General features: G+C 41.1%; 5 protein-coding genes and 1 long non-coding RNA gene across 8 annotated transcripts; 2 read left to right on the top strand and 4 right to left on the bottom strand.

Moving 5' to 3' along the window:
* Nucleotides 1-5316: 5316 nt before the first annotated feature.
* LOC111244050 (transmembrane protein 267) lies at nt 5317-8668 on the bottom strand. Its single transcript, XM_022790607.2, has 3 exons — nt 8465-8668; nt 7297-7358; nt 5317-6544 (listed from the first exon to the last, which is right to left on the bottom strand). Exons 2-3 carry the CDS (start codon nt 7306-7308, stop codon nt 5831-5833), a joined length of 726 nt encoding a protein of 241 aa, XP_022646342.1. The 5' UTR covers nt 7309-7358; nt 8465-8668; the 3' UTR covers nt 5317-5830.
* Nucleotides 8669-8700: 32 nt separating this feature from the next.
* On the top strand, nt 8701-39998 carry LOC147757872 (uncharacterized). The gene is made up of 2 exons (XR_015321003.1): nt 8701-8829; nt 39501-39998. It is a non-coding gene; the product is annotated as an uncharacterized LOC147757872 (long non-coding RNA).
* Nucleotides 12309-20699, bottom strand: LOC111244049 (uncharacterized). 2 transcript variants are annotated; one of them, XM_022790606.2, is made up of 4 exons: nt 20214-20699; nt 19281-19309; nt 14069-17222; nt 12309-13835 (listed from the first exon to the last, which is right to left on the bottom strand). In XM_022790606.2, the coding sequence occupies exons 1-4, from the start codon at nt 20248-20250 to the stop codon at nt 13690-13692; spliced, it is 3366 nt and encodes a 1121-aa protein (XP_022646341.1). In that variant the 5' UTR covers nt 20251-20699; the 3' UTR covers nt 12309-13689. The 2 variants fall into 2 exon arrangements, with proteins under 2 accessions (XP_022646341.1, XP_022646340.1); XM_022790605.2 differs by lacking the exon at nt 20214-20699 and adding an exon at nt 20057-20207.
* Nucleotides 39999-42936: 2938 nt separating the features above from the next.
* Nucleotides 42937-53873, bottom strand: LOC147757871 (uncharacterized). Its single transcript, XM_086979994.1, has 4 exons — nt 53421-53873; nt 52435-52936; nt 47971-48107; nt 42937-46643 (listed from the first exon to the last, which is right to left on the bottom strand). The coding sequence occupies exons 2-4, from the start codon at nt 52531-52533 to the stop codon at nt 46532-46534; spliced, it is 348 nt and encodes a 115-aa protein (XP_086836120.1). The 5' UTR covers nt 52534-52936; nt 53421-53873; the 3' UTR covers nt 42937-46531.
* Nucleotides 53874-96084: 42211 nt separating this feature from the next.
* Nucleotides 96085-99185, bottom strand: omd (integrator complex subunit 5 omd). The gene has a single exon (XM_022794141.2). The coding sequence runs from the start codon at nt 98896-98898 to the stop codon at nt 96280-96282; it is 2619 nt and encodes an 872-aa protein (XP_022649876.1). The 5' UTR covers nt 98899-99185; the 3' UTR covers nt 96085-96279.
* Nucleotides 99186-100795: 1610 nt separating this feature from the next.
* On the top strand, nt 100796-118927 carry LOC111244060 (WD repeat-containing protein 44). Of its 2 annotated transcripts, XM_022790635.2 has the most exons (15): nt 100796-101170; nt 103499-103667; nt 106987-107157; nt 107308-107609; nt 108074-108290; nt 108699-109063; nt 109704-109883; nt 110800-110910; nt 111526-111608; nt 111902-112048; nt 112368-112612; nt 113010-113260; nt 113563-113925; nt 114420-114589; nt 114906-118927. In XM_022790635.2, the coding sequence occupies exons 2-15, from the start codon at nt 103509-103511 to the stop codon at nt 115088-115090; spliced, it is 2949 nt and encodes a 982-aa protein (XP_022646370.1). In that variant the 5' UTR covers nt 100796-101170; nt 103499-103508; the 3' UTR covers nt 115091-118927. The 2 variants fall into 2 exon arrangements, with proteins under 2 accessions (XP_022646370.1, XP_086835525.1); XM_086979399.1 differs by lacking the exon at nt 109704-109883.
* Nucleotides 118928-123003: the final 4076 nt, after the last annotated feature.

The following is a 123003-nucleotide window of genomic DNA, read 5'->3' as shown; positions in this document are numbered from 1 at the left end:
TATAGCCACAGCTGTCGCTAGAGAGATATTACAATTACAATGAATTGATAATAACAGGAACTAATGATGATAATGAAGGCGTTGATGCAGATGATACGATGACAATAAATGACTGATATTGAAAAAACAATATTATAAAGGTATATTATTATCAATTATAATTGAGTCGAACTAATGGGAAGAGACACAGGAAACAGTGGATATATATGATGATAAAGATGATAAACGGAGACTGATTGATGTAGCCATAAGATGGGTGGAGCCGAGGTTAAGGAGTCACACGCACATACACACCCAAACACATACGCACATACACACACGCACACCCACGCAGATGCACACTCACATGGACACACTCCTGTAAGCGCAGAAAACAGAAAAGCAGACAGGATTTTAGTGAAGCAAAACAATCCAAACAACAAACTCAAATTTGTCGTAGTGCATAATATACGAAGATCCTAGAGGCAGTTAGAGGAAAATAACGTCAATAAAAGGTGTAACGAAGATTATGAGAGGGTGATCGGACGTGTGAAAGAGTGACTAAATGTGTAAGCGTTTGAGCGAGTGACTGATCAGTAGCAGACATGTGTGTGTCATGAGGTTTCATGAGTATCTGCCTGCGGTTTAACGTGAATGGTCCCTGCGAAAGAGTCGAAACAGACACTAAAGATGAATGATAACTTGACTGAATGTATGTTCAAAAAGCAGCGCCATAATTAAATGAGCAAGAGAGAACATTGATTCACATCAACAGCAGAAATAACAATATAGACAAGGCAAGTAACGTCAGCATCGACAAAAACATAACAAGGTAGTGACGGCCAATGTCTACACAGAAAATCTACCATCGACATCAACAGCAATTTGAATCACAGCGAAGCAACGAAGGACTCCCATTAGACCTCGTTGAACTCGAAAGGACACTCGAGGTATGAAACGTTTGAAATTAATATCAACTACAAAACTATCAGTGCCGAATTGACTGACAATATTATTCGAGCGTGTAACAAAATCCTGTACTGTAAAACTTGGTAAGGCATGCGGGTCAGTCACAAGAGAAAAGCAATGCAACCATTATACGGGTACCGGCTTAAAATAATATATATTTACATGTTTCGCCTAGGTCGCATTAAGGATATTCCAACTACGTTCATCGTATTGAAGATGCACTGTTCCATAAAGTTTTTCCGTCGGCAGAAAAACAGACAAAACAGAGACTTGACTCTCAATTTAACTTCTCAATTCACAATCGAATACACGCACAGAATTCCAACCAGATTGCGCCAGGCGCATCACAAAAACAAATCATCTGAAAAGGTTGGTGTGAGGATGCTTTTCTCATTTCTTCGAAAAACAACAATAACAGCAAGAACAATAAAAATATCAATAAATGGTAAGATAGACAAAATGGTTAGCAGTTATATACACAACGTACTGACAGACGCAAATCCTATCCAAAACAATACCGCGTAACTAAGAATTCGCAGTGCCAAACAAAATCTCAATTAACTTTAAATAACGTCAGCCTGGGAATGGCCAAAGCCGAATACCAGCGAGCGAGGGAGCGCGCCCTTAGTAAAAACAATTTAACCAAAAATAACATTTTAGCCAATTTCTTTGGCCTTTCAAAGCGAACACGAATTCTCTCCGCAATATCGAGAACTGTGGGAATCAGTCGCCTTAACACAGAAACAATAACAACAACAGCAACGGATTTTGGGATGGCCAGTGGGCTGCAGGGTTTTCACGCGTGTTGTACATATGGTTCTAACTAACTCTACCCATGATTCATTAATGGCCTACGCGTCAGTAGCCCGGTGCCGGTCTGGTTTATAATATATAAACGACATGTATGTAATGTGTATGGGAAGTTCATCGGTAGACGGAACGCACTCCTGTACTCTTGGAGTCCGGCACGTTTCCAGTTATCACAGACCCATGATGAAACAACATACAACAATATAGGAAATAACATAGAATTGACATTCTTACATATTGCAATGCTTGACGCTAACGGGGGCTCAGAGACGTGGCGTTATACTTAATTCATGTAGAAAGAAACTGCCGAAAGCTCTCGAAGAGCATGAAGCTCCTACTTACCTAGGTAGACTGCGGCAACGTACGTATGCTCTGAACAATATTATAGAATGAAGAGCGTTATCATTATGACCATAAAGAAGCTGGGTAGAAAATGTGAAGTGGGGAAGGGAAAGGGAAACAAGGTTCAGATGACGACAGATCCCAGAATTTTCCAGAAGACGGAGCTGTGCTGATCTCAATGAGCACACGTCGTGTTATCCATGGAAAAATGTATGTAGTACCTTAACAGGTCTCGACCCTCCTAATTTGTCGACTTGACACTAAAGGCATTCGACGTGCGTCGAATGCGGATGTTCTGTCGAATAGCGCAAGATATCTAATGGGCGCTGTAGTGTCCCACAAGTCTCATTCGTGGTTCTGTCGTTATCAACGCGTTTGTTTAAAAAGTGTGTATGTGCGTATGATTGTGAGCGTAAACGGACAAGCCCGTTTATAGATACGCCGCATTACGACGTATGTCTCTTTTATACGGTCCCGAAACGGGCACAGGACTCGAGGCCAGTAAAGCCGCCTTCTCCAGGCGTCAGCCAATGGGAATGAACACGATGGCAAGACGCGACGTGGTTGTGCATGATTGCATCATTCGCAGTTGTTGTCTAGCGCATGGCTAATTCCTTTCACTGGAACTGGAATGGGCTGTCACTGACTGGCTCGATTAGAGAGGCCCAAAATGTGAATACTTCCGTAATTTAACTTCCTTAACAAGGATGAGTTATGATTGCTACGACTGACTCTTTCCCAAGAACTAATTTCCGTGCAAGCCCAGCCCCACCCTTACGCTAAGTAGTCGAAGCAGGAAAATAGACCCCAGAAACACATACGAACTACACAGGCATTACACAAACTCACCAACCTCGACATGTATTCAAACAAAACACAGATTGTAGATGACTACATCAGATAGACGCCTGCAGGGAACTGGCACCAGAATGGCATATGATCGGTAACAATCTTACCTGAATTTCAAACGTCAAATGTGACAAATAAGAATAGCAGTTTTTGGAGTATTGGAAAAATAATAAATTCAAGTTGATTTCAAGGCCACAGTTATCCTGGTTACATTAATGGTACAATGAGAATTCGATCACTTCAACGCTTTTCAGCGAAAGATAAACGTGAAGCGAACGCTAGGTCGATATAACATGTGTTTCTCGACTTAGTCGGCCCTGTCTTTCCCCTTACCTATTCAGATGGCCTGCACCTGACCAATAAATAAAAACATAAAAGAACATAGGATTCGCTGGTAAAAAAAAAAAACAGAAAAAAAGCACGAACAAATAACTTATGAAAGGACTCATAACACTTTACAAAAGATCAACATTCGTAAAAACCGACAAACGATAAGGCGCTACCTTCGGACAGCCGACGAATTTTAGAGATTGCGACCCCAGACGATGCGCGTTTCGAAAATGACACGGTAACATCGTCACATCGTCATAACGGCCAGTTGGAGAGAGGAACAAGTGAAAACATGACAGGGCACAACAAGTTTCAGATATTCGCTGACAATTATACCAAACAAAACAGCAGAAAATGCTGACACAAAATGGAGGATCACCAACCGTCACACTAATACGATACCGAATACCAATATTAAGCCGAAAACAAACGAGATGACAAAGAAACACCAGTCAACATCCGATTGACAAAAGAAGCCAAACCGACAGCAGCCCGATATGTAACGAAAGTAAATATAAATTACGAGTAAGAAGCCGCGAACCGCTGTGTCTCTCTACGATGTATTGATGAAACGAGAAAAAAACCAACAAAAAACAACAATTATCTCTATGATTGATTAATCGATGTAGCTCCGTAATCACTACCTTGCTCAAGTATTAATCAAATTTAATTAAAACTCAATAAACAAAGTGTATACTTAACAAAGACAATGTTTTTTTTATCGGATTAGATCCGATGAATACGTAAATGAGATATGTTCTGAATGTGAGTTAATTTCTAGCTCAGGATAAGAAAGGTGAAAGTTTTATATACTGCTGACTCTTGCTGCGCAAATAAAATATCGCCTATATGAACTTGACGACTGGACACTGTCACCCGGAGAAAAGGAACACTGATATTTGATCTGTATATTTACACCGAAATTATTGGTAGATTTGCTCCGAATATACAAAATGGCTTCGAAATTGTCTTCCAAGCCGAGTTGATTTCATCATCTGAAGGTATTATATACGATTCATCCTTTGTTTTAGGTCATTACATTGGCATTAGTCAAAGGACGGTATGTCTATTAATTCTAATTAATTCATGTCTTAGTGACCATTTTTAAAGATGTGAAAGTCTTAACAAACAAATCAAACACATGGAGACACCCCTATTCTTCCTTAAGGGCCTATAAACCATCCATAAGTTGGCGTTGAGGTAGTACAGAATATTACGTAAGAATGGAAACGTTTATAGTTTTTCCTTTATGTTGTTGGTTCACCAGATTTGGCTCTTTTAAATTACCACTTGATCGATGCATTACTTTGCCAAAAAGCAGTTCTCAAAACTCGAAAGGTCGCTTCGGTTACGTGCCTTATCTCCTCCGCACAGAGGCCTGTAGCCGTTGTCGGGCCCGCATGTTGAATTCCTATCAGGCTGCTTTCAGGATTTCTCTGTAGTATTCACATTGACAAGATCCATCGCTACCCCTATCGTAAACCAAGTGCTAATTTGGAAACAGATTTCTCGCGTGGGTCAGATACCCATAAGCGTTTTTACTTCTAGTTGTATCCGAGTTCCGCGACGGCGAATTTCGTATGGCCTAGCGCCACTACCTTGGTTGCATTTTATTTTTAAGAAAACTTTTTCTTTCGACTATGAATAATAAAGCAACGCAGTCCTTAAACTATTCAACCCCAAAAATAATTCTATGGTGATACTGCGGAGTAGATATTGAAAAACATAATTTACCGATCGCGCCATATTTAGTGCCGTGACGTAAACTAGAAGCTGATATATGTCTATGTTCAACTAGGAAAACGTCATTATGTTAGCTGCGGCCACATTTTGTTTATTACTAAAGCCAAGAGCACAAACGCCCTCGAGGCTATATGGCCGGCCATCTGCGAGAGCTAACTGAAGCCACTTATACCAAAAATAATATCTACAAAGCCGAAAAGTTGCTTGTGATCCTGGCTTCCAGATCCTGGCAGACTTCCCTACATCTGAAAGCTATGCCAGGCTTGAGTTTGAAGTCTAGTAACTACTGGAAAGTCCAATTAGAGCTCCTTAGAAGCTACCGTTACTGAAGCTTCTAATGAATTTATTTAGTTTAGAGCTCGCTCCACATAAACATCATATTCGCAACGCGATTCGTCTCGGTGAATGAATGGCCATTGCTTCTCTTTTTATCGCTTGGATATAACCCACCCGTAAGCGCAATCGTAAAAAGTTTTGTTAAGAATGATGTAACTGGAGTATAAAATCGCATTGATTATATCACGATGATCTACATAATAGTGGGCTAAATTAGAAAGAGTGTTTCTAGGTAATCTTTGATTTGAATGAACCTTTGCGGTTGGCTACCTATCCATAAGGAATACAATTAGAGGTAAACATATAAATATCGTACTTTTCAATAGCATTAACAGTTGAACTATGTACACGGCATTATATAGTTACGCCAAAACAAAGCTTTTATCCCTTAAACGTATTCTATGGAATGGAAGCATACAGGACACCGTTGCAAATCACTATACCTCATATGAATTAACCAGCCTAAATTTATCTACACCGTGAACACGCTTCGCCTCGGAATATTTGTTGTTGCGTCAGCAAAAAACTTCCCTACGAAAACCAGACCGTAGAAAATTAACGTCATTTCTGGATAAGAGATCGCTCTTGTATTCAAAGGCCGGAACCAGAAGCCTCGACGAAGCGCATCTCTCGTATGGTGAGCAAGGAGCGACACACAAAGTGTGATCACGTACGGCGTATAAAATCGTGCTCGCAGCGCGTTTTCGGCTCTGCTACTAGTGCTATCACTACTGTTAGGAAGGAATGCTTCTCCCCAGCTATTAACCTGTCGGCTGTTTCGTCGCCAAAGGTAAGCCAGCTCGCAAATAACGATTACAATGACACAGAGTGCGGCGACAGTTACTGTGTCGTGCAGAAATGGTCGACCATGCCCATGAATACTAGTGGCTGCATATAGGCTCACGGAGCCGGCGCTAATGAAATGGTCCACATCGATAAGCGCTGAACACAACCACGAGGTGATGAGCAGCGTCCGAAAAGGTCGACGATGTACAAACACGACGGTTGTAAGAAGAACTCCAACAACCGAATGGGTCAACGAGTCAGCCAGTGCGAAAAGCTCGAGGGATGCTGATAAGTACAAACGAGAGAAGCTGTCCGAGACTACGTTAACAAGAGTCGCCAGCGGTGGTATTACAAAGAGCCATGGTGAGATTGCGAACGGGCGACCAGATGTTGCTCTGCTCTGAAATAGAAATTTATAATAAGGATCACTATGGTGAGAGCTATTTTATTAGCTACAGTATGTTACTAGATTATTTGACAGTTCACATAGTGCAGTGTATAATATTATAATAAAACAATTTCTTTTAAAACATGTACTATATAAGAAGAAATGCCTTATCAGTGAGTGTAGGTCTCTTTAACGAACATAATAAGAATATAATAAAATTTCTAACGAATACGATCGCATTGAAAAGTTTAATTATTTGTTGTTAGCTGATACAATTATTCATGTGTGAGACATGTAAACCGCATTAGTGCATAATAAAAGAAAAAAACAGGTCGTAGGTAAAAGTAGAACAACATCGGTATGTGGTCGTTCTCAAGATAGTGTGTTTTATATCATGTCAAAAATAAAATACATTCATGTCAGTAAAATACATTTACAATGAATAAAATGATATTCAATAAATTGGTCATTTGATTACGTGAGGAACTACTGTGAATGAGGTTTTACGCCGTTAGCTATTTTTATTGTGTGAAGAACTCCTTGGTATCACCTCCTTGGTACAACATTAACGAGTGGCCCCACTGGAAGATGTAAAACGGTGGACTTTGAAGAACCTATCCAGGGTCCTTCCAACAGGTCCATGAAACGGTAATCGTTTTCTGAAGCTAAAACCAGCGATGGCCATGTATCCATAGTTACCATGACCACGCACTCAAAAAGATACCTACTAGCCACCGAAGCTACGTGGATGAAACCTAACTCACCAAATATGTCATTGTCGGTAAGCTAAAGCCGCCGTCAATTACCGCTGCATTATTTTTTCATTCTGCAATAGAAGTCAACGAGTTTTCGCATGAAGTACGATCCATTAGACATTAATAGTTAGCAGGGGTGACAAAGGAAGCGAAAAATTAAAACTCGGGTGTTACATTATTATTCCTTGAATGGTTCTGTCTATTCCTTAAGTACCCAGATATTGTTTTGTAACTTCCTTGGCCACGTGTATACTTCCCGTCCCAATTCGTCAGATGTGTAAAAATATTAGGCACGGTTAATTGGCAAATCGGCACAGCATGCCTTTAAATGAGGTATGGCTACACAATTAACATGAGACACGTAGTAGCACAAAAACTGGACGTGTAGAAGTAAAATCAATGATGATTCAATCATCAATCTGATTCCAACCAAGTGTTTTATAATACACAGTGTATAATAATTTGACACAAATTTCGTTCACGTATCTATCTAAAACATGCACATCAATTCTAACTTAAACTATTTTGCCAGTATACGATTTAACGTAGAATTCTATTTGTGTACACATCTCCATTGATCATTTGTACACTTTCATTAAATACACGTTGATAACATAATGTTTGCTATTACACTTAGTTGTTACTAGACAGTTGTTACCTGAAGCTTTATTTTTATCGTGGTAGAAACATACACACAAATTCTGATACCTGCCTGACCCGGAAAAATCTTGCACAGCACTGACCAAGCAGCTTACTAAGTTATTAAGAACAGCCAGGGTCCCCTAGTGACGTTTATATCAGAACACGGCATAGGGAACATAAGTACTTGACGCGTCTATTCAGTTCACAAAGCAATAGTAACAACCGCTAATTACACTCGTTGCTTTTGCTATTTATCATTCATAATTAAATGTCAGTCACTGTGTCACAATCGCATAAAGCCGCAATCATCCGAATTCTTTATATGTTGTTCCACTTGATTAGCCCATACAGTCAAGGTATTCATATTCTAGATGCTAAAAATTTCTTAATATCTAAACTAAAATCAAATTATAGTAGAAAGTAGTGTACTTCAATCAAACAATCTAAAACGTTTCGACCTGACCAGCAATCTGGCACAGATTCGTTAAATCGAATTCTAGAATAATGCGGGACAAAATAGATATGTTTTACAGACCTTTTCTATTTCGCGGTCAATTCAATGCCGTTTTAAAGCTCCATTGGACTTCCTGTAGAGTTGACTGAAGACGCGCACCACACATTTATTATACAGTCATTACTGCTCCAAACAAACCGATTTACTGCTGTATAGAAGTTTTTAAAAGCCACAAACTACTTAGGCTGCAAGCACCATTCGAATTTCGCAGGAGAGCAACTGCGCCTACTTGGCAGCTGTTTCCGTCGATTTTTGAGACCTCGCCTAAATCGGCGGAACCTTTCCTGGATTAGGGTCTGCTTCGTGACTATCGTCAAGGCTCAAGTTTATCAAATAACAATTGACTCCGGCCGGTCAGATATTTGTTAATCCGACAAACAGCGCAGGTATTCACATATTATAAGCGTCGTCATAGGTAAGAAAATTATTGTCTAAAGTGATGCCTAATAATTTAGACGGGAAAGCACCTTGTTATGTAAGGCAATCGTTAGCTCGAGTGTTCGTAGATCCAGTATATCAACCAGCGCGGTTTAAGGCAGATATGATGTTCTTAAAATGATGATGAAGTTTTCATGTATGAGTGGTGGCTGTCACAACTCAAATATAGTAGAGGTTTGTTATACGGTGAGCTAATGCTCAAAGATCCTAAGAAGATTATACGAAAAAAGGAATTGGCAGTTAGTTTGAACGCGCCAGTTATATAGACACACTGTAACATGCATAAAATGTGAGAGTGGAATGCGCAAATATTAACAATATGGTGACAGTCGTAGTTATGACTAATAGCTTATTTGAGCGAAAGCGAACCAGCTAACTTATAGGAACTTATCTTAAATGATCACTTCCTGCGTCACTGATCGTGTCAATTTACTTCAACATAAGAAAAATCAAACTGAACCTATAACTGAGAAAAATCGTGGAGTACGCAGTAAACATAAAAATTCGACAAAAAAAGGTTCGATAGCTGCTTTTGCGCAAACAGCTTGATATGGGAACAGTATTCGTTCACTACAACTTCGATCTACTTTTTCGGTATGATCAAAGGTGTCTAAATAACGTACCCTTTCAGGTTAGCTAGTTGCAGGTCGAATTATATCCTTTTAGTAATAATTTAGAAAATAAATCGCCTCTTCGGTTTGGCCAGGCTAGATCTTACAGGGGCTCATCTGGGGGGTTTCTGGGCACGGGAAATATAACCCTTAGTAACAATTTTCCAACAATGAAATTCGCTAAATTGAAAATGAAATATGTTACTATGGCAGCGTATTCAATGAGATGTGCATTAGCCATACAAATTACGTTGCTTTTTTTTTTTAAAAAAACGCATTTATAAGAAAGATACAAAACGTTGAAAAGAAGCGCTATGTTTTAGGGACAAAATAGTCTTTAACACTGATTTTGTTGCTTTACTTTTTAAAGCTTATATTTTGCACGTAGACATTTTCTTCTTTGTTTAATTTTATATATTTAATAAAGGTTTTTTAGAGAAATTTCTAGTTTGAACCCTATCTACAATCAAAGGAAAACTTATTTGTTAGAATTTACTTAGAAAATATGTTTCGTTTAAATATACATTTGTGCGTTCGAATATAAATCGAAGTTTCAGAAAATTAATATGATAGCGGTCGCGATAGTCCCTAGGTTGCACAATATATTTTCGAATCTCAGTTGACGTAAAATTCGAAAAAAGTAAAAACTGCCAAACTATCGTTCAACTTAGGCCGCCCAGGCTCGAATCTCGCTGTGGACCATATGCGTTCGATTAAATTTAAGCTGATAAGCTGCAATACGAAATGAGGTATAACTGAACTCGAAGAGACAAAAATAGTGGACTCATAGTAATTGGCGCTGTTGTACCATGGACTGTAGAGATATATACGCCTATATCTGCGAAAACGATAAGACACTACAGAACTTGACAAACAGATATTATAAATATTTATATAGTATTAATTTGATCCATTTAGTTTTGGACACAAAAGTAAAACGATCATATACTATTAATATGTCAACTAGTAGTCTATTCGTTGTTCAATAGAAAATATAAATTTTACCGCAAGAGTGGAAATAATCCGAACTACATGCAGTTAGAAAAAGATCGTTTCCATTGGCTAATTTAACAGGGTCCGTCGTATTGTAATGAGTTTCCGAGCGAATAGGGAATGAAACTAAAGGGGAGCGGTGTTAACGAGTGTTAATCTTGGAGTAGGCCCGTCGGAGCTTGGTCTGCTACTACTTTCGGCGTCGACATATTAGTTATTACCAGCTGTGTGCATTGAATCTACCGTATAAAATAAATTATTTAGCAAAGAATATACACAGTATGAAAAAGAAAAAGTAAACACAAGTTAATTCCGTATCTGAATTATAGCTGAACACGGAAAAAGTGTTAGCTTTTTGCAAGTGTTGCGTTACTGAAAAACCAGTGTATAGAATACATCGAGTAGAGACCGAAAAATCTGCGATGAAGCGTTCGATATTAGAAGGAAGTTGCTTTTCGTTGCACACAACAGGTACTTCCAGTTTGGATATGTGCATTATTTATTACACAAATGAAATGACACATTAGCACTTGGTACCGTGGAAGCCGATAAGCGAATCCATGGCGGAGGCTCCTTGATGCATGTGTCTGCTCGTGTCAAAAGCAACGGTAACTGGACGCCCACCAAATCGAAGACGTTTCTGGGCCGGCAATGACCCCATCGGTGTTTGCTATCGTAGTAGAGCTTGTGGTACATCAATGATCGTGTTATTTTCTTTGGTTTTTTGTAATTTGGTTTTTTCTCAAAGATTCGACCATTAACCCCAATCAATTGCATATTCATCACGGATTACATATATGCGCTCAATGTAATTGTCTATTAGAAGCAGACTAGTATCGTAATTAAATTAGACAGACATATACGCGCATAACAAACATCGGTAATAAATATTAATAACAGATGCTAGCGCATGTGCACAAATAATAGAAGAAGCAGACAAAAAACAGCTGTAATAAATTATTACCCGTTGAAGAACGTGAACATATGTTACGAGATAATGAAATAGTCGATGAATAGTAATTATACGTACGTTGGACAAATGTGTGCGTTCGAAATGTAGGCCTGGTTTCTGCGATGCCGTTCGGAAAAGCTTTGATATAACATACCCTATTTATTACCGGTGCATCCAAATATTGGTACGTGGCGCTGTGGTCTGTTCGCACCTCGCATGTCATTAGCGTCATTCGTGGAACTTAATAGTCGTCAGATAGTTAAAGTCGACTTTGGTTTCTGGAAATTATTGGAACTGCTTATCTCTGGAACTGGATCGTTAGAAAACCTTTTCCTCAATTTTGCTAATAATGGTTTTCATTCATCTTTAATAGACTACGTTTTCGTAGTTATGTTAGAAGCAGTTGCAAGGTAAATAATGATAGTTGGCATCTGTTTCAGTTAACAGTCTAGAATATGAAAGTTCTTTATTGCTTGATTAAATGGAAAACACTATGAAACATAATACTACTAATACGGATTTCATGAACCTCAGTCTTGCTAGTTTTGCTAAGCTAGTTTAATTATATGAGCTAATTGAACAACAGAAGGATAGATTAATCCCTCGATTAATGATAGAATAAAAAAAACATGTCGAAAAACGCATCTGCAAAAATTGATGGAATAATATACAGTAATGAGATCACGGACTCCTTTCTCTAAGAGAACTCTAATAAGTTAATATATTAGAAATTTGGCTTAGCGGCCCATAAAAAAGAAAGGGTAGAGTACCCACTAAGAAAAAAATGAATAGTGGCACGGACTGTAAAAGGTAGGTGGGCAAGCTATAAACACAAAGTTACACACATTGGATTGAATTAAAACACGTCTGAGCCGATACGTCTTACTGGTGCCTTTATTCAGTTTTACGTTCCCTATTCTTCTCGTGGGCTCCTCGTAACGCAGTCGCCATCGTGTATCCTTTCTACTGTGTATGATACACTTCGAGTAGCAGAAAGGAACGACAATAACTTCCAGCCACCATCCAAGAGCTATATCCATATAGCCTCTCATTTATCTACCATTATATATATATATACATACTGTATTCAGTATATATATATATATATACTGAAGACACACGTAATGCTGAAATAGCACCATTAGACAATTCGTTCGATCAGCAACAGCAATTAGTAGAAGTTCTTTTCTTGAACTTACCTATGCTTCATTTTATTTCGTTCTAACTCTTCTTATCGAGTAAGCTGTCTATCATGAGCGAGTTTTTCGTTGTTTTTTGTTCGCCTCAGTGTCGTAGTCATATGGTAATACCGTCAGCAAAATAAATAGGTGCGTGTATGCGCGCTTCTGGAAATATTTACGTGGGAAGAGGAAAGAAGGAAATCTGCTCGTCGTCTGCTTGTTGATGTTTGTGGATCAAGTGTGGAATGCTGCAGATGTTCACACGTGCGAATTGTATGTACGGATAAGCCTGAATAAGGCTCCCATGAGGTTATATGAAGTCATGAGAAAACTGGATGAACCGCATAAATATTACAATGACTTAGAAGAGCTAAGAGCAACTGAAGTTGAGGTGGATGTATGAAGCTGTGGTTGATTGGTTGAATTGGTGGACGACAAGATAGGTTAATGCAGTAAGGCAAGGCCGTGTGTCGACCTTGACAAAACGGGTTCTAGACGTACAAGTCAAGGCTTTTACACCTTGCATGCAAATGTTAAGTCGATCCGATTTGTCTCATTTGTTCAGCTTGTCTGTCGATAATAGAAACTCATTCTTTCTGCGTAAACTCGTTCTCTGGGTCGGCATTTGATTAAGGTGAAACCCAAAAGCAATTTCTCTTGTGTGCCTCATTTTTTTTTGATCGTTTTTTGGAGGCCTTCGCCTCTAGCATTGTCGCTGGCTTGAGTCACGGTTAATGGCTTCCGTTCGTAATCTTTGTTGTAGGTTGTACAGGCCAAATAAATTGGATAATCATTTGAAAAGGAGCTATTAAATATTTGGAATGAGTCGCGCACTGCAAAGACGCTTAATTATTACAAAATATGCTGACTTAGTCCAAGGCCAGCATCGGAAGAGCTTGGGTGGTTCAGCAGTGTGAATCATTTGTGATCTTCACGGAATTACCAGAGCGTTCCCAAAACAACATTGCTAAGATTGGCGGCATTATCGCCCCTGAGAGGGGTTGTTGGCGTCGGCACTTCATTGGTTACCCATGTATCGCAAACGTTGGAACGAGTTCAGATATTTGTGATTTAACGTCCATAATAGCGCCCTCCGTCTTCTTCGTCCTCGTCGGTCGTCGCCGACTGCTGAGGCGCGGGCACTGGTTGAACGCTCTGGCTCAGTTCGAAACCCCTCTGGTTCTGTGCCTGTTCGTTATAGCTTGGCCGTTGGGATACTGCAAATTAGCGATTACAACAGTGACGTTAATTAACACCTTAATGTCAAATGTCGCAAGAAGCAGCGCTTGGCAAAAGCACTAGTCATAAGGCTTAAAACCGATAGTAGAACATACACGAGTCGCACAACGATACATGTAAAGACAAAGGGTACGTATTTCATTATTACATCAGCGGTTTACGATCAAAAGGACTTTGTTGGTTTGGCGGCAACGCAATCTACCGAACGTACCTTTGCCGTATTGCGGTTTCTCTTGGATCGATTTAAATGGAGCTCTAGAACCAGGAATGGCGGGTTGATAGTTCGGTTGTTGCGAAGCAGACGGTGGACTAGGGGCAACTGACGTGGAAAATTGTGGAGCTGACGCTGGTCCTGGCTCATTGTACGTTGGCTGTCGTAGGGCAGGTATCGAAGGGGATAGCATGTAGGTGAGCTGACGAGGTGCCGCTGGTCCGGAAGCCTGGGGGGTAGAGGTCGGTTGTGGTAGAGATGGTGCCAGAGGTGCCGGGACATTGAGGGTGTTAGATGGTTGACGGGACGGAGGTGCCGGGGCGGGTGCTTGTTCGGAAGTATAGGAGGGTTGGCGGGGCGGACCAGGAGCTGGTCTAGAAATATAGGTAGGTTGGCTGGGTGGTGCTGGAACGGATGCTATATCTGCGGTGTACGATGGCTGAGGTGGTTGACGGGGAGCAGGTGTAGGCTCAGAGCCTGGTCGGGGAGCCGGAGCTAGGATAGGACCGGCTGGTGCTTCAGGGACGTAGGCGGGTTGGCTGGGTCCAGATGATGGTGCCGATGGCTCAGGAAGGTAGGCTGGCTGACGGGGAGCTGGAGCTGGAACAGGACCAGCTGGTACTTCAGGGACGTAGGCGGGTTGGCTGGGCACAGAAAGTGAGGGTCGCGGTCCAGATGATGGTGCTTGTGGGTTAGGAAGGTAGGCCGGCTGGCGGGGAGCCGGAGCCGGAACAGGACTGGCTGGTGCTTCAGGGACGTAGGCGGGTTCGCTGGGCACAGAAAGTGAGGGACGCGGTCCAGACGATGGTGCTTGTGGCTCAGGAAGGTAGGCCGGCTGACGGGGAGCCGGAGCCGGAACAGGACTGGCTGGTGCTTCAGGGATGTAGGCGGGTTCGCTGGGCACAGAAAGTGAGGGACGCGGTCCAGGCGATGGTGCTTGTGGCTCAGGAGGGTAGGCCGGCTGACGGGGAACCGGAGCTAGGACAGAACGAACTGGTGCCACAGGAACGTAGGCTGGTTGGCTGGGTACAGAAAGTGAAGGACGTGGACTAGGTGATGGTGCCTGTGGCTCAGGAAGATAGGCCGGTTGGCGGGGAGCCGGAGCCAGTACAGTACCGGCTGGCGTCCCAGGGACGTAGGTTGGTTGGCTGGGTACAGAAAGTGAGGGATGCGGACTAGATGGTGGTTCCTGTGACTCAGGAAGGTAGGTCGGCTGACGGGGGGCGGGAGCTGGAACAGGACCGGCTGGTGCGCTGGGCACAGAAAGTGAGGGACGTGGTCCAGGTGATGGTGCTTGTGGTTCAGGAAGGTAGGCCGGCTGACGGGGAGCCGGAGCTGGAGTAGGACCGGTTGATGTTTCAGGGACGTAGGTGGGCTGGTTGGGTACAGAAAGTGAAGGACGTGGACCAGATGATGGTGTCGGTTGCTCAGGAAGGTAGGCCGGTTGACGGAGAATCGGGCCTGGGGTTGGGCCTGCAACTGGTGTTGTGGCTGGGCCTAAAACTGGTGTTGAGGCTGGGCCTGGAGCTGGGCCTGGAGCTGGGCCTGGAGCTGGGCCTGGAGCTGGGCCTGGAGCTGGGCCTGGAGCTGGGCCTGGAACTGGTCTTGAGGTTGGGCCTGGAACTGGTCTTGAGATTGGGCCTAGAGCTGGGCCTGGAACTGGTCTTAAGGTTGGGCCTGGAGCTGGGCCTGGGACTGGTCTTGAGGTTGGGCCTGAAGCTGGGCCTGGAACTGGTCCTGGAACTCGGTCTACAACTAGGCCTGGAACGGGGCTTGGGGCAGGGCTTGGCGCAACGTCTCGGGTTGGGCCTGGAGCAGGTTGTGACGGCAGATTGGGTACGTAAGCGGGTTGACGAGGCGTAAAGGTGACTTTCTGAATAGGACCTGTAGGACGGGCGCCAGGCTGAGGCGCTACCTGGTATTGTTCTCGGCCAGGTTCAGGTTCTTTGTAAAGTTCTGCGTTCAGACTGTACAAACCTTCCGTTTCTGAGCAGTCGTAGTTGTACCACCAGTCACAAACAAAATACCGCTGGTTAAATATTGTTCCGTTGGGGCAGAGGAATGAGTCAATGCGTTTTTGGCCCTCCTCATCCGTTTGGCAGATGTGGAATACTTGACACATTGCGTTTGGATCTCCATAGTATCCGGGTAAATCTTGTTGATCGCAAGAGAATCCAGTCTCCGGAACAGATGCATAGATGGGGTAGTCTTTACCAGGATCACCCCGAATTGCGGGCCATACCTGGCCATCATCGCCCTTGTACGAACCGTCATCAAACGCACCGTCATAGTCAGGGCTTCCCCCAGGCCGTTGTCCTTGTCCCCCACCGACCGCAGGCGCAGGGCGGCTTTGTGGACCCAAACCGCCCGTCTGTTCATAAGGGCCGGGCCCTGAAGCAGGCCTTGGACTGAAACCTACAGCAGGTGTTGCAATGGGTCCTAGAGCAGGCCTTGGTGCAGACCCAGGCGCCTGTGACATAGGAACGTAAGCCGGCTGGCGCTGAAGCGTCGGTGAAACAGGTCGTGGTGCCGGAGCTTGTCCTGGTCGAGAAGCTGGTGCTGGGGATAGTCCAGGACGAGGAGCTGGTGTCAGCGCTAGTTCGGGACGAGGAGCAAGACCAGGTGCAGGTCGATTTCCAGGAGTGTATGCGGGTTGACGGAGTCCCGGAATTGAATCAGGAGTAGGTCCAGATGCGGGTCCCTGTATCTCAGGTACATACATAGGCTGTCGTTGACCAGTGGATGCAGGCCCAGTGGGTTCTGGAACACGGACCGGTTGACGAGGGCCCATTGGCCTTGGAATAGGTGCCGGCCCAGGGGCGATGGCCGGCTTTCGGGTCGGAGCCGGTGTTGGACCGGACTGACCTAGAGCAGGACCAGGCGTCGGGCGTACCGTCGGAACGGGGACGCGACCAGGTCCGCCGGGTACAGGTGCATAGTTCTGAATAGGCTTCGTCGGAGGTCGGGTCGGAACATTCTGAGGGACTGGTTGCTCGGGTGAGTAGTCCGGTTCAGTCTGAGGAGGGGGTCGTGGCTGTGGCTGAGGAAGCTCAGCTGGCCTCTTATAGTCGGGCTGTGGACCGGTTTGCGTATACTCTGGCTGGGGTAGGTTTCGCGTAACGCTGATCAGATCTCCAGCACCACCGTAACCTTGCTGCAATAGCCAAATGTGTTTATAGTATACAATATAAGATGTATGTTGACAAATGATAAATATACTTTATAAATCGTGCAGTCCTGTTTTAACCAATATATCGTTCAATGGATGGCTATGTACACACAGAGGTATTAATCAATCCGCCATCAGTTGCCGGGCTTATTACGCATCATAATTTGATGGCAACGATCAATTCTATATAAATTGCTTGTCGTTATGGCACAGACTGCAACTAGTAACAAAGACTATACCAAAGGAGCAGCAGCCAACCGGCCAATCAATGATGGCGGTAAGATCATGTCGCGATAACTTCTGTGGAGACAGTTTAATGCAATACCGATAGGCTGCTTATGCCAAGCTAAAAGTCGTCAAAAGTCAAGTTACGATAGGAAGATTATTAGTAGTATATATGTAATGTCCTGCTTGCTCGCTGCTAGTGCTGTCGATCATTTTTCGTCGTTGACCTGTCGACGCTAAAAAAGAGCGTCCCCCAAAGCCTGCGACAAGCGACAGTCAAGTCAGTTTACGGCGGCAGCAGCCTAAATGGCCACGGCTGCCATAGGTCGGAATAGGACCGGGTATTTATGGTTTGTCGTATTGTAATAGCGTCATCTGTGAATGAAATCTTCGACAGGGCCAGCATCTTGTTCCCTGGGGGGGGGGGGGGGGGGGGCAAAGAGTTCACCAAGAAAACCGACGTTACAAATATAACAGCAGGGGCAAGGAGCACTCTTTGAAAGGCAATTTTTGCTGTTCTGCTGTTGATTGCCGTTGCAGCTGCGGGTGCGTCTACCGAGCCGCAGTTAAAGGAGGAGAAGGAGGCATGCCATAGGTCGTCGGGTTCACGTTCCATCTTTGTTTAACATCGATGAATCGATCGATCGAACGAAGCGGCGGTGGACTTCTCAAAAAGCCGAAGCGGCGCAGCTACTGAGGCCGGCATTGCTGTCAGCAGCAGATTTTTGTTCAGTTAACTGATTAAGTACGCCTGAGTCACAGGAATCGTTGAACAAAAAGAAAAGGCAGCACATTGGGAAGCATAGATGTACATGACTAACGCAGAGAATCCCGGACAGGTGTTCCAGCGTCTAACAATAGAATAGCATTTTACCAGAGCATTTGCGACACTGCATCAAGTAGCATCACGTGTGAGAAATAGTGGTGGTGGCAATAGCTTGCAAATCCTCTGGCTTGTTTTTGACTGCGGCAGAGGTCTTCAATGCGATCTGCTGTGCGATTGGAATACAAACGAAATGACTCTTAGCCCATGCGACGATGCTCTATTGGTGGTAAAGATAGCGTGCACCAGAGATGAACTGAGTGGTCACTCTGATTGGCGAATCAGCGGATAGTCTGCGGTAAATTTCTCTACTATCGTTAGTGGCGTATGACTATGGGGAGCAGAATAGCTTTTGGGTTCAAACTCTTGTGAGGAGTCCAATCTGCCTGTTAACTTCGTTCGTGTGTCAAAGACAGGATATATATGGTCGCTGTGTAATGTGAACTTTAAGAACTGAGTCCTAGTTGTTTCTTGCTGTCCTCATCGATATTTTAACTGACAGTAGTACGTTGTTATTTTAATTCGTCATCGATAATAGCTAGAGGCCATCGACTAATATGACTGACCACCATAGCTTTCTGACTTGGCCGCAGATCAAACTAGTAAGGGATACATTTAGTCCAAATAACTTACCGAGTATACAGTTATAAATGCTATTTTGCATAGCTTCAGGTATAGTCTGAGATTAAATCCAATGTTGACCGTAAATGGAAACTATTATAATTGACAAGCTTAAAAAGTTTGCGAGATATCGACTCTGTGGCGTGAGTGCCTTTAAACCCGGTAGATGAACGCCCTCGTACGAATTGCTCACGGTTTCGAAGTAAAGCTTCTCAAGTGTATAGGCAAACTATGACATAGGTTTTTCCTCGAATGTTACGCTCTAAAGACAAGATAGGTTTTGGTGGAAATACATTTTTTTAAAGCACAAATTACTTCTCAGTTTCTTCTTTTAAGGCGCTGATATTATTGTGGTCGGATATGAACGAACTTACCGCGGTGGCGGTGCTGATTAGAGTGGCTCCTGCAATCCAAGAGAATTTCATTAGTAGCAATATAACACTGCAAGGATCCTTCGGAAAGTCTCAAATAATTTACTACAGGTACAGTGCAGTAATCATTCTGTGCTGGCCGATCAACACTTAGCTATGTTAATAATCAAACTTTAATTTTTTACCACAATTTTTTTTACTACTATAAATCAAAAGTAATTTTATAAAACCCTAATCTGGATACCAGAATACCTTTTAAAATTATTTTAACTCCATTTAGATATCAATTTCATGTTTATTATATTAGAAAGCAATGTTTATAACTGTTGGAGTGACAATAGTTCGTTGTTGCTGAGAGGTTTGACCATTTCGAATTGGCCTGAACTTCGTAATAAAGCCCAATGTGATAGAACCAGACTATTATCATGAACTTAAGAATCACACTCTTAAAAACACAAATTCAATCAACAGAAAAACCGGTTCCTAGAGCTGATTATCATTCATAGGTTTAAGCAATTTATCTCAATATCGATAGTAAAACAATAAGCACATAGCAACTAACTAGAGCCATTACTACAGTAGTAGATAATGCACAGATACTCCAACAAGCAAGAGTAATTAACGTCCGGGCAGATTTTTTAGGCCGATATCTTATTTGAACTCCCAGCAAAATATACAGCGTCTTCCCACGCACACGTAAACTTATTCAGGAACTCAAATTCAATGAGTATACATCCTCTGCATTACGTCGAACTCAAGAGATTACAGCCTGAACGCACCGAACGGCGGTCTCTCTCCATCAGGATCTGTGTCCTTATTGAGGTCCGTCTTGACTCGCACGGTAGACCGGCTACTGAATATTGCCATCGAAATAGTAGTACCTCCATGTCCACTAGCACCTTAATACTGAATCCATTCGCTGGGCATACTGCTTACCACAAAGGAGTACGGAGCCGAGGCTGCACAGTCGCATGGTACGTCCTTGCTGTCACTGTGTGCTAATTGCAAGTTCATTCGTTCTTCAAGTCAGATCCAGGATCGCGCCTGACTCAGCTCAACTTACTGAACAATGCAGTAGCCGCAACTACTACTGGCCCGACTGTCGGAGTCCACCGGTTTATATAGCGAGGGAACATAAATCTACAATAGAAGAATATACTGATAGGTAGCCAGGTATCGTACACAGCATGCGGCCAACAATTCTTTCCACAGTTCGTGCAGGACGAGCTATGGATGAGAGGGCGGTTTTTGCCCTAATGCTGCTGGTTATGGGGTTTGACCGGTTACCGGTGAATGACTGTGATACACATGAAGGGGGAGAAGTGGGGGCGTAGGGCAGTCGCGCGGATTTTGTTCCACCTTGGGAAAGAAGAAGATAGGGTGAAACCGCAAAGTGGAGAAAACGTCGAGCAAGAAAGAGGCAAGAGGCCAACTGGAGCTAAAGGGGGCTGGTGATTCGCAGCTTCTGCTGTTGTGTCTGCCGCGGGACGCGCGCACCGATATATCGGCGAGAGAATTTTTCTGCCGATGCTTGAACAGCTTTTGTCGTCCCCGAAGTTGCCGCCGTCACCGCCGCCGCTGATGTTACCGGTGGCGCTGCTGCAGCTGTTATTGTCACTATCAATGCTGCTGCTGTTGCAAAGAAAGCAACCAAAAAAATCAGAACGTAAAAGAAAAGCAGAAAAGCGACGCATGTATGTCCTAACGAGAAGGAAGGTCCGGAGATGCTTTTGGCCGTCCTTTAAACACTATCGGTAAAATAGCTATACAGCCGAGGAGAGGGCGAGCCGAAAGCAACAGGTGAGCAACGATGATTAGAAAGTCAGAAGTAAAAGATATGTTAGGGCATAGGGCTACATATGGGGTGCGCGGCTAATGGTGCGCGGGTGGAAAGGCGATGCGCGAAACATCAAGTGTGAAGGCTGGTAGCCTGTATAGGCAGAAAAGCAGATAGCATGCAAATGCACGCGAAAAGGAACGGCCCATTGTAAGGGATTGACTGAGCGACTAGGTTTTTTGATGGGGGAAAGGGGTACTGAACAGGAAGGCGAAACATTTGCTGGCCTCCATTATAGAATTTACTGTGATAGAAACGGTCCAAAGGGTGTTGGGGCCAGACTGATGGTGGTACCTTGGCACTTTGTCGAATTCTAGCGTAAAACAGAAACTTTCGTGCTATGCCTCACCGCCCGAAGTTATGAAAGATGTGTCGAGCAGATATTCTTCTATGCCAAGTTAGGGAGCGTAAATTCTAGTATTAAGGGGCTTAACGAGTGAGGTGAACGCTTATAAAAAGCAACATGCGGTGAAACTTAAAGAATTATAAAACTGTGGATAGGCGTTAGAGTTTTATGGATGATACGGAAAAACAAACGGAAAGACAAAAAAGAACCGTTCTTACTGTATAAGTCACCTGAAAATGTTAGATTTCATTTAGGGTGCAAATATTATTGCGACTCTCAAACGTTCCAAAGTATATAGGAGCCAAACCTACCTATCTATCGACTCTTCCTCAACAGTACAATATAGCGATCTCGGCAATAAGGTTTGCTACTAAGCTTCCGAGTGTTAGGATGCTGGCTCATTTTCAGCTAAGATGTTTTTTTCACAATATTATCATTGTTTTCGTGTTTTTACACGGTACTTTATACAGAAGACTCCATGTTCTAGGTACTACTGACGTCATCGCGTAGTTCCCTTTTATATAATGTCATGAAACAACTGAACATTATACTTTCACAATTACAACTGAGTCTTATTGAATGAAGCATATAGAGAATATTAAATAATTCAAAGTTTGCAAGATATGTTGAAATAACAAAACATTATGATATAGCGCATTCTAGCAAGTATACTCCATGTATAGAAACTTCGTTCGTATTCTCAGTCGTCTCTCATAGAAAATTACCTTTTTCAACAAATTTCGAAAAATTTAAACGACGGTTCTATCTTTTTTAGACTCCACAAGCGTCCTGCCCAAATGGTCCTGCCCTCAATAATTAAACGTACCAGGTGGAGCATATCTATTTGGTTGAATATCATGTGATATTCAACCAAATATTTTGCACTTGCCCGTACACAGACTTCACAAAACTCCTATATTGTCATGATGCATTGTTTGAATTAATGAGAGCCCGAACAGAACGTTTCTGGCCGTTAGGAGGTAATGTCGTTCGAATACTAGCTCAAAACCCTTCACTTTTCAATTGCGTAATCCACTAGTAGTTGCGTAAAACGTTTCTAGTTTTACGCTCGACGCTGCTAGTCTTCCAAGCACAAAACGAAGTGTATCTAAGCTCGACCTAAACACTGAACAATAGATTTCTCAACTTTTATGCCCGGTAGTACTGTGACGCGTTGCCTCAGATGGTGCGCTCCTATCAACACAAACAAAAAAAGCTGACGTTCGGATTCGAACCTAAACCAATATGTGCGCAAAAATTTAATACGCGAATACGTTATTGCCAGCAGGGTTAAGGCTGGTTAGCGCTGAACGTTTCGGACTAACCATAAATGTAGTCTAAAAATGTTATACTTTACTTTTGTGAAAACTCGAAACGAATCTACCAGGCCAGACTGGACGCTAGAGTTAGCGTGCTAGTAAGTGAGATTTCGACAGAAGCACCATGGATGACGCGCTGCTACTGTCTCATCCGTCCAAAATGCACAGTGGCAATAATTCTCAGTAGAAAATAATGTTATGTCAGGTAAAAGAGCGAACGAGCGCTGATGTAATGATATTTGAAGGAAGCGAACAAAATGTCTGTCACATTGATACAGATAAATGCGACTGAAGGGACGAAAATGAGGGAAACCAACAACAACAGCAGCAGCAAACACGACCTTATGGCACTTACAAATTGAACTTGAGTGTAAATTCGTTACTATTTGCCCCTGTACTAAAGTAGATATCTATTTACGTATCCACTCGTTACAGGGTCAAAAGTTCTCCGTCGTTGTTGCTGCGGCGGACAATAAAATGAAAAAATAGCCTAAAAAGCTGCTGCTCATTTTGATAGAGTATATATTACAGATTTACAGGGGCTGTCGTCAGCTGGCAATGAACGTGTACGGTCCAGAGCGGTTACTATGGAACGTAAATAATAGTTAGCATACCTCGTTTCCAGGACATGTCGATTTATTTTTATATTCAATTGCTTGCCCACGGTACTTCCATTGTTCGATGACTGCTGCTGGGTGACATATGAGTTGCAAAGTAACGCGTTATTTGCGATTGTTGGACTGTTTCGCGGTCGATCGGACACCGAGTCGAGGTTTCTTGAATTTTTCCAAAAAGGACAAAGCAACTTCGAAGCCGTTTGCTATTTCTTCTTGAAGTAGACACCCATCGTGTACAAAAGAAGTAAGTTTTCGACGGTTGTACCCCCTCCCCCCCCAACCTCCCTGTTTCATTTGCCATTTTAGAAGATGCGCTATCTTCTGTTCTGTAGAAACTGCAACGGAACCCCCAACAAGATATCGCTTCCATTACTAGCGGCTCTAAGGTTTCGCCACATTTATATTTTGCTCGTTTTGACAAGCTTCTTCCGTGGTAATAATCTCATTTGATGCTATGGGCATTATTCTAATCTAAAGTCGACTCCACCACACTCTTCTAGTTTCTTCTGATCGAGGTGAACGAAGAGCTATTAGGCAAAGACATAACTATAGCTAAACTCATCGACTTTGCGCTAAACACCAAAGTAAGTTGACTGTGGTAGACGCCAAACTATGGTAACCTATAATCGTTGTCGATAAAACGCGCCATCGTGCGCATACAATTTGAATCTAAATGAGAGAACCCTTATTTCTCGTCAATGCACTATGACTGAGCAGAATATGGCTTTTCCAAGCCCTTATTGACGATAATATTGTCATCTATTTATCGTTTATCTTCATTGTCATCGCTCTGGTAAAGGCTGACGGATTCGGGGATGAGCCAGTAAAAGTTTTCTACAATTGCCGTTCGAAAAGTACTCATAGCAACGCACGTAAGCAAATTCCTTTTGATTCGTAAGCGGTCGTTTCGTACCACAGCGAAGTGGACTTAACGTATTATCTTCTCTTCGCGGGCGATTAGACGAGCTTTTGCTTGGCCAAATGCTATAATTAAAAAAAGATAGAATAAAACGTGTCCTTAAAAAGTGAAATTTCAATTGTTTTATTCTATATCTATGAAAATAGTGACGTCTTGTTGTGCTTATTATGAAGTAGAACGGACGTATTATTTAGAGAGCATGCTGTAAAATGACTGCTTGCACTATCCTTCCTATGTCTATCCTTTTCCTGCGCAGTCGGAGGCTGTAACGGGTGGGTACTACGACTGCTGCATCGCTATATAATCTACCGCCCTAGCGACGGTTACCAGCGTTGTATTTGATTTCCTATAATGCTACGAGCAAGAATATTAGCGTAAGTTGAAAGTTCAGATTGCAGTCACACTGCACGTTGTGGATAGAGTGGAAATTTCGAAAAAAATTATTCTTAGGCCATCGGCGATTTCAACATGTCCGACATTATCGAATTAACAATATTAGTTAATTGAAGTTAGTCAGTTAAAGTTAGCTAAAACCATTTCATTTTTTTCCATAGCGACTGTGTTCACCTTCAACATTAGGTCTACATAAATCAATGTATGGTTTTATCACGGCCCATAACCCAGTCTTGGGGATCGCGTAGTCGTGTCGCGTCAACATGACGATGATAAGACAAGAATGATAACTAGGACCGCACAAGCGCTTATAAGCAAATGGTTGAAATAATAGCGGCGATCTTGTCCAATGATTCTCAGCGTGAGCTTCAGTATGAGCAAAATTGACATGGACCGCTTTGTCACGTAATGCCGCCTGCTAAAGGGAAACTTTTTCGCCTGCCAATAATATATACTAGCCGTCATCTATTTTTATCAGATCACACGATTGCGCGGTTTACCTCAGGGTTTTTGCTTTGCGACGTTCGCACGGCTTGTATGGAAACACGGGTCGCAGGAGCAACCCGTTCTCGTCCCTAGCCGTCAGCAACGTCCAGCGCTGTAGCTACTATAGACAACGAATGATCAGTCTTGTACAGAGCACGAACGAGCAGCCGTCTCGTGAATGACCCGCCTGACGACACCAGGCTTCGCAAGCGCGTTATGTTGCAGGGCTACGATTTAAATTTAACAAAATAAAGCTATCTATCTTGGCGACAGGTTTGCGATGCAGCGGCTTAAGCTAGTGGCAGAAGAGTTGATTGTTAACAGCTGGTGCTAGATGCGAGAAACCCACTTCCAACGAATGTCTTTTTTAGTGGCTAGCCAATCCTGCGTGCTTAAATGGCTAAGGGAAGGATGCCAGCGTCAGTGAGTCGGCGATGAGTGCTAGTCAAGCGAGAGCGATTGGCGCAAACGAATCGGATCATCGCTGGTGACGTATCACTAAATTAGCACATAATCTTCCCCCCATACCCCATCATACTCCTTGGCCCATCGTATTTAAAAATATCTTGTCGTCCAAATGCTGACGAACGTACAGACCGATATCGTAATCAAGCGCGATTTTTCACGAGTTCCTTTTTACTGCGCGCACAAACGGTGATACATGACGACCATAAAACACGTAGGTGTCTCTAGTCATTCTTTGCCGATTCACGGAATCGTTGGGAGTATATTATGCACATGTCGTACAGTAACTAAAGAAAGAAAATAGTGATAGATAATTAGCAGATGGGAATTTTTTTAAAGCACAGCTTCTACCCGCCTAAAGTGGTTACCATATATGTACAATATAGCTGGATAAGAACTGACTTTGTCCAGCGACATATGTTCCTCTCGACAGGTACACCGCACACACTGGTCGAACCGAGAACGAAAGCTTCGTCTATGAAAATGAATATATTAAATTTTCAGCTTCGCCTTCGCTGCTGAAGCTTGGCCATCAAGGTCATTTTAAAGATTCAATAATAGCGATAATAACATATATATATAGGGTGCGTGAAAGATGACGTCGTTTTTCCGAGTATTCCCATTAACTGTACAATGGTCATAGTTGCGTACGCACCCGACCGTTGTCCTGGTGAAAAAAAGAACGCTAATAATAAACTAGTTTTACAAACAGAGCCGACGTAGCTCTCTATGGCTCCAATGTATTTGCCAGCTTTCAGAAACGCGCAGTGAACCATGCTTACGGTGGTCAACGGAACGCATAATTTACGCTTTCCTATAGGTAGTTCTTTTTGGATGCGGCCCGAGCGGGCTTACCTTTGCTTGTCCAGTGATTGTCATTTGGACAAGTTGATGCGACAAACCATTGACGAGGATTGGCTGTTAAGCGAAAAGCAAATGCCTTGTATGTACGCCCTGTGCTCACGGCTTAACGACGGTAGGGTGAAGATCATTTATGAAGTTGAAAACCTGTAGATAAAGTTTTCCAAACAGATGACAGTCGTGAAACACTTCCCCCGATACATGTAAGCGTGCATTTTTCGATGAAAGTTTTCTAATATGACTGATCGCGTTCGAGTCGCGAAGAGTATATAGTGATAGCACTTTGACCATAGATTGTCAACTACCGACGATGGTGTCACCGAACCGACTGGTTGACCCTGCGACTCACATTAAGGCGCGCGGTATGCTCTCGGTACAATGTGGGCCTTCGGGAAAAATGTGCATCTGTGCATACTTATACCCGTGATTCTGACTGGCGTCTGTAATTAACTCGAAACGTACTTGTCTATCGAGCTACTATTGACATAGCTTTGTTCTCAAATGCGTCAGGCCGTAAAAATACGATTGGACGGTACAATGGTTTGTTCTTGTGTTTGCCAATAGCATGACGAAGACGGCTTTTACACGATTTCTATGTTGGTTGCTAGACAATCAAAGCTTTGGCTGGCTTAAGCTGCACAAGCTAATGACCGACCGACACCCCCCAAAAAAGGGACGAAGGTATAGCGTTGGAACGTTTAGGGCCCGTACGGGTTGCACGGCTGTTGCGAGTACAGCTATTATGAAATGTACCTGCCAAATATAATGCCATTGTGAGCCCCAAACGAAATCAATCAATAAATGTTTCCACGGTGAATAAATAATGTACTGTATATATATATATATATATATATATATATATATATATCATCTCCATTTGTTGGCTATATTCGAGCTCTGCTTATATCTTATCGAAATACAAATCTATTTTGCACTTTTTAGCACGCTTTACATATATATATATATATATATATATATATATATATATATAGCGTGTTGTCTCCGTGCGATGTCCTGTTGAAACCGCTACCAATCAAAAGAGAATTCTCAATGATGATACAGTTGATGATTGACAATACAAGATGTACACTCGATATGTTGAAACATACAAAACAACTCGCATAGTGACGAAATAAAACATATTGAACCTGAACGCTACGTATTAGTATACGATTGGACATCTAATCCTACGGCAATGTCCTTGCAGACGATGACATCAACATGAGTATTCGCAAAGGCGTATTGGGAGGGCCGATTTGTTCACTCCGACGTTTCATTTGTCAAAGACCAGCTGGCAATCGATTGCAAAGGCACTGAAAGTCGTTACATGTAGCCTGACCGGTCTCACAGGCAAAACATAACTGGCCCTTCGCCAAATAAGATATCGGAAAAATGGCCAGTCGTGCCGTATGCCCCTCTGTTCCTGCCCCTCCACCTTTAGAGGAAACAGCCCTGTATGACAGGTGACGTGGCCCACAGAAATGCAAAAAAACACTAAAATTCAATATACGATCGTCTAATTTGCTAGCAAGTGTCAAAAGTAGCTGAATGTGTGTGCGTGTCGTAAATTAGGTGATGTCAGAATGGGTACTGGTTTCCCTGGTTAATTGGTAACGCATCGAATTCTTATATTGTCTGGGTATTTAAAATGCTTTCGGCAGTCTGTCCTCTATGCGCGCGGATGTTTTTCTTTCAAAAAATGCCATTCACAGTAACGCCGCACATAATAGACATCTGCTAGTTGAGGTTGCGAAGAAGTGCATCAATATCCCGCAGTAGTATATCATATAAAACACACCTTCCATTTGATTTGCCATTTTGCCCATTTGTGCCCGGGTAACAGCCTTAGACCGTACAGTGGGTCGACCATTTTTTAAAACAGATTTAAAGTTGTAAATAATCATGAAAAAAAAATCATAGTACAACTCTCATACATGTCACAGGTAGTAAAATAAGGCGCTTTATAATCTCCGTCTTATTCATTTTTAGTACAGCTTAATTATTAAATAGGCAAAACGAAAGGAAGAGAGGAAACATGGCCAAGCTTTAAATGTGCTATATATTTAAGCCTTCTTCGTCACCAATGATCCTGCTTAGTGTAACAACGGTGTTCGATAGCCGATTTTTTGGTTCTGCTTTTCGGCGCCTTATTCCTGCACCCTTGTGACCGCCGTTGTCAATGCTTTGTGTTTCTTTTTTTCTCTGAAATATAAGCAACTGCTGTCGAAGATCTGTTCAAATCCAACGGATAGCGATTTAAAGGTTCTTAAAGATCTCTCGGCAACGTTTCTACACTAGGTGGGGATCAATGCTGGGGCATGCTTACGTTCAACTTTAATCTTCTTGTGCCTGAACCTTTTAGGCGCATTGTCTCGTGAATTAACAGGGAGTAATTCATCGTGGGTGATAAAACAGATCCCATACATTCTTTGGAGTCTGACAAATTGACTATATTCAAAGTATGCACGTCTAGCGTTTCTGATGACGCGTTTGCTTTTATTATTAGTGGCTATATTTGACGAGGAACACGTGGTGAGGATATCCGAGGCAAGACGCGCATACGATGACTCTAATTTCGTGCTAACCTTCGGCCAGTGTTGCGGATATGCCAAGGGTCAACTGTGACGACAAAACAAAAAACGTAGATTTTTATACGATTTCTATTATGGACAAACATTGAATCAAAGCAAGGAAATCGATAGTAGATCCAGACCCTATAATCGTCCAATTAGTTAACCTACCAAAATGTCTGCTAACCTTAGCCAACCCAGAAGTTCTGACCGTTCTGCTTTTAATTTTAACTTAATTTCACACGAGTTCTATTCCAAGGTGAGTCTTGACTTAGAATGAGAACAGGAATGTTCGACATACGTTTTCGACTGGTATCGCTTATAAGACTTGAGTCTTTTTGTTGCAGTGTCTTTCGTCTCAGTGAGCGGGCTCGACGGATGGGTAGACCAGCAGGTATTCATCATCGGGTCTTATGTTAACCGACAAAAGATATTGTAAATTTTCGTAGACATTAAACTGCCAAAGCTATTTCAGTACACATAATTTTTGGGGCTTCCCATCTTTAATTTCTCATTCACGTTCGTTTTAGAAAAAACCTATAGATGATCCGTTATCTTGTATAGCTGCAACATATTCAGTTGGTCTGCCACTGCTAAAGGACTGGTGTTTGTCCTCTAGAGCGGCTACGGGATCGCTTTCGTTCACGACGTCAACGTTTCCTCGACAAAACTGAATTGGGAACACCTTGACTGATATGAAGGTACTGAGAGAATAGTTGCAAGAAAAGGACCTGTTTATTGATGCGACCGCGCCTACTAGCTCCAGCTATGTATTCTTGTTGTGAGCCAGCCAGTAATATGTCACTTGTTTTGTGAATTTCGAAATGGAAATTATCCAACTGACTGGTCGTACCTTCAAGGAGATAAAGTGCTTCTATAGTTACATATACGACAACTGTTAGCGGAAATCATTTGCACAGTAGCATAATCAGTTATATCTAGATGGCTGTATCTACACCTTTTAGTCCATAGGACATTGCTATCTCATCAAATAAGCAGCCAAACATAAACGTGTAGAAAACGTGTTACAGAAACATCTGAATGCAGCTAAAAATTAATAAGGATAGCCAATGCTCTACCCCGCCTAGAATGCCAAAGCGCTACCACCGTCCGAAATTTCAACGCCTGCCATTAACCATGGTCTCTGTATACATATTGTCCTTTTCCTTACCCAGATAAACATATAGTTGCATTTCTATCACAATGCTAACTATTGCTATTATGGCACCAGTTGGCTCACTGTTTCTTGGTTAAGTTTAATGGGTAACGACACGGCCGTGTCCTTAATGGGAAGTGTGGTCTTTGGGGGATGCGTTGTGGTCTAGGTTCGGAGCGGGCATAAACAGAGCCACGGCTAATGTCGTGCTGGGAGCCAGTAGTCTGACGGAATACCCCATGACGATACCGGACGTAGAGCTCGAAACATAGCGGTTGTAGGACGGCCCAAGCCACCATAATAGCTAGGTTTTAGTTTTCTCGCTACTTTTTTTCTTCTCCCATCGCCCGAGCGCCGCGAAAGTTACGTATTAAATTGAATATCCCAACATTTGATGGCCATCATAGGCTAAACAATAGGCAGATGTCTGCCGCTAACTTTGTTAAACAGTATCCACTACCACGATAATAGTTGTGCAGTTATAGAAGGACGCCTGAAATTACTGACTCTAAGCAATAGTAAACTGGATAATCAGAACGTGTGGGTGACAAAGGTTGGATTTGAGACTGTTTCGGCAAGCAGTTAGTACAATGGTGGCCGAAGGTTGGAAAATAGGGGTCAGTTCTTACTTTTGATTAAAAGGAAAACACGATTTTGATTGGCAATGAAAATATAAGGCGGCCATATTTCATAGTTACGAATCTTTCAGCTGACATTAGATCAGACTGAAGCACCCCTCAAACGACGTTATTCCTCCCCATAACTGGCCGTTGTATCTTGCGTTTGCTGTCGGCATAGCCGCAGCCGTGGCTTCGACCGAGTTAGGTGTCAATATTATTACTAATTTTTCATTCGCGTATTTCATTTTCATGTTCAGGGCCAGCTTAGTCGTGATTCGTCTGCTCTAGTGTTTTCGTGGTCAACAATACCGAAATATTCGTGCTTATTCCTAAATTTTCATTCAAATTAACATTCGGCTGTCATAATCATCATAATCTATATACATCAAGGTTGGCTGAGTGTGCCACACCCTCGGGTTGTACACAATCCTGGTACTAATGGCCCATTACATTATGTGTTTCGTTTCTGTTCTCACGATCAATGCAATTACTGGTGCTATCGTTTCCTCCCAGTAGGATTGCTCTGTTTGTTCGATATATCGTACACAATTCATCGATCGAATTAGGCAAAAGATCTCTTATACGAAATACGTTGCTCTGTATAGGTGCGTACAAGTTCAGAAGAAAAAAACAAGATTGATAGCAAATTAGCATACAGTCACAAAGGAGAATGAACCCTTTTAAAAAAAGTGCTAGACTGAACGATTCTTCAAGTGTATGCCCGCAAGATTAATATTCAATTCAAACAACATCGGCTTTCTCCTATTGCGACGCTTTTCGGCTGGTCGTCTGCGGTCCGATATGTGATAACTTTTCTGGCCGTCACCGGCGGCCATTAGAAAGCATCAGGGCGATCAAAGTTTTTTATTTTCTCACCTCCTCATATATATATATATACACACACACATACAGGAGATGTATCTCGCATAGACGAGGATACCTTGAGATATTAATTTTCTATCAACCGAACAACTGGGTCACAGGTGATCGACAGATTCGGTCCATAGCTAATAGAAAATCTTTGTCATAGTTTACGCATTCATTATGCGTTCGCAGCAGTTCGGTCGTAACGCAAACAAGGAACTATTACGCAGACTATCCAGAGACAGGAGTAGGAGAACAGAAAAACGAAGGGGCGTAGAAAAAAAACAGTGAACCTTATGATGACTAGAGCAGAAGAATCGCGCTCCAAAAAAGAACAAAACGTTGAGTCGAAGAACAGAGTGTTACGGCTTAATGGTAATGGATCAGAAACAGTCGTACCGATACATATTTGATTTTTGTACACTTAAGTCAAATGAGAGGTTTGTCGTATTTACTATGCTCCACCATTATCTAATACTATTCAAGTGGATCTGAGAGAGACTGATTCCTCGGGAGCGGATCAACAAGCAATGGCTAGCTAACATAACAGTTTCCAGCAACGCTTGCTAGAGCCACCAGTCTTCTTCAAGTCTTATTCAAGCATAAGGTACATAGTTAATTATTCAGTTAATTGCTCAGATCATTTGCTTGACACTAGAAAGTTTTAAAAATACGCTAACAGTTTACGTAAGTTAGGCGTATAAAACGCTATCCCAGCGTTTGGCGAAAGCAGCCGAACGCATGTGGTTCGTTTTCGAACTTTTGAGGAATAGAACGCCTTTCTGAACGCTGTAACAGTTGTGATCGATGTCTTAATAAGCGGTTTAAAGGTAAATAGCTTATTGATTCGCTAAAAGCTAATAGGTACTAGCATAAAAAAAAAAAGCAAGCAAGACATTTTTGTTCTTTTTATCTCTTCTGTAGCTGTTTTCAGTAGCGGATTTTGCAAGATCTATAATCCGTATCGTAAACTGCGCGAGGTTGTAAAGCTCTGCACCGAAATTGTACCAGATGGAAACTCGTAGCACTTCGATAGTTGTTTACCATTCGGTGGAATCCATTGATCCGCCCCCATATCAGGAGCTTACAAATTATATTGTAGCAGAGCGTTTGAAAATTTTGTAGCTCTGTCACTTTGCCGAAAGAACGCCTCCGCTTTTATCCGGTGGTGTCTAATCTTCATTCTGTTATTCTTCTGCTTCTGTGTTAGGAGTACGGCCGTCATAGAGGCCGCATAAAGCTGGGCATTATTTGATTTTAGCGACTTGAAAAGACGACCCCGATTTCAATCAATCACTTTGTTAACTATGATTTCTTCCAAATTACTGACCGCCATTGAAGAGTAGTCGACAATCGACGTGCGAAATGAGATTTTTCAGGGAGCTGTTTGGCCCTGTCGTACCGTACTCCCTCCCACACGTAAGAAATAGTTATTTATTTTCTACTGTGATCACAAGACTAGTCTTTTTTAAGTTGTGAGTTAATTGAATCAATAGATAGCAGAGTCGACGCTGCAACCTACCACCAATGATTATGTGATATACAAAAATGTATATATGTGGAAAATGCTCACAAATTTTCAAATTCATTTGTTACCCAAGCGAGTGTATATCTAAGTTTAACGCACGTACCTGCCGACAAGTTACATTTGATCGAGGTTGTTAACTTCAACCGAAATAAAAACAGTTTGGCGAATCTTCTTGTCACTTACTTAAATTGACAAATTTAATATAACCGTTTACATTCACGTTCCGACTTATTTCTTTCATGAAGGTACTGTGAAATACATGCAGTTCCATGAAAGGTGAATGAGAAATCCATTTTTGCCCAGAGGAAAAATAAGTATCCACTAAATTCACTTGTGACCCTCTACTGAGATTTTGTAACGCTTTTTTCTTTGCAGAGAAAATGGAGCAGTTGTGTTAGCAGTTTTTTCCATATTGATCCGGATTTAGGCCGGTCCTCTTTTCATTCGACTTTCTCCCTCACGGTGCGTTTGAGAAAGGCCGATTCTCGCAATACATTTCGTTTCAGATTTCGCTATATATTCTAGAGCTTCTTCAATTGCTCCCCACTGGGGTTTCCACGTTCGAGCGCCCATCGCGCGTATTTCATGGAGTTATTACTATTATTATGTCCTTAGTTCATTATATTCTAAGTCAGTGTAATGAGATGCACAAACATACTAACCGAGGTGATGAAATTCCAGGGCCTATCCTTCGTTGAACGTTCTTACGGCTGTATTGTATACGATGCAAAGCCAAATTACATCTACTTATATATTTATAGAACGAGCAAAAAACCTAAAAGAAGATGGCTAGATTCAACTAGTCTGGGAGGAGATGGTTTCTTTGCCCGCATGGATATAGGGGGAATCGCTTCTTTGTCTGTTGTCAGAATCATTATCCCTTGATTGTGTTACAACAGCGTCATCTTCAAGGAAACACATCATCTATTTTGCTCATGCCGAGCAGTTTATCCTTGTCCTTCCATCAATCTTCCTCCGTCCCCCAAGCAGTCTCGCCTCCAAAAGCAAAAAGATCGTCATATTAGTGTACAGCTTCATAGATAAGAATATACTGCTCGCTATCGATCATTATCAGTAACACACCGTACCGAAAGCTCATCTACCTAGCCAGAAATATTAAAGATGTATTCCTTACTTCGTATCGCTGTACCGTTAACTTAATTGCTTTCTATGTCCATTAATTGTCGAATGGTGGCGGTAAACCTGCGAACATTGTACGCTCAGCCGGCTCCTAAATAATGTCCGTTAACAGAGAGAGCTGCTACATGCCTCAAACGAAGCGAAAATTGATAAGGTCAACAGTTCTTCAATCATCATCAATCCAAACAGACAAATCATTGCTAGACAGAGAGATTTGCCCTTATCTAAAACGTACAAAGCCACACATCGAATACAAAGTAATCCTACTCGAATTTATGTTAACTGTGTGTCCACGTCTATTGGTATTCGTACGCAGCATCGATATCGATCTATACGGCGCCAATGTATCTATCTATACGTAAATCATCGCATAGGTCATGCGTTTACAGAAGGCGGATTGGTCCGCGGTAGATTTCATATTAGTCGTACTTTGCACGCAAACATCATTTTGTTTGTTGACCTTGAATGCATTAGCGACATACGTGCGCTTATGTAGAGAGCCAGGGACGGGTCTCGCGAGACTGGTTACTGATCAGTTAGACCATAGCTTACGGCAATAGTGTTTCGTAGAGATGAATAAAGGAAAACTTTCTCAGTCATGTTACTCAAGGACTTCACTTTCTGAAGCTTGCCATTTGGGCTGGCAACACAAACCGTTGTAAATAGGACCGTTTTTGGGTAGAGGTAAGGTATCCAAAGAGAACTAGACACTGGTAAAAACTCCATGCGACCCTCAAACGGTTTCGTGATTCCAAAAAAACAAAGAATTGCTCCGTTCTTAGAGAAAGCGAGTTTCTATTTTATCTAACACTTTTATCTTGAAATATTGTATGAAAAGCAAAATAAATAACGCTAATAATAATAATAATAATAATAATAAGAAAGCAAGAAGACTATAGACGATAAAGAAAGCGTGTTTGGCCATTACGCCATCTTCTGCGTCGTCTGCTTTCTGTACACAAATCAATCAAATCCGTAAACGGCAATTACCTTAAAGTCGTTTTTACACTAGTAAAGTGCTTACAGACCGAAGCTGATCGGGAAATAGCATGACTTAGGTTCTTCATCACAGATGACCTTTAAACAAAAAAAAAACAGCATAATAAGTGTATCTGATAATTTATGCGCGGGTGTGGGCATTAATACACATTGAATTAGTCAATAAAAACAGCTGCACGGCAGCAGAAAGCATAGAGGCGAAAGCTAATGCTTATTATTTATTTAGTCACCGATAGATGGCGGGTTAAATCCTGTTCATACGTTCTATTGTAGCAGCACCCCGCGGCCTATGTTCCGCCGTATATCCATGTGCTTTCATTCGTCGTCAATACATGGATCAAAAGTCGAGTGTTCAATCTTCCAAATCTTGCTGAAGGTCACAGTTGTATGCCGCTGACCGTGACAGCTTTCCATCAGTGAGCTACGATCCTCAAGCATTACGTCGCTCACGAAATTGCCACGGTATCGAGGTCGATACTGTAACGGTGATTTGACTATCGTTTGTCCTTTTCTTAGATTAAATTATCTCATCTACATTTAATAGCCATGATGGCAGTACACTTCGACATCTCAACTTAGTTAATCGCTTAGTTCTCCATGTTCAGTAACTAGCGGTGTAAATTTTCGGCGTGCTTTTGTAGCACCTGCCGAAATATAGTTGAAAGCCCTTATCGAGCGTTTAAATACTCCCTCGTATTTTCATAATGATCGACGCTGGTCGCAATTAAATGAAAAATTTTTACACGTTGACATACGCTACAGGTATGGAAACAATAGGCAGGCAAGAAACAATTAAGAAATGATAGTAACAGAGCATACGCAGTATCGCATAAGGCGTCGTTTCTAGCTAGCGGACATCTGTGATTCTTTGTTTTTGCGTATTGTAGCTCACAGCCTGTTAGTCGATGTCGTCTATGGGCACCTGCCTAAAGTGGCGTTTATAGTAGACTTAAAATCCCACACCCACACAGCAGTAGAAAATGATAGAATCGGATAGTGCGACCGCCTGTGATCTCAGCCGGATAGCTTTCAAAAGAATGATTTTGATGTCAAATGGTGTAGTGGGCGAACTGCCCCCAATCGGGACCGGTACACTTTGCCCGCATTGAACTATCAGCATATTAAAGCAGTTACGTGCTTCACGCGAACATCTTCACCTTGGATAGCAATTTTTCAGTGTATCTCCATACCCCTGTTTCAAAACTCCACTTCGCGATTTACCACTTGGCATTGGTCAAGAATTGTAACCTCTTTGTCAAAACTATAAGCCGGTAATATTTTTGGACGATATAAGCATATTTTCAAGAACCCTGTTTGTTTACTTTGCTATCGGCCGCTAAAATCATTAGTACTTTCTCGAGGGTTAGAGTACGAATTATAGCACAGCCAGCGACGCTACTTGTGTTTGCGTAAAACCTATATGGCCTCATGTTTTCTGAGGATATCATTAAATACCTTTCTTGGCCGACCTCCCATGTGAAGTGCTTCACAACATCTGACGCTGAAATCTCTTTGGACGCGATTACAGACGCCGTGAAGGGCACATACTCGCCGCTGTAGCTATGCGATTTCCATATGTGACTTCATCCAAACAATGCGCCTGCTAGACAAAGTTAACCCCACGTACAAAATTTGGATCATGATTTGCACATAACCCATATTCAAATCCGGCAAAATCGGCAACGTTTACGAACCAGCCCTCACTTTTTTCTTGGCACTTATCGAAATGGCCAACAATTACTGGCTCGTTTCCATAGGAAATGGAGCAGGCCTCAATTCTTCGTTAATCTTGACGAGTCAATCCGGCTCCGAACGCTTTAGGGAGAAACGAGGCAGTCCGGGGCCCAAAACGTGTCCCTCGAATAGCGTGTCTCGAACATATCGCGAGTTCGCGTAGGTTTTATAAGGAGAATTTTCCAAATTTTGTTTTAAAACGATAAGAATTTAAACTGTTTTGGTTTGAAAAAATCCTCCCGTAAGTTTGTGGCAGTCCTGAAAAGAAAAAATCCTTCCACAGGAAGACTGTCTGTTATTGGAGTAACGCATAAACAGATTCGGGATCATTCTGGCAGCGGATCTGTTTGTTAAAGAAAAGGAAAGCTCGCAAAGCTTTCCTATCGAAGGGCAGAATTTTACCCCACTAGAGCAATGGGAAAATCGACTTAGTTATCCCGTCGGCGCTCTAAGGAGAAACCATCTTGCTTTTCCGTGAAAACGCCATAGCAGCACATCCATGTATGTTGAAAAACGTACAGCCGAATAGTCGAAAAGTTCTACTTAGCTTCTAGGGCGTTACAAAAGATTTTTTACGATTTTGTACGACATTGTACTGTCTGCTAACAGATGAAGGGAGGCGATGAGAAAGATTTAGCATAGACCTCGATGGAGTTTTCCGAGAGCCTTTCGCAAAGATTGGTACGGATGTTATGATACTTTATTAGTCGTCCAAGAGTTTTTAAAGCACTTAGCCCGGTCTGTGCATTGTGATTCTCTCTCTCTCTCTCTCTCTCTCTTCCCCCCCCCCCCAAATGCCTCAAGTGCTGCAATCGTTAAGGGTTGGCCTTTCTGTAGGACTTTTTTGGGTAAGCCACCTCGTGTACAGCCAACACCACAACGTAGCCTACAGTTATTTCGGTTATTCAGTCAAATAAAAGCTTCTGTACTATTATTATACAGATCTTAGCTGCTCGAAATGTAGCGGGTTAGCTAACAAAAGGCAATAAAAAATCAAGGAATATTGGCCTCGTTCAATTGAAAAAATGATCTCTATCATCGTTTAGCATGTCCCACAGGAATCGATTTCAAATAAGCAGACGATACAACAGCAACACATTCGTTCAGAAGATTAAGTGTTCTGCTTTCAGCTGACAAAACACACGACATTAAAATGTATCATTATTATTGATTTAATTTGTGAGATAGAAGCTGGAAATAATATATTTGCTATACTGAACCCCTTTGATGTCTTAGAAATCGAATGGACATCTTAGTTTCGATACTTGTACGACAATCCCAAAAAGTTTTGTCCTGCGTAGAGTTACTCGGAGGGCAAAACTATCCTGGATAGATATTAAAAAATTTCATGCCTTGGTTTCTCACAATTTCTCAAGATTTAGTTGAACATTTCTATTCACCGACAGTATCTATGTGCAGCGGCCGCGAACCGCATAAGCTAGGACCGACTAAGTAATACGCGACCTAGCGGTACCTAAACAAAAATACGCGGACATATAGTATACGCAGCCCTTCGTCTGCTATTTATGACTAGGACTGCGCATAAAAAGCGTACTTCCTTTTATGCATGCAACGTAACTATAAACGCCTAGAAAAGCTATTTAACCACCACATGACAATGACATATGCTTGGCCTGTGTTATTACGGCCTGTGACGTTGTGGCTGTACGACTGCCGAAAGACCTTTGCAGCTTTTTTACGTGCAGCATTTACATTTAAAACCATGCAGGTTTTAAATGGCTAGGAGTTTATGAAACAGTCTATATTACAACAGAGCGAATACATACAGAGGAACAATTAGCTTGCTTTTATGGACCAACAAAGTGCCGCTAAAGGCGCTACAAGCAATCATATAGGCATAGAAGTATATGATAGCTTTAAAGTGTTTGCAAATATAAGGGTGTGCGTGCAAGATATTCGTATAAAATTCATGAGATAATAGACAATAACAAATTGTGTTAGCATTATTTCGAATAAGACCGCGTGGATAAGTGAACGAATGAATATCGTACTTCATCGGGAAGCGAGTAATATTCTCTAGAAGGACCAAATGCATTTTCCTTTATCTCAACAATGAAAAAACACAACGATAAAATTAGGCCACTCAATTTCGGTTAATGCTCAGATAACTAAACGTAGTATCTTAAATTAGGCAAAAAAAAAAGGTAGGAAAAGGATAAGTATTATCGATAACATGACGCAAATTATAACTGCATGAAGAAATGATTTTAGGCACTTTAGAATTAACGACTGAGATCCGCTTTTTCCATAACATGAACGGTACTAGCTCCAGCGCAGAGCTAGTCTAGGTATTATTAGGATAGGCTACGAAACGTTATATTAACGAATATTGATTTATATCAACGAAGGGTCGAAAACGACCCATTCTTTCAGGGTTATATACTTCACCATTTTCATCAAACAAACACCTGGAAACAAACAACAAGCACACATCGTACTGCATTGGCTAACGTCGGTGTTGAATCAAAATGAAAGACATCAAACGATGGTCCACTTGACCTGCGAGCAAAGCTCATCACCGGCTCCAGGTTGTCAAATGTCGTCGTTGACCATTACCAACGCTCATCGCGCTATGACAATCCCGAAGCTGAAGCTGTTATCAAATAGCTGAATATACATATACCGATTTGTAAGCATTATAAGTTCACTGTACATTTAATAAAATACCCTACTCTACATTTGACAGTAAAAATGGCGAGACCCACGCCAGCCCAACCGATTGCTAGGGGGGCGGGGGCGGCGGGAGGAAGGCTGCGTATGAGGTTTTTTGGCGGGGACCCAGTTTGAATTTAGTGGAATTATAATCGATTAAAATAATAAAAGAAATATCTCAAATGTTATGCAAATCCACAGGTCTCATTCTAGACGCATATCCCAACAATCACATGTGGGTGTTGGATTTTGGAAATTTATAGTTGAAACAATAGGGCTCCGTTACACGATACTAAAAGTTGTGGCGACTTTTTATGCTAATGGTTAACGCTGTTGACAGGTAATCCTATTTATGAAATCTATCATTTTTAGCTTGTTGTCATAGGTAAAATCCTGGGCCGATACGTCAGTTTGATCAAACTGAAAAAAAAACAAGTCGATGTATAAACCTATCAAGGTGGAGCGTTATTGATCTTTTTGCGCTAACATATGAAAATAATACAAAGTAGGTGATGGATGAAATCATGAACCTGCTAGGAAACTAACAGAAATTAGCGACGAGCATTGGCTATATCCCAAATTCCGTGACAAGGCTGACGTTGACAATTTTACCTGTTATTATTAAGATCTTATGAGATTTCATACAACCGCCGAGTACTTGAATTCGCTTACTATACTGTGTGTACAGCATGTATGCACAGTTATTAATGGTACAATTAAGATGCATACCGCAATGTCGTACTCTGTCTACCGGTGGGCTTGGGCTTGGGCTTGGGTTATTGTTTGAAAAGGAATAATTTGAAAACGGTTACAGAGCGATCGGACTGTTACGCTGATGACCGATATCGGTATTGTGTTCTCGTGATAGCGCAGAAGGTAATGTATTTTCCTGCGAAACATATAAATACTTGAGTGAAATAGTCTAGGTTCAAATCCACGCGTATACACGTGTTAGCAGGAGCCAGCTTCTTAATGCCTAACGGCCGAGTACCCGACGTAAAACACCAAACCTGACTATTCTAATCAGCTAGACGTTGTATACGTCGATTAGAGCGGCTATCAGCAGCCACAGTCAGCTGTAACTTGTCCTTAATGCGTCGGTACACTTAGCACTGTAATATATAAACATAACACGAAATAGTAGTAGTCTTATAGTCTACGATCCAAGGCATATGTATCAGTGAAACACGTTAACTGTAGTCGCGCACAAGCCCGAGTTGGCCTATTCACACGAGGCTAGATAATGATGGGTGCACCAAGGAGATAAAATTCGGTAGCTTCTGCTAGGACGGTGTATCGGTGGGCACGCAGTACAGACACACAACTGAATGAGCGTCAGTCAAATCTAGCTGTTTTATTGTAAACGTGAAGAAGGACGAAGATCTTAGTCATTAATGTATTTGTCCCGATGAACTATTTACAATCCTATCTCCGATGGAAATGGATCCGGTTTTTTTGTACAGCGCTAAACTTTCGTTTTTGGCAAACCTTTTAATTGACGTAAATTTCATAACTCGTGGAAAACTGTTACCAGAATGCTGGAAAGATATTAATAAGGAACAATAGTAATACTGGCAAAAAAAAATATACGCGGTACAATAATATCGCGACGTATCTTTTTCTTTGAGTTGACGCCGGTGGCGTCGGATGCAGTGACATTGTTCTAAACGAAAGCCCTATTCAAACGATCAACTAAACGATAATAAATGATTTAAACCAACCCAATTGACGACGTAACGTCAATACAAGAAAGTCGCTCTTCTATTCAGCCGTCTTTCACCGAACCAGAGCTTTTGGCTATTTATCCGAGCAAACAGCATCGTTCAGCTGATCGAATACACAATGACTCTGTGCCCATAATAACTCATAACGTCGGCTTAAACAGGCAGATATCCAACAAACACGAGCACTGGTCAACACGAAGAGATTCTACAGTGCTAAATGCTGGGGAACTGGTGCCTGCCACACGAGGGCTCTTTATTCTAGCTGATGTAAGAACGCTGCCCGTGTCGTTTCCCGGTCCCGCAGTTCTCGTCACTAGACATCCACTGACGGCGACTTTGCTCCATGATCAGGATGCCCCCGGGAGGTCAGTTAGATCATCATTGTGGCTGGGCATCAGGTCAGACCGGATCGATCATATGAATAGCTACGTCCTTCCAAATCACCGATGATATTTGACTGCGACCGACTTTTTCAAGTCAAGCGCCGCTCCACCCTGAAGAGTTGCGCAGCTGGGGCCCCCGCTCGTTTTACTGTCCAATCGTTTGGCATAGTTGGTAGCTCGTAGGCGGCATTTTGACAGGCGCAGATTGCCACAGATCGGAAACAAATAAAGTGGCAGTAAAGAGAATCAAAAGAAAAATGCCTTTGCTTCGTCTACTCCCTATCGCGGTTTTCACGCGATCAGATAAGCGGCTTTGTTTGCTTTGGCTAACATCAGCGACAACCGTCATATCGATAGGCCAACAATGCCAAGTTCAGGATTTGTAACGATAATCGCGATAAAGACGACAGCAGTCCCGACAATGAAGACAACGACTATAATGGTGGCCTGCTGCAAGCCAATCGGATAAAGCATTCCATTGATTCTCTGGTGTCCGGTGGGGCTGCCGCCGCCGCCGCCGTCGTCGTCGTCGTCGTCGTCGCTTTCGCGGACAAAGCCTTATATATGTATAGTGCAATAAGTGTAGTGGGTGTCATAAAACCATTGTGTTCTGTTATCTTTATACATGCACTGCTATGTCAGGCGGTGTCCTCGGACTTTAACGACCTTGAATGGGAAACGTAATCAACAAAGACAAAACGGTGGCGAAGGCCGACAGTATGAGCAGGTGATTTTTTCAGTGCATGAGCGTGTGTGTGATGATCAACGGAGTACCACAGTCACATTTAAAAAAAAAAGCCATCTTTTCGAGAAAATCACAGCTTCTTTTTCAAAACCACGTTTTACTTTTTGAATATAAACACTGTTTTTTGGACTATTTATCGATATCCTCTAGTTAGAAATTTTTGTTTTTTTCTTATTTATGTGGAATATGCGGCTATGAGTTTAAGCGAATTAAGCAATATATTCCCTGACACGGCGCCCGTAGGGGAGCGTACAGCGCCTACAGAACCTGACCTGAAATTCACATGGGTAATATACATTTAATCTTATATGGGAAGATTACTTTAAGCAATGGAAGAAATTGTTCTTCTATTGCTTAAGGTAATCTTCAAATTGAAGAGATAGCAATATACTATTACAGTAATACATATATATATCAAAGAGACTAGGTTTTCTTTTTCTCTCTCCAAACAAACAAAGAGTTATTCTTTTTTAGAAGAGTCGAAACTCTTCTTGTTTAAAAACTTAAACAGTTAGGACTATAGTTTCGATAAAAATCAACTAGCGTACATCTTCTGCATAACAGTCGCTTATACGTGTAATATTCATGCATTTTTTTTCTTTTTCAGATAATTCTATATAGATATATCTGCTTAGCAACTCAATACACTAAAAACAGCAATTGAAAATTTATCACCTATGATAACCCGGGAAAATTTGAAAGTTCGATGATGTGCGCAACGGATTATTGACGAGTAATATATGTAAATTATAGACAGTTTTTCTAGAAGTTCTCACCTTTTTACCCAATATTTATGATTATCTAGATAACGGTGCCCATCAGGTTTCCTTCCGAGACTGTCACATCGGTCTTCGAACTGGTAAGCACATTCTGGGCCGCTTTTGCAAGCACGTACATATTCGTTGGATTTTTTGATCAATTTTAGCCATTTAATAACTACTGTTTCTGATATTCGTTTCTAACAATGATAGCCATCTTGCATCATAATGGATGTGCTTAGTGTCGAATTCAATCGATCCACACACGTTTACATAGAGATAGAAGCTCCATTGTTGGGGAAGCTGTAGAGGTTGTCTGTTTTTGAAGGAGATCTTTTTTTTTACAAGATAGCCCCCTACACTTAATAATGTTGCGTGTATCGGTCAATTGACGCGCTAGCAACATGCTAATTAAACTACGCGTTCGTCATGTGTCTCTATGCTGACTCGATATTGCGTGAAACAAGTAAAAGTACCATGTTACACAAACGTTTGTTCCATATAGCATAATACACTTTTATCCAGCAATCTGTGGACAACAATTTTACTTAGACCGACTGGAAGTCTGAATCAAGTTAGGCTCGCTCAAATAGGTCTAATAACGTTAATCGCTTAGTGAGCTGTTGTTTATATGTATATTTTTTGGTGTTTGTATCTTTTTTCTTGCCATAGAGCGACCCATACTGATGTGTTGAACGAGACTCACACCAGTCCATTAATTTGGCGTAACATAATCTGCACTATTAAAATTGATGCCGGTGGAAATATTACAAAGGGATACTTATTGTGCATACATGTTAAAAGTCCGTTGCGGCCTGCCTCCCTACATACTTCGTCATAGCAGGTAGTTCGGGTATAAATACCCTGCTATGTACCACTACAGTAACTGCGTCAACTAACATATCTGACGTCTTCGTAAAGTACCGATTACATTTGTAACTGCCCATTACTGAGAGTAAGCGTACTAAATTCGAAGCGTAAACAGGCGACGTAAGAAAATAAACTAGGGCTCTCGGTTTCTGCCCAGTAGAATAAGCCTTTGCGTGCGTACACCGATGTCCAGATACACACAAATCAATAAACAGACAGACAGACAGAGAGACAAATAAGTTCATCGCCAGACAATACAGCCGGGCGCTAGCGGTCAAAAGACCGATGACGTTGCTCACTTATTAAGAACACTCCTGTAAACACGAATACTAGCGGCAGCTTCCTGAGCTGCTCGTGCAGTGTGTGGCATCGCATCGCACAGAATCCGCTCACGGTCGTCAACCCCTGCCGGTATCCGTGCCAGTTGCGTTTGCCTTTCAGTGAAGAATTTCACGAACAGGGGCCGAAATGTCTGCATGTCTATGTGTATCACGTTATGTCCTACACTAGGTCTGTGGAATGCCAACGGTTTAGAGGGTGGGGCAAAGCGGACAGACAAAGGACAGGCAGGCAATGGCGTAAACCTTTTGGAATCGGTAGTGTTGCGAGTTTCCGCTCGGGCAGCGGTCATTTAGATTAAAGAAAGTAACACAAACGGTATCGGTAGCAGTGATGGAGTGACGCCCCGTCACGTAGAAAATCGACCGTGTAATACATAAATGCATAGAAGGTCTGTAAGACTTATTTGGGTAAGGCATAATGCGCGCAAGGAGGCTGGAAACTCATGGGATAATTTCTCCTAGAAATTTTATAGATGTGCGTTAAGTCATTGCGACCCCATTCATCATACCTTTGGTCTTCCGTAATATTCGGACATCGTACTTTTGCGCCATGTGTACACCCAGATACATTCTGGAGCAATGCATAGCAAGTGATGACCTTGAAAAAGAACAGATGTGCAGCATACAGTGGTCATAAGTCTTCTAATTACAAAGATTTTCTTGCACGATCGTCATGTCAAATACAGGACAACCATCCTGACAACCCTACACGATTAATACAAACACGTATTCAGCATACTATCCGCATGTAGTTGAACCGCTACCGAATCCGTACTGGAAAATACCTTTCTGGCGTTAGCTAATAGTGTTCTCTCTCTTCTTTGAATGGTAATATATGGCGCGTCAGCTGTCAGAAGAAATATTACTGTTAACGAGCTCAGTACGTAATACTCAGTCAGCCGCCGACTCCCGTTTAAGGTCACGCTACGATAGGACGGATTGAATAGACCTGTGACTAAATACTTTCTGTGCTTTACTTTGTTATCGGCATTGCGGCTTTTAGCCGGATAGTTCTCACGTCACTTCGAGTCCCATTTGTTTCTATTTCAGCATTATTTTCTCGATACTGCAATTCTGGCTAAAAACCCCCAACTGCCTCGTTGGTCGTGCAATATGTACACAGTGAAAGCATAGTCCTTAGTTTAATAAAACTTACCTTAAGTTTGTAATAATCTTGAACAGCTGGATCTACCATAGCAAGGCACACACGTGAGTGTGTGCACAAACAAGTGTACTACACTCTATAGAATGGTATGATTCGCCTGTTACGTTGTAGCAAGCCCAAACTTGGCGGTCTAGGTTTGAACCTGGGCGTACACACGCTTCATTTCATACTGGGAAGGATCGCCAGCCGTTTGAAATCATGCCCACTTAAGGCCGTGGACGTACAATTCAAAACACTTCCAGATCTTCAGTGACGTTATACACAGTGAGTGTATTTTCTAGCGTCAATTTGCGCTACCAAACACTCTTCACGTCTCGACCAATGGAAGGCTTCATGTATCGGCATAGAAACGGTGGATGCTATTATTCACCGAAAATCATTTTCAGCTACGGAACGATGGTTACTTAGAGCTATTTGAATTGCCTAAGATCCACTCCTGTACTTTTTCCTTGCCTCACGTCATACCTCTAACCACGTCGTTAATGTTACCAAGAAAAGATACAGCGAAATTTTTAACTGCAAAAACAACAACAGTAACAAAACGACGCAGGGATGATGTCGTCGAGTTAGTGGGGCTTTGTTGTTAACACGGTACAGCGTCGGCTATACAGATGCTGCACTGACCGAAGGAATAAGAGACTAACGTTTAGGTCGTGCGCAGGGGTTGTTTTGCTTTGATTCTGCCTGTCCGTAGCGAGTACTGTCGACTAACATCGACTGGCATCACTTCGGCAGCCGCTGTTATCCAGAGAAACTCCCGAGCAGAAGATTCGCGTTCGATCTGCAGATGGGCCGAGCTGAAGTTGAGCCCGGTGCGATACGTTGCAGAAGTGTTGCACCGGACGATGGTGCTCTGAAAAGAAGCGGTGACGACGGCGAGAGAATGCATTATTCGGCTGACGGATACGGCCAAATGAACTGCGTGATTGGATTAATTGTTTCTATTTTTACCGTGTACTGTTTCGCTGCCTATGACTTGTCGATTCGTCGTTTGTATCCGTCTGCAGCTCAGAATATGCAGTAAATAGATGGCGTCACGCAGAAAATCATTGAATAGACGCTGTCTGGAAAATAATGGACAGGTAATTTGCGCTTCGGCTGTTTGTCAGTCTCCGATGCGGCGTTTACAATGATGGTGGCGCGTTCGAAAGCCAGAGAATCACAACGAAAAGCGTTTAGCACTAGGTGGCAAGCGAGATCTGTATAAGCAGCTATCGACACGAGCACCTTGTGGTGCGTACGTATGCACTGATCAATGTTAACATAAATCAATTAAACTTGCTACACTAATGTACAGTGCTAGGTATGCTTATTTTTCTTCCGGAAGCACCCAGTCGTTTACAAGTTAGCAGAAAAATGCGTAGCCAGACATAGGGAAAATGCCTTGTGTCTTTGCTAGTAACCAAGGGGCATATTGCATTTGACAAATAACGTCAGCGACGCTCGAACAGAGAAACGATCAGTGAACCATACGTACATGGGCCATTTTCGCTGGAACTTCGGCATGGGCAAAACGAATTTGTTTTTCGTGTATATTGTATGAATGTTGAAATGGTGGCATCTGATCAGACATTGACAAACCTAAAATGTCCATAAATAACTTCCTCTATTCACACAAACTATGCAACGTATGTGTAACACGAAGTGTCTATACCTACAGCAGTTTCCATGGAAAATCTCCTATGCTACATTAATCACTCGAACAAATTGTACTCAGCCGATAGAATATATGCCAATTAACCCTATTGCAAAAAGATCTAGAATTTACGAAAAAAATCTTTGCAGCTATGTTTATTGGCTAAATTGTTATTAAGTGTGCTTTCATCCATCAATGAAATCTCCTCTCGTATCGAAGAACGTTCAGAACGAACCTTCTGCACACAAATAATGACTGATTTCCATGGAGAAATTAGTGTGTCTTGGCGGGTTATCTTATGGTGGTCTATAACAACAGTTAATCTGTCGTAGTGTCCCATTACTTATACATGGTATTATGTAAGTGTATGCGTATAGAAAACTCAATAAAGCCGTGCTTCAATGTGATTATTGTCGATTTTCCAGGACCTTAATTTTCGCTATCTATATCATTTCTGCGATCGTAGTCATATATCGCTCGCTTTTTATTGAAATATGCGAGCTGCTCTGAGATCGAACCTGTTTTGGCCATTTCGATGTCTTACGTTTGCGTGTTGATAGACCGGGTCACGATTGTCCAAAGATAAGCGAATGCAGTGAAAGCGTCAGCAGGTAGCCTCGTTCTCGTAGAAGGCAGCCTGGCGCGACTTCCACAGAAAAGGCTAACCCATATTGGTCGTACCTGTTCAGGGAGAAAGTGTACAGGTCAGTTGAAGTTAGACGCCCTGTTCAGCGATTAGTTATTCTCCCTGCATAAATACGTGCGTTCAAAGTTGCATCAAACTGAGTTATTTTGGGAACGGCCCTACGAGACATTATATTAGTCTCGGAAAAATATAGCGGTGTTCTATGTAAACTGAATCCAGCGTAACAGCGGCTCCTACTTCAAAGGCCATTGTAACAGCGAGAAGATCAATAACAAAATTGATCAAGAATAATTTCAACAAAGTTGTATATTTTAATTTAATTCAAGCTTTCTTTTCAACTACGCGGTACCAAAACAATAACTTCTGCAACTTCATTACAATTAGAGTATATTTATCATACAGAATACGATAGTATCGTAGTGTTATAAATGGTAAATACTAGCATTTGATTATAGATAGAAATAGATTATGAATTTGAGATGTGCTTCTGATTAGCAATTACTAAGATCCCAAATTAAATATATAAGCAAAACCTTATATTTGCGTTTGGGCGGGGTCTTATTCAGCGAATCAGCCTAGAATTTAACCATTACGTTTTTCTGGCAAATTTTCACTAACAAACATATCATAACGATTTTAATAACCATTGACCGCGGTTCATATCTCTGTTGATTACCGTAGTGAGCTTTTCGCTAGGGTCATTATTTGGAGGCCCGGTACCTCAATGCCAATGCCTCGGTATCCATGTAACTAGGCAAGCAGTATCAGCTAAAGTATCGCGCGTGCCATTTGAATCCGGCTACGCTAGCGCCGCCAGGACAACCGCCGCGCGATTTTAGGGTGGAAGTGAGAAAAGAGCGGCTGTGGGGAATAGATGTTTCAGACGTAATAACGGCCTAGTTCTACCAGAAACATATCCGGCAAAAATATAGCTTAGCTTCCATGGCGGTTAGCATAGTGGCATTCACCACCGCAGCGAAAACTAGCTGCTGATTCAGATGCAGTAGAAATTACAATGAGACGAAGAGCTCGACTGCTAGCCTGTGTAGCTGCCACCCTGACAATGTCTTGACGCCATCCATGCGGCGTTTCCTCAGCCTACACTTCTTCCAACGTGGTCGTTTCAACTATCACCGATACGCGTTCACATGGCTAGCATGTTTTCAGTGAAGCGACCGCTGTCAATGCCGTAGCAGTGAAGGAAGAGGCTTCTCACTACGTTATTCCGACTGAAGGTGCTCCGGTAACAGCGGGGCTTGGAGACGGCTGCATTGGGCCGATGCGTATTGCCGTCGGCTTTTCAAGAGCCATGACCACTTTGATAGAGATCTATAAATATATTCTAAACAGTACCAGTGATATAAACCCTACTAGCATGTCTTATTATTACATCACTATGTTATTTTGTTACATTATTACTATCATCAGTTGCCTGGCTTCTTTGTCACCGTTGACCGTTGACTTTGCGTCCGTGTAAGCAACGTGCCTTTGTAGAACCCATAACGATCTGCATGTTATGATCCTTTTGATTCGCAATTCTATCCAGATCTGCACAGCGTGTCCATTAAACGCTTAAAATTTTTATGTTGGAGAACAGTATTCGTCAAGTTAACTATGCGTCTGTAGGGTTATAAGTTGAATGCTATCAATGCGATTGCGTGTTTAATCAAGGACTATTAATAAAAAAAAAAAAAAAAAAAAACGAAAAAAAAGATACAAAAATCATCTGATATTTGGAACAGTTAAATTTTTAGTAACTAATAGATGCCATGCATACCTATTTCTTCATTTGTTGCTTACGGGTGTAATTCTTTCCATGTACTGTTTTATTATGCGTTTCCAATATAGGCTTTCCACTTGTCTCTTGCCAGAACAGGCTCAGATATAGATATATATCCCCAGCAATTCAAGCTCCTTTATGTCGATCGGCCCATACATATGCATAAACCTAATTTGCCCCACATAAGGACGAAGCTTCATAGCGACAAATTGATGCCACTTATAGCAGATACAATTGGCAATTAGGTATGAGCTGTCAATTGCAAACAAAGTCCAAATGCGTTGCCAGCGACTAATCCCATAATGACTATTGCTATCACAGTGTAAGAAAAAAAGTAATCGATCATCAGCTGCACCAGTATTCACGTAAATACGGTACGGCATTGTAGTTACTTAGGCTTCTCTCCTTTCAGAGTCTCCCGGGCTAATCCTGAAATCTGCCCAGTTCTATACCTAGATAGATCACTTGTGCTGTTCAACAAGGATGCCAATTGTCAACCAACTGGTAGGTCCAAAACGGACAAACCTGATATGAGGCAAAAGAAGCAAATATATACATCCTACCTGTTTCATCGGGCTGTTCCAGAAACGCGTACGAATCAATCAGTTAAGTACTTTCAAAGATCGCTGCCGCTATTACTGCAGACAGCATCATATACTTTCATATTTACATCACTCCGCCGAATATAGAACAAAGTTGTCTAAATAAACATAATGACATGTTTATTCTTAGAATTATTCGCACTTTATTTCTCATAACATTTTAGAAAAAGTTAAAAGTTCAACCATAATCTATAACATATCTGGTGGCCCTTTTACGTGCGCGCGTGCGTGCGTGCGTGCGTGTGTGTGTGTGTGTGTGTGTGTGTGTGTGTGTCTGTGTATTTATATTTGCTTTTCGTGTAAGACAGCCTCCTTCGCAGCTTTTGGTGACAGGAATAAATAAAAGCTGTGTGTACGATATTTCTACGTTACTATTGGCCACTTCGCATTTGTCCGACTTTTGTCGTTTATGTCTCTTTTGTCGGAAGTTTTAGCGAAAGCTGCAGAAGTGGTTAGGATGGCGTAGCCATCGTCGTTTGGGGCGACGAAAACACAGAATATGAAAGTTTTTCCTATGAGATTGCTTGATCTTTGCTTTCCTCGCCATTTGCTCCCCTAGTATTTTTTTTGTAGATAGAAAGTGATCGGACGGCCGTCTGGCGTACTAATACATTGGCACGTATAGGGCAAATCAAAGGTAGTAATCATTACTTCGTATGAACGTGGGTAACACGGAGACGTTGATCTCCTTCTACTCAAGCCAGGCCCAAGCTTATCATGGCGATGGAACAATCATCTGGCACAGAAAAAATTGACAACTTCTTTGTTAATATCAACTATAATAGAGAAAATAGTACCAGCGGAACTGGGCGAACCCAGGCGAGCTTTGGGGACATTGAGCAGCAAGGTAACAGGGGAAGGTACGTTAGTGCGAAACTTCGAAGATGATGCGATCGGACTCTCACATGATATAATATCAAGAAACTTATAAAAGAACGAGCAAACAGAAGGAAAAACTTCAAGAAAAAATAAAGCGAATCACTAGTATTCGTTGAAACTGTAAACAAAAGTCGCGGCCTTGCCAAGGTACATGTTTTAATGTTTAGTTGTTGATTCATCCACAAAACGTTCTGTCTCTCTAGCCCTACAGCCAAAGAAGGGCAGCAGCCAGTGTGAAGAAAAATTTTGAAGAAATGTTTTCCAAGCATTTGCTTTTACCTTCGTAGCGAGGTTTTAAATGACTACGAAGCGGGTCTTTTGGCCACCTAGACTGAATCCACGCTAGACGCTTAGGCGGACAATCACATACAATTTGGCACGCTCGGGTCTACTGACCAATGACGTTTGATCAGACATGTTGAAATTAGGTGGATAGTAGTCATGGGATCGTTAGGCTATAAATACTCACCTGTGAAGAACAAATGAGAGACGATTCTCGGACGGCCACGAAATTAACTGAGGACTAAATAACAAGCAATACTTTACCAACCTGCATTAATATGCAGACCACTACATGTAACAATGACAATCTATCATCATAATTACGCGCGCATGTATCGACAAATGATTCAACATACCGCCCCGCCGTTGTAGCTCGCCGTAATAGGGTGCCAACTCGATCATTGTCGGCAGGCAACTAAGGGCCCTCACTGTCACCAAAAGACCATCCTGCGACCCAGTTCGCTATGTGTTCGATGAATATTTAGTGATTCGTTTATAAACAGTCTGAGCTGGTGTTTATTTAGTGGCGGTATAAGTATTAACATTCAATGTTGTTTGTTTAAATATATACATATATATATGATAAAGTGTTCGTGTGAGCGATCTGTAGCACAGACAGATGTAATTAAAAACAGCCCATTTGGACATGGATGCCACGACGATTAGACAAGTGTCGAATCGAGGATGACATAACGCAATGTACACATTGATTTTAATTGTGTTAATAATCGCTTTTGCTTTCCCTGTGGCTATGAATGAGAGGATTGAACAGTATTTTCTAGAACAAATTGGAAATCTGCGAGGTCTAACATTACATACCGATTCCGGAGTCGGCACGAGCCGCTGATCCACAAATATCTTCCTATAGTTAAAAGCGAAATCGGTTGATAATTGGAGGTAGGTAGCGGTGTTTCGCATGACCAGTTCCTGTACAGTCGGACTCCTCGTATCTCCTTTGACGCATAGGTACTTGATCAGTAAGACGGAGATTGGTCTAGTGACAACGGTACGGCCAACCTTGGGATTTTCTGCAAAAAACGTTTTTTACATCATCACCATTACTTCATGACGCGCCAGAGGGCGGAAGATGGAGACGATAAACAATGTTGACCAGCACAACGACTAGCTCACTGACAGGAGAGGTTCGCTACCGTTCTAAACCTCTTTGGGCCAACCTCGAAAAGGACTGACGGGTTTCTCGGTGTGCAGGTCGGAAGGTTCCTCGCCATTGCCAGCGGGAAGTCTTGTGCTATCGATATACTGGAACAGTATATACGTTTTGGTGAAACACTTTGACGATTTACGATCCTGTTCATACGAACTAGAAGGATCAAAGATAAAAAGCAGAAGGAAAAATGAAATAAATAATTGATGTACAGATTCTAGATTTGAAACAGCGGCGAAGTAGCTGTCGAGGCAGCTATTCAAAACGGTAACGTGACGCATTAATGGAGCTTCCGTATTCGGTTATAGTTAGCCTTCCATGAACAACTAATCGTATGCCAGACAAAATCTACATACCCCTGTGACATATTTACCCGCACAGGGACGAACACCAACCAGCGTTCTATTCGCCATATATTATAGAAACGCGTAGCTAGCTACACCGTGTCATATAACGAGATCAATTTTTTTCCTCAAACCTCACAGGTCCCTATAGAGCACTGCAACGAAAGCCACATGCGTACCCTTGGAACCCAATGGAAAGTCATGCCATATCGGTGAGGCGGTCGTTCCGCGAATCTGTCTTCATAGAAATAAATTCACAGGCTAAAACTGAGAATTAGAAATCAACATACACTCACCTTTTTTCCCCCCCCAGTAGCTGAGCTGGCTTCTAGACAAACATATCTGAGAAATTTCTGCCAGTAGCGAACACGCTGATATCATACGATATCTAATACACGGTCCATGTACAGGTACGTACGTGTGAATCTGTGGCCTGTAGAAAATATACCGTCCGCTTACATCGACAAGCATAAGATGACATTTTGAGCGTCATTGAATACATTTGTTATGTAGAAATTCTCCGTTTGAGATATCTATCTAGATGTCTTATTTAAGTGCTTGGCTATAGGGACATTTCGTCTTGTTTTGAAAAGAGGAAGACATGAATTGTGAGATAACAAGTTGACTAAATATGAAGATCTGTCCGTTTCGGTATCAAGTACCAATACGGTTTTCCATATTTAATAGAAGTAATACCATAATACATTTATCATATTGTGTTACGTCGTTTTTGATTGTCGATACTTTTCTATATTTCTCTTTCGTTTTACTGATTCTAGTAAAGACCATAACGTATCATAATGAAGCAAATGGCAGAACAGATTTTGTATGTACAGTTCCAGTTACGCAAGAATCGATTTGGAAAACTCTATATTTTTACCTATGTAAATAGTATAAACTGGTTATTGTATGGTCTTCTGAACGTAAACTGCCTCTAAGTACTGGGCTTTCCTTAAAAGATGTATTTTTCTTATAAAGAAAATATGTGGCACTTAGAGGCTACTTTAACGTTTAACGATCTAACAAGATCAATAATAGGCATAGACGTAATGTAATAAATGTGAATTAATGGTTACTTATTGTTTCGAAGCCATATATAACATGCCCCTTATGGTTAATAGGTGACATCCATATATATATATATATATATATATATATATATATATATATATATATATATATATATATATGTCGGTATTAAACAACCAGGTGGCAATTAATAGGCGCGGCGAGCGCTGGCTCCTAAAACAAAGGAGTGTTGCGAAACGGCCTCAAGAGAACGGCTATAGAAGAAGCCCTCACTCTGCAGGACTCTTCGAAGTTAAACGAGGCGGCGCGATCTCATTGCCGCTAGCTGTCAACGACGCCAAACGTTACCGCTTTACGACGGCGCTGAGCCAACTAGACCAGAGCGGCCGTTACAGCAGCGTTCTTTTGTTCGATAACAGTGTTAGGCTAAAACCTAAAACAACGTCGATGTCTGTGGCCATTACCATTTCACCCCGTAATTCATATTCAAGAGATCGTGACAAAGCGATAGTCTAATAAAGAACAGCATATGCAACTGATGGCGCCTTTGTTGATAGCGTTACACGTTCGAGGTACCGCTTGCCGTTTGGTCACCCAGCTACGACCCCCCCTTGCTGCTACCGCTGCAGTTGTTGGCTGCAAAAATCTTTAAAGCGACATCCGGAGCGCGCGTGGCTGTACAAGATGAACAACTGGGACTCCTTGAGGAAAAGTTTAAAAAAATTTCCGAACGTTAAAACTGCCGACCACGACGAGTCAGCAGACCTATCCGACCCTGGAACTCGCATTCGATTCTGTTTACTCACTGTTCATTTTTGTCGCATAAAATCGTGTTTAATGTCTTGTAGGTTCACTAGGACACGTTCAAAAGGATAACAACGACCCGTAGGTGGCGAGCGTTGATCAGGCCAGCTGAAGAAAATAGCGGGATGGTGCAGGCTTTATTTTAGCTCTGGCTAATATTAATAATGCCTTCGGTGAACGACTGTAGCACAATGTCTGATATGGGTCCGCTGTCCAAATTAGGCAAAGTAAAAATGAAACAGCTATGAAGATAGAAGTGAAACCAGTGGTCGAAGGAAAACGCGGCATTGGACATTGATGAATCAACCAAACGTTGGTGGCCTCGACCTCTTCATGTTGCCGGTCATTGTTGACAAAGAGAAGCATTTCTTCCGTGGCGAGCCCTCTAGAAGCCGATTTCGCTTTTTTCTTTCTTTATTAGGGCGTATACATTACAACCTCGATATCCTTGCGATGGCAATAAGGCCTATGGCAGCATGGGGCTAATTTCGAACGTACTATGAGCAAAAGGTTGTAATTAAATTGACGTTAACTAAACACAGCTGCGCAATGGATTGAAATGAAGAGCTTGAATATTTTGAAAAACAGCGCCGATTTCTATCGGCAGATCAAATCTAGCGCTTGCGATCTTGGTTTATTTACCCACCAAGACGAAGACTGCTGAATTGCATTGCAGGTAGCTCCGCGATGACTACTTCGTTTGCTCGTGTTCGACGAAGAATTATATGGAGAGTTTGTGACAAAGCGATGACCTTCGTTCATTCAAAAATAGTCTTTCTAAAACGGGTATCGAACCGTGTGGGCCAACTAGTACCACCAATGCATTCAAGGGCAAGGTCCCACTGTGTCGTTATGAAATAATAGTTATACACCAGGGATCCGAACTTGGTAATTTGTAATGATCGTGTTAATTAGGAGATGGAAACGTTTAGCATAGTAGTTCTCTTCGATTACTCAAGTTGTCTTTAGTAGGTGACTTTCATTGCCAGCTTATCTCGTATATTTACTGTGCGACTTATAGCATACGAAGAAAAAACAACGTAATTCCCTGGTGCTAGCTTCGCGAACGAACGGATAACGTGTTTCAAATGAGATTCTTCCGGCCATTGTCTTCTCAGACACTATACAGACGTAAGCTTCATAAACGAGACAGCCTTGACACATTGGTTCTGTTGTTTTTTTTTTTTCATTTGACTTGACGACAACAGCACCCGGTCATTCGCATCCATCTATAATAATCAAGAAAATTATCGTTCAGGGATATTTCCAATCTATTTGTTATGCACCGATGTATATTGTTTGTGCGTTGCTTTTCAAATGTCAACATTCGTTAGATGTTGATATATGAATTTCGCGCGTATCCTTTTGATACCGTATACGACAGCACGTACAAAGGGACCATAGATTGCTTTCGCCGGACGGACTAGTCATAGGAGCTCTAGAATACGAACAGTACGTCTAACCTATGATAACACAACGAAAACATAAAGAGGCCAGTATATGCGATCAGTTGCATTTGGCGGAGTGTCGCATCGAAAATAGCGTAGTCAGACGTTATTTGACGTCGCGTGGGTACGGCCAAAAATAAGCACCCGATAAGGTGCCACCATCAGACGTTTCCAGGTTACCGATGGCTATTGACGGCCGGACTGATTTCTGTTGCACGTGTAAACGTGGAACAGAAGCCAATTACAACTGGTTTATGCAATACAGTGCAATAGAGCCTGTGCAGAAATATCATTCCGGTCCGTGATCGCGGTGTTGCTTGTGGAAAAAGCAAATAGGTTACGATTTCAAAAGTAGTGGGGAACTAAGGAAGAGCGAACTCGCACGCGCACGATCTGTATGCGGTTCCGTGCTATAAAAGTAGATGGAATGAATTAGTTTGCTCAGGACTCTTGGTCGAAACTGATCTGAATAGACTTTATGGTCATTTATACATTGGGGACGTTTAGAAAGCAGGGTATCCTTAAGACACTCGTTCTGAAGCGTTTAAACGTGTCCAACCTATTGTCACAGAAAACACGTCACACTTCACGCACAGACACACCGTATGTATATATTGAAATCTGCCTTTCCATAGCGCCTTATACTTCTTTTAGATTTCACCTTGAACAAGTCAAGTAACTAATTGTGAGGTCGCTGAAGTAACCGCAATTGACGTTGGGTTCCGCAACAGCAAAATGCTGATTTCGACTCCACTGGGTGTCGTAGTAGTTCTTGGGTTCAATAAACAAGTGCTGTACATTCTGTGACAACAACATTGAAGTAAGTAACATCCAGGGCTAAATGAAGACAACGACCCATAGCCGATGTAAGTTCGGCAATCAAATACTTCGCACGACGAGTCGCACCAAAATAGAACGTGTCGTTGAACGAACTGAGTTACGCCGCCAGCCAGATGAGCTATTCTCTGCATTTGTTTATTTATGGGGATAGTATCGGGATTGATTATAAAATTCTATCTTCGTATTTCGGACTTTGTGAAGAACCGCAAAAATACCCAGTTGGACCGGAAAATGCTGATGACGTAGAGTGTATATCCTTCCAGAGACCCAGGCTCATAAAAACGAGCCAGTGGTTCAGATAAGGAAATCTTCTATCAACCCAGTACAAAAGTCTATGCATTACCGATTCATATCTCGCCATACTCCCTCCGCTTTTTTACACAACTCTCTTTTTACGCAAAACCGTAATTTGACTTTACTTGGAGTTTATGCCGACTGACTGATCTATCGATTTGAGTGGTTACCGATTTTAGATAGGTTAAAGTCAAGATTTCATAGCTACTTTAATGCATACTTTTAATATGAAACAACGGAAGGGAGTTGAAGCAATTATGTTGAGCTGATTTCGTCCCGCGGACTATGGCAAGGACTCGTTAACTACGGACCTCATACGCTGTACGCTTTCGAGCATTGTTGATGTAGCCGTAGCTGCTATACTATAAATGGAAAGCCCCTACAGACACTGCAAACATACGGGGGAAATGCACTCAATTTGTCTAAACTATTATATAGAAGGAAAAAAGTCTACGCAGATGATGTCCACGTTCCCTAGAATGCCCGTCTTCCTCTAACAACTCGTCTTCCACAGGTCACTATCACTGTCACTAATGTTTTGACGATTAGGATGGACTTCGAGCGGGCCTCGTGGGTTCCGCGGTGCGGCCATCATTACTCGCGATTCGCGTGTAGAGCTAGCTACCTGCTGTGAGCGATTTCGAATGCCTAGAACGAGCGAGCTTCCGCTGAAATTGCTATCAGACTCACCCTGTGAGAAGTTACAACTACAACACGAACAGACCTGCTACCTTTACCGGGTTAGTGGAGGAGGCAAACATCCGGAACTGTACATACAGACATGATGACTGGCCGCGTATGGGGTTCGATTCTTGTTTTGTTTTTGACTTTATCATCATTTTACTAATTTTCAGTCTGTGCTGTCGCTGCCCTTGAACGTTGATTTTATTTGGGCCTATTGTTGTTTTTCCAGAATCTCCCAGTCCTCGCCAATCTTTTTAACACGCTCTATTTCATAAGTCCAAGATTGGATCGATCGTACCCGTACTGTCATTTTTAGCGTCAGAAACACGTGCAACGCGGGGCATAGCTCAAGGGGCGGAACGTTTGATATTTTCTATTGCCCGATGGCCAGTTTATTAATAATAGTGTGCACGCACACAAATAGAAACACGTATTTTCTTAGGAGCAGATGGCGGGGCAGTGATATGTTTATGACGGAGTGGGGGCCAGCAATAACAGATTCAACAAAATAATTATCAGTGTAGTAAACATAACGGAATTGAACAGGTTCGATTGGTTGATTTTTGGTTATTTCGCTGCCATTTTTCATTCGTTATTGAAATTCGTTAAGCCGAAGGACAGACGAACATTAAACGTTACATGCATCTTCTCGTTTTTTTCAACTATGTCTCGTTATTTGATTAGGATAAGCCACAATGGTCGAGTAGTGTTACACAATTAAATGTAAGTAGACGCGGTTTAAGGGAATCTATCGATAGACGGTTGCGTCGGATTTGGCCACATCGGAAAATAGCTAGCTTTTTTCTATACTGATAGCTCCCATGCAACATTTCTGTCAGCGAATAGTATATATATATAAATGTATATATATATAACTTCATCTTCTATTGGATGAATCGAACGAGGTGCGTGATTGAATTCCAATACGATGCCTACATCAAATTTACAATGCTTACATACAGAAACCTACTACAATTTTAAGTGTACTCATAACATATAAACTTAAATTTTAAATACTTTTAGTTACTGAATTGTGGACTTATACAATCATGTACGATTATGTTAGCAATAGACATGTGAAATTAAATATAATTTGCTACGTCTTCCATATTCTTCAAACCCGTTCACAGAGGACATTTTGCTGTGTGTTTGTCAAGGTCCTTTTTCCACATATCCATATGACGATAAGCTCATTTTTATATTTCGTCACTGACAATCAAATCACTACGGTAACTTTCCACTTTTGCGTACCCCCTTGCGGCGCTGGGCCAACTGGCTGGCCAACCTGCAAATATACCTCAAGCAATTTTCGCTCAAAACTAAAGGTCAACGTAGTCTGATGAACATGTGATACATTGCGTACATGCTTGTAGGTCCTATAATAAAAACAGAAGGAGGTCGCCAGCCAAGAAACGCCATTTGAAGCCTCCGACTGTTAGCCAACAATTTGTAATTATAGAATTAAAAACAATTTTCCTATTGTCATTCGTTTGCTAGTTTTCTATGCATTCGGGAAATGACTGTTTGATCCAAAACAGTATAAACCACCCTGAGACCGTGAATATGCTACAACTGATCTTCTAAAGGTCGTTCGTCAATGAACAGTTTTTTTTACGCCTAACCGAAATGAAAGCCTGATGGGAGGCCGCTTATCGCGCATTCGGTGAAACATTTATGGGGATTTTAGACAGTGGCAAGACTATGGGGCAACGACCGGGAAAAAATTGAATCAAAAAGTTTAAAACGTAGGGTGTGTTGTCGATATGTTGACCCGAAGACGCTCGGCCAATTCGCTATTCCAATACTGTAAGGACATCTATGTGAAGTAATAGGACGAAGGACATGGTGGAATAGAAAAAAAACAAAATGAGCTATTACGTCGACTGTGAGAAAGCTTATAAAAACGGCTATTACTAGTCGTATCATTGAAACGAAAAAATCGTTCGTTGTTTGCCAGAATCGGTTAGCTTGAACAATTTAGATACACGCTTAGCTTTGAGCAGGCCCTGAAGTGGCCTGACTAGCCGCCCTGATGTATCTTGGTGATCCATTGTCTACTGTCAATAACCAGAAAAAAAACGCTGAAGAATTTTCGCTCATAATCGAGTAATTGTATTCGTGATAGTGGGCGCATCCGGACCATCAAGTCGTTGGTTATCTGCATTAATTTAAATTTTTCGAAATTCGATTAGTTAACGAAATTTGGCAACAACGGCTCAACTAAAAACCTGTTGTTTATGTAGTATTACGTAAAGTAGGTGAAGTGATATATCAATGATAGAAAAAAAAAAACGAAAACATGTAGAATAGATTGGGAAACATCTAAGAAATGAAGTTATACGAAATAATGCATTGAATTTGCTCGAAATATGCAAAAAAGTTTGCCCCAATAGGGCACACATGAATATTTTGCTGGCGCAAAAATATTTAAACTGTGGTAATCAATTGAATAGAAAAAAAATTGATAGTTATTATCTAATAATAAAAAGTGAACTCGGTAAAATGCATTTTATTCTAACAGGTGTTCTACGGTATGTTTTTAATATTCGAGTTCACAAAAACGAATTTCGAAGCATCCTGAATTGGATAACTTTACAATAAATATAGAGCTCGTTTTTTTCATCATTTGACAGATTGGTACTCATTGACTTCTATTGAAGTGTAGAATTTGGCTAATAGCAGATAGAATAAGTACAGAACTTTCGCAGTTACGGAGAACAAACTACTGGATCGATGGAACTTACTGGCAGACATCGACAAAGAAAAAAGGTTTAACGCCAAAAATACTGGCCAATACGAAATACGTCTCTGTAGTGTAAACTTTTTTCATTTTTGTTTCTGCGAAGACGTCGTTGTTACACTATCGGTAGCTTAAAAGTAAATCACTCGAATAACTGGAGCTATATAGAAATATAGGGGGTGGTGTCTGACTCCAAAATTATTCCGATAACTTGTTGTTAAAACTGTATCTAGACAAAAGCAGATATCTCAACGAAAATTACCTATGTTAGAAGTGTCGTATTTGACGGTCATGATTTCTTAATACAACCGTTATTCACCGAGGTTATAGCTTCAATTTAGGACCTAGACCACTTAGTAGTCATTTCCAAATCCAATTGTTCCTCAGAAAAATTTACCAGGCCCCAATGTCCAAAGATGCCTATGAAAACTAACGAAAATATCGAAAGCTGCCTGAAAACTCAATAACACTAGCCGTTGAAGCCCATCGAGTCGACCAACTCGTAATTGATATTGATCTGTTCGAAACGACCTCCAATTTCTGCATAATTAATGAATGTTTGATGAGCCCATCAAGTCGAAACTCTAAAAAAGATTTTTTCGATTACTTCACGGAAATTTGTCTCGGAATTTTCACAGGCCGAAGAAAAACTGGCACTAAGGTGAACTGTTGACCGCGACTGCATGCCCACTAAACAAAACAGCCTACCAAAATGCACTCCAAACGTAAACATGTTTCTACGGTATGTTAGGCATTACCGGAGCGAAGACAATTCGTATATCATCTTGAGACCAGCATTTCCGACCGGCCCGAGGGAGTAAAGCTTCTGTTAGAAGACCCATTGATTATCCGATCCGAGTTTCGTCTTTGGCCAGTCAGCGGTAAGATAATGAACACAAGCCGAAGCATAATTACGAAATATTCGAAACGTTCCCTTTGACCCTTTCTCTTCCTTCTCTATTTTGTGTGCGGCTTAACTCCTGCTGCCCGTAGCGTTGCTCATTATCTTGCAGCCGATTTTCTTCGATCATTTACTGTTCATCCATATAATCGATATGGCCCAGACAATGTATTGCTTCCCCGGGGTAATGATTAATCATAAGGGAAAAATTTATCGTTGCTCAGAGGAGAGACTCCACTTAATGCACATAGACGAACGTTAAAAGATTTAGCAAGCACGCTGCATTGAGTAATGGCGATACCGGACAATACGAAAGAGGGCTATTATATGGTAAGCGAATGAAAAACAGAACTGACAAGTGAAAGTAAATACATATAAACGTATATAAAAGTGAAGTCGATCATGTCGTTTGCTGAAAAGCTAACAGATAACGAAGTAAACATAGAAGCAGGCATTGTTGCCCTTCCGCAGAAAACGTTTGAAACGAAATCTTCGCGGGATCGTTAATTCGCTTTTAGCTAGCCAATCTCTGAAGGTTAAAGCTGTAGCGGCGTTACAATTGTATGATATAGATGTATGTTTTGTTGCTGCCGCTATCATCAAGCGGCTAATCGGTATGATATTAGAGGTAGTGGCATGGTGCATCTATAAAATGTGTGATGTGTATGACCATAGATCGAACTGTTAAGGACAAAACGCAGCAACAATAGATAATAATAATAGTAATAATCAATTAATTTAATTCGAAGACGGCGATAGAAATCTATCGCCGTCTTTGAATTAATAAAGAGTAATACTCTCTAGACAGCGGACCCTCTAATAATTAACGATTCACTGACGACTGACGATATCGTGTTTTTGAATTATTTTAAATAATATTAGGTTGTTCCTGATGGCATATACTTCGATACTGCCCACCAGGCTTTCATGGACCTTAATCACATCGAACGGGTATTCAAGAAATTCAACGTCGTTGATCGAAGGTTGAACCTAACGTTTAAGGGTCGTAAGGACGGAATTTTCGGGGAAGTATTGTATAAGGGTGCCGCTGTTTTTATTTTTACTGTAACACTAAGACAAATAAACGCATTTTAGTTAATGTCCTTCGCTTTTAGTTAATGACCTTCACCTTATATTTCTTATAATTGATGTGTTCCGCGAAGTAAAAGGGCTTCGTCCTTGGAGGCAATTCATGCATCGACCCATTTTCAAACATCGGCACCTGTATTTTCCTACCTAGTTACGCTACGATGACTGAAACAAGCAATAATCAAATGCAACGATGTCTTAACCGTATGTTGAGTGGAGCAGAGTTTCTAACTGGAGGTTCGTTGGCGTTCGCTGGATCACCAAAGCTTTATCATGCAAAAGTATTAATCTGTGTTGCCATTCGCCAGTCTAAAGCCTTTCTCACCGACCTTGAGCCTTAGATGGATGAGTTGGTCTGCGTGACGGCCTCCTCTAGTTCTTTCCTGGAATTTGAGCAGATCATACTACAGCACTTCCTTTTTAATCAACCAAACACGGAACTGCAACCTTGAACCATGAATATTCCTTCGTGGTGCCCAGCTGGATGGGTCTAACCATTTTGATTTGCGTTCGAGGGTGCCTTGTATAAAAATGCCTTTTCTATCGTACAAGCATAACATTTGACTGCGTTCATAGGGGTCCAATTTTGCGCCTTTTCGAAACAATTCCTGCAAACGATTGGCAACAGTCATTTTGGCCACTCCTGACAACGCGGAGAGCTCTCAGATCGTCAGCAATGAAGTTAACTTCCGTCGTCGTTTACTTCTCGCAGCCGTTTGAAGCGTGGCTTATCGTTCAACTTGAAACATTGGGTCCTGAAGCGATTAAACCACAGCCAGCAGGCGGTAACGCTTCCTCCACGTTCGCTTTCGATTTGGCAAATAATTATTTTTCTCTCGACAGCACTTGTCCAGCACAAAAACAGTGACAAAAAAAAAGACGATCTCCACGATTAAACGCACCAAATCACCACTTTTTAAAGCACTTTAACTTTTTTAATAACAGCTCAATGAAAACAATAGGGCACATGCACGACAGGCTAAACAATGATCCTGGGAAGCGTCAGAGAGATGCAATCAGCCTATCCGCAGCAGGCGGCTCCAACGGAACCTCTTAATCCATCGAACAACAACAACAACAAAAATGGACGAAGTTCGATAGTTGAAAAGTGCACACGAGTCGGTATTTTGCGTTATCATAAAGGATACTATCGTAGATTACATCTGCTTACCGATGTCGATACTGGCTCTTAGATTCAAATCAGCTTGGGTCAACCTGCACCCCACTGCTGGAAGTTGCCCACGACTGGCACAAGTCAAAGATTATTACAATACACTTCATAACTTTTGTCTTGGTTTCCGCCGCGCAGTTGACCGAGTAAAGTATGATTTGTTAGTGTTTCAAGATGTCTACCCTTGGTATGGGTCCCAAAGAAACAATCTGGTGTCGCACCTATTTCACCTGTTCAAGAGTGAAATTCAGATATTTCCAATCAGCTGTCTAGGGCCTTACAGAACTCTCGCTTAGGCCTTTTTTTATACATCATATTTTGATTGAATTGAAGGAATTGAAAGTGTGTGCCGATAGGTTAAAAATTCATATCGAGATAGATAACGCGACAAGTGTACATGCTGTACAGGAGGTTATCGGTCATGTTGCACACTGGCCGAAAAGCCACAAAGTGACACTATTTATCTACACCAAAATGCTCTGCTATTAAGACTAATACGGATGATTACGTATCGTGTGTACCGGCATACAAAAAGTTCGATGTCATTTTGTAAAGTAAATAAATCTCAAGTTCGGCACTCAAATTCCTGATTCGCTAAAAAGTATCGCGACATGAAACTTTAACCTTCGCTGGAACCTTATACCGCCTTAATTGTTCCTAAATGGTTTACACAGTGGTGAAAATAAAATACAAAGTGGCACACGGTGGGCTCTTTGTGAACTGATCCTACCAACGAAAACAAGTTGTTAACAGTGTCAGTGATGGCCACTTCTGACTGACGAAGACATACACTACTACACAAATTATTTCTCTTGACCTCAAGGAATAGGTAAGGCTAACATCTAGATCTCATGAAGCTCGCACCGGACCTCTCGCTTCTATATAGTCGGTGCTTATAGTCGGTTTTAGTAAGCTTTGCCACTCCACTGGGCTGATCTTGGTGAATTTTAAATCTACAAGTCTATCAATAAATAGATTCTTTTGCGGTTCATCGAGGGTTTTTCCTTTAACAGATAAGAATCTTTAAATGACTGACCTTAGTTGATACACACGGTCGATGGACGATACGTCGAGGCCTAGTTTACAGCCTTGAACGATGTTGGCCTGGGGGATACAAATGTGATATACCGTTCCTCCATATTGTCCGGCGGAATTTGAGTTGCTCACTAAGTCTCATTATATGACATAACACGGAGCCATTTTCTCTCATATCTATGTCCTCACTAACCTAATCACAGCTAGACATTTTTGATGAAGTGGGATTACTAGCAACTATTCAATATATTCCAATGTCCCTCGAAATTATTACGATGTCCTATCGGGCTCAAGTAGTTGAGAGATAAGGTTGCGCTCCGACTAATTGATGAGAGAAGATTTACCTTTGAAGATGAAGAGGAAAAGCACTTGGCAATGAGGCAGGAGCTGACGGAGTCTTAAGGAAAAGGAACTGGCTTATGATCCTGTCCTTGCCCTTAGTATGTGTGTGGCGGGCATTTTTTCTTATTTTGTATGTTTTTTCAGAAAGTGTTTTTTTTTTCTAGCTGGCGAACACTGGACAAGTGCTCACTAAGTAGTGCATCCTTTAGTGTTCAAGTCAGGTGTAGCCAGATGTTTTTGATAATCTTGACGCTGCTTGCCCTTCCGCGTGGCGTTTTTTTGTCATCGACGCCCTGATAAGAAGGTAAATCGAATGTTTATGAGCGAATGCCTCCGCAAAAATAAAGGCAGGATGACGCATGCGACAATAACGCGTTATGGCATCTTCAACACGAATGATAACGGCATCTGCTGAGTTGTACTGATTGGGTAAATATTCAACAATAGAAGTTTCAATGGGCACAAAGGTGTTTGTAGTGCACGTGGACGTTGAACTGTTTTGTTCCGTCCTATAGTACTCGATTAGCTAGTAACTCGTTCCTTTTACGAACGCAGCAGTTCTGACAGTATATTATACATATTAATCCAAGTATTATTCCAGTGCTTATGGGCATGGTACCTGTTTTTAGTATGCTCTGGTAGAACACCGACGCCAAGAAAATGTTTAATAGAAAAAAAATGGCTTCGACATTATAGTCAATTGGATAGTGAGTCATTTACTTGTTTAGCAGACTGTTTGTATGAGCAAAGCCAATCGACAGGAGTGCACCTCTGCCATTTAATTGACATTATATAAGTATAGCATCGTGCTTTTTGGATATTCATGTTATCGCGCATCTAATAGAGGACGTGAGAAGTTGTGTACGAATTCCATAGGTACCAGACCACAGACATTGGGCATCCGACAATTTCGTTGGGTTCAGCCCAACTCGCTCCTGCCAGCACGTCGAACTCACTGAGAATATGACTCTGTCGTCCAATTAACGAAGTAAACATCAGCAGCTAAGCTGATTTCTGCTGCCTTTCCTACTTCCTATTAATCTATAGAGCTTAAGGCCCGAAGCTAATTTATATTCTATAATCGCTCCGACTGAAACGGATTGATTTTATGGAAATACTGATTCTTTGCCCTCGGAACAAGACAGCACGTTTGAGCTGTAAGTAGCTAGAGCATTTGGGTAACAAGAAGACGATACGCCCAGACACCCAGCATGACTAAAACGAAGCAGATGAATGTGCCGCTACAATCTGGAATGGCCGAGAATGAATCAGAGATCATGACGGCCACGTAATGAGCTTATCCCAGTGTTAATGGCTGGCCACGTTTCATTCGACAACGGAAAAGTAGTGAATTTAGCCAGGTTGTCGGTCGCATGTACAGAAGACCTATGGGTGAGTGGCGCCGATTGATTATAATGCGAACGAAGAAAGGCGTTTACCCATTATTGTAGAACTGAGAAAGGCTAAGCAAAAACCTAGTGGAAAACAAGGATGTACACAAGCGAAAATTGACATCGCGACACTCGTACGATTACAGTATACGACGCAACATAATATAGCTGCTACAATAGCTATCATAGTTCCTACATTTAATCTAACCGTTTAACATGACGACGACGACGACGACGACTGGCGGAATTTTCGCCTCAAAAACTTCCCTTCAAGCAACGGCCGTCTAGCGAAGATCGCCAAGTTTGATCTCGGCCGGAACGCGTAGGGGCTAGAAACGTGTAAGTAAGTGTTCTTCAATCTGCCCATTATTCAATGTTTGCTAACGCGTTAAACGCGCTACGGTTAGTATATGGAACATACTACGAACGTTTGGGCATCGAGTTAGGTAGAGAACCGTTTGATTCCAGTAACAATGTTGTCACTGTCATAATGTTTGCTATGAGTTCTATTCAGATTTGCATACATAGCATGAAGCGCTGTTCCGTTGCAATCGTATAAAAATTCCACTTTGATGGATGACTGGTCTTCAGTGGCTGGGAGAGGCTCGCTAGACCGAGCCACCGAAGACGTATTGCGGACAATTATGTTGGGTGTACAGATGTTATTGTGCCGAATCGTTTTGTGTAAATATAGATAGAAAAAAAGACAAACTTTACGATGCTAGCAACAATTAAACACGTATAAACAGATATCTTAACGTACGAGTGTAATTAATTAATATTAGTAAGGCGTATTTACTAAGAGCCTCTCCACTGAAATGGAGGGAGTCAAGGGAGCTGATGTATTTTCCTTTAAAAAGAAAATTCTTTTTATTTTTTTAAATTTAAAAATAGAAGTTGACATGACGCGATTCATCAATACCTGGCACATAAACATCTATGTATCCTACTTCCAATAGCGTGTGCTCACCGTATACGAGGTTATCTAACAAATAAAACTTGCCGGTTATTATGGTCGTGTCGAAGGAAATTTGCCCTGTTTTTTTTGATCGATTTTATTCAATATCGCCCACTACTAGTCGGTGCGATTTTCGTTTGTTATTTTTGGCTTTGGACACATTTTTTGGTCGCACCGCCGATACGTTGTGTCAATGCAGAATGCTAGAAAACTATCTCCACCGCATCCAGGGTGGCCATAGTTTATCGCGCATATTTCACCTGTCATCCCCCAGTTGAATACTCCATGGTCGTTAGACGAGTGGCCAACTAGAGGCGACGAGCAGCGAAAAGCTGAAAGATCAGCAGTTGTCAGCAAGACACGTAATACGCAAGATGGGTTTTTGTAGGAACTTTCTCAATTTGCGTTACCTGTCTCATTAGCTGCCAAAATTTCGTGTCTGTGCCCACGTAAAAAAAGAACTCCCCCTGTGCGAAGACATGTTGATCAGAATAAAGCTAAAAATTGTACAGTGATAACTGTGGATATGATTCAAATTGTAATGTTTCCTTGAAATGATTGAAGATCTTTATGCATTGTGAGAAAACCGCATTCACTACTGGAGCTCAGTTTTATCATATCTGTAAATCAATACATCCAATGCAATCTCAAAAAAGCCAACTAATTTATTTTTATTAATTTATTTATATATTTATTTAGCTAATTATGTTCCTTTATCAATGTACCTATAGATTCTTTTGCCTGCAAAAAGGTTTTCCGACCACATATCTCAGCTGAATATTTCGATGCGATCTCACGTACACTTTGAGGAATTGCTGCTTCTTCAAAGTGACAGAGACGTTACGTCACGAAGCTAGAAAAAAAGGCCCAAGGTTCAGAGTCGAGTAACCGGTGTAAGATATCGGAAATACACTTAAATTCGTTGCATTCCAATGCTAAATTGTCCAGCCGGTTACTGTAAGCTATCATGGAAAAAACGGACGAACGGAAATTCGGTGAAGATATTTTCTGTGACGGGTACAGCGCCATCTCGGACAAATACTTGGACTCGTTTAATTGCGTGGCCTCTATTCATGTTTCGAAAAGACACAACCGCGCTCAGACGGCGAGACTTATGTGATAAGATAAAAGGCCAGAGAGGGGCTCTCGCGTCCCAAGACGTCCAGGGTAGTACAGTGGTTAGATTTCGCTAGCTGTGCTTTAAACCGGCGTGCTTTTTGTCCGCCAGGAGAACGTGTTTGACTCTCCGACTCTGAGCTATCCTTAATGCAAATGCAAGTCTGCTACAAAGATCAAGAGGCTGTGCACCACAAAACATATAAGATGAGAAACTTCACGTCATCCCGATTTGACCTTTCAACGATTAGTCACGATTTTTTTTTCCTCATATTTACGCGTTTCAGTTTTCAACGAAAGCGCGCACCTGTGTATAGTCTGGTATCAAAAGATTTATGATTCGATAAAACACAGCAATTATTTATATAATTTATTCATAGCAACCTATTCGAAGTAACTCAGAAACGCCTTTACATTGTTAGTTCAAAAGCTTTCATAGTTCGTATCAAAAGGCCAGCAACTATTTGTATTCTGTGGTGGAGTTTTTATCTTGAAACCTTCTTCCAAGACGGTCGAAAGAAACACTTACTGAAAGACCCATCCATGACCAGTTAGGCAAATTAGATTAGATAAATGAAAATAACATTCATTTTTTCAACATACATTCTAACATAGTATCAAAATTTTATGCACCATGTGTGTTATACGATACCCCATTTACTTCGGCCAGCGCCAATATGTCAGAAAATGTGTAAAACAAATTCGAAATAATGTACTGTTGGTGTATTTTTCAGCTTATTTGTTTGCTTCGCATAGAATCACTTCACAATCCGTACTCCGAGTTAAGCAACCAGCCACATCACAGCTCGGATTCATCACCCCCCTATAATGACTGCCACTAACGAACCATTCGTTTCTCACTCAACAGAAAAAAGGAAGACTATGAATCCAATCCGAACATCAAAAAACGTCGTCTGCTACATTCCACTGATGTCCGATGCCTTTAACAGCAGCTTCGAACGATAGTAGAAACAACTCTGCAACGTCTCGTTGCGGCATCGCCGTCTGATCGGCTAGTCACAGTAGGTTTTCGAGCCCCACCACTCCCCTCATTGAATCAGCTGAGAACGATCATGCTCCGGCGCCTAGTGGTCACAACCAGCGAATCGCTGATGTGTTCACTCCTATATTTGGATTAAGTCGGCTAAAACGAATATACATTACACAGCATAGTGATCTTGGCCCGCTCTGCGATGCTTGTCTTATACTACTCGGTTAGCTGGAGCCCCCACATCGACGACAGCAATGGCAGGGGTGTACTAAGGAGACCGCCTTGCTCCTTCATCATTACGTGATCGTTCTCCGTTAGCCTCCCTTTTGTCTAGACTGCTAAGGCGGCGCTGACACCGTACAACGTATTACTATACGTTCGTGTTTGTGATCCGCCACATATATCAGGATTCGCCAACAGTATAGGTATAACGCTTCTTGCATGGAAGAGCCTTGACTTCAGTGAAAGACTCGCGTGTCACCCTTTTACGTTCGAAAGTCGTTATTCGTGAAGCTAGTCAATTAAGTTCAAGATCAGACTGACATAGGTATCTGTGGCGATCTAATACGGATTTTATGTACGACCAATCAAAAAAGATCGATTGATCGTAAATAGTAAGAGATAGTGGTTCTGAATCGGGTGGCACCCTTGACGTCGATACAAGCGACGCGGTTCATGTAGAGGACAACAAGCATAAAAGGTTATACGCCAGCTGATGATGGCGGCGTATAACCGGTTGGGTTGGATGCAGGTCTATTGTAGAGGCTGCAAAGACCTTAAAACTGCCAAGTACTAACATGTAATCCTGGGTTAACGTTTTCACGATTAAGAATGTGACGAATTATTCTTCATTTGTAGTATTCGAGTATGCCTAAGATACGCCCTTTACTTGGAGCATGAAAAGCTGAGTTTTTGATAACTCCTGGCAAAATTTATTCGAACTACGGTATTTAGAGGGTATGACGTCAAAGGTCCGTGGGCATGCCCCTAGTAGGCTGTAGTGGTAACGGGGGTACCCAGTAAACTCGCTAAACTTTTTTGTACGTTTTTCTCTATTCTATAGTTCCTCTTTTGTCGCGTCAAATGATAGAGATTATTTTCATACCGCGTTTGCACAATCACTTAAGTTTAAGCTTTTCGTTTTCTTTTAAAGTGTTTGTTTTTTTTTTTGTATTACTCTATTCATAAATGCGCATAATTGGCATTTTTAATAGGCAAAAACGTTGTTATTATTTATTTCAAGTACAGCTTGATTATTTCTTGAAAATTATTTCTAAAAAAACTAATTTTTTTTATTATGTTTACCACCGGACGGTTCATACCGGAAATTTAGGACGCTCGACTTTATTTTGATTATAAAAACGACGGAGTGTAAGGTACATGTTTCTTTAAATTTTAAAATATTACTAAACTAGGTACGTGCCATTATGAATAACGACATGCGAGCTATTGTTACAAATTATCTTTGTGTTTATCGATTAAAATTAAATTAGCATCATTTAGGAAGATCTGCAGGGACCGGAACAGATAACAGTCCGATGGTGCAAGATCCAGGCTATATGGCGGACGCATTGAATTTTCTAGTCCAAGTTCTCTCAACTTTTGTGAGGATGTTAAAGATGCACATGAACTGTCATTGCCGTGATGGAAGACGAGGCCTTTTCTGTCTGCCTTATTTTTCAGTCGATTTTTCTTAATGGCATGTTGTTGACAGTAGAGGTCCTAATCAATCGGTTTGCTAGATGAATACGCGATTCCTTTTCAATTTCAATAAACATATAATATCATCTGCTTTAGCGTGAACCTGAACTTTGTCACAAATCGTAGAATACATCTTTTCAATTCTTTTTTTTTATTTGCGCACTGGTGTCGTATAGGATCCACTCTTCATCGCCCGTTATCAGCTCGCTCATCGGTCAAATGGCTCGATTTTGGTGCGTTTCTGTGAAACTTTGCCCGAGGAAATATAATGGAATAAGTTATTTTTTGTCAGTTTATGAAGTATCCAAACATCAAGCTTTTTTGTAGCCAACTTTTTTTGAGAGCTTCGAAGCTGTCTGATAGTGGGTATTTTTTTTTCACTGGCGGTATCGTGGCTACTTACGTGCTGGTCTGCTCAACTTTCGCAATATGTTCTTCAGCTTTTTCTGTAATTGACCAATTACTACGAGGAGCATTTCTCATATCGAACTTTTCAAACGATCGAACCATGTTTCGGATAATGCACATTGACCATAAACGACTCATAGTATCTGAACTATGTGGTCTTAAAGTCGGCTAGCTCAAAAAACCGTCAATATTTCTTCAACAGCTGAATATGCAGTTACGTGCAGCTCGCATATGTACTGCTATAGGATTCGTGGCGTAGAGCTTAGCGTCAGGAGTGCGCGATAGATACGGAACAAAGCTACTTTCTTCGATGGCGCCAGCCGTCACGATGCCAGAGGGCTCGAGTGTGCTGTACGTCTTGTTCAATTTGTTTGTCCTTTGCAATGGTCCGGCTCTCAAGAGGCGCCCTGGACAACAATATCTACGTGGATAGGCAACATTACAATAGTTCTTAAGAAACAAACAAAATGCGAGGGTGATTCGCTGACAAAATGAATAAACTGAATACAACGATCACTCAAAAAGTTCACATTTTTCACGAAGCACAAGATAAAAGTACACAAACTACCATATCTGAAGTTCTTTCGTTGTTGGCGGCGCACGTAAGTAGCGACTCATCAGTTATATGGCTGTATGCTTTCAGTGACTGGCATTAAATAGTCATCTCCATATAACCTGTTGATTCTCATATGGTATTTACTAACTAGCCTTTGTCTGGAGAGCCTCACCGTGAAGATGTGCGCGGTATCGCCAATTTTGTATTAGCCTAATGCTAGACAAACTATTTAGATGCGCGAACGATGTGATCGTCAACTAGAACCTTTCTTTCAGAGTCTTCGTAAAACTGCTTGTCTATTTCTCATCACGCATGACAGGCCAGTGCTTAAGCTACGAGCATCTTGTTGACCTACGCGCGCCTTTGACACTAGTCTTTGGAGCTACACCAAAGTAGCTCTCTGACATCGATTTTATCCTGCTCCATACCGCGTTACCATTACTAGCTGTTTCTGTCGGCGTTAGTTTACTATATAATAGATAGGACGATAGGAAGGTGTGATCGTAAGCTTTCTACATTCGTTATTGCAGACTATGCACGTTCATAGGCATAAAAAATCCGTATCTCGTAATACATTGCGTAAACATTCTATGGGTGCTCCCTGCTTGTATTAGCTCTGCCTGTGTATATCCGCGTAAGCATTTGTTTTTCAATTGACGCGAGCCAACATCCATAAACATCGCTCGAAGTCAGCGCTCTGCATGAACTACTAATTATATATATATTTACTTAAGAATCCAGTATATTTGAGAGATGGCTTCTGGCAAGAACGGTTGTGCTCTTCGTGCCGTTATTATTTCTACTGTTATGGTCATTATTACAATTATACGTCGGTGAGCGATAATGCTATTTATGCAAACCATTAACGAGAACGGTTCTTATGTGTGTGTACGTGCGGCTCGTATGCGTGTACGTGCATTGAATGTTATTTATTGGTACGTAAATTATGACCTGATGATTCTTAGGCTATGGATTCAATGACTATGGCCTACGCTTCTGCGACTCAATAAACGTCTTTGTACAGCGTTTCTCATACACAGTACGTTTTAGGGTGTACGTCATGGGGTGTATCGAAAAGCAAATTCGATTGAATCAATTATAAATAGTTTGCCTAATAAAGCATTTTTTAGGATATACTGATTAAATCGATAACCGTCTCTGTTAGTAGCCTTTAAAGCGATGGTTTGCGACCTTGGCGAACAAAACTCAAAATATCAAACTCGGCCGTTTCGATAGTGATAAACTTATTTTCTTATAAAAAAAAAAAGGTGTCTTTTCTTTATGGTACTTTAGCATATTATACTTTCTGTAAGTCGTTCATTGTTAAGTGCTTCGAACGAAAGTGTTTGATAGGTTGCTAAGTATGTAATCTCTGCCGTGTAAATAGGTCTCGACGAAATTGTGCATCTATAATATTCTCGTACTGTTTAACAAGCATCTAACCCAATAAAATAATATTTATAGTCAGTAAGAACAGTATATCATTGCAAAACTGTGCATAAGTCCGTGGAAAAATTTTATCGTAATGCCATTAGGTATATTACTCGTCAGATGTCCGCATTATCGACGGGTCATCTCCGTACTATAATTTTTAGCGGAAAATTTGCTACGGAATATTTTTCTGTTTGTTCTCCTTTGTTATGATAACGAATGAAAATTCCCGCTTGGTTTAATTCTTAATAAAATACATCTTCAAGTTCGTTCAAGCGTCTGGTTGATTGGTGCGCTCTTTTGGTTGTCAGCAGCTGCTTGAAGCGCTCCAAGTTTCCGGCCCTTTTGTTACATTTGATCTCATCACCAGCAGCTCCCGTAAACGAGTGTGCTCGAGACATGCTCGACATATTCTGATTTATACCATCAAAAACACAGAGCGAAGGAAAAGGAACGAAGGTAAAAACAGAAAATCAATTGTAAGCTCAAAGCTTTGCGGAAGTAAACCGTGTACGGTTTTTTTTTTGGCCTATCCGCCCTATGTGCCCGCCCTATTGTGTGCTGTGCTACGTGGCAGCCTTCAAAAAGACACAACAAAGATGTCCATCCATTGAGTTATCTGTCTATTCCTTTACCCGTTTATAAACAGGTCATACCTTCCTTGTTTTTACTATATGCAATAAACAGTTTTTTTTTTATATGCAATAAATAGTTTTTACTATATGCTTAAAAAGTGAAATATTATTCAAATATTAGGTGTATTATCTTTGGTGGCTTTTATTCGTGCGTCAAGTTACAATTTTGTTTGAAAACGCTTAACAATATGACTCCATTTGGCTGAATATAGAGTCTCTCTTCGGAGCCTACCTAACACGAGTCTGTTTGAGGCGCGCTCCGTTTATTGATATCGCAAAACGGATGTAAATCTGTCTGTGTCAGTTATCTGTTGTTGTTTTTTCTTTTTCTAGCTAACTTGTAGCGGCACAAGGATAAGTTTTCCGCAAAAAATTATTACCTAAATTCTTTTGGTTGGGTTCCTTATGAGAAGGCTGGTAATTTATTGAACCGCAATGTGCGAAAACGGTGTCTTGTTGAATGACTTGGGACATAGTGGTAACAATGCCTTAAAGTAAGTCAAATGATGAGAAATATTGTGTTTGTTTTCCTTTCATTCAGTGAGCAATATTACTTGACAAAACATGTTTCGCATTGACACATCTTAGCGATAGACGTCAAATTACGTCGACGTATCTGTGTTCAACAGATTTCAAACAAATTTAGGTTATTCTGGGTTGCTAGTATGTCTTGATATGATCATTCATGTAATCGGGTAAGAAATACGGGCTGTATACAAGATTTTTTTTACCTCGGTTAAGTTTCGGGGTATCTATCTCAAATTGGTACTTTTTTCAGGATTACTTAAGGCAAGCGTATAGGTAGATTTCTAGACCATTTGACATTTGCACATTGGCCGCATCCTATAGAGGACCTACCGATTAGGTTCCAGGTCAAAATAATCCATTGTACGACACGATCCTGGTTTTCTGTTAATGATATATGTGTAACTGTAAATAAACCATTTGAAAATATTTTTTAGCTTGTAGTTTTTAACATACTGATTCTAAGGTACATTTACCGAGTGGATGCCAGGTAACTTAATCGCCTGGCCATAACCTATCCGTTCTTCAAGATTTGTTATTGCAAGACTCTACGAGCTGTAGAGCATAACGTGAATAGCTAAGTGTTTCCAGCAGCCGGTTCGTTTGTGTACAGACGTTTCGTGCAAAAGTGTATGTACGTTCAATTTTTAAGATCACCTCATATGTTTTCAAGCAAACACTTTGTCACAGATTTTCAGAGATTTCTCATATTGGCAGTACGCCTTATACGACGTTATCATAATAATGTTTATAGTAGAATAAATACAAATTGTTACTTTCTGCAAAAATCGATCTTCTGCTGATTTTTATTATGTAAACACAGAGGATTAGCGCATTTGCTTTAATACAACAGACTCATTAGCCTATAAACCCGCACGCGTTCATCTGCAGGTTGTTTATCCACGGTGTATTTGCGTATCTATTTCATAAAATCACCGCTATTTTATTACGTATTATCCGATTTAATTGCGTATACTATTATTATGGGCAATGGCATTGTGGGAGATAAACTCCGCCCTACCCCGCGTAGCAGAACGCGACCGATAGGCTTTAAGCGTAGGCTAGATAAGGCCTTTGCAATGAAAAAAGATGATGTGCCAAAGCGCCTTTCCTTCTGATTCTTATCGTGATAAGGTGTCGTGGTGAGGTTTATTTCTCGTAATTGGGAGGATGATGTTTGTCGAAGGTAATATCGTTTGAGGTTTTTTTTCTTCTGAAAACGATGGTGACATTTGTGATTGGCTAATAGCTTGGGACCTATGTTCCGGAAACGACGCGTCTGATTAAAAACGGTACGCACTGAATGAATATTATTATTTCCAGTTAAGGGTGCGATATAGTATACGTTTAATAAGAAAATAGACGCAAAACTTTCATGGTGGTGCTATCCTGGATATTACGAACCCGTTTATACTTAGTACAATTCAGCTTTCCATAATGAGGACACAGCATAACTATACAAATTGCATTGGTGTGACGTATGCCAGCCTATGGATTGCATTCTGGCTCAAATCAATGTCAACTTCCATTAGTCTGTCGCTAATAGATAGTGTGATTTTTTATACAATAAAATTTATCGTACAAGAATAGCTGTTGCAAAAAAGAACGGATCACTACCTACAAAAGCCACAAACGTTAAATGAAAGGAAATTTTAATAATAACAAATAAGAAAAAAAAATGTTGATGCGCATTCCATCTATTTTTTTTTTGCTTGCTCGTCGTTTTTACCTGTCACCATGTCCTTCTCGAATGAACCATTACCTCAGTATCGTCGTATTACTTTATTGAAAGTCTTACAAATATATTATAAAAAGTGACGAAATTGTGTGAACGCCCCATCAGCTTAATCCTTCGCGCTTAATCATTATGTAAATGTTGTCGAAACAGGTTGAAAACATCCTTTCGACACCTTTTTACGATTACAACCCCACACACAGGCTCAAGGCTGAGGACAACAACAATGATAATGATGTACTGAATGTATTCCGCCGACATACAGCATCGAAACCAGTTGAAGCCTTATAGTCTACCTGTTCGTGTTCGCTGTTTTCCCGCCGCTTTGTCAAAAGGCAGCAGGAATCAACCAAAGAAGGCAGCTGAATACCACCGTCACCGCCTGACTATCAGTGTGCTGACATGGGATCGATTATACTTATGGAGCTCGATGCTTCGTGCCACCTTCGTCGACCAAAAACAAATCAGCTACTAACTGGTTGTCGCCATTGAGCAGATTATTAACAACTGCTCCGTTTCGCGTGGCCATTGGCCGAGTTGGCATAGAGCCTCAAAAGATGCACTGATTCGCGATAGGAGGCGCTGCGCTCGCCATTTCTTACGACTATTAATGGACGTTTATGTGTATGATACGCTATTTCCCATCGATACACTAGACGCCGGGAAATAAAAACATGTATGTAAGGGGTGTGACGGCCTTCGACGGAACACTGCATCATAAATAATTGGCCAAAGAGAATGACAGCAGTAAAAATAGCGTGACAGGTGTAGTGCCAATGCTCATTAAAAAATTCCACCGTTATCGACGCCTAGAGAAAGCCAGACATTTTGCCCTATCGACGTTGTGCTACTACAAGACATGAACTATATAAGGACCTTACCAAATATCAATAATTTCTTTTTGTGGATTTGGGTCAATTACGTTTGTTATTGTATTGGCTGTTTACTCTAATTGATTTCCTCGCGTTTGAAGGACCTTACGATAGGCGAATGCAAGGCAACATTTTTCTGCTGATTTACTATTGCTAACGCATAGGCATATTAAAAGCACAAAAGTAACTACCGCTAATTTTATAGTATCTATTCTAGATAGTAATATATTTTATAATTGGTTAATTTTCATATTATTATTATTATTGCATATTAGACTATTTAGCGGAAAATCTTAATGACGGGAGTCACATCCAAGTGCGTATTTCTAGATCATAAAATATCAGTAAACAAAATATATATTTATACTTACTTGCGTCTGACTTTGTTTACTTATTTCGGTACGAAATAATTTTGAAACTCTAACCTGGGCATATATCCCGCTCGATAAAGGCGCGACTAGTTAGGTACTTCCACGTTGGAACTGATTGGCGCGGGCAATCAACAAAACTTACGCTTTCGTTAAATTTCCCCATACGAACCGAAGAGACTGATCGACAATTAATAGTTCTATTTATTATAAAAATAACTATTTTATATGACGTTTCATCACGTCGCATCAGTTTTTCTGGGCTGCTATTGCTGATCCGAAATAAAATAGGTGCTTTGTTTCATGCTGAGAATTCATTTGTAATGACTCAAAACTTCAGTGACTCGTATGTGCGTGAAAAGTCAGTCTGACGTAGCCTACAGGTAATTTCGTCACACTAGAAAATCAATGACCAAACGCTGTCAAGCACGTCATCGTTGGATAGGCCGTTCTCAGGAGATTTTAATAATCTATGACGCCTTCTACGCAGCAGAAGTTCGCAAATGGATCTGATATTGGAAAAGCAACTATCATCGCAAATGTACGGAGTACAGATTATATTGGAACATTCTTTTATTGTGTTGAATTTGTACGACGAACACCCAGTTAGTAGCGTAGAAGAAATAAACCCGACCTAAGACGACAGGCAGGTAGCGTTGTATTAAAAAATCAAACACAAGAGATTCCTGTAGCGTCTTGAACGCCTCTAATCGATAGAGGCAACGCTTATCGTGGTAGGTTTGAGGAAGGCAAATGGAACGGTAAAAGGTTCCATTATGTCGTTACGCTTCGTAGATGATCCACAAAGAGCAGCCTAAGGCACACTGACAGTAATCGTTAATTGTAATATTCTTGACTATGTCAGTATATCAACATGTTAGTTACGCGGCACGACGACAAATGCTGTACTGCGAACCTTGAAACGGGTTATTATTAACCCAAGAAAAAGTGGCACGCATAACGATTCTCTGAGCCTTATTAGCGCCACTTCCGCTCGTTCCCGATAGCCGTAAAATGTGAATATCATACAAGATCAGGCTTAGAGTTATTAGGACGACAAACTCAGTGGCACCTTGAGTGTAAAACATTTAGGTCGGCATCGAACAAAAACAAATCACGATACTACGATGTGTTTGTCCCTACAATTTTGGCGCGGTAACGAGATGTTTTCCTATAACGTATAGAGGCGGCAAGTAGTCTGATGACAGACACTTTCGTTTTGTGCCGGGAACCAGCCGTGTGAAACAATGCCTGATAGCTTAATAATAAAATTTAGTTATTTATGCTTCGAGATCCCTAGGAAGATTCCTTGTGTAAGTTCGTGCACGCTTCTGCACAACTCGATATCTCTGCTACACTATCACATATGACGCGAAATATTGGGCAGGGTCCCGGCCAAACAACATCATTCGCCAGACTCTAGACGGCACATTGCCCCTTCCACAGAATATTTAGGGCTTAAACACGACCTAGCGCCATAACTGACTGTGCTCATAATCTTCAATAATCTTGCCAGTAGAATTCCATTTGCTCCGTTCTTCGAGCTTTGGAGTAGTGCGCTTGTATCTACTATGGTAAAAGTTCGATTGCGTAAAACTCCACCGTCATCGATTTTCGAGCTGTTGAACAACGGGCTTATCTTGGTCTTTCACAACTTACGACATATTTCAGTATAACCTGGATGCTTGCTCACAAATTTACTGCGCCGTACCCGGGCTACTTGTGCCTTTTCAGGTACGTAAATCTGCGATGATGGATTGAAAGTGTTCTGCCTTCAATCGAGTAAGTCGACTGAGCCCTTAAGTGTACTAACATAGTTTCGAACCGAAAAATCAAGTTACCAAAAAAGTTCTTGGCGCAAAGTTCCGGAGCAGCCCATGGTCACACCTGGTCGTTAGCTTTATATAATTAATTAATATTATTTACAAGAATGCATTTACCATTTTATTTCTTTCTCGCCGTTCGACCTTGTTTTGCATTTATACGGCCGTTTCGCTATCTAATTATTTGGCTCGTGGCGTATGTATGTATGTATGTGTGTGTATGTATTTGCGTTTGTTTGTGTATGACATGAAAATGTTATTGTCATACTATTTGAAGAAGCGAGCCACTAGGTATAACTATATGCACTGTTGAATGTAAATGAATGGCTAAGCGTAGCACGGTCGACAATGTATGAATAATAGATTACGGGTCGCTCAGGACAACGCTGCCAGGGACTAAGACTTGAACCCTGCTCTGTAAATTTCAATGCGAATATATAGAAGGTGAAAATTAAAGCGGTCTATTTATCGAAAGACAGTCAGCCTTGATTAAGCGAGATGGAGACCTGCCTGTTACCAATAGTCTCCAGGAGAATTCACACTTGAAGCTTTCGAGAGAAAAACTTGCTATTTGTATCTACGATTTCGATGATCGAATATTCTGCTTAGTGAGGGCTTGTATTCCTGGCAGGCACATCATCGCCTCGAAAATCTACAAGAGCAAATAGGCTGTTTTTCCCAAAATGCTTAAAAGTGTTTCCACCTCGAGAAAAATGAGAAACTTGATTTTTCGTTAGTGATATGTGCTGCGTATCTGGGTAGCTGAACACCCAGTCAAATGAGGTCCAACAAATAGGGGACTTCGCGAAAGACAATATGCTGGCTACCTTTCGGCTAAAAATGACAAGCACTAATTGGCGTTTTAGTTCTAATCAACGTCGGTGCCCTTCCGATACAAATGCGTTCAGTAGTTAATTGCGAGTATATTCGAAATGTAGAGATAAGTATTTACTGAGTGCCCTGGTGTAAAAACTGAGGCAAGATTGAAGGACGCGCAGCTTCCTGGCATGGACCTGACAGGGAACTTGTGAAACATATGATTGTTATCGATTCGAAATTTCATCTTCGGATTTTGAATTACGCAGAAGCAGATGTACCATGGAAACATGTTCAGCTATCGAAGGAGTTACTCGAGGAGTCCCGCTTCAGATGCCTATAAGGTTTTAACAAACTATTGGAGGAAAAACTCGCCAATATGAAAAACCAGACTCGAGGATACCGTGGTGCTTCCGCTTAGAAGTTGCGTATCGAAACAGGATTTCAGTCGATCAATCGTTAGCGAATTCGCCACCTCGCTTTTAATGGCATTTAGTTAATTTCAGATGGACTAGACAAAGCAGAACAAACATTTTGTTACGGACGACTGTGCATCAATACGGAGAATTTGCAAATACATCATACTGTATTACTGCAACGATACAGACCCGACGAAACCTCATGTCTCGGACGCGTTTATACCGTCGTGACAGCACATTTTACTTGCTATCAGAGACGTGAGCAAGTCACGTAATGCTAGTCTTGTTTGCGCTCCTACTCTGTACGCTAGTTGTATTGCTACTTCAGACCACGTTAGTGCAGGAAGTGATCGCCTTCAGATATTGAACTCGAAATAGTTACTGGAATTGGAAAGTATATGGAAAATTGGAAGATATAGTACGTGGAGTGAAATTGTGTGATATTTTACACACGCTGGAATGGACCGGGGTTATCAAAATTAGAATTCGATTAAGCATCGTAAACAGCACCGCGCTGTCAATTTTGTCATGAGGTTGAAATAGGCCTTTCTTTTTTAATTCGACTCTATCAATATAAGAAAATGACGATAAGAAAAATCGCCTGACTGACGACAAATGGCGTATTATTCGCCCAATGCTTTCGACTTTTAGCTAGGATTAAGCAACTAGTATAGATTCTTTTTAAGCTCCTGCCTGGACGGTTTAATTTAGCGTTCCCATTAACAAATCTCATCGTCAGCCTGACCGTCACCCGTCGTTCATCAAGTAGTTAAAAATACTTTCATTCGCTGCTTTGTGCAAGTTCCAACTAATGAAAACCGTTTTACGCAGTGTCATTTCAGCCGCTTTGGTTATTTCATTTTTTTCCTTTTTAATCCGAGTTTACTTCTGAATCAATTGAGCCTAGCAAAACGCTCTGGCAATTCATATGGGAAACAGACACGAGCATCATACGTCGAACTGTACCATAACCATTTAGTTGAAAAAATGTTCTGTCGATACTAAATTATTGCAGACACGGCCTCAAACTCCACTAAACATTGTACAAAAACGTTATGTCATATATGAAAGTTCGAGTCTGTAGGGGCTCACGGAAGCAGAAATCGATCTGAAAATACATTCTTTAACATAAACATCGAAAGCTTGTGCCAGTGAAGTACCTTTTCTTTTTCTTATTATATAATATATATATATATATATATATTATTAAGATTGCGACGCAAGTTCGTTGCCCGCTAACCTGCCACGAGGACTACGAGCCAGCAAGACTACGGGCTGGAAAGCCGAGAGCCCAGGAAGGGCTCACTAAAATTTTGAGTGTTCCGACGATTCTTATGAATTAATTTGACTTGAAGCCCGTATTCTGCAAACATCATTTTTTAGCAAAACGATCCGCCTTTATATTTTATTAACTGTTATGTTAACGTTTGCCACGTAGAGCTTATCCTGATGTTGTGTGCGCGCTAAAACAGCTCAATAATGAAATACTTCGTTTACTTTTCAATGAAGAAGTATAGAAGTAATGAAGTAATCGATAACAGGAATGTAAAGAAATCGCTTTGTCACACTGAAGAAAATCACACTGAAAGCACTCAGATTGCGTCCATGCGGGTATATGAGGTATCACACATTAGCCGCTAATGCTAGAGAACCACATTAATTTTACACGAACTGATACGTGAGATAAAAGTACTACCGGTTTCCTTGTGAGAGGTGATTTGCTATTCGAGGAAGATCCCAGTAAGTCACGAGACTTGAATTGGCCCTCGAATGTCGTCGCGAAATCAGAAAGACCGAATTCTATATACTCAAAGAGTATACCCTTCGTCGTAAGCCACTGTGTTTCATAGACACAATTTCATTACAGCCTTAGGAAAAATGTTCTGTGCTCGATTTCCGTAGTGCGCTTATCTAGTCTTCAAATCAATATATTCAAAGTACGCTCATTTATATACTTCACATGTCCCTATCAAGCGCATAGATTGTATTAACCGCATTTTTGTAATTTACATTTTTTACATATCTAAAAATTACATTTTTTTCATTGTACGCCTAAATTAAACGAATTATTGCAGACTTCATGGACTCGAAATATATCTCTAGGTAAAATATCATATTAGCCACTGTAATTGCAGTAAGTAATCAATATCATACATCTCAACTAATTATTTTCATCATATCACAATTTTCCCGCCCGATGGAGACGCAATATTTGGTCTATGTAAAGTATGCAACGCTAAGAGCAGATTAATGGGACAGTAGTAGATAACCCTACGGACGAGGCAAAAGGCTTCTATCGATTACTGAAGAGGGAAAGCCCTTATCGCCGTAAAATGACGTACGCTGAAGGTTTATTTCGGTAAAATTTAACCAGATGTTTATTATTTAGTGAATGGGTACTACGGGAGACACTCGATTTATATAACTAACAGAACTGGCGTAAGTGGGTCACCCCAGACAACATTTCAGTAGACAAAGTAAATAACATCTCGATATGTTTGCAAGGGAGTACTTACCGCAGTTCGGATAATTAGTTGCAGAACGAGTAGCTCTGATCTACGTTCTCCTAAAATGGGTTTCTTCGATGCAGGTCGTTTAGCAACTGCTTGCATGCACAGGAGCGTGTTGAGTCCTCGAGAACAATGATTTTCCATAGAAGTTATTTTTACTCGATCATTCAGATAGCGTTTGAATACGCTATGTGTCAACTAGAAAGAAAATTGGCTTAAGGCAACTTTGCCGGCTTCGCCTCAGACAAAACATTCTTGAAATAAAAAACAGCAATCTGGATGGTATCTTACAGAATTGCGCAGAATTCTATAATAAATTTCCGCCTTCGCTGATGCATGAGCTTACTAAGCCCATTGATAAACAAAATGGTGATTTTTACGTCTATCTTTCTAGAGATATTTGTTGAGAAATCAAGTGATATTCTAACAACAATAGAATAGAGATAAGTTTACAGTTGATACAGATTACCCTAAAATTTCCAATATACTTTTTTCGAAGCAAATGACCAGCATCTTTTTTCCAATTGTAGGTTTATATGTCATCTAAATGCAAATCTGCTTCTCCCACCTTTCGTCGAAATGAGAGGTATTTCCGGCAATCAGCTGCCAAAAAATTCAATACACCTTCTGGCTTCGTTGGTCATACCTTTATATTATTCAGTGAGCTATTAAAAGCTAAATCTTTTCTCATAGAACTACCACCGTAATTTGCTTTCAAGCATTTAGGGGGTATCAGCGCTGAAGGGTTTCACTTCCTACAAAACCAAAAAATATATCTAACAAAAAACGTTTCACGCTCCGTACTGCAATTAAACATTGCTTCACACCCACTAATAAAGGTATTCGTGAAAGAAGGATTTGTTAATTGCTTTATCACTCAGCACCAAAACACTGAATAATAAAGTGTCCTGAACCACATTGTCATGTGGAATTTATTACTAATTGATATAGAACATATAATTAAGTTCATTTGGTGAACCTATTCACACATACTAATAAATATTAGGGGTATTACTAGAAATGTCGAATAGGCTTGTTATGTAGGACCGAAAAAATTTCCAAAGCAATTAGCGACTTGCGACTTCTACCCTGTGACTCATTGTTCTTCTTTGCCAAAATGGATAATATCGCAGCCGACAAGGATTTGTGATAACATAACATTGCAAAATCGTTCGTAGCTAATGGTTCTAACGACATTCTTCCGTAACCTCAATGATAAGTAAGATATTCCTATAGAAATTTATTTTTATTTGTTTCTGACATTTTAATTAGATGGCACTATCTAAAATACTTTAGCGTATCAGACATAGAGACCCTGAGCATTTTGAAGTAATCTGTCTCCCGAGATAACTTGCGGCGTTAATTGTATGAACATGAACCAGATCACATTTATATATATATATATATATATATATAGAAAAGTGCTTCAGATGCATCAGGGAACCTTGCTCTAAAATGACGTCACTTTACGAACGTAAAGCGACAGCGAGAAATATACACTACGTACTTTATGTATATTGTAGTGTCAACTAAAAGAATTTCAGGTTTAAGTGTAAACTATTTGCCTCCGATGTTTCTAATAAATTCTAATGTAGCAAGCATACCTATGGATAAAGTAGCCAAGATACTTACTCCATTGTTTAATGTAGATATACAATAGATTCAATGTAACATATTTCTAAGCAGTAAAACAGGAGATATGCTTTGTTCATGATGTTACCAACAAGCACTTATATAAGCACCTATATGGTTTTATGATCATTATTGAAAACTGTTTTATAAGTGTATTTCGCGCTCGTCATAAATGGATTTTGGCGCCTGGCTTTGGCTGTATTCTGGACGGCTAGTTGGAGCGTTTAATGTTCAGCAATTTCGATATATGCTTCTGACGACAAGAAAATGAAGTAAATTTTACTTTACTAATGCTTTCTTATCTGATATAGGGACACAAACACACGTTGACCCATGGAACAACTGAGACTCTTGAATTTTATCGCAGCAACCATTCTAGATAGTGAGTCTAGTTTACGATTTAGAGACACAGAAATATCGAATGTTCAACTAAATAAAAAATTTTACTAGAAACATCTAAGGAGTAACCACTTCGAGCGACGCAGGATGCCTATTGAAGTCTGAGACTTTTTATTTATTGAAACTATTCATTAGTTAGCATGTATCTCTGAATAGATGTGTCCTTGACATATAGCGGTGTGTCATGCCACTTGGACATGTCATGGAGTGAAAACATCAGATGTGATGTTTGCATGTGAACCGATTCCGGATTACGCTAAATGGCAGTGAATTAAAGAACAGACGTACGTACCGATTTCAATATAAACAGCTGCAATATGTTTCCCTGTTCTATTTTACCGTACCAATACAAATTATTTTTAGCTACTAGTATATTACTGTATAATGTCTACAGTATTATAGCATTGGAAGGGACTTCTCCACCTTAAGAATGTCAGCCTGCTTCAGCGCTACAATGCTATTGTGCCTTGTCAAAAAAACAGCAAGTATCCACACTATCAAAAATAGAACTGAAATAGAAATGCTGCAATCAGCAAAAATAGGCAACCTCAACTTCAAACAGCTTCTCAGTTGTGGTAAGATTTAATTATTGAAGATTTAATTATTATATCTACTTTCTCATTATCACAAATGTTGTCATTAGGTCGTTCCTATTGCCACTATATTGATAGCCTTCTTATCGTCTGCCTCGGGGTATTTCGTTAAATAAGTAATATAGTTAGTACAATTCATTGTCAGAATAAAAATTAATAACGTAGATTCAAATGAGATTGATTGTCCTGGATGATAAAGGTCTTCCGAAATTTCCACGCACCTCTTGTAAGACCGTAACATCTCCATATTTGAGCTCTACGTCCGGTATTGCCGTTAGGCATTCCAACAAACGGCTGACTGGCTTTCATCACGAAACGAATTTCTCAAGCCCGGATCACAACGTGTCCCTAACATTAGCAGGCAAATACGTTACCCACTAGGCTATCACGAGGACGCCATCACCATAACGTCTAAGTGTTTGATAGTAGAGCACTAGCTATTCGAATACATTTTCTGCTTTTTGTCGAACCGAATTAAATCAATACTTCACGACAGAGCTGAACTTCAAGAGCTGAAGCATGTTAAGCTATTTCTAGCAAGTAACCTGCACTTCGAGAGTTACGGTTGAACATGCTGTATCTCTGTACGTGACGTATAGAGTGTGCTGACAAGGAACGGAGCTGGCGGCGCCCCCTAAAATCACAGTGCCAAACTCTGCGCTAAGGTATAGGGAAGTAAAAGATTACTGCTGGGCGTTTCGAAGACGGGGGCCGTGTGGAAAACAGAGGCACAGGAAGGCTTGGGCGCGCCACCAAGCGCGTAGATAGCGTGAAATAAAAAGAGATCACAATCGCGTATGGTAAGTAGTAATGTTTTCTGTCAATCCGTATACGCCTCTACATACCGAAAAAATATATTTGCACAATCACAAAATAGCCTCCCTTTCGACAGGTCGAATTAGCAGAAACTCCGTAATAAAAATTAAGCTAAAATTACACAAAAATTTACGTATTCAGTGAACCAATAGAGTTAGGCTGGCGATTAGCTCGTACCCCGGTACCTGTCAATAAAATAGTGCTGTCATCGGTACTCGTTTCAAGGCTAGTGCTACTAATAGTGCATATTGCAGTTTGAAGTTTAAATATTTAGAAGTACGAATCGGTCTTCGACAGCTAACCTGTACGTCTGGTGTTTTACGACGGGGTGCTTCGTATTATTTGGCTATGCTTGTACTTCTAACCGGCCAAGCAATTAATCTTCCACCTGTCATGAAGGTCATCATGGATTGTAGTACCTCGACAAATCTAAATAACTAAATAAAGTTAAATAGAAATAATAAAAAAAATATATTGTGGCTGTGGCCAAATTTTTTTTCATAGGAGGCATTCCGTCTTCCCTAAGATTATGGTCAGAACTCTATTACATATCTTTAGCTGCAATTCATACTAAGTAATGGGACTGACTAATAATGAGTACAAACTTCCTCGATGGTTTCATGACGTCATTCAGTATGCCGGGCTAGTTTATGCTTCCAAGAAGCTTTTTCTTCGATCCGGCCTGTAACGTTGTTTTAGGGGTTCTAGTCCTACCCAATGGAGTCAGCCGTCCACGTGTTGCCGACCGTTTTGACGAAATTGAAATTTATCCGGGTCGGTATTATCATAGGTTGGACCTATAGAGCGTGTTCAATAATATTTTGTAAGGCGTTTAAGACACAAAGAAGTACATGTCCAAACCACTATCAACGTCCAGAACTGTAGTGAACTATGATGAGAAGCTTTCTTTCATCAGATATCTGACCAGACGATGATAAATAAAGGCCATATAAGTAAACGTGGAGTTGTTTGCCATGTTAAAAACTACTTGAAATTTCATAGTCGTTAGTCGTAAGCTTGTAATTATCAGAATAAGTAGCATATTTTGACGATGATGTGCGAACAACCGACGTGCTTGTTATTTCTACCAAACAGCGCATCTCCGTGCTACGTGTACTTTAGTAGCATGCAATAGGCAAACTGAATATTGGACCCTTATACGGTTCGGCATCGCTCATCCTGGCGTATGACTTGGCCTGTATCGCGCCCTATCAATCAACGGCCCACTGCGATCAGTGGGTTCAGATACAGCTGACCCCTAGCAGATTGTGTTGGGACAAGAGTTCGTTAGCAAGAGCAGCGAGTGCACTGAGTCAGGGTTTTCGTATTTCGGCACGCGGTACACTGGCAACGTCCTTCTACAGTTTCTTTCTCCAGACAATTGTTCACCGCATTAATAGTTTCATAAATGGAAATACCATCTTTATTGATTCCTGAAAATGCACTACAGTATGCCTTACGTAAAAAATCCTGTAACCGAAAACTCAGCTTAGTAACTACAGAACATATGGCTAACTTAGTTTTTAACAAATGAATAGCTTATATTCTGGCTTCCACGTTCTGACTGTTATCTGAAACAGTACGCCTGAACGCCTTACTTTCATGCACGTTTACTTTTATTGCTTTTGTCCGCATCAACTTTCTCGAAAATCAAAGGAAATGCAGTTAAGTTGACGTTGACGTGAACGCAATGTCAATTTAATGACTCGAAAAGATCAGGTTACCACATCCGAAGGCCAAGCAGATTCAGATAACATCATGCGGATATACCAAATATACGTGGCCAACGTGAGCCCGACAATAGTGTATTCAAAGAGGTAGCCACCGCTCAGAAGGGAAGACTGTTTCCTTGGTCGTCTGGGTCGTTTCACGAATGAAGGCCGTGTACCCAAACGGCGTCCTCTTTCTGAATTTTCCCGCGACGTCATTTTCAATCTCGCCATGATAGACAGCACGCAAGGTAAACAATGAAAGTGTGTTTAGCGTTTATTATTACAACAAAACTAGCGAATTTTTTATTGGAAGTTGTCACATTTCTCGTGTTCACGTTACTTCATTGTTTGCTAATTTAGGAAAGTGCTTAAGTCAATTGTCAGCACAGGAAGCAGACGAAAGGGGTGGCGTAGAGGATAGCAGAAAATGTGGATTTCAATGTTTTTAGAATTCTTTGTTTGTTTATGCGTCACGATTTGCTGATGGTCATACCTCGGCGAGCATAAAGGGTTGGTCACAAGTTATACACCACATATCACCAAAAAAGACAACGTACGTCATAGATAATAGCCTATGGTTTGCACAGTTGGCATGCAGGATAATATTCCCATTTCAGTAATAGATTATTTCAAAAGGTTTTGAGTAATTCCATCACGTAGTGACAGGGCACCGCCAGAGTTTCCATTCTATTAATGTGAGCCTTGCGTGAACCTTAGCCTCGGCAGTTATAGTCCATTGGCGGCGCTAATTAATGGTTATCATAATATGCACGACCCTCTTCATAGACATACGTGTGTACACGTAAATTAATTCCCTCATTCAACCTTATTGTGGCAGACATTATAAAATGCATTTAAATGATATATGTTGCAGCAGCAGCACTAGCGCCCAGCGAGGAGCAGGCTGATTTTGAGAAGGCAGAAGTTTTTTAATAAAGCTAACAAATATCGAATTTTACCTCCAATACTGCTAAGTTTTACTTCAAATGACTGCATCAGTATGAAACGAAGTTCGCCTATGCTCGGTGTCGAATACTATCCACCTCACTGAAAATTCCTAAGTTCAGCAAACCATTATTACTGCCCTTCCATGAAAGCTATTTAGTAAATCAGAAAACGCATATTTCTTTACCAGTGGTAGTATGATTATACAACTGAGAGCATCAGACGCTGGGTGGCAACTGAACAAACTGTAAAACAATTAGCATCATGTGATAAAATATAACTAAAATAAACAAAAAACGTACTGTCACGCACGTCTCAGTATGTGGTTTGCGCACACGCCTATCGTAAGGAGATTCTAACGTGTATCGAAATCGCTTGCTTCAATATATATCATGTACATTCGTGCTGTTACAAAACTCAGTTATAGAACGCAGTACAGGAGTGGCTACTCTGTGAGAGATTTATTCTGATGAAACTCTGGAACTATTACTACGGAACTATTACTGAATATTTATTTAGTATTGATTCTTGTAATTGCCGCAATTATCTTCGCTCGTTTGTTCTGCTCCAGCCGATTCGTTTTCTTGTTCGATTAGTTGAAGTCAGATGACTCACTAGTCGGGTGAAGAGCTGCGAACTCTTTGGGTCGCATATCAAGTGGTAACTTCCTGAATTTCTATAAATTTCTGAAGTGCCTGTTTGTAGGCATATTAACGCTAACTTAAAAGGTACCAAGTTACATACAAGAAATAATTTTTTGCCATTGCTTTTACGAAGCCCATTATACAGATCTGTTTGTTTTTTTGCACGAAGCTATAATTGCGTATCAATAAATTTCACCACTATACGCAATTATTTTTAAAGCTCAATTAAATTAAATTACTTTCAAATATGCACTTTGTGTTTCCAATTCACGGGCATCATAGTCACCTGACACAGACAGACTAAAAATTAAATGTTTATGGCGACATTTCCACCCAACATGTCACTACTCGGGCATCAAGTAGTCGCAGACAAAAGGAAATTGCTACCTATTGATGTCTATCAATAAACCATAGAGTTACAAAGGATAAAATGTCCTTACGAATACGCGCTATTCTGTATATATTTGGACTCGCTTAAATCTCTCCACAATGTCTATGCGCTACCTATTGCCAATTTCAACGAAGTCGAGCAAAAAAGGGTGTGATACTACGGAGCTAGTAACTTCTACCATCGTGAGGTACTGGCACTGCGGTTAGAGGAAGTCCATTAAAGTCATCAGGAAGGAGCGTGGTGTCTGATTTTACAATGACTCTATTCGGAGGCCGCCGTGCTTCAACTCGGTATTCAAGAGATTCTCTTCGACGGTCTCTTCGACGCTCTCTTCGACGGTCTCTTCGACGCTCTCTTCGACGATCACTTCGACTTCGAAGATCGCCGTATCTCCAGGGACGCGGTACCGCGAACTATCCAACGGATGATGTCGTCAACAGCCTAAAAGGTGTGTTGAGTGCCTTAGGGGATAGGATCAGTATCCTCGGAAGCCATGATGAGGGTGATTCACCGGTGTTCAATAGCGAAATCGTAAGCTTAGTAAGCAGAATACTAAGCAGCAAATTACTGCGTTAGATGTTCGTGTGCTAATGTCAGTTTATCGAGTAAATACGACATTATACAAAATTGTTTAAATAAACAGAAACCATAATGAACGTCGGTTTAAATAAACAGAAACCATAATGAACATCGAACAGAAATCATAATGAACGTCGTCGGCCCTGTAGGAGACCATGGCCATGTCTCGGCTCCATAATGAACGTCGTCGGCCCTGTAGGAGACCATGGCCATGTCTCGGCTCCTGAGACGGGGCCAGGGCCATGTCTCGTCTCCTGAGACGGGGCCAGGGCCATGTCTCGTCTCCTGAGACGGGGCCAGGGCCATGTCTCGTCTCCTGAGACGGGGCCAGGGCCATGTCTCGTCTCCTGAGACGGGGCCAGGGCCATGTCTCGTCTCCTGAGACGGGGCCAGGGCCATGTCTCGTCTCCTGAGACGGGGCCAGGGCCATGTCTCGTCTCCTGAGACGGGGCCAGGGCCATGTCTCGTCTCCTGAGACGGGGCCAGGGCCATGTCTCGTCTCCTGAGACGGGGCCAGGGCCATGTCTCGTCTCCTGAGACGGGGCCAGGGCCATGTCTCGTCTCCTGAGACGGGGCCAGGGCCATGTCTCGTCTCCTGAGACGGGGCCAGGGCCATGTCTCGTCTCCTGAGACGGGGCCAGGGCCATGTCTCGTCTCCTGAGACGGGGCCAGGGCCATGTCTCGTCTCCTGAGACGGGGCCAGGGCCATGTCTCGTCTCCTGAGACGGGGCCAGGGCCATGTCTCGTCTCCTGAGACGGGGCCAGGGCCATGTCTCGTCTCCTGAGACGGGGCCAGGGCCATGTCTCGTCTCCTGAGACGGGGCCAGGGCCATGTCTCGTCTCCTGAGACGGGGCCAGGGCCATGTCTCGTCTCCTGAGACGGGGCCAGGGCCATGTCTCGTCTCCTGAGACGGGGCCAGGGCCATGTCTCGTCTCCTGAGACGGGGCCAGGGCCATGTCTCGTCTCCTGAGACGGGGCCAGGGCCATGTCTCGTCTCCTGAGACGGGGCCAGGGCCATGTCTCGTCTCCTGAGACGGGGCCAGGGCCATGTCTCGTCTCCTGAGACGGGGCCAGGGCCATGTCTCGTCTCCTGAGACGGGGCCAGGGCCATGTCTCGTCTCCTGAGACGGGGCCAGGGCCATGTCTCGTCTCCTGAGACGGGGCCAGGGCCATGTCTCGTCTCCTGAGACGGGGCCAGGGCCATGTCTCGTCTCCTGAGACGGGGCCAGGGCCATGTCTCGTCTCCTGAGACGGGGCCAGGGCCATGTCTCGTCTCCTGAGACGGGGCCAGGGCCATGTCTCGTCTCCTGAGACGGGGCCAGGGCCATGTCTCGTCTCCTGAGACGGGGCCAGGGCCATGTCTCGTCTCCTGAGACGGGGCCAGGGCCATGTCTCGTCTCCTGAGACGGGGCCAGGGCCATGTCTCGTCTCCTGAGACGGGGCCAGGGCCATGTCTCGTCTCCTGAGACGGGGCCAGGGCCATGTCTCGTCTCCTGAGACGGGGCCAGGGCCATGTCTCGTCTCCTGAGACGGGGCCAGGGCCATGTCTCGTCTCCTGAGACTTCAAGAGAATTCAGTCTTTTGTAGAATCAATCACACAGTGAACAGAATCAATCACCTAGGGGACATGAGCTAGCTGAACCTAGGGGACATGAGTCTTTTGTAGAATCAATCACACAGTGAACAGAATCAATCACCTAGGAGACATGAGCTGAACCTAGGAGACATGAGCTGACAGTCTTTTGTAGAATCAATCACACAGTGAACAGAATCAATCACCTAGGAGACATGAGCTGACAGTCTTTTGTAGAATCAATCACACAGTGAACAGAATCAATCACCTAGGAGACATGAGCTGACAGTCTTTTGTAGAATCAATCACACAGTGAACAGAATCAATCACCTAGGAGACATGAGCTGACAGTCTTTTGTAGAATCAATCACACAGTGAACAGAATCAATCACCTAGGAGACATGAGCTGACAGTCTTTTGTAGAATCAATCACACAGTGAACAGAATCAATCACCTAGGAGACATGAGCTGACAGTCTTTTGTAGAATCAATCACACAGTGAACAGAATCAATCACCTAGGAGACATGAGCTGACAGTCTTTTGTAGAATCAATCACACAGTGAACAGAATCAATCACCTAGGAGACATGAGCTGACAGTCTTTTGTAGAATCAATCACACAGTGAACAGAATCAATCACCTAGGAGACATGAGCTGACAGTCTTTTGTAGAATCAATCACACAGTGAACAGAATCAATCACCTAGGAGACATGAGCTGACAGTCTTTTGTAGAATCAATCACACAGTGAACAGAATCAATCACCTAGGAGACATGAGCTGACAGTCTTTTGTAGAATCAATCACACAGTGAACAGAATCAATCACCTAGGAGACATGAGCTGACAGTCTTTTGTAGAATCAATCACACAGTGAACAGAATCAATCACCTAGGAGACATGAGCTGAACCTAGGAGACATGAGCTGAGACATGAGCTGAGACATGAGCTGAACCTAGGAGACATGTACTTTTGTAGAATCAATCACACAGTGAACAGAATCAATCACCTAGGAGACATGAGCTGAACCTAGGAGACATGAGCTGACAGTCTTTTGTAGAATCAATCACACAGTGAACAGAATCAATCACCTAGGAGACATGAGCTGACAGTCTTTTGTAGAATCAATCACACAGTGAACAGAATCAATCACCTAGGAGACATGAGCTGACAGTCTTTTGTAGAATCAATCACACAGTGAACAGAATCAATCACCTAGGAGACATGAGCTGACAGTCTTTTGTAGAATCAATCACACAGTGAACAGAATCAATCACCTAGGAGACATGAGCTGACAGTCTTTTGTAGAATCAATCACACAGTGAACAGAATCAATCACCTAGGAGACATGAGCTGACAGTCTTTTGTAGAATCAATCACACAGTGAACAGAATCAATCACCTAGGAGACATGAGCTGACAGTCTTTTGTAGAATCAATCACACAGTGAACAGAATCAATCACCTAGGAGACATGAGCTGACAGTCTTTTGTAGAATCAATCACACAGTGAACAGAATCAATCACCTAGGAGACATGAGCTGACAGTCTTTTGTAGAATCAATCACACAGTGAACAGAATCAATCACCTAGGAGACATGAGCTGACAGTCTTTTGTAGAATCAATCACACAGTGAACAGAATCAATCACCTAGGAGACATGAGCTGACAGTCTTTTGTAGAATCAATCACACAGTGAACAGAATCAATCACCTAGGAGACATGAGCTGAACCTAGGAGACATGAGCTGAACCTAGGAGACATGAGCTGAACCTAGGAGACATGAGCTGAACCTAGGAGACATGAGCTGAGACATGAGCTGAGACATGAGCTGAGGAGACATGAGCTGAGGAGACATGAGCTGAGGAGACATGAGCTGAGGAGACATGAACTGAGACATGGGCTATAGTAGCTGAGAGACAGGAGACATGAGCTGAGAGACAGGAGACATGAGCTGAGACATGGGCTAACCTGAGACATGGGCTATAGTAGCTGAGAGACAGGAGACATAAGCTGAGACATGGGCTATTGTAGCTGAGAGACATGAGCTGAGACATGGGCTATTGTAGCTGAGACAGGAGACATGGGCTATTGTAGCTGAGACAGGGCCATGTCTCCTGAGACTTCCAAATCTTTTGTAGAATCAATCACACAGTGAACAGCTGAGACAGGGCCATGTCTCCTGAGACTTCAAAAGAGTATTCAATCTTTTGTAGAATCAATCACACAGTGAACCGAATCAGTCACCTAGGAGACATGGCCTACCCCTGTAGGAATGGCCTACCCCTGTAGGAGACATGGCCTATTGTAGCTGAGACAGGGCCATATCTCCTGAGACTTCAAGAGAATTCAATCTATTGTAGAATCAATCGCACAGTCAACAGAATCAATCACCTAGGAGACATGGCCTATTGTAGCTGAGACAGGGCCATGTCTCCTGAGACTTCAAGAAAATTCATCTATTGTAGAATTAATCACACAGTCAACAGAATCAATCACCTAGGAGACATGGCCTGCCCCTGTAGGAGACATGGCCTGCCCCTGTAGGAGACATGGCCTATTGTAGCTGAGACAGGGCCATCTCTCCTGAGACTTCAAGAGAATTCAGTCTATTGTTGAATCAATCACACAGTCAACAGAATCAATCACCTAGGAGACATGGCCCTTGTATCAATTCAATCTATTGTAGAATTAATCACGCAGTCAACAGAATCAGTCACCTAGGAGACATGGCCCTTGTATCAATTCAGTCTATTGTAGAATCAATCACAGAGTCAACAGAACCTGCAGAATCTCGGATTGAGTCTGCCTCCAATTTTTTTTGTGATTGTTGCGGTGATTGTGGCGTAGGGAAAGGACGCCGGATTGAGGTTTTCAGGACGACGGAGTAAAAAACGCAAACCATTTGCGATAATTGCCATAACTTTTTTGGCAAGCCATACACAGAACATATGCAATAATTTTCTGCCCTGCCAAGATGCCATTATTTCTCAATTCTCAAAGATGAAAAGCGTTGGCTATTGCTGTTCATACAGTTTCCGTACACAGTTTCGCGCAGTCTTCAAATTGAGATTTATTTACATTAAATTCTATAAACATACAACTTCCTTACGGCATGATGGTTTCACTAAGAGGATATGATCTCCTAGCAGATCACAACCGTGTACTTACCTGTCCTCTGTGTTTCTTGTGCTTTAATGATCACTAGTTTGAAAAATTGCATGAAAATATTCTCATCATAATTTAGTTTACAGGAAACATTTTCGCGTACGCGGCTCCAACCCTGTCCATTTGATTTAACATTATAATACGAAGATTATTGGTAAATCGAGCAGGTACGGGCTCCTCTTCCATAAGGGTGCCACCAACTTCTCGCATATAGTTCCATATATCGTTGAGGATACAGTATAGATGGAATGAGTTAATGTGATCAACGATCAGAGGAACTTCCGCCAACGGACTTGGGAGCATCTTGCCCAAACCCATAAGTTTGAGTACCTTGACAGTCATGTCCTTCTGTTCAGGACACATATATGAATCTTGCGAGTTTTTCCAGAAGGTCATTTGACAACCCAATAGTGAACGGATGATTACGGCGGCCGAATTCAATGCGGGTGGATCTTCATTGGCGACCAACGTAAGGATCTGCCAAAGCATAGGATTGGCTCGAAAACTCTCTCGGATATCAACATCTTTTTCCTGGGTGGCCTTCAGCACGTCTTCCGTAGGCCACACCGGATGGTTGAACATCACGTCGGGGTTGACGATGTCACAAAGAATCGTGGCGATGCTAATCATGCCTTGGTGACTTTTATCGGCCGCGCAGCATTCTTTCAGAGCCCGAATAAAGCATTTCTGGTTCTCCCGAATCAGATAATCCGCCAGCACTTGGCCTATAGAAAACTGTTTCGCTCGTAGACCGTCTCCGACAACACCTGCTCTCATGATAGAACTGTGACTCTGCGGAAAGTTGATTGACGCAACGATTTTTCGATTTTCTTCGAGTAATGAAGTCATCGTATGCGGCTTTAGTACGCGGTCAGCGTCTCGCGGAATCGCACCAAATAGTCTACATGTATTTGAATCCGTTACCCCATCTAGCAGAAGGCGGAGCGCCATCTGTTGAGCGAGGGCGTTGCTACTTGTAGCTGAAAAGAGCTTTAAGGACGAAATCATCCATTGAATTTTTTTCTCATGTTGATCTTTGTCCGATATTCTTGCCGCTGCAAACAGGACCACCACGGCGGCGCATATGATCTTGTAGAGAGTAGACTCGGGGATTTCCTCTGAGGGTAAACTGCACACTCCTAGTAAACTGACGATCTCAGCCGTATATTCGAGATTGCAGTCGCTCGAGTGTAACGATAGAGTATCGGCGAACTTCCACAGGATCTTCTTAGCCCGCTCCTCAATGACAACCAGCTTCCTTAGGTTGCGTAAGACTAGGATCGGATCAGAAACTCGCCCTGAACGAAGTTCAACTATCAGTGCGTTGAGTGAGTCGATTAGCACGGTTGGCTGACTAGTCTCAATGTGCGATATGATTTGAAGAAAGATTGGTGGATCTGTTTTGGTGATGAGCATTTCAACAAGAAATCGCATTTTCTCCGAAGAGTGCAGGCATGTGAGTGAAATAAAACTGATAGTCCATGGACAGGTAAGATCAAGTTGACTTAAAAGTTCTTTGGCGCGTAGTTCAAACGACACTAGGAGCGGTACCGACGCTTTAGAATAAACACGCTTTTGCAGTTCGATAAGAAGTCGATCCAGAAACGAAGTCGTATAAGCGATAACTTCTTCTCGAACCTCAGCGACTTTTTTTTGTTTAATTCGTAGTGCGAGCGATAGAAGGGCAAGGGCTTCGTGCTCGTTTCGACCACACTTCAAGAATAGGTCTACGAAAACCTTTTGAGCGTTATGCATACCAGGAGTCTTATTCATCGTTCGAAGCCTTGTGTGTTCTACTAATCTGTTGAGGTTCGTTGCAGTCATAATCAGCGGCAAGTCACTCACCACAGAGGTAAGCAAAAGTTCAGACATGATGCTCAGATCAAGAAGATATGGAATGACTACAAGTTGTTCTGATGTTGGTTTGTCGCATAAGCTACCACTAAGCATGTCAGCTAACGCTTTTTTAATGTCGCCCGAGTGCTGACCAGCTAGATGACCCAAGATTCCAACCACAGATACGAGTTTATTACTGTCCACAACTCCCGGCTCCTGGGTAAGGAAATGTTTGAGGCCAACGGTAAGTACTCTGGTTATCACCGTGTGCGGGAACGATGAGCCAATATGCGCTACAACCCAATCAAAATGTGGTGAATAGCGAATCGTTGTATCCAGTAGAGCGTTAATACAGCGGTCGGTGTCGAGATCCGCGGCGTTCAATACGCATTGCGACGTGATATCAATGAGAGAACGCATTGGAGGGCATGACATCCACCGTTGCATGACTTCGGCCAATTTTAAACCGGATCGCCGATCTGCGAACTTTGAAGAGAGGTGCCCAAGTAACTGGAGCGACCAAGGGGAAACCAGCTGTGCCCAAACCGCTGGAGAGGTCTTTACTAGCGAGTATAAAGCCTGATGAACCTGCCGAATAACTACCGCCATTTGTGACGACGCGTTCGTGGATAAATTGCCTTGGGTAGGTCCATCTTGGGCTTGGCTTTTCTCAACCGCACTTTCAAACACCTGTTCGAGATGTTCAAGAACGGCTGGTCGGGACGCTGGCACCGCTTTTAGCAGGTAGATAGCACTTTGTGTGAGTTCCAATATATCAGAGCGTTGGGCCAGAAAAATTTTTAAATGCAACCTAGCTTGTTTCTCAATCGAAACGTTACTGCTATCTGGAGCAATCATTATGAGCTCGAACTGAGTTCTCAAACGAACTCGGCTGACCGTCTTTTAAAGGCGTTGCATTATTAAAGAATGAAGCACAACACACATTCACATCGCCGGGTAACAATCATTATTTGCTAGTCAATAAATGCAACACTAGCTACATTACCAACTAATAGATTAAATCATGTTTTATTTGACTTATGAGCAAAATTGTTCTTAAGAGTCTTTCCAGCAGGTGCTGAGTGAGGTCTCGCACTGGTGCACACGGTGCGGCCAATCGAGCGCGTGGCCTTCTTCGTCGTTCTCGTCAAAACAAAACGCGCCTTTCCACAAATTCAAATTTTACGCGGGCAGTGATTCTGCACTATGATTGAAACGGCTAGATTTTTGGTTGGAGAAAGACAAAGACCCGTCAAACGGCTGACTCAATGCGCGGGACGTTTTAAATCATTACAAAGCATGATGAGTAGGTATTTATAAAAACAAAAAGTTACTAAAGCCTCTATATTCGTGTCTTTTTTATATGAAAACATTGGACTAAATAGAACCTAAATTCAGCCTGAAATGCTGTTTCGAATGACAATGGAAATTACAGTGTCTTCATAAATGTTATTACCGTTATGAATATATTATTATTATCATAAAAGATTCATTTTATTGGCAAATTTGGTTCTATTCGGTAAATATTAGTTCTCATTCTTCCATGCCATCGACACGGTTTAATGTGTTATTCAAAAAGAGTACACTAAAAAATTTTCGGAAAACTAGTATACCAGGATTCGAACTCACGAAGTCTGGGTCATCGAATTTATTATCACACATCTCTTTGTAGGCCTATTATGTTCACAACTCACACAATAATGTTCTGGCCATATTAGGGAACCACTCAGAATTCAATGAAGCTCCTATTGAGTGACCAGAAGCTTAATTTACGAGATAGTAAGGACCTTAGCAGCCTGACAAACCGCAAAGGCTAAAAGATCTCGCTACCGAATGCACCACGACAATCATGGGAGTTTTGATGCTCGGAAGGGTTTCATTACCAAAACATGTTTTTAAAATGTCGCTGTACTTTATCGTACTGAAGAAGTATCATTTCCTTATAGAGCGATTCCGTGACACACAAGAGCAGGCTTAATTGCCCTTGAGCACAGACTTGCCTTTCGGTTATTACTAGCGCTGTAAAAAGGTAAGTTATTAATATCGAAAATATAGTGAAAATAATATTGAAAATATATCCTTTATAAGAAACGAATTAGGAAAATCAGCTTATACTAGCCTTATAATATACGTTATAATAATGTATACATTTATAATATATCAGTTTCCAACATCTATAATAAATAGATATTCATTTTCTTATTTGTGTCTATGTCGAGCGGCAAGCAACCGCATCTGGACTTGTTTGTATACAAATCTTGTTTTGTAATGGAATATGTTAAACCAACGTTAGAAACGCAATATTTAAATACATTATAAGTAAGAACTGGTAAGGAAAGTTAAATGTGTCAGCTGAAGATGACGTACTGAAGATGACGTTACTGACGAAAACGTACTATCTAGTCTTAACATGTTTATTAATACCGACTAAAATAATTCTTCAAAAATGATCGTGTTAAGCGTACCTTTCTTAAACCATAGGGCTTTTTTTAATACGCTAAACCCCCCGGCTTAACTTAAATCCTCGAATTTCACCAATCCAGCCCTATTGTGTGTGATTCGTCAGTGAAAATGTATTGGATAATCTCCGATCAAAGCATACACATCTAATGCTCTGCACCTCTCGACGACATGTTTAGTTCGATAGCCCGGAAAGCCGACCAATCCCAACCATATTTTTAATGTTATTGTTTCTGGTATGAGAGCGGACAACAGAGTTGCATTAGCAGACGACGTCTTTCTATTCGTTCACTCATCCAGTGGTTGTCGAACGATACAGGGGAAGCATGTGTGATAGATATATATTCATCGATCAATTGTCATGTGAACAGTAGTCATTGCCAGTGTGAGTTAAGAAACGATCGGTGTGCTCACCTCGGATGTCTCAGGAGGCGCCCATGGGACACGATAGCAGCAGGAAAGTATTAATGTTAGTTATTAGAACTGCTGTATGTGAGTGTTGTCTCTGTTGAGCTATACTATGTAAGAAGTGAAAAAAACGTTTTATGGAAGTTTCGCTTTAAGCGTGTCGTTTGTGCATCGGAAAAGGGAGACCAAGCGTCTATCGGCTCTCCCTGCATTCCGACATTGGAGTCGCAATTAGACCAAAGCTCTATCTGATAGGAGACAGGTAAGTTTCCCTGAAGACGAGAGATACAGTAACTAGATAGAAATAGGCGATACTTCCTCTTTTGCAATTGTCGTTTGACAAAAGTCATGTGGGTGGTAACGGCTACGATCGAAGTATAGAAAGATACGGATTCAGCAGATATTGAAAATGCTGAATAGCACAGAATAATTATGCGATATTGAATTGCGCTTTTTGAGACGTTACGATCTGTTTTGCGTATTCAAACGAAACACGAAGTTTGTTCTAGACGGGAAGGGATAGCGAATTCTCTGTGAAGTGTCTAGCTGCAAGACTTTTTGCCTCTTTAGCAAGTACTTAAAGTCTACAAGTCTTGGGCCTTTTTCGTGCACAGTATCACCAGAGAAAATCTATAAATAGTTTAACAAAACTTTGCCAAATTTGCTGCGCATACGGCGGGACATTTACAAGAAATACCACGTTGTGCTCTTTCTACATGTAACAGCTGTGTTAATGCGCACATGTAAACATCAATCCATAGACATCTCGATAATTCAAAGCAAGTAAATATTTTATACAATTTCCCATACTGTAATTTCTTATTGCGTCATAAGATATTTGCCTTGTGGCGTTTTTCGTATGGTGTTTATTAAAAGTTAAGGGTTTATGTGACAAGAGCCAGTCGACTACGATGTAACCGGGAATTGTCTGACGATCGTCAAAACCATGATATTTTACGTGGTTCACCGAGTACCTCTAGAGATTTAAAAGTTTTTTATTTATTCAGATTTATTTGACGAAAAAGCGCCGACATTTACTATACTCGATTGGGTCAAAAGTGGGACCTACAGTAGCTTTCAATTGGCATACCGCATCTCATTCTCTTTGAAGGCTTTTGGTTTCAAAAAACCATGACATCTTCATCAGGAGTCCATCCATATCTATAATACTTTTGGCTCGTTGCGGTTATTATGTTGACCAAGAGTTCAACTAGTTTGATAGACAGGGTCAAAATGTCACTATTACAAGTGATGTTCGTTATTACAACTAATACATTTCTCTGCACTTGTCACGTGCAGTATAACTTGTAAAGTACTGAAGATAATTTTTTTAGACGTGCCCCCACAACGAGCTTACATTTTAAAAAGGCTAACGAAAAGGGACAGTATAGATAATACATTGAATTGGATCGTTAGAAGTGGACACGCGCGAATGTTTTTGTTCCATTGTCTTTTTTTTGTTAACTTGTGCGCACACGTGTATAAATAGAGAGATCAGATATTACATAAAATAGGGGAATTGGTCGATTTTGCAAATTATAATAAAATCATCGAGTATAGTTCTATACGGAAATTTAAAATCGAACAGCATATAGAAAATAACTTTGTAAATACAGAGAAATTTTTAAAACATGAGCGTATTTATATTTTTTCGTATGTACAGCAGTATGAAAGCGAGTAATATATGGTCTACGACATATTTTTTTACAGAAATAGTCATTAGGACGGCAATTAAGTAGGTGTCGTCGTCCAGCCTAGACAACTTCTTTTCTTGTGTGCTTATTTGATTTACAAGGATTTCATTCATCACTGGCTTAATGTACTAACGATCACCACATTTTACACAATGTACTACTGCCGATTACAAACGCAATAGATAAGCTGGTAAACATTATTTTTCGGCATTTTCTCGCACAAAATGTCAGTGGCGCAAAGAAGCAAACATGAATTAATAATTAGATTTTAAGTGGGTCCAGCTAGCGAGATCGTACCTAATACTGAATGCATGGTAAAGACTCCAGGTCTGTCACAGAATGACCAAAACAATTACAATTATGTTAATTATTCTTGAGTATATTCATATTTACTTAGTTAAAATATGGAAAATAATATTAAATTAGTTTTAACTAAGCAATGTGTTAGTATAAAAGCAAAAGAAAGATATGTGTAAATCACGATCCTCCTTGGCGACAAGTTGTAGAAGAACTGCATTGATTGTTGAGCACATAATAGGGTTCCATTACTATAGATTAGCCTAAACAATTAGGTTAACATACGGATGATTCTGAATATGATTAGTATTGTGCTGCACGGTTTTCATCTTCTGTTATCACACCTTCTAATACTTAGATGCCAAAGATTTCCCATAACCTTGTACACCAATAAGCTTATACGTTATAACTTTTACATTTCGGTTGAAATTTAGTACCAAGTTGCAGCTATTTTCCAATTTACTTTTATAGTTTTTGCTAAGTACATATGAATTTACAATGCCCCAGTCGAGTTAGGTTTTTGGTATTGCCTTGGTAATCACACGGATCGGACAGCACCAGAGTTTACGAAATCTGTTGTTCTTTCCCTTGGTTTTCAGATCAGAAAACATGTCCCTATCAGGATCCGATTCGGACGAATTTTTCGATGCGGAGGATGCATCATTGACACAAATTGCTAGCGAAGATTTGAGCACGGAGCCGGCTAGTCTTGATAGTGGAACGCACTTTTTCATTGATAAAGAAGCCCTACGTCTTAAGGCTGATGAGGTACGGGACTCTTATAAGATATTATGTATACATATATATATAGATAGTCGAAATGGTCATGTATTTATGCTGTACTGTAGACTGTTATTTTTGCGTTCAGTTCTGTACCTTCGGCTTATTTGAGCAAAATGCAGGCATGATAGGTCGTCCTTTAATGCTTAAGCTTAAAGCCTCACAATTCGGCGAGTGAATGTGACATATTTTGAAGAACGGATATGAATCTCGGGTTACGCATATCAATGGTTCGCTTAAATATTTTACATAAAACGAAATTTTTTTTTTTGAAAAAAGTTTTCAAGCTCAAAACTTATAGCTATAGGGAGATATCTGATGAGTGATTCACTTATTGTTTCTTATGCTAGTGCAAAAATTTAACTCGGCCACAGTTGCTAGCTATATTTATGATAGAAATGATAATGAAAATTCCAAAGGCGACGCAAAATATTCTTTTTCACTATATCAGCTTTCGGCTAATAAATTTATTTTTACGCATAATAATGTATTATAGTCCGTTGTGTATAATGATGGGAAGTAGACCTAATTACGATTTAAATGATGAATCGATAAAGACCCCTTTGGTGTAGTCACAACTAGATTTTAAGTTACATGTTTCTTTTCTAAAGTTGTAAGTTTCCTATTTTTGTATTGTACTGGATTATGATCGTACAGCCGTAAATGTTTTTGACGATCAATTTCCAGGACATCGAACCACACACCTAATAACTGTTTCCGTCAACATTACAATTGGCAAAAACAATTTCTCTCTATTCTTCCAGGTTACCAAAAAGTGTCTATTTTACACAGATAAAGAACTCATCCACAATGTATTAATGATTAAACAGAACTCTTAAATCTGATCTAGAAGGATATGTTGATTAATTATATTGCCCAGTTCTAAAAGTCAACGAGTATTCGTGCTCTGTAGTCTGTGAAATTACGTTTACGAGCAGAGACGAATACTAGATTTTTTCGTAAAGATCAGATCCAAAAAAAATGTTCTTATTGTGCTACTGAAAACTTCTCCGTGCACTACGGCATGATTTGTAGTCTGTTGTTTTCTTTATAAACTCGAGGTTGTGAAGTGGTTAAACAAATAGTGTAATTAGATTTGAAGTGGACAATTCTTGTACGAAAAGAACTGGATTGAAAATATTATGTTCTGCCTGTCATAATATGTGTATATATATATACAGTATGTTATAATATAGTACAGTTTGAACAAAATAGTTTCACGGGTGTCTGATGTTGAAACGAGTAGCTGTAAAGCCAGCCGGTGGCATCAGTGTATCTCATTTACTAATATGTTGTCGCGTTGGCGCATTTCGGCTTATATCCGCTACTGGGTTTATGATTATTGCGATTTGAATCTTAGCTGCCATTTCATGATTTCTGAACTTGGTGTACTTACTCCTAAACATTGTTGTGATGAGTCTGCCGTTTGCACTATTTTCAGATTTGAGTAAACTTGTTTTTTCCATTAGATTTCACTGTCTTTAAACCAATTTCTTTCTATGTAGCATTTGGTTCGTGATATCCAATCCATATACTTCTTGAAGTCTTTTGCTAATTTTCGTGTTGTTAATACTGAAACATATCAATCTCGGTCTAACTCGCATAAGAAGACCTGCGCAGGTGACTCGCGCTTTCCTTGTTTTCGTTCGTTCCTAAGGACTCTTGTGCTATTGACATTTCTATGACCTTATGTTTCATTTGATCATTTAGCTTTCGCTTTCGTTCTAAACCCGAAAATGGATGCTCCAAACATCCCTTTTACGAACTGCGTTGCCTACGTGCAATTACATTTAATTGTATTGTTGCACTTCTGACTAAATATTGTATTTTACTTACTGTGCTAATCGTGTTATAGCATTTAGCATTGTTGTCCTATTCGCTTATTACGATTCGTTTGTCGCTTTGTGTGTATAACAACTGTCTTCCGTTTGTTATTGTCCTTTTTCAATTGCGACTGTTAATCTGGTCTCTTTCACTCGCGTTCGTTTTTTTTTTTTGTTAATACCATCTGTATTCACAAGTTAAATGTAAATTAAATAAGAGAAGACAAGTTAAAATCTAAATACTTGTTTTCGTCTTGACACTCTACTTTTTTGCTCGTGTAAATAATTCCGCTTGTCCTACCTTATTTATGAATGATTATCTTTGCACATTTTTTTGTTGGAAGGCCGCCTTATTCTAAGAATTTTCATATATGTGCAGCATTTGTCCCAGTTCAGAGGCCCTTTGGCTAGATCTACCATATCGTCGTTAAGCAACAATAAAGGTCCCAAGACAACTTCTTTTTTATCTTATACCCTACCTCGAAATTTTAGTTGCTTCCATATGCCATACTCGCTGCTGTATCCGTATGTGTACACACATAATATGGAGTGTATACGCATGTACATATATGGGATATGGCTATGGAACACGTACATAACATAGATATCCTTGTTTTAACCCCTGTGATTAAAAGTTATTCGATTTTTATCTGTCCTAATTCGAAACCATTTTTTCTCGTATTTTCCCTTAGTCCACAAATGTCCAAAAATGATGTTGTTCCTTGCCCAGTTAATCGTCTTTAGCACTTCCATTTTGTAGACCTACCTCAATTCTGATACTGCCGTTTTGCTTTTATATACACCTCTAAGTGGGTTAATGCCCACCATTGCTGTACGACCATTTCTCTATCTTTTCTCACAGTGGTGCGCACGAAATACATGTGCGCGTTTCTTGTATTAGCTTGATTGGGCCAATCTTTAGCCTTGTTCAGGCATTCTTCAATTCTATATTTCTCGTTGGTTCTCTTGTTTACTTCTACTTCTCTAGCTTACTAATAATCTCTGTAATTATGGTTGGTGGTTACATCTTCTGTTTTTGATTTACTGTCGATTCCCTATAATGTGTAGCCTTTTCATTTGATGGGGCATAGTCGATAATTTCTTTGTTATTTTTTTTTTTGTTTTATATACATGTGTTTCCGTTTACAATATTTACACACTGATATATACACAAAGGCGTGTTTGAGTTTTTGCTTTTTACCACCTCGTTATCTGTTCGGTTATCAAACTACGGTGAATACGCACTTAAATTAGCTATTTCTTTATTTAATAGTTTCGCAACTCTATTCTGTGGTGACACTAGTGAACAAATCAATAACCTAAAAAGTCTAAGCTTAAAACGAAACCCTCTATTTCATTGTATAAGTAAATGATTATATGTTTGAATATTGCATTATAGAAATTAGAAGCAGTGGAAATAATTGTGAATGAAGGTAACATTGGGGAATCTAACTATATCCTTGGCCTCAACCTAACTTAATTAGGTTGAACAACGGGCCCGGCGGATTGAGGAGCGACGTCAACGCCTTCTTCGAGAAGAGGAAGAACCTTCTCATCCTGGCACTTCAGCATTGCCAGCTCATTTTGACGACGAATCCAGCTCGTATTCTGAAAGTATTGCCTCGTCATCCGTTGAGGGACTTTACCTTACGAAGGTATTCATCTAGCTTTTAGATTTTTATAATGATTATCTAGTGGCGTTCCATAGTCGTATACGTACTGGAACCAGTTACTCTTGAATGTTAGATATGTCACCGCATATACATAATGAATCTCGTTATTGTTAACCTTTACTGTCTGTTCAGCTTAAGCAGCAGACCCCGCTAACATCAGCGGTAGCCCATCAACCCTCGAGTTCATCGTCGTCTTCACCGTCGCAGCTGCTGCCGGAGAACCGTCTGCAGCCTCTGGCCAACAGTGCAGCTAAATTTTCGTCGAATAGTTGCGGTGTTAAACGGGCAGGTGTCGGAAAAAATGGAACGAATAACAGCAATTCCCACAATACGAGCAATAACAACCACAGTACTAATGAACCTGACCTTGTCGCGTCAACAAAGCCACCGACGAATTTCCCACAGGAATTCGTACCGCCGATTGCACCCCCAAGGTACGGACCATAATTCACGAACTAAAAAGGAATAGTGATGCATGCGGACAGATTATTAAACGAAGCTTGTCCATATTTTTAAAATAGATGGCCAGTATTTTGTGTTATTATACCCATATTAGTGCGTGAATCTTATAGTGGTTTTCATTGCTGTATTATTGGTCGTTAAGGGACTCGTATACTTGGCAACAAAGAATCAAAAATCAGTGGATCAACAACAGTACAAACCTGCAAATTATGCGCAAATATAATAATATTGTTAGCAACAGCGCATGCAGTGAGAAACAATAGTAAAGCACAAAAGACTGTTATACAAAAAGTTGCAGGTTTGCTATGTAATGAAAGATTGTTTCAGATGGCGAGGTTGAAACGGGCAAGAATCGCTAGTGGAAAAGCCCTTCATGTGACATGAAAATGTTTTCACATTTTTCGCAATCAGCGGCTTATTTTCTATCACGTTACAGACGTCGCAAAACGTCGCGCTCACGAGCAAGTTATGCCGAATCGCGTCGCTCGCCAAACCCTTCTGCATACGACAGTGAGGATGCAGTTTCGATAAACTCTGTAGTACCTCTTGGCCTCCCGGCACCACCCGTTGAAACACCGACTTCGTCGATTGGTAGAGACTTCTCGCTGCCAATTGAAAATGTCCAGAGGGGACAGTTCGTCGTTAAGCCACAGGTCCTAAAAGTTCATTAAAACATATACAGTGTCTGTTAGGTAAACACAAATCACTATGCGCTTTTCTACAGTTATGGCATTTGATGTTTATGGAGTGAACAACTGGTTTCCTATTCTTGCTTAACTTTTTATGATTTCACGTTTTCGACGTTATATCTCTACTGATATTATCTGCCCTGCGTTTATAATACTTCCTCAGGATTATTTCAGTTCGACCTAAGAGCATGCATTCTGTGCCTTTACTTCGGTATTATATGTACGCACACATATGAACTGCATTCTTGACATTTTCAAGGCTCCAGACTAAATCTACTTACTATTATATTTAATGTGAATAATATTAACGCGAATTTAATTAGGTCGACGTGCGTTTACGTGACGTGTTTGATTTTGATCATTTGCCCCTAGGACAACGAAGAAGATAAAGGTTTATCAAAAGAGGAGGTTCGGTTGTGTGAAAATGCGACAGGAAGCGGGAAAGAAACCTCGAAAGAAGGCACTGGAGGAAGATTGCCTCGAAGGTCAAGCAATGCTAGCGTGAAAACGCTTGAATACAAAACTCCCGAGAATTCGTTAAAGGCGACGAATGCATTGCCACGTCTAAGGACAGATTCTGGTCGACAGTTGTCAGACTTAGAGATACTAGAACAAATCGAAGTGCTCAATCTGGACACTGGCGAGAAGATTCCATTAAGTGTAGCTGAAGACAAGCTGCCGCAGTGCGTTAATCCTCTCAGTTTACATTTAATGCGGATCACGCAAGAATATGTGAGGTGAGTAGCTGTTGTCTTCAATGGAGAGAAGGTCTGAGACATGCAGTAAGTGCACTATAAAATCATTAAACGAACGTGTTAGTTGGAAATGTCAGTTCTAGGGATAAGCTTCTATACAAGAACGTTGCTTAGAGGAGAATGCTCTTTCGTGAGACATTGAACAGCCTAAAACCTTGTTTATAAGTAAATCTAAATGAAATCCATTGGACAGTAGTGTTATCCCGTTGTCAGCGCAAAGATTGATGGTTAAGGCCTTACGCATTATTTCTTTGGCACCTACAGTATAGTCGTTCATCAGAGTTTATCAAGAAAATCTCGATAGTTGCAAAAAATATTTATCAAAATAAGGGTTTTGAAGCACCAATAGTATTTAGAGAACAAAAAATTACATATGTGAAAAGTACGTCTATTATTAATGTGATATTTACGTAGTTAAATTATTCGACCTCAATTTTTCACTTTCATTAGGTCGAAGCCATTCCCGAAAAAAAAAAAAAGAAAAAAAAAGCTCTATTTGATAGTTTTAACGATGGTAACCGTGTTTTCTCTATGGTTCTGGTGCTGCTCATGACGATCTGGTGACGGTGCATTTCTACTATGTGATTGGTTCCTTGCTGTAACTACTCTAACGATTGGCCAGCCCGTGGTTCAAAAGCCGCAAACAAAAGCGATACCTTCGAAGAATGAAGGAGCGTCTCAATGACAGCTCACAAGACGCACTCGACGAGGTGCCACCGTTGCACCGCAGTCTCAGCGAAGTTAGCGAATCAGCTGGCAATAGCGGACCTGAGGCAGGGGCCGGAGATAACGACGATCACAGGTGAACAAGCTCAAGAAAACGCTGTCCCCCTGCTGAGCACGATTTTGTTTTCATCAAGTTTTCATCGGTGGTTACGCCTGGCCTCGTCGGAAAACTCCTCGGCCTGACACGCGCCCACTGGCTCTACCTAGAAAATGTTTTGTCGTGCTTTCCATTTCCAGTATGCGTAACGATTGGCAATTGCAATCAATACGTTTGTTCCCAAAGAATGTTAGTTTTACAAGTCGACTGTTGGAACGGCGTAGATATGTCACAGATTAGCATGTTTCGGTCACTTAGAAAGATGTGCGTAGTCTTTTTCCATCCGTGTGTGATCGTTTTTGTTTTTTGACATATTTGAGCGCAGAAGCTGAAATAGCACGAATGACCCCGAAGGACACCGCTATTAATACCATTCACGTACGCCCGATATATGTTACATTTTTTTTGTTGCTATTGCAAGTGTGTATACGTTACGCTTTTTTTTTTTCAATTTTGAAAGTTTAATTGTTGCTATAGCGGTAATTTAGGAAAAATAACAATTTATGCTGACGTTTACTTAAACATCCTTAGAACTAATGGGTGTTAAATAAATTTTGAGAGACCGTTCGGTTTCGTTCGTCCGGTTGAATTGGATGTTAGTGTTAAATAAAAAAACGGCAGGCCTTTACGTGCCTTAAAGCACAACGAACAAGTGCTTGCTCTATTTGCCGTTGCGTGCTCTTATTTTGTGACTGGTGTGTAGATACGAAACAATGGCTAACAATTTTTTTAACAGAAATGTTTTTCTGTCTCTTGGTGAGCCTTAGTTTGTAGCGCATTCTAGTACGCGCTAACGGTTCTTCGGTATAAAATGCAAAATGTATGTTCGCTTTATTTGCGCTTTACTGTAGTTACGACCGTGCGTTGAAAAAACAGTATCGCTAATTGTTTTCAGTTCGACGACCAAATTGGATGGCGGCTCGGATATCGAAGGTGCCGGCCTTACAGAGCCGGCTACAGACGACCCACCGGACTTGGAGCCCAGCGGTACGCTGAAGAAAAAGGCGTAAGTTCTCTTTGAACATTTCAGTGATTTTTATTAACAGATAGTCTTTGTATGTATCTGTTGACGCCATCGCTGTTGTCAATGGACAGAAAAATGAGATTTTTTCTATAATTAGAAGAATCAAAAATGTATTGACTACAGGTCACTTCATTGTTCTCAGTAGTACCTTTTTTAGCTTTCATTAAGTACTACAGCCAACAAAATAGGAACTTAGATTATATTTTATAGACGCAAGCATGTAGGTGGAACCAAAGCGCATGCAGAGTAGAAAACCATCTAATCGCAAGAAATTTGATTAATGTTTTTTATTTTTAGCAGTATAGAATTTGTTATAAAGGCATTTCAATTTATTAAAAAAGTGATTTATGTAAGTGCATAAAGAAACTGAAACAAGAGGTGTTTTTTTGAAATAATTTTTCTATACAGAGAAAATAAATATCTAGTGCTCGATATCTTTTACTCTATGTAAGTGAAATATAAAATTATACAGAAATAAAAGAGAAATATATATCTGTGACGTAGTTAGGAGCCATGTAAATGATTTGCACAAGCGCTTCGGATGACAGGGGTATGAATATACTGTATTTCAAATTGGCATTTATTTTTGTATTACAGAAGTAAGTTGAAACAGAAGCTGAGCAAGAAACTAGAAGCCACAGTGACAAAGATTAAAAACGTTGCTGAAAGTGTTGATGAAAGTAAGTTTTCGTTGTTGCGAAAAGATTTTTGCTTATGCAATTGTTTTTACACAATAGTCTAAGTAGGCGCGTGCATGCCAAAATAGGCGCACGTAATGAACACTGTGTATTGCCACATATTGCTCATGCATTACGGAAACCTAGTCAATAGTAATACAAGGATCTATTTCATTCAAGCATCAGTCAGAATAGATCAGTTTTGTAACGGAAGAGCCAACGTAACGATCTAGGAAACTTTGGATTGTTCTAATCTTCTAGATACTACATTTAGAATTTGGTGATTTAATCTGCAGAAATTCAGCAGTGGCAGTCCCAGCATAGCCAGGAAGAACCAGCCGAAGTAGATCTTATGACATTAGACCCACAACCGGACAAAGTTAAGGTGACCACGTCCTCCAAAAATCAGAAGTCGGATTTCGACGGAATTCGGGAAGTGCAAGGTAGAAAAAATACAATTTTTAAGTGCTATTTTTCAGTAGATCAATAATAATGTTATCTGATAGATATTTAGATTAGCCTTAAACTCCAAGTGCAAAAATTATGATATCAGTATCTGTTTCTTCTGGTTTATTTTTTATATTCTTTTGTAGCTTTTTTAACTATTTTTGGATCATAACAATTATAATTTGTACTTAAGCTTTGTCAACCAGCTGTTGGGTTCCCAGACCGTTTTTCAATTAAAAATATTTCAGACTTGTTCTGGTAACTGATCTTGTTTTGCATTGTCTTGTATTGTTCTGTGTGGATTTGGTGCACTAGCTCTGAAAGGTATCCACCAAGGAGCAGTATGGACGATGAAATTTTCGCAGTGTGGTAGGCTATTGGCAAGTGCTGGTCAGGACCATATTGTGCGGGTCTGGGTCCTTAGAGACGCATTCGAACACTTCAATGAAGTTCGACGAAAAAGCCAAGCGAACACTGGGCGTGACCGGGAGGACAGTATCAACGATAACCGCGATTGCAATGCAGGCCAACTTCAAGATCTATTATTTGCTGGTAACCAAGTAAGTGCTATTAGTCTAAGTTGTCGATCGCAACGTTCGACTGCCTGTGACGTGAAGCGGAGGGTCTTATGTATTAAACGAAAAAATCTTTGTTTGACTTATCTACATGGTACATCCTTTACATCACGTATTATTGGCAGACTAACGGAGGTGGAATAAAAAGCCGTCTTTAGAACACTATGGTTAATATAATTATACTACAACATAATTTCATAGCACATATGATATGTGTAATTTATAAGTAACGATTGTTTTATTTCTTAGTTGCCACTATATTTATTAAGCTTAGCGACGTGTCCGGTATGGTTACAAGCCTGTATTCTAAATCGTGTTCCGTGATCTGCATTTCTAGCAGACTTCTAGTGTGATTTTTAACTGTGTGATTTTTTTTATCTAGGAGGCCGGTAATTCAGCTGGTATAGAATTAACGGTCGAAGACCGTGGCCCATTTATGCCTCAACCATTTGCTGAATACGAAGGTCACACTGCTGACGTATTGGATGTGTCATGGAGCAAAAGTAACTTCATTCTCAGCTCGTCGATGGATAAAACTGTTCGCCTGTGGCACATCAGTCGAGCCGAGTGTCTTTGCGTGTTTCACCATGTCGAATTCGTTACTGCGATTGCATTTCACCCCCGAGATGACAGGTATTTAATAGGGATCTGTTCTTGCATATGTACGAAAAGTAAAGAGATAATAACCGACGCTCAACAGCTATAGGTATGTTGTCATTAATGCAACGTAGCACGCAATATTATTAAAGGTGGCTATGCCGCAATTAAAATAAGCTTCTATTATAGAAATATTTAATGCCAGTAGCAAATTGTTACTTCAAATTCACCAATACTCTATCTATCCACTTTTATTAAAATCGGAACATATTCTCTCGCCAATTTTTTAACAACTTATTATGTGATTATCATTACTTTTCCACATATTTTGCTTATAGATATTTTTTAAGCGGTTCGTTAGACGGCAAACTCCGCTTGTGGAATATTCCTGATAAGAAAGTGCATCTATGGAACGAGCTGGAAGGCACTCATACAAAACTGATTACTTGTGCCAATTTTTGTCAAAATGGCAAATTTGCTGTTGTTGGTTCGTACGATGGTCGATGCGTATTCTACACGACCGACCAACTTAAGTACTATACACAGATTGCGGTGCGCAGCTCGCGCGGTAAGAATGCCCAAGGAAAGAAGATCTCAGGAATCGAGCCAATGCCCGGCGAAGACAAAATACTTGTAACTAGTAACGATTCCCGAATTCGCCTTTACGATCTCAGAGACCTGACGCTCTCGTGCAAATATAGGTACAGTATAGTGCAACGACGTCTAATTATTTTAAGATGCAATAGAAATACATGCAATACGATTTTCTAAAAAATGTAATCAAATACAAAACCAGAATTGCTAAATTCGGACTCCGAATGTTAATTTAAAGAAAAAACTGTTCAGGCTTCTAGTTCTAGAAACGGCGCAAATATCTAAACGTTCTTTTTTTTTGAAGATTTATGCTAAACTGCACGGACTCTGCAGTACGTTTAGTTTGTATTTTGTTTATGTCTAGTAAGTAGACAACTGAATATACAAGCTGGTTCTAGTCAGTTCTTTGGGTGCCTTTATTAACATGTTTTTTAATATAATACTATTAAAAGTTAATATAATACTGTAACTGTTTGGATGTGGTCTGTTGTGTTCCAATAAAAATACCCGGCGCGCGTGACCACTTACGAGCCGTTCTCTGGGGCTCACTGGCTATTCTCACTAATGCACTACATGTTGGGGTTTTACTTGATATTTACAGAGGTCTGGTGAACAGCAGCAGCCAAATCAAAGCCACATTTAGCCCAGATGGACGATACGTGATTAGTGGCAGCGAAAATATGTTTACCTATATCTGGAAAACCTACCATGACCACTCAGCGTTTTCCTCAGCTAGGCGAGACCGCAATGCCTTTTGGGAGAACATCAAAGGTAAGTAGCACTCCGCGAACTCTGCGAATAGGAAGCTTCTCGGGCCGAAAGTTGTCTTAAGATAATATTTGATAACGAATAAAAGGAGACAGATATATCTTGTATACCTAACAGAAATAAAAGCAAGGTAAGCGAGGTAATAGGGTTGATCCAGTTCGCTTATACTACCGACTACTGTATTAGCATTTGTACGTTTCAGGGAAGCAATCATTTCTTTGAATCCTAATGTTTTTCCCCTAAAGTTTCCCCCGTTTCTAATGTTTGGTCTCTCTTTTGTTCTTATGTTTTCTATATTCATTAACGCGCGTTTGACTAGTTCACGATGCTTCGGTCACATCCGCAGTGTTTGCTCCGAAGCCGGATATCATCACGAAGCAGCTGGATGATGCGCTTGTTCCACCTTCGGTAGCGTCGGAAAGCGCCAAAAATTACGTAATTGTTTCCGCCGATTTTCGGGGTGAGATTCACGTGCTAGCGCATTCGATGCGTCAAAGTGAATGATCCGGTCGCCCGGGACCGCTGTTGGCCGTATGCTGCAGCAGTGGGCCCAATGATGATCAGACTTGTGAAGGAGGCGATCGTGATGATAGGACCAGCGGGGTTGTTGGTACCCTTGAAAGCTGCATTGCTATAACCGGCACTGGAAAAAGGCTCGGGTCCTACAGGCGACGAACACCTTAGAATAACTGTTTGGTTACTTATAGAGGCAAGGGAAGCCTTCGAAGGTTACCCAAATGTTTTCACATGAATGATCAATACAATAATTTATTACCAGGAGGAGGAAAGTTGCCTGAAAGGGAATTCTTGTGGATTTGTTACCGATCAACGGTGACGTTAATACTTAATGCCAATAAACAGGGCAGTGTGCGACATGGCCCAGCTAAAGTGACACAAAGGACGAGAAAAAATCGAACGAGCTAGTCAACGAAGCTTGGAGAAGGAAACCTGTTCTTGTTTTTAATCTAGTGAATTGTCACGCACAGAACCACGTTAACAGAAACACTTATTTGAGGAGAATGGTACAACAGCAGATATAGTGGAAGGTTGCAGGCATGTTATATATTAACATAAATTTGAAATTGGCCACAAAGAGAGTTAAGAATAGACAAAAATATACACCGGTTAAAAACGAGTGATTATAGACGTTATCCAACGGTTGAGTGAGATTTCCACGATCGAGAACTGTTGGAAGACCCCATAAGTCCTAGGCCTGTCGATATACACAAATTTAAATGCCTGATGAAGAATCAATGGGTGGCGTCCACTAAGTAAGCAAGATCTATGTAGATGCCAAAACATGAGTTATGTTGATTAAGTGATACCGCCAAGATCGTTCGGTAATACAAGAAAGCCTAAGCCTATATACATACAGCCACGAGCATGGCAACGTGTCTGTGAATATAATTATTAAGTTCTTATAATGTGATCCACCTGGAATTGACTGAGACTGGTCGGTTAATCCTAATGACCACATATACTGTATTTATTATGATGGCGTTTATACCCTTGCAAATAATCAGTCGCAAAGGTATGCAAAAAGATAAATATATTTTACACTTTGCAGCAACACATTGTAATACAGTAGTTTGAGATTGAAAATCACCAGACGATAAGATAAATTGACTTTCCAGAGGTTTTCGTTATTGCGTTAAGAAATGATATGATAAGAAATCCTTCATGTGGTGAATGATATTACTACAGTCTCTGTGCCACAGCATTTGTGTTTGTCCTGAAAAAACAGAACAAGGGCATAATAGGTGTGGGTATATGTAGGCCAGCAACCACTGCGGTAAACGCAATGAGCGACTTTGTAATACTATGTAAACAACACAACAGGACGCGCCAAACCATTGTTGGACAACTATTGTTACGGCGACGCAGAAAAACGAAAAAGGAATGACTTTGTGAGTAGCGCGCGGAGTACTGAAGAGTGTTGATGCTGGTAACCGTTGGAGAAGCAAAAAAGTGAATCCGTGTAGAACTATATGCAAGCATACGTTATATAACAATGACAATTGCGATTGCTTAGTCGAAAGCGTACCTTTGACGTTTCTTTCTACCTGCAATGTATATACAGTACACTATTAGTAAAAATACGCGTAATGAATATATGAATAGCTAGATAATTCGCTAAATGTTCGAGGATGGCGACTACTGCTAGAGGCATAATTAGGAATATGAAGTTGGATGATTTATTTCAGTTTATCTGTTGAAGCAAGGTGAAAATCGAAAGAAATTAGGTACTGTAGCCTTATCATGTACGTTAAGTAGATGCATATTTCAAGTTAAACAATAGACACGCACAGATACAAAACAATCAACCATTCGAACGTGTTGGCAATTATTAGCTGAACGAAATTTTTACTGTTATTGTCTGCGTTAATTTAACTGCTTATCAAGACAGGTCAAGACGAGCTTCCATTGGTACCTGGTAATCGATGGTCCACAATGAAGTCGGCAACGGTTGGTGAGTTACCGTCGCTACACTGAAACAAATTTTATACCTCGTTACTCATTTTTCAAGAGCTATTCTGGTCCAAGCTTAAGGCTGTTACTCAATCTCCGTAAGATTCATTGAATCCACCAAGCTAAGTGAGCCGGTTTCAGACTACAGAAGGGCGAATAGATAAACTTTTAATAAGTCATTATACAGCTCTGTCCTTTTGCCGATAACACGATTTGATAGAATAATGAAATCCGCTAATCGTTTGTCGTATTTGGCTACACTAAAGAAGATACTCTTTATTGTTTCCGATAGCTGAAAAATGGTATCTACTTCTACAACCAGCACCAGCAGAATGATATGCGCAGTCTATAATTGCGTACACGTTGCTTGAGGGAAGTGGAGCAACTACTGCCGAATCATTTTTTTTCGCGCCAAATTTGTTGAATGTTAGTTTTCGCGCAATGGGCCATATTTGCGGTCCTGTTGAATAAATGATCTAATACAATAGGTTTTTTGTATTAGTCAACGATGTCCAAAACATCCAAGTCATAAAGCAAATACGCTACACAATCAACTGTACACCTACTTTTTTGGTTCTTATTTTTTCTAATATAAAAGCATTATGTATACGTTTTGCAGTTACACGAGGAGGAAGAGAAAACAGTGAATCTTTTCTTAGGTAGATACGCTCATTTAACTCTGCGGCTGAGCACCTGCTTGAATTAGACAAAACATAAATCATAAAGATGCTAAAGATGACCGACCTGTGACGTTGTGGTATATATTTATATACATATATATATATATATATGAACTGCCACAATAATAAACATGATTTTTATTACTATGAAGTTGATTGCTAGTACCCGTTTGTGCATAGTACTGATTCCTCGATGTAGAATGGTTTGATTACGGGCTGACACTGGTTCATGGTGCAAATCCACTGCTCGGTTAAAAATATTCCACTGTCAGCTATAATCGAAAGTATACAATATATCAATACAAAACCACCTATATTCTTAAATTACATGCTTGGAGAATAAAAACATAATTGTAGTGTTCAAAGGCATAATTGCTAGATCTGTACGGCCCAACACATTCCATTCTTAAAAATTAGCAGACGTAAAAACAATGGCAGTTCACGTATTATTCAAATAGTCTAATCGCATCCGGACCTTCAAACCACCTGTCTGTAAAAAGTTGCTCATACTTGGTAGAGATATACTAAAAAGCGTAATGTTTTTAATCAGTTGCTAAGTCTTTATTTTGATGCGCTAAAGATCCCTTTCATGCGCTGTTACGATTATTACTGTTGCTATACTGTAGTACTTTATAATTAATTTCATATTGAGGTGGGCTGATGTGGATGTTTTCGCACAGATCTAACCAGAGGCACAATCTTTATCATCCTCTGATGCTTGGTAGTATATAACTCGAACTCGGAAAATTTTTCGGTTAATAGGGGCTCTTCGATTGCTCTCGTCAACCGTGGTTCATATTTCCAATATTGTGTATATTTTGATAAATTATTAAACAAAAAAAAAACTTGCGCGTAAAAGCGAATAAGCCATAGGACAAAAAATGCTCCTTAACAAACCGAAATAAAAATTTAGGCAACTAGAACGTTATGAGAGATCTTTTCGTTATGGAAGTGAGACAGCACGATATATAAACATAAATGTTGAAACACTAACACATATAAGAGAGACCCTGGTAGAAAGTGACAGAGAATTGTATACTGTAGATTTTGAACAACGCAAAACGAGGCACAAAAGGTTTTTGCCGTTAATGTTAGTCTACTAAATGAATTATTGATTAGGTTATAAACTATTACTGTATCAACTCATAAGTATCTTATCGTATGTGATATAAACAATGTTCATGTTTTCATATCCTAGTGGCGTGATTACTTACATATGTTACCGTAGGTATCAAATAGAACTCACGGCCTTTTCTTGGCGAACACATCCACGACCCTTGTTTATTCATTAGCACTGTTTATCGCATCGTGCTCTATCGTTACATTAATTAATTAATACAAAAATTACTAATTACATTGCTACGTGGATTGATTAGAGTAAGCGATATTCAGGTGGGTGGTTACGGAAAAAACATTTTTTAAAAAAGTACGATTTGATATTATGGTGACTCGTTTCATGTAATTGGCGCACATGTCTGTGTTTTCGAAGAGACTAACTAAATGAGTCTCGGGCGCCCCCTTAAAGAGCTATGAAAGCCAAACCCTAGAAACGAGGCTCGGTCTTAAAGTTTTGGACGATCAAGACTGGGAGCTTACAGATGAGAAATTCAGTCGATTTTTGGTTACGACGAATCTCAAGAAAGGCGTTTTTAGTACCCGTGACTGACTTAGCAGCGGTCTTTGTGACCAGCTACTCATGAAGGCCTTGCCTCCGAAAGAGTTACGAACGCTCTGCTGAATACGAGCATAATTCAACATTAGGTTCTTGGAGAATGATGTTCAATAACTTTTATAGACGAAAAGAGAATAGAACATGGCAGGAAGCCACAAAGGCGTCACTTGAAAGAGTATACCGAAACACCACAAATGAAAACCCTTTCTTTAGAAAATGTTTAGGTGCTATATAGACAGGATCTAGCCGATTCGCTGGCACCCGTAAGTTCCATTGATGGCTATTAAAATAGGTTCAGCAAAAAGACAGATCTACTCGTCCGTTTTGTTAATCGATGTAAATCATGTCTGGACGTGGCAAGGAAGACTAGGGCTTCGGAAAGAGAGGCCCCAAACGTCATCGTAAAGCCCTTTGTGACAACATTGCTGGTATTACCAAACCCGCCATCCGTTGTTTTGAGCGCCGTGGCGGTGTCAAGCGTATTTCGGGTCTGATCTGCACAGTTAAATAACAATATGTATATAAACTAAAAAACCAGTGTTGCCTGATGTAAAATGGCAACTAACCCAACTTACCTAACAATTTCGATAAGTAGATCGCACATAAGCGCTCACTTACACGAAGTTAGTCCATATGTCTCCAGTATTTGATTTTTTCTTTTAACTTATTATATTGTACATCCATGTACAGTAGGTGCTGATAATAAAATAATAAATCAAAAGTACTTGCACCGTTTGATCTCCTACTATGTGGTGACCCTGAAAAGAGCCGTTTTTAAAGCACCAGCGCTTAGATATGGGCTTTTCGGTTTTTTGGGGAGGAGGACAGCTTGAATATTAGACAATACACTACCCTGGCCGAGGGTCACTCCAGAGAGAAGCTTATTCAATTCTTCATTGTTACGGATGGCGTGCTGAAGATAGCAAAGTATAATCCAGGTATCTTTACTGTCACGAAGAGCATTACCAGCCAACTAGAGTGACTAAAAGGAGCAAGATACTCAAGGACGGCAGCGAGGTACAGGGGGCAGCAGCTCCGACACACTCAGCATAGCTGCCCTTCTGGAGCACCAACAGGGAACGCCCCCGAAGACCGAGTCTTGGTTTTGACTTCTCTCTCTTGAGATGTCCGGACACGATAACGTTTAGATTAATAGCTGTGTAATAGTTAAAAACCGAGTGGATGCGATAGCTTTACATACGTTTGAAATCGGCTCACCCGGATGCTGGCTCCTTTCCCAATGGACGGGGTCTATGATTTGTCGTTAAATCTCTTTTGAAAGTAAGCTATAAGTATAAGTCACGGCTAGGTACAGATCACTTGGTTTCATCACCGAAATCATGCCGCCCGCACCTTCGGAAAACACCTAGAAAAGCCGGAAAGCCCAAAAAACGTCCAAGCTACGGACAAGAAAAAGAAGCGCAGAAGGAAAGAGTCCCTTTCTATCTACATTTACGAAATTCTCAAACAGGCCCATCCGGACGCCGATATCTCTTCGAAAGCAATGTCGATCATGAACTACTTCGTGAGCGACATCTTCGAGAATTGTTGCATCTTGCCTTTCTCACCACAACAATCGCTCGATCATCGCCTCTCGATGTTTGTTGACCAGACTGATGTCGAATTTCTCCCCCCTGGTGAGTTGGCAAACACGCCTGAAGGCTCTAAGGCTGTCACCAAGTGCACCTCGTCAATGTGTACACTGCAATTCTTCCACTAAAGATGGCTCTTTTCAGGCCCACCAACGTCAAAGAGGTCAAATTGCTTTATTTCTATATAATATAAATCTTCAAGCAGTGGTGTTCGAAGCACATAGAGCAATTTTGTCTTATGCAAGGAAAATCGGATGTGGTATATTTTTGTTGCAACTACGAAATTCCAGTGCCGGTTTATAGTATCTTTTAAAGCTTCTACTGTTAAAAATGTATGAATAGACTAATGTTTCCAATAAAGTTCCGGGCGGTTAAAAAGCACAAATTAAAGATGTATTTTCGTAAAGATACAATAAATGATAAATACATTAGTTATATTTAACGCAGCATTGCTAAATTCCCCTCTGGATCAGCAAGATAAATAATTTAAACCACTCAGCTAGGTAATAGATAGTTTGATATTACGAATCGCTTGATGGGAACTGTATGTTAAAAAAGTATGTGCTTTAGTCCATGCTTGAAGCATCTCGAAGATATCATATTGTTCAGATTGAGGTTCAGTCTGTCTCTGGTAACCGCGGATATAACGAAAAGCGACGATGCTAAGCTTTCAACGATGAGGTTTCTTGACACCACCGGTAGCCGATTTGCGAGCGGCTTTGATGGCCAATTTCTTAGGTGGAGCCTTGCCTCCGGTAAACCTCCGAGCCGTTCGTTTGGTACAAGGGATGATGCCGCAATGAGTGCTTCGAAAGTTGTGCTCAACGAGTTTTACAAATGAAAAGAGTGGAGAACATGGCAGGCAGCCACAAAGGCGCCATCTACGAGGAGTATATCGAAACACCGAAAGTCAAAGCTGCCTCCCAAAAATAACTAGGCGCCATGTGAAAAAGGTCGAGCCTATTAGCTAGTACCAGCGAGTGCCCCTGACGACAATAAAAGCGCACTCAGACAATAGACAGATCAATTCGCTCATTAAAAGTGAGTCCACCGTTAGATATATAATACTTTTAATTTATTGTACTTAAAACTACATATGGCGTTCTATACGTGAACACTGCTAGCTGTACTCTTTAAAATGTCCGATCTAATTAAAATGAATGGGTCAACAAGAAGTCGATCATTATCCCTAAGGAAATTTGGACCGCCGTCAAGCTGCTTCTTCCTGGTGAGTTGGCCAAGCACGCCGTCGTTGAGGCTATTAAGGCCGTAATCAAGAGTCTTGTTAAACTTACCTGAGGTCTTTTCAATAGACCAATAAAACGAAATGGTAATCAAATGTTATGGTAATCCTAAAATTTGGATCGACAATGGCCGCATATCCATAGCTGCCATTGCCATAAATGATTCAATTTGAGCTTAGAAATTATTCCTGTTACAGCAACAGAAATCCGCAAGAATCTATTAATCGACATAGCTTATTAAGCTTATCGGTCTCTGGAATTAACTTTCTATTACTACTAGGTAGTAGGAAATTAAGCCGCAAAACATAACTTTTTAGAGGGGCAAACAAAATTGTAGCGGCTTGCCATTATGCAAATTAGTTTGATAACTAAAATTTCTGAGGACAGCTTACGAGAATATGTTTTGCTTCAGTGCAAAGGACCTATTATTACAGTTATTCCTTGTGGACAGAACGGACTATAATGTGTCTGAACTATAAAACCTAATATGTCTCAAATATTTGTAGACATGCTGCGAGTTCGTCGAAAAATTATGTCGTTACACGCATTTTATATAGTATTATTTTCAGCTTTTATGGTTTGGTATTCACGCTGTAAGAATACACCGAAGGTAAACAGTTGGCCGTGCACCTACGTTCAACGGGCCTGTAGAGCAAACTCTTTTGTATGACGCGTAATATATTTCGCTTTGTTGTCGTTTGCTTTAGGTGTCTAAGCCTGTGGCACTCTAGAAAAAGGTGTCCTTGACAAGAGCTATATT

The sequence above is a fragment of the Varroa destructor genome, unplaced genomic scaffold (assembly GCF_002443255.2).
Source record: "Varroa destructor unplaced genomic scaffold, Vdes_3.0 BEIS01000002.1, whole genome shotgun sequence".
In the NCBI taxonomy this organism is placed as follows: Eukaryota; Metazoa; Arthropoda; class Arachnida; order Mesostigmata; family Varroidae; genus Varroa; species Varroa destructor.
The sequence above is the reverse complement of the archived record's forward strand: the minus strand, read 5'-3'. Positions and strand labels throughout refer to the sequence as shown.

Bases quoted from the DNA above. Each gene is read 5' to 3' on its own strand.
- LOC111244049 (XM_022790605.2), bottom strand. From the start codon at position 20,144: ATGGCAATATTCAGTAGCCGGTCTACCGTGCGAGTCAAGACGGACCTC. The intron at 19,310-20,056 runs GTGCGTTCAGGC...CTTGGATTGCAG, and splicing joins TGGAGAGAGACCGCCGTTCG to GAGCCACTCTAATCAGCACC. The intron at 17,223-19,280 runs GTAAGTTCGTTC...TGGCTATTGCAG, and splicing joins TAATCAGCACCGCCACCGCG to CAAGGTTACGGTGGTGCTGG.
- LOC147757871 (XM_086979994.1), bottom strand. From the start codon at position 52,533: ATGCGAAACACCGCTACCTACCTCCAATTATCAACCGATTTCGCTTTT. The intron at 48,108-52,434 runs GTATGTAATGTT...CTCCCTGAACAG, and splicing joins TCGTGCCGACTCCGGAATCG to GTACGACCAATATGGGTTAG. The intron at 46,644-47,970 runs GTAAGACATCGA...GCTTCTTTTCAG, and splicing joins CGGTCTATCAACACGCAAAC to AGCACCATCGTCCGGTGCAA.
- omd (XM_022794141.2), bottom strand. From the start codon at position 98,898: ATGATTGCTCCAGATAGCAGTAACGTTTCGATTGAGAAACAAGCTAGG.
- LOC111244060 (XM_022790635.2), top strand. From the start codon at position 103,509: ATGTCCCTATCAGGATCCGATTCGGACGAATTTTTCGATGCGGAGGAT. The intron at 107,610-108,073 runs GTACGGACCATA...ATCACGTTACAG, and splicing joins CCGCCGATTGCACCCCCAAG to ACGTCGCAAAACGTCGCGCT. The intron at 113,926-114,419 runs GTACAGTATAGT...TGATATTTACAG, and splicing joins ACGCTCTCGTGCAAATATAG to AGGTCTGGTGAACAGCAGCA.